The sequence below is a fragment of the Triticum urartu genome, chromosome 4A (assembly GCF_056163025.1).
Source record: "Triticum urartu cultivar PI428250 chromosome 4A, HENAU_Tu73, whole genome shotgun sequence".
NCBI lineage: Eukaryota > Viridiplantae > Streptophyta > Magnoliopsida > Poales > Poaceae > Triticum > Triticum urartu.
Window position 1 is genome coordinate 6300918 of NC_141876.1, and position 121896 is coordinate 6422813.

General features: G+C 45.5%; 1 protein-coding gene and 2 pseudogenes across 1 annotated transcript; 2 read left to right on the forward strand and 1 right to left on the reverse strand.

The window, feature by feature from the left end:
- Positions 1-53799: 53799 nt before the first annotated feature.
- LOC147974320 (uncharacterized) lies at positions 53800-96171 on the reverse strand. The gene is made up of 3 exons (XM_087520005.1): positions 95882-96171; positions 54315-54574; positions 53800-53846 (listed from the first exon to the last, which is right to left on the reverse strand). The coding sequence occupies exons 1-3, from the start codon at positions 96169-96171 to the stop codon at positions 53800-53802; spliced, it is 597 nt and encodes a 198-aa protein (XP_087376131.1).
- Positions 96172-97127: 956 nt separating this feature from the next.
- On the forward strand, positions 97128-97959 carry LOC147974321 (uncharacterized; annotated as a pseudogene).
- A 13225-nt stretch (positions 97960-111184) lies between these two features.
- On the forward strand, positions 111185-117495 carry LOC125554475 (uncharacterized; annotated as a pseudogene).
- The last annotated feature ends 4401 nt before the right edge of the window (positions 117496-121896 follow it).

Here is a 121896-nt window from a genome sequence, read left to right on the forward strand (position 1 = left end):
CATTACAGGTGTCTCCGAAGGTAGATGTTGGGTTGGCGTATATCGAGATTAGGATTTGTCACTCCGATTGTCGGAGAGGTATCTCTGGGCTCTCTCGGTAATACACATCACATAAGCCTTGCAAGCATTACAACTAATATGTTAGTTGTGAGATGATGTATTACGGAATGAGTAAAGAGACTTGCCGATAACGAGATTGAACTAGGTATTGGATACCGACGATCGAATCTCGGGCAAGTAACATACCGATGACAAAGGGAACAACGTATGTTGTTATGCGGTCTGACCGATAAAGATCTTCGTAGAATATGTAGGAGCCAATATGGGCATCCAGGTCCCGCTATTGGTTATTGACCGGAGACATGTCTCGGTCATGTCTACATTGTTCTCGAACCCGTAGGGTCCGCACGCTTAAGGTTACGATGACAGTTTCATTATGAGTTTATGCATTTTGATGTACCGAAGGTTGTTCGGAGTCCCGGATGTGATCACAGACATGACGAGGAGTCTCGAAATGGTCGAGACGTAAAGATTGATATATTGGAAGCCTATGTTTGGACATCGGAAGTGTTCCGGGTGAAATCGGGATTTTACCGGGTTACCGGGAGGTTACCGGAACCCCCGGGAGCCATATGGGCCTTCCTGGGCCTTAGTGGAAAGGTGAAAGGGCTGCCCACAAGGGCTGCGCGCCTAGGACTAGGAGAGGTGGTTGGCCACCCCTCTCCCTCTTTCCCCCGGAATCCTAGTTGGAATAGGATTGGAGGGGAGTCCTACTCCCGGAAGGAGTAGGACTCCTCCTGCGCCTCCCTCCTTGGCCGGCCAGCCTCCCCCCTCTACTCCTTTATATACGGAGGCAGGGGGCACCTCTAGACACACAAGTTGATCCACGTGATCTATTCCTTAGCCGTGTGCGGTGCCCCCTGCCACCATATACCTCGATTATACTGTAGCAGAGTTTAGGCGAAGCCCTGCTGCTGTAGTACATCAAGATCGTCACCACGCCGTCGTGCTGACGGAACTCTTCCCCGACACTTTGCTGGATCGGAGTCCGGGGATCGTCATCGAGCTGAGCGTGTGCTCGAACTCGGAGGTGCCGTAGTTTCGGTGCTTGATCGGTTGGATCGTGAAGACGTACGACTACTTCCTGTACGTCGTGTCATTGCTTCCGCAGTCGGTCTGCGTTGGGTACGTAGACAACACTCTCCCCCTCGTTGCTATGCATCACATGATCTTGCGTGTGCGTAGGAAAATCTTTGAAATTACTACGAAACCAACAGGTTGGAGATGACGGCGCTGCTGGATGGCTCGGGCTCCTGGCGCCTTGGTCGTCAGGGTCCTGCGAGAGAGAGATGTGAGGTCAGGAGAAAGAAGGAAGAGAAGGAGGGACCGAGGGAGAGGGCGCGGGGTCGGCCTGGGGCTGCTGCTGCGGCCAGCTCGAGGAGAGCTGCTGGTCTCAGGCGCGTGAGGAGGGAGGAGCTCGAGCGCGAGGGTCCTGGTGACGCGGTCGCCGGCGACGGTGGAGGCGCTGCTCGGGGACGAACGAGCAGAGGAGGGGGAAAACGAGGAGGAGAGGAGTCTGGCTGTGGTTGGTGGATCGGGAGGGGATGGATCCCAAAGAAGAGGATCGGTGGTGGCTGGTTGGCTCGGTGAAGAAAACGAAGGACTTGGATCGGGGAGGATTTGGATCGAGGAGATGTGGTTGGCTGAGGGGATTTTTGGATCGGGAGCGATCCCAAGGGAGAGGGTGGTGGCGGCCGACTTGGCAGGGGAAAGATTTGACGGATGGGACGGCATTTAGGGTTAGGTGTCAATATATAAAGCACTGGATTTTTGGTTAGGGGCTATTAGGACCCTCCGATCGCAATCGGACGATTGCGAATAAAATAGCTAGGAAGTCCAAATAAGAAAATGGTGACGTTTTGTAGACGTTTGGGGATGATCCAGATACAACGGTGGCGACAGCTCGGGTCGGGTCCGGGACAATTTCCGGATGCGTGGAGGGGTCGGTTGGAACTTGTGGACTGTGCAGAAGGGCTCGAGCTGAGAGAAGAGAAGAGAGAGAGGCCCGGCGACTGTTTCCGGAGACCGAAAACGTCCGACGTTAGACCGGCTATACTGCCGCTATAGTTTAACGGTTGGGCTATCAAACGAGCTCCGAATGCGATGAAACTTGGCGGGCGACCTACTAACAACATAACAACACCGCACGCCAACTTTCAACCCATTCCGAGAACATTTTCCAGCCACTTATAAAATAATATTTCGGACGTGCCGTGGGCGCGTGCAAGTGTGGTTGGATTCAGAACGGACAACGGAAGGGACGGGGAGACCCAGACGGATGCAAGTTTTGAAAACATGATGATGCAATGCACATGATGGCATGATGAAATGCAACACGCAAGCCATGACAAGGCAATGACAGCGAATAACTGGACGACACCTGGCACATCGGTCTCGGGGCGTTACAACACTCCACCACTACGAGAGGATCTCGTCCCGAGATCTAGAATGGCACCGGAGGGAAAACGGAAGAGAAAGAGAAGAGGTAAGCTAAGTTGCTTCTTGACAAAAGAGTGAAAACAAAGAACCTTGAAGAGGTTAATCCATATCGAGAAAAGAATACAATGGAGAATGACAAAACTGAGAACACTCCGTTAGAAAAGAGGAACAAGGAAGAATAACTTCGCGCAGCACTCCGGTTGAAACGAGAAGCACAAAGAACGACAAAGATCAATTGCGGCAATACTCCGGTTAAATGGATAAGTCAAGAAAAGAACACGATCCTGACAAAACGAAAATATGGGTTGAAGAGAGCAACATCACAATGCCCCCGGGACGAAAGAATAGAAGAAAATGCCAAGTTCTGTCACAAAAGAGCTTGACAAGGCACCTTTAGGAGAAGGGTTGAACGGAGTTACTGGAAAGTCAACAACGAAAATAATAAGCTTGATATGGTCTTATGGAATACATCTCAAATTATGAGTTGACAATCCTGCCACTCACGGGAAAAGAATTGGATTGGTATGAACAAGGAGACGAGAAAGTATTTCCCCGGGAGGACAAAGAAGAACTTGGGTCATATATTATCACCATTAATAGCAACAATCCTTAGGAAAAGCTTTAGGTGAAAATATAACCCAAGGTAACTCCAATGAAGAGATTGATGGATTTAAAATATCTCATTCTTAACAACATGTGATTTATGAAACATGAACTCAAATTATCAAGAATGACATAATACCACTTCGAATGATACGGTTGAACGAATTGCACTTTAAAATGCAAGATAAAGAATACTTGAGCTCCTTTGAAAAGAATCTCGATGAACACTTCGAGAAAGAATTTAATCCTTGATGAACTATCATGTAGAACCTTCATGACGAACTCCGGTAACAAAAGGATAACGAAAAGAAAGAGAAGTTGAAAACACAAGGTGAAAACCTTGTAATGATTAGATGGATCCTCGTGATGAAATAATTGGGAGAACTCGGAACTCCGGTAAAAGAAAGATGAATAATTGAGATCAAGAATTTTGATGAACCTCCGAAATAAGGAATTAAATACTTGGATGAAATAAGAATAAGGATTACATTATGCTTATCCTTCACCAATTAAATTGATGATGAGCAAACGGATTGCATACAACTTATTATCGAAGAAAGGATTAGGATAGATACGGCGCCCACTTGAGAAGGTCTTCAACTAACCACCGGTGAAATCGAAACAACGAATGAATTGGTATGATGAAGAAGGAAGAGAAATCTTAAACGAACCACCGTAAGGATTGAAAATGAACGAATAAAAGATAAAGAAACACCGGGAAGAATTAACAAATGAATGAAGATGCTCGAGAAGATTTAGATCCATGAGAACGAATAGATCCCGAGCTGGTAAGAGAAAACTTGAATGATGCACCAGTATGATTTAGAGAAAGAGAGCTGAAAGATGAGAATGAATAACTTGAGATGATGGACTCCGGATAATCAACCTGAAGACTCCTGAATTGCTCCGGATAGGTGAAAAGAATTCTCATGATCAAAACAAATTACGAGAGGATGGCAACAAGCTAGAATCACGAATCTTGAAGAGAATGGAGCAAGATTAAAGAGAAACTCTTCTTTGGTCTTGAAATGTTGAGAATGACGATGAGAAACACCACCAATAATTATTTAGACACTCCGAAAGAATCCAAACGAAGAGGTTGAGCCAACGATGAAGAGAATTTGAAAGATCTTGGAGAAAACATTTGACTGATGATAAATCATTCTTATGTCAAACTTCGAAAAGAATTTAGGATAGCTCCGGAAAAAATAAGAGTCAGGTAAGATCCTGGGAAAAGACCTGTGGGTTAGGGCCCACTCAAAAGAAAAACCATTGAACAATTTAAAAGAGAGGTTGCACCGGTTGAATTAGATGACTTGAATGAGGGAACATCCTCGAAAGATCTTGAATGAATGCAGAGTGGAAAACACGAATCTTAGAGATATCTTGAGCACTCCGGAACAATTGAGTAGCAAGCGGGGAATGATAATGAGGTGCACCTGCATAAGAAAACATTTAAAATGAGAAAATGATATGATCAACAAAGCTTGACTTGAAACCACCGGAGATGAAAAGAATGAAGAATGACGAACTAGTAGAACATCTTCTTGAGAATCATCGGGTAAGAATATTGACGGAAAAGAATGGAGAGACTTCACATGAATAAAAGGATACTTGAATAAGAAATATGGTTCCTCGAAGAAACAAGGGTGGGAGGGAGGGAAAAACAAAGGCAGCTTGGGACGAATGAAACAAACACCGTTGAGAAGAAGTGATAATTGATCTTGCGGGAGTTGAAATGATCGGATCCACTTGCAGAGAAACACGCCGGTTTAAAAGAAATTGGCATGACAATCCCGATTATCCAGAAGGATTAGTATTCACATCGGAGTATGAGAACACCATTTGGGGAAGGTATGGAATCAACACTTGACTTCGAAGCAACTCGAATACCACAACTCAAAACAAAAACAAAGGGTTGGCTTGCAGAATAAGCCGGAACAAACATATGATAGAGATTTCGTCCAAAGTTTTCATGGTGTGGCATACACGGGCTCGATCGTACAGCACCATCATGTACAAGGCAGTGCACATGACATACGAAGCGTCCCCGAGTCGGCATAGCCAAGGACTCTTTAAGACACAACGAGACCACTGTAAAACCGACCGTGAATAGGCGGACCACTAGACGTCGAACCCCAATTTCATATCATACATCTGTCGGAAAGATATCCTAAGAGCTACTTGAATTCCCACTTATGAAACTCCCGAACTTTTCCGGTTATGCAATCGGGTGTTGGGGATACAGGGGAATCATAATATCTCACCCAAATCTAGCAAATCCTACATCCAGCTGTATCCATCCTTCAACACATAACCAAGAAACCTTCGGAAATCATCTACCTCAACCTTCGAAAAGCATCCGTTATACAAGTTATGGCAATACTCCCGAACTCCCGCCCCAGTACTGGGTGGCGTCGAGGTTATCTCACCAACGAACTGCATAAAAGAGATTTTCGATGTCGGCGTACTAGACTCAGGTATTCCAGAACTGCAACGATAAAATTATGATGACAACACCTCAGAGCTCAACTCCCCGGGACACTTCCACAAAACCGCTGACAGGAGGCACCAAGACAATGTTCTCGTCACAAAACCATCGGAACGATTCCAAGATACCCGCGTGATCCTAAATTTTTTTTATTGAAATTTGAGAAGAGAAGAGTCAAAAAACTACGTCAGGATGCCTTACCAGAGCGATGAAGGGACTGGGAAGTAAAAAAGAATTCCTAAGCTCTCCGATATATAATTCCTAAATGACTCAAAACATTTTTCTAGACACAACTCGGCTGCTAAAAACGATCAAGCAATGGGGCTCCTAAGGTCGGGGAAGGCTCTGATACCAACTTGTAACGCCCTCGATGCGGCTATATCTCCCACGTGTCGAAGCACGACTTAGAGGCATAAGCGCATTGAAAGCAATGTCGCAAGTGAGGTAATCTTCACACAACCCATGTAATACAATAGGGGAAAAGATACATAGTTGGCTTACAATCGCCACTTCACACAAGTACATGAATAAAGCATTACATCATCCAAATACAATCAAGGTCCGACTACGGAACCAAAATAAAAGAAGAACCCCAAATGCGACAAAGGTCCCCGATCGACCCCAACTGGGCTCCACTACTGATCAACTGGAACGAAACAACACAAAGGACAAGATCTCCAACGAGCTCCTCCTGAGCTTGGTTGCATCATCTGCACGGACTCATCGGCACCTGCAAACTGGTTTTGGAAGTATGTGTGAGCCACAGGGACTCAGCAATCTCGCACCCTCGCGATCAAGACTATTTAAGCTTACGGGTAAGGTAAAGGTATGAGGTGGAGCTGCAGCAAGCGACTAGCATACATGGTGGCTACCAAACGCAAAAGAGAGCGAGAAGAGAAGGCAAAGCACGATCGAGAAATCTATGATCAAGAAGTGATCCTATAACAACCTACGTCAAGCATAACTCCAACAACCGTGTTCACTTCCCGGACTCCGCCGGAAAGAGACCATCACGGTTACACACGCGGTTGATTCATTTTAATTAAGGTCGACTTCTGGTTTTCTACAACCGGACGTTAACAAATTCCCATCTGCCCATAACCGCGGGCACGGCTTTCGAAAGTTCAAATCCCTGCAGGGGTGTCCCAACTTAGCCCATCACAAGCTCTCACGGTCAACGAAGGAATAGACCTCCTCCCGAGACATTCCGATCAGACTCGGTATCCCGGTACAACAAGACATTTCGACAGGGTAAAACTAAACCAGCAACACCGCCCGAATGTGCCGACAAATCCCGATAGGAGCTGCACATATCTCTTTCTCAGGGCACACTCAGATGAGCAATCCGTACAACTAAAACCAAACCTCGAGTTTCCCCGAGGGCGCGCTGCACAGGGCTCTAGTTCGGACCAACACTCAGAGGAGCACTGGCCCAGGGGGGTTAGAATAAAGATGACCCTTGAGTCTGCAGAACCCAAGGGAAGGTGGTAGGTTGTTAGTGCAAATGGTAAAACCAATGTTGGGCATTGCTGGAAGAGCTTTACTTAAGGCGAACTGTCAAGGGGTTCCCATTATAGCCCAACCGCGTAAGGAACGCAAAATCCGGGAACATAACACCGATATGACGGAAAACTAGGGCGGCAAGAGTGGAACAAAACACTAGGCATAAGGCCAAGCCTTCCACCCTTTACCAAGTATATAGATGCATTAATTAAATAAGATATATAGTGATATCCCAACAAGTAAACATGTCCCAACAAGGAACGACATCTCCATGTTCCAACAAGCAACAAACTTCAATCTTCACCTGCAACTAACAACGCTATAAGAGGGGCTGAGCAAAGCGGTAACATAGCCAATCAACGGTTTGCTAGGACATGATGGGTTAGAGGTTTGACATGGCAATTTGGGAGGCTTGAAAGCAAATGGTAGGCATCGTAGCATTGGCATAGCAAAACAGCGAGCATCAAAGCAAAGATAGTTGTGATTTCGAGGGTATGATCATCTTGCCTGAAATCCCGCAAGGAAGAAGAACGAGTCCATGAAGAAGACAAACGGACGTAGACGAACGAATCCTCACAAACGCGATGTTATCGGAACTTACCCGAAGAAGCAACACCGGAAAGAAGCAAGTGTGGTTGGACTCAGAACGGACAACGGATGGGACGGGGAGACCCAGACGGATGCAAGTTTTGAAAACATGATGATGCAATGCACATGACGGCATGATGAAATGCAACACGCAAGCCATGACAAGGCAACGACAGCGAATAACTGGACGACACCTGGCACATCGGTCTCGGGGCGTTACAACACTCCACCACTACGAGAGGATCTCGTCCCGAGATCTAGAATGGCACCGGAGGGAAAACAGAAGAGAAAGAGAAGAGGTAAACTAAGTTGCTTCTTGACAAAAGAGTGAAAACAAAGAACCTTGAAGAGGTTAATCCATATCGAGAAAAGAATACAACGAAGAATGACGAAACTGAGAACACTCTGTTAGAAAAGAGGAACAAGGAAGAACAACTTCGGGCAGCACTCCGGTTGAAACGAGAAGCACAAAGAACGACAAAGATCAATTGCGGCAATACTCCGGTTAAATGGATAAGTCAAGAAAAGAACACGATCCTGACAAAACGAAAAGATGGGTTGAAGAGAGCAACATCACAATGCCTCCGGGACGAAAGAATAGAAGATAGGTAATTGAGAGAAAAGAATGGAGAAGAAAATGCCAAGTTCTGTCACAAAAGAGCTTGACAAGGCACCTTTAGGAGAAGGGTTGAACGGAGTTATTGGAAAGTCAACAACGAAAAGAATAAGCTTGATATGGTCTTATGGAATACATCTCAAATTATGAGTTGACAATCCTGCCACTCACGGGAAAAGAATTGGATTGGTATGAACAAGGAGACGAGAAAGTATTTCCCCGGGAGGACAAAGAAGAACTTGGGTCATATATTATCACCATTAATAGCAACAATCCTTAGGAAAAGCTTTAGGAGAAAATATAACCCAAGGTAACTCCAATGACGAGATTGATGGATTTAAAATATCTCATTCTTAACAACATGTGATTTATGAAACATGAACTCAAATTATCAAGAATGACATAATACCACTTCGAATGATACGGTTGAACGAATTGCACTTTAAAATGCAAGATAAAGAATACTTGAGCTCCTTTGAAAAGAATCTCGATGAACACTTCGAGAAAGAATTTAATCCTTGATGAACTATCATGTAGAACCTTCATGACGAACTCTGGTAACAAAAGGATAACGAAAAGAAAGAGAAGTTGAAAACACAAGGTGAAAACCTTGTAATGATTAGATGGATCCTCGTGATGAAATAATTGGGAGAACTCGGAACTCCGGTAAAAGAAAGATGAATAATTGTGATCAAGAATTTTGATGAACCTCCGAAATAAGGAATTAAATACTTGGATGAAATAAGAATAAGGATTACATTATGCTTATCCTTCACCAATTGAATTGATGATGAGCAAACGGATTGCATACAACTTATTATCGAAGAAAGGATTAGGATAGATACGGCGCCCACTTGAGAAGGTCTTCAACTAACCACCGGTGAAATCGAAACAACGAATGAATTGGTATGATGAAGAAGGAAGAGAAATCTTAAACGAACCACCGTAAGGATTGAAAATGAACGAATAAAAGATAAAGAAACACCGGGAAGAATTAACAAATGAATGAATATGCTCGAGAAGATTTAGATCCATGAGAACGAATAGATCCTGAGCTGGTAAGAGAAAACTTGAATGATGCACCGGTATGATTTAGAGAAAGAGAGCTGAAAGCTGAGAATGAATAACTTGAGATGATGGACTCCGGATAATCAACCTGAAGACTCCTGAATTGCTCCGGATAGGTGAAAAGAATTCTCGTGATCGAAACAAATTACGAGAGGATGGCAACAAGCTAGAATCACGAATCTTGAAGAGAATGGAGCAATATTAAAGAGAAACTCTTCTTCGGTCTTCAAATGTTGAGAATGACGATGAGAAACACCACCAAGAATTATTTAGACACTCCGGAAGAATCCAAACGAAGAGGTTGAGCCAACGATGAAGAGAATTTGAAAGATCTTGGAGAAAACATTTGACTGATGATAAATCATTCTTATGTCAAACTTCGAAAAGAATTTAGGATAGCTCCGGAAAAAATAAGAGTCAGGTAAGATCCTGGGAAAAGACCTGTGGGTTAGGGCCCACTCAAAAGAAAAACCATTGAACAATTTAAAAGAGAGGTTGCACCGGTTGAATTAGATGACTTGAATGAGGGAACATCCTCGAAAGATCTTGAATGAATGCAGAGTGGAAAACACGAATCTTAGAGATATCTTGAGCACTCCGGAACAATTGAGTAGCAAGCGGGGAATGATAATGAGGTGCACCTGCATAAGAAAACATTTAAAATGAGAAAATGATATGATCAACAAAGCTTGACTTGAAACCACCGGAGATGAAAAGAATGAAGAATGACGAACTAGTAGAACATCTTCTTGAGAATCATCGGGTAAGAATATTGACGGAAAAGAATGGAGAGACTTCACATGAATAAAAGGATACTTGAATAAGAAATATGGTTCCTCGAAGAAACAAGGGTGGGAGGGAGGGAAAAACAAAGGCAGCTTGGGACGAATGAAACAAACACCGTTGAGAAGAAGTGATAATTGATCTTGCGGGAGTTGAAATGATCGGATCCACTTGAAGAGAAACACGCCGGTTTAAAAGAAATTGGCATGACAATCCCGATTATCCAGAAGGATTAGTATTCACATCGGAGTATGAGAACACCATTTGGGGAAGGTATGGAATCAACACTTGACTTCGAAGCAACTCGAATACCACAACTCAAAACAAAAACAAAGGGTTGGCTTGCAGAATAAGCCGGAACAAACATATGATAGAGATTTCGTCCGAAGTTTTCGTGGTGGGGCCTACACGGGCTCGATCGTACAGCACCATCATGTACAAGGCAGTGCACATGACATACGAAGCGTCCCCGAGTCGGCATAGCCAAGGACTCTTTAAGACACAACGAGACCACTGTAAAACCGACCGTGAATAGGCGGACCACTAGACGTCGAACCCCAATCTCATATCATACATCTGTCGGAAAGATATCCTAAGAGCTACTTGAATTCCCACTTATGAAACTCCCGAACTTTTCCGGTTATGCAATCAGGTGTTGGGGATATAGGTGAAGCATAATATCTCACCCAAATCTAGCAAATCCTACATCCAGCTGCATCCATCCTTCAACACATAACCAAGAAACCTTCGGAAATCATCTACCTCATCCTTCGAAAAGCATCCGTTATACAAGTTATGGCAATACTCCCGAACTCCCGCCCCAGTACTGGGTGGCGTCGAGGTTATCTCACCAACGAACTGCATAAAAGAGATTTTCGATGTCGGCGTACTAGACTCAGGTATTCCAGAACTGCAACGATAAAATTATGATGACAACACCTCAGAGCTCAACTCCCCGGGACACTTCCACAAAACCGCTGACAGGAGGCACCAAGACAATGTTCTCGTCACAAAACCATCGGAACGATTCCAAGATACCCGCGTGATCCAAATTTTTTTTAGTGAAATTTGAGAACAGAAGAGTCAAAACTCTACGTTAGGATGCCTTACCAGAGCGATGAAGGGACTGGGAAGTAAAAAGAATTCCTAAGCTCTCCGATATATAATTCCTAAATGACTCAAAACATTTTTCTAGACACAACTCGGCTGCTAAAAATGATCAAGCAATGGGGCTCCTAAGGTCGGGGAAGGCTCTGATACCAACTTGTAACGCCCTCGATGCGGCTATATCTCCCACGTGTCGAAGCACGACTTAGAGGCATAACCGCATTGAAAGCAATGTCGCAAGTGAGGTAATCTTCACACAACCCATGTAATACAATAGGGGAAAAGATGCATAGTTGGCTTACAATCACCACTTCACACAAGTACATGAATAAAGCATTACATCATCCAAATACAATCAAGGTCCGACTACGGAACCAAAATAAAAGAAGAACCCCAAATGCGACAAAGGTCCCCGATCGACCCCAACTGGGCTCCACTACTGATCAACTGGAACGAAACAACACAAAGGACAAGATCTCCAACGAGCTCCTCCTGAGCTTGGTTGCGTCATCTGCACGGACTCATCGGCACCTGCAAACTGGTTTTGGAAGTATCTGTGAGCCACAGGGACTCAGCAATCTCGCACCCTCGCGATCAAGACTATTTAAGCTTATGGGTAAGGTAAAGGTATGAGGTGGAGCTGCAGCAAGCGACTAGCATATATGGTGGCTACCAAACGCAAAAGAGAGCGAGAAGAGAAGGCAAAGCACGATCGAGAAATCTATGATCAAGAAGTGATCCTATAACAACCTACATCAAGCATAACTCCAACAACCGTGTTCACTTCCCGGACTCCGCCGGAAAGAGACCATCACGGTTACACACGCGGTTGATTCATTTTAATTAAGGTCGACTTCAGGTTTTCTACAACCGGACGTTAACAAATTCCCATCTGCCCATAACCGCGGGCACGGCTTTCGAAAGTTCAAATCCCTGCAGGGGTGTCCCAACTTAGCCCATCACAAGCTATCACGGTCAACAAAGGAATAGACCTCCTCCCGAGACATTCCGATCAGACACGGTATCCCGGTACAACAAGACATTTCGACAGGGTAAAACTAAACCAGCAACACCGCCCGAATGTGCCGACAAATCCCGATAGGAGCTGCACATATCTCTTTCTCAGGGCACACTCAGATGAGCAATCCGTACAACTAAAACCAAACCTTGAGTTTCCCCGAGGGCGCGCTGCACAGGGCTCTAGTTCGGACCAACACTCAGAGGAGCACTGGCCCAGGGGGGTTAGAATAAAGATGACCCTTGAGTTTGCAGAACCCAAGGGAAGGTGGTAGGTTGTTAGTGCAAATGGTAAAACCAATGTTGGGCATTGCTGGAAGAGATTTACTTAAGGCGAACTGTCAAGGGGTTCCCATTATAGCCCAACCGCGTAAGGAACGCAAAATCCGGGAACATAACACCGATATGAAGGAAAACTAGGGCGGAAAGAGTGGAACAAAACACCAGGCATAAGGCCGAGCCTTCCACCCTTTACCAAGTATATAGATGCATTAATTAAATAAGATATATAGTGATATCCCAACAAGTAAACATGTCCCAACAAGGAACGACATCTCCATGTTCCAACAAGGAACAAACTTCAATCTTCACCTGCAACTAACAACGCTATAAGAGGGGCTGAGCAAAGCGGTAACATAGCCAATCAACGGTTTGCTAGGACATGATGGGTTAGAGGTTTGACATGGCAATTTGGGAGGCTTGAAAGCAAATGGTAGGCATCATAGCATTGGCATAGCAAAAGAGCGAGCATCTAGCAAAGCAAAGATAGTAGTGATTTCGAGGGTATGATCATCTTGCCTAAAATCCTGCAAGGAAGAAGAACGAGTCCATGAAGAAGACAAACGAACGTAGACGAACGAATCCTCACAATAGCGACGTTATCGGAACCAACCCGAAGAAGCATCACCGGAAAGAAGCAAACCACGACATAAGCATGACATGATGCACAACCAAATATGATGCATGTCCGGTTTAAATATGCATGGCATGGCAAAGTGCACAAACAAAACTACAAATTAAGTGGAGATCAATACGCAACGAGTTGCATATTGATGAAACACCACATCAATTATTTAGTTCCCTCTCGGTTATGTACCCAACAAGATTAAATGTTGTTAGCATGGCAAGAGGTGAAGCAAATGAAAACTACCTATCTAGTCAAGGTTAAATGAGGCCGGAAGCAACGAACAGCAATTCCGGAAACTCCTCATGAGCATATTATAGATTTGGTACTGTTCTGCCCTAAACATAATTTTAGAGTTGTTAAGCGTGCAAAGTGAAGCCACCATGTTAAACTAGGCAAAATTCTACCCCATTTACATATAAAGTTTATTAAATTCCGAGTTACGGTTATTTAGTTATGAATTAAATCATTATATCATGGCATAGGAGTAAATTTAACCAAACATCATTTTAAGCATTTTAAACATGGGTGAAAATGACAGATTATGAAACTAGACAGAAATCTAATCATATTTCATATATAACTTATTTTAAACCGATGCACCATTTGTGAGTTATTAAATGAATGAAATGCAAGGGTTTTTCTGTAAATTGGCGTTCACAGGGAAAATAGGAAAAACGATCAGGAAAAAAAACATGCGTTGGGCCAAAATCTTGCTGGCCTAACAGAAACACGCGCTGGGGCTGCTCACTTTGGGCTGAGGGGAGGATGGGCCGGCTGGGCTGGCAGATCTGGGCCTCTCGCTGGAGCGGGGCCTTGGATCGGGGTCAACGCGACCGAAGCAGGGGAAGCAGGGCGTGCGGCTTAGGTCGCTCGAAGCAGAGGCAGCAGCGGAACTTGGCGGCTCCGGCAGCAGGGGATGGAAGCAGGGGCGCGCCGCGGGCGGCTGGACGAAGCGCACGAGGAGGCAGGCGCTCGTGCCCGACCTAGCGAAGCAGGACAGCGACGGAGTTGGTGCAGAGGCTGAAGATGGCGGCGGGGTCGATCTCGACTGGACATCCATGGCTGGCGGCGCCATGGTTGGAGATGACGGCGCTGCTGGATGGCTCGGGCTCCTGGCGCCTTGGTCGTCAGGGTCCTGCGAGAGAGATGTGAGGTCAGGAGAAAGAAGGAAGAGAAGGAGGGACCGAGGGAGAGGGCGCGGGGTCGGCCTGGGGCTGTTGCTGCGGCCGGCTCGAGGAGAGCTGCTGGTCTCAGGCGCGTGAGGAGGGGGGAGCTCGAGCGCGAGGGTCCTGGTGACGCGGTCGCCGGCGACGGTGGAGGCGCTGCTCGGGGACGAACGAGCAGAGGAGGGGAAAAACGAGGAGGAGAGGAGTCTGGCTGTGGTTGGTGGATCGGGAGGGGATGGATCCCAAGGAAGAGGCTCGGTGGTGGCTGGTTGGCTCGGTGAAGAAAACGAGGGACTTGGATCGGGGAGGATTTGGATCGAGGAGATGTGGTTGGCTGAGGGGATTTTTGGATCGGGAGCGATCCCAAGGGAGAGGGTGGCGGCGGCCGACTTGGCAGGGGAAAGATTTGACGGATGGGACGGCATTTAGGGTTAGGTGTCTATATATAAAGCACTGGATTTTTGGTTAGGGGCTATTAGGACCCTCCGATCGCAATCGGACGATCGCGAATAAAATAGCTAGGAAGTCCAAATAAGAAAATGGTGACGTTTTGTAGATGTTTGGGGATGATCCGGATACAACGGTTGCGACAGCTCGGGTCGGGTCTGGGACAATTTCCGGACGCGCGCGAGGGGTCAGTTGGAACTTGTGGGCTGTGCAGAAGGGCTCGAGCTGAGAGAAGAGAAGAGAGAGAGGCCCGACGACTGTTTCCGGAGACCGAAAACGTCCGACGTTAGACCGGCTATACTGCCGCTATAGTTTAACGGTTGGGCTATCAAACGAGCTCCGAATGCGATGAAACTTGGCGGGCGACCTACTAACAACACAACAACACCGCACGCCAACTTTCAACCCATTCCGAGAACATTTTCCAGCCACTTATAAAATAATATTTCGGACGTGCCGTGGGCGCGTGCAAGTGTGGTTGGACTCAGAACGGACAACGGAAGGGACGGGGAGACCCGGACGGATGCAAGTTTTGAAAACATGATGATGCAATGCACATGATGGCATGATGAAATGCAACACGCAAGCCATGACAAGGCAACGACAGCGAATAACTGGACGACACCTGGCACATCGGTCTCAGGGCGTTACAGAGGGGAAGGAGTGTGCATCTACATACCCTTGTAGATCACTAAGCGGAAGCGTTCAAGTGAACGGGGTTGATGGAGTCGTACTCGTCGTGATCCAAATCACCGATGATCCTAGTGCCGAACGGACGGCACCTCCATGTTCAACACACGTACAGCCCGGTGACGTCTCCTATGCCTTGATCCAGCAAGGGGAGAAGGAGAGGTTGGGGAAGACTCCATCCAGCAGCAGCACGACGGCGTGGTGGTGGTGGAGGAGCGCGGGACTCCAGCAGGGCTTCGCCAAGCACTACGAGAGACGAGGAGGGAGAGGGGTAGGGCTGCGCCAACAGGGAGAGCAAAACACATGTGTTGGGCAGCCCCAAACCTCAAGTATATATAGGGGGAGGGAAGGGGCTGCGCCCCCACCTAGGGTTCCCTCCCTAGGGGTGGCGGCAGCCCCCAGATCCTATCTGGGAGGCGGCCACAAGAGGGAGAGGGGGAGGCGCACCTTAGGTGGGCCTTAGGGCCCATCTGCCCTAGGGTTTGCCCCCTTCCCCTCTTGGAGGCGCCTTGTGCCTTGGTGGGAGGCGCCCCAGCCCACCTAGGGGCTGGTCCCTTCCCACTATTGGCCCATGTAGGCCTCCGGGGCTGGTGGCCCCACCTGGTGGACCCCGGACCCCTCCGGTGGTCTTGGTACACTACCGGTGATGCCCGGAACACTTCCGGTGGCCAAAACCATACTTCCTATATATTAATATTTACCTATGGACCATTCCGGAACTCCTCATGACGTCCGGGATATCATCCGGGACTCCGAACAACATTCGGTAACCGCGTACATACTTTCCCTATAACCCTAGCGTCATCGAACCTTAAGTGTGTAGACCCTACGGGCTCGGGAGTCATGCAGACATGGCCGAGACAACTCTCCGGTCAATAACCAACAGCGGGATCTAGATACCCATGTTGGCTCCCACATGCTCCACGATTATCTCATAGGATGAACCACGATGTCAAGGATTCAATCAATCCCGTATACAATTCCCTTTGTCTAGTGGTACGATACTTGCCCAAGATTCGATCGTCGATATCCCGATACCTTGTTCAATCTCGTTACCGGCAAGTCTCTTTACTTGTTCCGTAACACATCACCCGTGATCAACTCCTTGGTCACATTGTGCACATTATGATGATGTCCTACCGAGTGGGCCCAGAGATACCTCTCCGTTTACACGGAGTGACAAATCCCAGTCTCGATTCGTGCCAACCCAACAGACACTTTCGGAGATACCTGTAGTGTACCTTTATAGCCACCCAGTTACGTTGTGACGTTTGGCACACCCAAAGCACTCCTACGGTATCCGGGAGTTGCATAATCTCATGGTCTAAGGAAATGATACTTGACACTAGAAAAGCTTTAGCAAACGAACTACACGATCTTGTGCTAGGCTTAGGATTGGGTCTTGTCCATCACATCATTTTCCTAATGATGTGATCCCGTTATCAATGACATCCAATGTCCATGGTCAGGAAACCGTAACCATCTATTGATCAACGAGCTAGCCAACTAGAGGCTTACTAGGGACATGGTGTTGTCTATGTATCCACACATGTGTCTGAGTTTCCTATCAATACAATTCTAGCATGGATAATAAACGATTATCATGAACAATGAAATATAATAATAATAACTAATTTATTATTGCCTCTAGGGCATATTTCCAACAAATCCAACTCTTGCCATTTCCAGCGTTAAGTTATTTTATTTTCTCGGGTTCGGGTTTTTGTCTCCGTGTGTTGTTGTCATTGTCATGCATCTCATATCATGTCATCATGTGCATTGCATTTGCATACGTGTTCGTCTCATGCATTCGAGCATTTTCCCCGTTGTCCGTTTTGCATTCCGGCGCACCGTTCTCCTCCGGTGGTCATTCCTACCTTTCTTTTGTGTGTGGGGATTAAACATTTCCGGATTGGACCGAGACTTGACAAGCGGCCTTGGTTTACTACCAGTAGACCGCCTGTCAAGTTTCGTACCATTTGGACTTCGTTTGATGCTCCAACGGCTAACCGAGGGACCGCGAAGGCCTCGTGTGTTGCAGCCCAACACCCTTCCAATTTGGACCAAAACCCACCAAAACTCTTTCCATCATCTAGAGCGTTCGATCACTATCGCGTGGCCGAAAACCGCACCTCATTTGGATACTCCTAGCTCCCTCTATGCCTATATATACACACCCCCTCTGAAATCCCGGGTCATTCCACCCCTAACCTAGCTCCCCGCACATCCGCGCGGCCGGACAACATCCGTCCTGTTGGGGAATGTTGCAGAAAACAAAAATTTTCCTACGGTTTCACCAAGATCCATCTATGAGTTCATCTAGCAACGAGTGATTGGATTGCATCTACATACCTTTGTAGATCACGCGCGGAAGCGTTCAAAGAACGGGGATGAGGAAGTCGTACTCGACGTGATCCAATTCACCGGAGATCCTAGCGCCGAACGGACGGCACCTCTGCGTTCAACACACGTATGGTCAGCGTGAAGTCTCCTCCTTCTTGATCCAGCAAAGGGGAAGGAGAGGTTGAGGAAGATGGCTCCAGCAGCAGCACGACGGCGTGGTGGTGGTGGAGCAGCAGTACTCCGGCAGGGCTTCGCCAAGCTCGTGACGGAGGAGGAGATGTGTTGGGGAGGGGAGGGGCTGCGCCTTGGATGTATTCTGCAGCCCTCCCCTCACCCCTCTATTTATAGGGGAAGGGGGAAGGGGGCCGGCCCCCTCTAGATGAGATCTAGAGGGGGGGGGGCGGCGGCCAAGGGGAGGGGGGCTTGCCCCCCAAGCAAGGGGGCGCCCCCCCTTAGTGTTTCCCCCAACCCTAGGCGCATGGGGCCTAGGGGGAGTGGCGCCCCAGCCCACTTTGGGCTGGATCCCTTCCTCATACAGCCCATAAGGCCCTCCGGGAGAGGTGGCCCCTCCCGGTGGACCCCCGGAACCCCTCCGGTGGCCCCGGTACAATACCGATATGCCCCCGAACCTTTCCGGTGACCGTATGACAACTTCCCATATATAATTCTTTGCCTCCGGATTATTCCGGAACTCCTCGTGACGTCCAGGATCTCATCCGGGACTCCAAACAACTTTCGGATTACTGCATACTCATATCTATACAACCCTAGCGTCACCGAACCTTAAGTGTGTAGACCCTATGGGTTCGGGAGACAAGCAGACATGACCGGGATGACTCTCTGGTCAATAACCAACAGCGGGATCTGGATACCCATGTTGGCTCCCACATGCTCTTCGATGATCTCATCGGATGAACCACGATGTCGAGGACCTAATCAATCCCGTACTCAATTCCCTTTGTCAATCGGTACGTTACTTGCCCGAGACTCGATCGTCGGTATCCCAATACCTTGTTCAGTCTCGTTACCGGCAAGTCACTTTACTCGTACTGTAATGCATGATCCCGTGATCAACCACTTGATCACATTGAGCTCATTATGATGATGCATTACCGAGTGGGCCCAGAGATACCTCTCTGTCATACGGAGTGACAAATCCCAGTCTCGATTCGTGCCAACCCAACAGACACTTTCAGAGATACCTGTAATGTACCTTTATAGTCACCCAGTTACGTTGTGACGTTTGGCACACCCAAGGCACTCCTACGGTATCCGGGAGTTGCACAATCTCATGGTCTAAGGAAATGATACTTGACATCCAGAAAAGCTACAGCAAACGAACTACACGATCTTTGTGTTATGCTTAGGTTTGGGTCTTGTCCATCACATCATTCTCCTAATGATGTGATCCCGTTATCAATGACATCCCCATGTCCATAGCCAGGAAACCATGACTATCTGTTGATCAACGAGCTAGTCCACTAGAGGCTCACTAGGGACACATTATGGTCTATATATTCACACATGTATTACGATTTTTGGACAATACAATTATAGCATGAGTAATAGACAATTATCATGAACAAGGAAATATAATAATCATTTTATTATTGCCTCTAGGGCATATTTCCAACGGTCTCCCACTTGCACTAGAGTCAATCATCTAGTTACATTGTGATGAATCGAACACCCATGGAATTCTGGTGTTGATCATGTTTTGCTCTAGGGAGAGGTTTAGTCAACGGATCTGCTACATTCAGGTCCGTATGTACTTTACAAATCTCAATGTCTCCATTTTGAACACTTTCACGAATGGAGTTGAAGCGACGCTTGATATGCCTGGTCTTCCTATGAAACCTGGGCTCCTTGGCAAGGGCAATAGCTCCAGTGTTGTCACAGAAGAGAGTCATCGGGCCCGACGCATTGGGTATGACTCCTAGGTCGGTAATGAACTCCTTCACCCAGACTGCTTCGTGTGCTGCCTCCGAGGCTGCCATGTACTCCGCTTCACATGTAGATCCCGCCACAACGCTTTGCTTGCAACTGCACCAGCTTACTGCCCCACCATTCAAAATATACACGTATCCGGTTTGTGACTTAGAGTCATCCAGATCTGTGTCGAAGCTAGCATCGACGTAACCCTTTGCGACAAGCTCTTCGTCACCTCCATAAACGAGAAACATTTCCTTAGTCCTTTTTAGGTACTTCAGGATATTTTTGACCGCTGTCCAGTGTTCCATGCCGGGATTACTTTGGTACCTTCCTACCAAACTCACGGCAAGGTTTACATCAGGTCTGGTACACAGCATAGCATACATGATAGACCCTATGGCCGAGGCATAGGGGACGACACTCATCTTTTCTCTATCTTCTTCCATGGTCGGGCATTGAGCCAAGCTCAATCTTGTACCTTGCAATACAGGCAAGAACCCCTTCTTTGACTGATCCATTTTGAACTTCTTCAATATCTTGTCAAGGTACGTACTCTGTGAAAGACCAATGAGGCGTCTCGATCTATCTCTATAGATCTTGATGCCTAATATATAAGTAGCTTCTCCAAGGTCCTTCATTGAAAAAGACTTGTTCAAATAGGCCTTTATGCTTTCCAAGAATTCTATATCATTTCCCATCAACAGTATGTCATCCACATACAATATGAGAAATGCTACAGAGCTCCCACTCACTTTCTTGTAAATGCAGGCTTCTCCATAAGTCTGCATAAACCCAAACGCTTTGATCATCTCATCAAAGCGAATGTTCCAACTCCGAGATGCTTGCACCAGCCCATAAATCGAGCGTTGGAGCTTGCACACCTTGTCAGCATTCTTAGGATCGACAAAACCTTCCGGTTGCATCATATACAATTCTTCCTTAAGGAAACCATTAAGGAATGCCATTTTGACGTCCATTTGCCATATTTCATAATCATATAATGCGGCAATTTCTAACATGATTCGGACGGACTTCAGCTTCTCTATGGGTGAGAAAGTCTCATCGTAGTCAACCCCTTGAACTTGTCGATAACCCTTAGCGACAAGCCGTGCTTTATAGATGGTCACATTACCATCCGCGTCTGTCTTCTTCTTAAAGATCCATTTATTTTCTATGGCTCGCCGATCAACGGGCAAGTCAGTCAAAGTCCATACTTCGTTTTCATACATGGATCATATCTCGGATTTCATGGCTTCCAGCCATTTGTCGGATCTGGGCCCGCCATCGCTTCTTCATAGTTCGAAGGTTCACCGTTGTCTAACAACATGATTTCCAAGACAGGGTTGCCGTACTACTCTGGTGCGGAACGTGTCCTTGTGGACCTTCAAAGTTCAGTAGGAGCTTGATCAGAAGTATCTTGATCATCATCATTAACTTCCTCTCTAATTGGTGCAGGCACCACAGGAACATTTTCCTGAGTTGCGCCACTTTCCGGTTCAAGAGGCAATACTTCATCAAGTTCTACTTTCCTCCCACTTACTTCTTTCGAGAGAAACTCCTTCTCTAGAAAGTATCCATTCTTGGCAACAAAGATCTTGCCTTCGGATCTGAGGTAGAAGGTATACCCAATAGTTTCTTTAGGGTATCCTATGAAGACGCATTTTTCCGACTTGGGTTCGAGCTTTTCAGGTTGAAGTTTCTTGACATAAGCATCGCATCCCCAAACTTTTAGAAACGACAGCTTAGGCTTCTTCCCAAACCATAATTCATACGGTTCGTCTCAACGGATTTCGACGGAGCCCTATTTAAAGTGAATGCGGCAGTCTCTAAAGCATAGCCCCAAAATGACAGCGGTAAATCGGTAAGAGACATCATAGATCACACCATATCTAATAGAGTGCGATTACGACGTTCAGACACACCATTACGCTGAGGTGTTCAAGGCGGCGTGAGTTGTGAAACTATTCCACATTTTCTTAAGTGTGTACCAAATTCGTGACTCAAGTATTCTCCTCCACGATCTGACCGCAAAAACTTGATTTTTCTGTCACGTTGATTCTCAACCTCACTCTGAAATTCCTTGAACTTTTCAAAGGTTTCAGACTTGTGTTTCATTAAGAAGATATACCCATATCTACTCAAGTCATCAGTGAGGGTGAGAACATAACGATAGCCACCATGAGCCTCAACACTCATTGGACCGCACACATCAGTATGTATGATTTCCAATAGGTTGGTTGCTCGCTCCATTGTTCCTGAGAACGGAGTCTTGGTCATCTTACCCATGAGGCATGGTTCGCACGTGTCAAATGATTCGTAATCAAGAGACTCTAAAAGTCCATCTGTATGGAGCTTCTTCATGCGTTTGACACCTATGTGACCAAGGCGGCAGTGCCACAAGTATGTGGGACTATCATTATCAACCTTACATCTTTTGGCATTCACACTATGAATATGTGTAGCATTACGCTCGAGATTCATTAAGAATAAACCATTCACCATAGGAGCATGACCATAAAACATATCTCTCATATAAATAGAACAACCATTATTCTCGGATTTAAATGAGTAGCCATCTCGTATTAAACGAGATCCTGATACAATGTTCATGCTCAAACTTGGCACTAAATAACAATTATTGAGGTTCAAAACTAATCCTGTAGGTAAATGTAGAGGTAGCGTGCCGACGGCGATCACATCGACCTTGGAACCATTCCCGACGCGCATCGTCACCTGGTCCTTCGCCAATCTCCGCTTATTCCGCAGCTCCTGCTTTGAGTTACAAATGTGAGCAACTGCACCGGTATCAAATACCCAGGAGCTACTACGAGTATTGGTAAGGTACACATCAATTACATGTATATCACATATACCTTTCGTTTTGCCGGCCTTCTTGTGCGCTAAGGATTTGGGGCAGTTCCGCTTCCAGTGACCACTTCCCTTGCAATAAAAACACTCAGTCACAGGGCTTGGGAACATTCTTTGGCTTCTTCCCGGCAGCTTGCTTACCGGGCGCGGCAACTCCCTTGCCGTCCTTCTTGAAGTTCTTCTTACCCTTGCCTTTCTTGAACTTAGTGGTTTTATTCACCATCAACACTTGATGTTCCTTTTTGACTTCTACCTCTGCTGATTTCAGCATTGCAAATACTTCAGGAATGGTCTTTTCCATCCCCTGCATATTGGAGTTCATCACAAAGCTCTTGTAGCTTGGTGGAAGCGACTGGAGGATTCTGTCAATGACCGCGTCATCCGGGAGATTAACTCCCAGCTGAGTCAAGCGGTTATGTAACCCAGACATAGTGAGTATGTGCTCACTGACAGAACTATTTTCCTCCATCTTCCAGCTGAAGAACTTGTCGGAGACTTCATATCTCTTGACCCGGGCATGTGCTTGGAAAACCATTTTCAGCTCTTCGAACATCTCATATGCTCCGTGTCGCTCAAAACGCTTTTGGAGCCCCGGTTCTAAGCTATAAAGCATGCCACACTGAACGAGGGAGTAATCATCAGCACGTGTCTGCCAAGCGTTCATAACGTCTTGGTTCTGTGGGACGGGTGCGTCACCTAGCGGTGCTTTTAGGACATAATCTTTCTTGGCAGCTATGAGGATGATCCTCAGGTTCCGGACCCAGTCCGTATAGTTGCTGCCATCGTCTTTCAGCTTGGTTTTCTCTAGGAACGCGTTGAAGTTGAGGACAACGTTGGCCATTTGATCTACAAGACATATTGTAAAGATTTTAGACTAAGTTCATGATAATTAAGTTCATCTAATCAAATTATATAATGAACTCCCACTTAGATAGACATCCCTCCAGTCATCTAAGTATAACATGATCTGAGTTAACTGGGCTGTGTCCGATCATCACGTGAGACGGACTAGTCAACATCGGTGAACATCTTCATGTTGATCGTATCTTCTATACGACTCATGCTCGACCTTTCGGTCTTCTGTGTTCCGAGGCCATGTCTGTACATGATAGGTTTGTCAAGTCAACCTAAGTGTTTCGCGTGTGTAAATCTGTCTTACACCCATTGTATGTGAACGTTGGAATCTATCACACCCAATCATCACGTGGTGCTTCGAAACAACAAACTGTCGCAACGGTGCACAGTTAGGGGGAACACTTTCTTGAAATTATTATGAGGGATCATCTTATTTACTACCGCCATTCTAAGTAAACAAGATGCAAAAAACATGATAAACATCACATGCAATCAAATAATAATAGTGACATGATATGGCCAATATCACATAGCTCCTTTGATCTCCATCTTGGGGCTCCACGATCATCTAGTCACCGGCATGACACCATGATCTCCATCATCATGATCTCCATCATCGTGTCTCCATGAAGTTGCTCGCCAACTATTACTTCTACTACTATGGCTAACACATTTAGCAATAAAGTAAAGTAATTTACATGGCGTTTCTCAATGACACGCAGGTCATACAAAAATAAAGACAACTCCTATGGCTCCTGCCGGTTGTCATACTCATCGACATGCAAGTCGTGATTCCTATTACAAGAACATGATCTCATACATCACATATATATCATTCATCACAACTTTGGCCATATCACATCACAAATCACTTGCTGCAAAAACAAGTTAGACGTCCTCTAAATGTTGTTGCAAGTTTTACGTGGCTGCAAAAGGGTTCTAGCAAGAACGTTTTCTTACCTACGTAATAGCCACAATGTGATTTGTCAACTTCTATTTACCCTTCATAAGGACCCTTTTCATCGAATCTGCTCCAACTAAAGTGGGAGAGACAGACACCCGCTAGCCACCTTATGCAACTAGTGCATGTCAGTCGGTGGAACCAGTCTCACGTAAGCGTACGTGTAAGGTCGGTCCGGGCCGCTTCATCCCACAATACCGCTGAAGCAAGATAAGACTAGTAGCGGCAAGAAAGTTGACAACATCTACGCCAACAACAAATTGTGTTCTACTCGTGCAAGGAGAACTACGCATAGACCTAGCTCATGATGCCACTGTTGGGGAACGTTGCAGAAAACAAAAATTTTCCTACGGTTTCACCAAGATCTATCTATGAGTTCATCTAGCAACGAGTGATCGGATTGCATCTACATACCTTTGTAGATCACGCGCCGAAGCGTTCAAAGAACGGGGATGAGGAAGTCGTACTCGACGTGATCCAAATCACCGAAGATCCTAGCGCCGAACGGACGGCACCTCCGCGTTCAACACACGTACGGTCAGCGTGACGTCTCCTCCTTCTTGATCCAGCAAGGGGGAAGGAGAGGTTGAGGAAGATGGCTCCAGCAGCAGCACGACGGCATGGTGGTCGTGGAGCAGCAGTACTCCGGCAGGGCTTCGCCAAGCTCGTGACAAAGGAGGAGATGTGTTGGGGAGGGGAGGGGCTGCGCCTTGGATGTATTCTGTAGCCCTCCCCTCACCCCTCTATTTATAGGGGAAGGGGGGAAGGGGGCCGGCCCCCTCTAGATGAGATCTAGAGGGGGGGGGGGCAAGGGGAGGGGGGGATTGCCCCCCAAGCAAGGGGGCGCCCCCCCTTAGGGTTTTCCCCAACCCTTGGTGCATGGGCCCTAGGCGGAGTGGCGCCCCAGCCCACTTTGGTCTGGATCCCTTCCTCATACAGCCCATAAGGCCCTCCGGAAGAGCTGGCCCCTCCCGGTGGACCCCCGGAACCCCTCCGGTGGCCCCGGTACAATACCGATATGCCCCCGAACCTTTCCGGTGACCGTATGACAACTTCCCATATATAATTCTTTACCTCCGGATTATTCCGGAACTCCTCGTGACATCCAGGATCTCATCCGGGACTCCGAACAACTTTCAGATTACTGCATACTCATATCTATACAACCCTAGCGTCACCGAACCTTAAGTGTGTAGACCCTACGGGTTCGGGAGACAAGCAGACATGACCGAGACGACTCTCTGGTCAATAACCAACAGCGGGATCTGGATACCCATGTTGGCTCCCACATGCTCCTCGATGATCTCATCGGATGAACCATGATGTCGAGGACCTAATCAATCCCGTAGTCAATTCCCTTTGTCAATCGGTACGTAACTTGCCCGAGACTCGATCGTCGGTATCCCAATACCTTGTTCAGTCTCGTTACCGGCAAGTCACTTTACTCCTACCGTAATGCATGATCCCGTGATCAACCACTTGATCACATTGAGCTCATTATGATGATGCATTACCGAGTGGGCCCAGAGATACCTCTCCGTCATAAGGAGTGACAAATCCCAGTCTCGATTCGTGCCAACCCAACAGACACTTTCAGAGATACCTGTAATGTACCTTTATAGTCACCCAGTTACGTTGTGACGTTTGGCACACCCAAGGCACTCCTACGGTATCCGGGAGTTGCAAAATCTCATGGTCTAAGGAAATGATACTTGACATCCAGAAAAGCTACAGCAAACGAACTACACGATCTTTGTGCTATGCTTAGGTTTGGGTCTTGTCCATCACATCATTCTCCTAATGATGTGATCATCCCATTATCAATGGCATCCCCATGTCCATAGCCAGGAAACCATTACTACCTGTTGATCAACGAGCTAGTCAACTAGAGGCTCACTAGGGACACATTATGGTCTATGTATTCACACATGTATTACGATTTTCGGACAATACAATTATAGCATGAATAATAGACAATAATCATGAACAAGGAAATATAATAATTATTTTATTATTGCCTCTAGGGCATATTTCGAACACGTCCGGCGCCGGAGATCCCGCTGTTGGAAATATGCCCTAGAGGCAATAATAAATTAGTTATTATTATATTTCCTTGTTCATGATAATCGTTTATTATCCATGCTAGAATTGTATTGATAGGAAACTCAGATACATGTGTGGATACATAGACAACACCATGTCCCTAGTAAGCCTCTAGTTGACTAGCTCATTGATCAATGGATGGTTACGGTTTCCTGACCATGGACATTGGATGTCATTGATAACGGGATCACATCATTAGGAGAATGATGTGATGGACAAGACCCAATCCTAAGCATAGCACAAGATCATGTAGTTCGTATGCTAGAGCTTTTCTAATGTCAAGTATCATTTCCTTAGACCATGAGATTGTGCAACTCCCGGATACCGTAGGAATGCTTTGGGTGTACCAAACGTCACAACGTAACTGGGTGACTATAAAGGTGCATTACAGGTGTCTCCGAAAGTGTCTGTTGGGTTGGCACGAATCGAGACTGGGATTTGTCACTCCGTGTAAACGGAGAGGTATCTCTGGGCCCACTCGGTAGGACATCATCATAATGTGCACAATGTGATCAAGGAGTTGATCACGGGATGATGTGTTACGGAACGAGTAAAGAGACTTGCCGGTAACGAGATTGAACAAGGTATCAGGATACCGACGATCGAATCTCGGGCAAGTATCGTACCGCTAGACAAAGGGAATTGTATACGGGATTGATTAAGTCCTTGACATCGTGGTTCATCCGATGAGATCATCGTGGAACATGTGGGAGCCAACATGGGTATCCAGATCCCGCTGTTGGTTATTGACCAGAGAGCAATGTCGGTCATGTCTACATGTCTCCCGAACCCGTAGGGTCTACACACTTAAGGTTCGATGACGCTAGGGTTATAAAGGAAGTTTGTATATGGTTACCGAATGTTGTTTGGAGTCCCGGATGAGATCCCGGACGTCACGAGGAGTTCCGGAATGGTCCGGAGGTAAATATTTATATATGGGAAGTCCTGTTTTGGTTACCGGAAGAGTTTCGGGGTTTATCGGTAATGTACCGGGACCACCGGGAGGGTCCCGGGGGTCCACCAAGTGGGGCCACCAGCCCGGGGGGGCCACATGGGCTGTAGGGAGTGTTCCTTGGCCTACATGGGCCAAGGGCACCAGCCCCACTAAGGCCCATGCGCCTAAGTGATGGAGAGGGGGCAAACCCTAATGGGATATGGGCCTTAGGGCCCATATTGGTGCGCCTCCCTCTCCCATCCCCTCTTGGCCGCCACCCCTTGGCCATCTAGGGCTGCCCCCCCCTAGGGGTGGGAACCCTAGAGGGGGCGCAGCCCCTCGCCTTCCCTATATATATGAGGCCTAGGGCTGCCCATAACACACGCGATTCAATCTCTCGTTGGTGCAGCCCTGCATCTCTCTCTCCCTCCTCTTCTGTGGTGCTTGGCGAAGCCCTGCAGGATTGCCACGCTCCTCCATCACCACCACGCCGTTGTGCTGCTGTTGGATGGAGTCTTCCTCAACCTCTCCCTCTCTCCTTGCTGGATCAAGGCGTGGGAGACGTCACCGGGCTGTACGTGTGTTGAACGCGGAGGTGCCGTGCGTTCGGCACTTGGTCATCGGTGATTTGAATCACGACGAGTAGGACTCCATCAACCCCGTTCACTTGAACGCTTCCGCTTAGCGATCTTCAAGGGTATGTAGATGCACTCTCCTTCCCCTCGTTGATAGTCTCTCCATAGATAGATCTTGGTGACACGTAGGAAAATTTTGAATTTCTGCTACGTTCCCCAACAGTGGTATCAGAGCCAGGTTTATTGCGTAGATTCTATGCACGAGTAGAACACAAAGTAGTTGTGGGCGTTGATTTTGTTCAATATGCTTGCCGTTACTAATCTTATCTTGATTCGCCGGCATCGTGGGATGAAGCGGCCCGGACCGACCTTACACGTACTCTTATGTGAGACAGGTTCCACCGACTGACATGCACTAGTTGCATAACGTGGCTAGCGGGTGTCTGTCTCTCCTACTTTAGTCGGATCGGATTCGATGAAAAGGGTCCTTATGAAGGGTAAATAGCAATTGGCATATCACGTTGTGGTCTTTGCGTAGGTAAGAAACGTTCTTGCTAGAAACCCATAGCAGCCACGTAAAACATGCAAACAACAATTAGAGGACGTCTAACTTGTTTTTGCAAGGTATGCTATGTGATGTGATATGGCCCAAAGGATGTGATGAATGATATATGTGATGTATGAGATTGATCATGTTCTTGTAATAGGAATCACGACTTGCATGTCGATGAGTATGACAACCGGCAGGAGCCATAGGAGTTGTCTTTATTTATTTATGACCTGCGTGTCAACATAAACGTCATGTAATTACTTTACTTTATTGCTAACCGTTAGCTGTAGTAGTAGAAGTAATAGATGACGAGACAACTTCATGAAGACACGATGATGGAGATCATGGTGTCATGCCGGTGACGAGATGATCATGGAGCCCCAAGATGGAGATCAAAGGAGCTATATGATATTGGCCATATCATGTCACTACTATTTGATTGCATGTGATGTTTATCATGTTTATACATCTTATTTGCTTAGAACGACGGTAGTAAATAAGATGATCCCTCATTAAAATTTCAAGAAAGTGTTCCCCCTAACTGTGCACCGTTGCGACAGTTCGTAGTTTCGAAGCACCACGTGATGATCGGGTGTTAGATTCATACGTTCATATACAACGGGTGTTGACGAGCCTAGCATGTACAGACATGGCCTCGGAACACATGCAAAACACTTAGGTTAACTTGACGAGCCTAGCATGTACAGACATGGCCTCGGAACACAGAAGACCGAAAGGTCGAGCATGAGTCGTATAGAAGATACGATCAACATAAAGATGTTCACCGACGTTGAGTAGTCCGTCTCACGTGATGATCGGACACGGCCTAGTTGACTCGGATCATGTAATCACTTAGATGACTAGAGGGATGTCTATCTGAGTGGGAGTTCATAAGATGAACTTAATTATCCTGAACATAGTCAAAAGATCTTCGCAAATTATGTCATAGCTCGCGCTTCAGTTCTACTGTTTAGATACGTTCCTAGAGAAAATTTAGTTGAAAGTTGATAGTAGCAATTATGCAAACTAGGTCCGTAAACTGAGGATTGTCCTCATTGCTTCTTAGAAGGCTTATGTCCTTAATGCACCGCTCAGTGTGCTGAACCTCGAACGTTGTCTGTGGATGTTGCGAACATCTGACATACACATTTTGATAACTACGTGATAGTTCAGTTAAACGGTTTAGAATTGAGGCACCGAAGACATTTTGAAACGTCGCGAAACATATGAGATGTTTTGAGGGCTGAAATTGGGATTTCAGGCTCGTGCCCACGTCAAGAGGTATAAGGCCTCCGATGATTTTCTTAGCCTGCAAACTAAGGGAGAAAAGCTCAATTGTTGAGCTTGTGCTCAGATTGTCTGAGTACAACAATCGCTTGAATCAAGTGGGAGTTGATCTTCCAGATAAGATAGTGATGTTTCTCCGAAATCATTACCACCAAGCTGCTAGAGCTTCGTGATGAACTATAATGTATCAGGGACATATATGATGATCCTTGAGATATTCGCGATGTTTGACACCGCGAAAGTAGAAATCAAGAAGGAGCATCAATTGTTGATGGTTAGTGAAACCACTAGTTTCAAGAAGGGCAAGGGCAAGAAGGGATACTTCATGACACGGCAATTCAGCTGCTGCTCTAGTGAAGAAACCCAAGGTTGAACCCAAACCCGAGACTAAGTGCTTCTGTAATAAGGGGAACAGCCACTGGAGCAGAATTACCCTAGATACTTGGTAGATTAGAAGGTTGGCAAGGTCGATAGAAGTATATTGGATATACATTGTGTTGATGTGTACTTTACTAGTACTCCTAGTAGCACCAGGGTATTAGATACCGGTTCGGTTGCTAAGTGTTAGTAACTCGAAATAAAAGCTACGGAATAAACGGAGACTAGCTAAAGGTGAGCTGATGATATGTGTTGGAAGTGTTTCCAATGTTGATATGATCAAGCACGCTCCCTCTACCATCGAGATTGGTATTAAAACCTAAATAATTGTTATTTGGTGTTTGCGTTGAGCATAGACATGATTGGATTATGTCTATCGCAATACGGTTATTCATTTAAAGAGAACAATGGTTACTCTGTTTATTTGAATAATACCTCCAATGGTCTTACACCTAAAATGAATGGTTTATTGAATCTCGATCATAGTGATACACATGTTCATGCCAAAAGATAGTAATGATAGTACCACCTACTTGTGGCACTGCCACGTAAGTCATATCGGTATAAAACACATGAAGAAGCTCCATGTTGATGGATCTTTGGACTCACTCGTTTTTGAAAAGTTTGAGACATGCGAACCATGTCTATTGGTGTATATGCATGAAGAAACTCCATGCAAATGGACCGTTCGGACTCACTTGATTTTGAATCACTTGAGACATGCAAATCATACCACATGGGCAAGATGACTGAAAGCCTCGGTTTCAGTAAAATGAAACTAGAAAGCAACTTGTTGGAAGTAATACATTTTGATGTGTGCAGTCCAATGAGTGCTGAGGCATGTAGTGGATATCGTTATGTTCTTACTTCACAGATGATTTGAGTAGATGTTGAGTATATTTACTTGATGAATCACGAGTCTGAATTATTGAAAGGTTCAAGTAATTTCAGGGTGAAGTTGAAAGATCGTCGTGACAAGAGGATAAAATATCTATGATATGATCATAGAGATGAATATCTGAATTACGAGTTTGGCACGGAATTAAGACATTGTGGAAATTGTTTCACAACTAATACATCCTGGAACACCATAGTGTGATGGTGTGTCCGAACATCATAACTGCACCCTATTAGATATGATGCATACCATGATGTCTCTTATCGAATTACCACGATAGTTTATGGGTTAGGCATTAGAGACAACCACATTCACTTTAAATAGGGCACCACATAATTCCGATGAGATGACACCGTATGAACTATGGTTTAGAGAAACCTAAGCTGTCATTTCTTAAAAGTTTGGGGCTGCGACGCTTATATGAAAAAGTTTCAGGCTGATAAGCTCGAACCCAAAGCGGATAAATGCATCTTCATAGGACACCCAAAACAGTTGGGTATACCTCCTGTCTCAGATCCGAAAGCAATGAGGGATTGTTTCTAGAATCGGGTCCTTTCTCGAGGAAAAGTTTCTCTCGAAAGAATTGAGTGGGAGGATGGTGGAGACTTGATGAGGTTATTGAACCGTCACTTCAACTAGTGTATAGCAGGGCACAAAGAGTTGTTCCTGTGGCACCTACACCAATTGAAGTGGAAGCTTATGATATTGATCATGAGACTTCGGATCAAGTCACTCCCAAACCTCGTAGGATGACAAGGATGCGTACTACTTCAGAGTGGTACGTAATCCTGTCTTGAAAGTCATGTTGCTAGACAACAATGAGCCTACAAGCTATGGAGAAGCGATGGTGGGCCCGGATTCTGAAAAAATGGCTCGAGGCCATAAAATCCGAGAGAGGATCCATGTATAAAACAAAGTATAGACTTTGGAAGAACTACTTGATGGTCGTAAGGCTGTTGAGTACAGATGGATTTTAAAAGGAAGACGGACAATGATGGTAAATGTCACCATTAAGAAAGCTCGACTTGTCGTTACGAAGTTTTCCGACAAGTTCAAGGAGTTGACTACGGTGAGACTTTCTCACTTGTAGCGATGCTAAGAGTCTGTTGGAATGATATTAGCGATTACTGCATTATTTATGAAATCTTGCAGATAGGATGTCGAAACATTGTTTCCTCGACGATTTTCTTGAGGAAAGGTTGTATGTGATACAACCGGAAAGTTTTGTCAATACAGAAAGATGCTAATAAGTATGCAAAGCTCCAGCAATCCTTCTGAGGACTGGAGTAAGCATCTCGGAGTTGGAATGTATGCTTTGATGAGATGATCAAAGATTTTGGGTGTATACAAATTTATGAGAAACTGGTATTTCCAAAGAAGTGAGTGGGAGCACTATAGAATTTCTGATGAATATATGTTGTTGATCGGAAATGACGTAGAATTTCTGGAAAGCATATAGGGTTATTTGGAAAGTGTTTTCAATGGAGAGCCTGGATTAAGCTACTTGAACATTGAGCATCAAGATCTATAAGGATAGATCAAAATGCTTAATGGTACTTTCAAATGAGCACATACCTTGACATGATCTTGAAGGTGTTCAAGATGGATCAGTCAAAGAAGGAGTTCTTGCCTGAGTGGTAAGGTATGAAGTTAAGACTTAAAGTTCGACCACGGCAGAATAGATAGGACGAAGGTCGTCCCCTATGCTTAAGACATAGGCTCTACAGTATGCTATGCTGTGTACCGCACCTGAAGTGTGCCTTGCCATGAGTCAGTCAAGGGGTACAAGAATGATCCAAGAACGGATCACGGGACAGCGGTCAAAGTTATCCTTAGTAACTAGTGGACTAAGGAATTTTCTCGATTATGGAGGTGGTAAAAGAGTTCGTCGTAAAGGGTTACGCCGATGCAAACTTTGACGCTAATCCAGATTATTCTAAGTAGTAAACTAGATTCGTATAGTAGAACAGTTATTTGGAATAGCTCCAAATAGAACGTGGTAGCTGCATCTAGGAGATGACATAGAGATTTGTGAAGCACACACGGATCTGAAAGGTTCAGACCCGTTGACTAAAACCTCTCTCACAAGCAACATGATCAAACCTAGAACTCATTGAGTGTTAATCACATAGTGATGTGAACTAGATTATTGACTCTAGTAAACTCTTTGGGTGTTAGTCACATGGGGATGTGACATTGAGTGTTAATCACATATCGATGTGAACTAGATTATTGACTCTAGTGCAAGTGGGAGACTGTTGGAAATATGCCCTAGAGGCAATAATAAATTAGTTATTATTATATTTCCTTGTTCATGATAATCGTTTATTATCCATGCTAGAATTGTATTGATAGGAAACTCAGATACATGTGTGGATACATAGACAACACCATGTCCCTAGTAAGCCTCTAGTTGACTAGCTCGTTGATCAATGGATGGTTACGGTTTCCTGACCATGGACATTGGATGTCATTGATAACGGGATCACATCATTAGGAGAATGATGTGATGGACAAGACCCAATCCTAAGCATAGCACAAGATCATGTAGTTCGTATGCTAGAGCTTTTCTAATGTCAAGTATCATTTCCTTAGACCATGAGATTGTGCAACTCCCGGATACCGTAGGAATGCTTTGGGTGTACCAAACGTCACAACGTAACTGGGTGACTATAAAGGTGCATTACAGGTGTCTCTGAAAGTGTCTGTTGGGTTGGCACGAATCGAGACTGGGATTTATCACTCCGTGTAAACGGAGAGGTATCTCTGGGCCCACTCGGTAGGACATCATCATAATGTGCACAATGTGATCAAGGAGTTGATCACGGGATGATGTGTTACGGAACGAGTAAAGAGACTTGCCGGTAACGAGATTGAACAAGGTATCAGGATACCGACGATCGAATCTCGGGCAAGTATCGTACCGCTAGACAAAGGGAATTGTATACGGGATTGATTAAGTCCTTGACATCGTGGTTCATCCGATGAGATCATCGTGGAACATGTGGGAGCCAACATGGGTATCTAGATCCCGCTGTTGGTTATTGACCGGAGAACGTCTCGGTCATGTCTGCATGTCTCCCGAACCCGTAGGGTCTACACACTTAAGGATCCATGACGCTAGGGTTATAAAGGAAGTTTGTATATGGTTACCGAATGTTGTTCAGAGTCCCGGATGAGATCCCGGACGTCACGAGGAGTTCCGGAATGGTCCGGAGGTAAAGATTTATATATGGGAAGTCCTGTTTTGGTTACCGGAAGAGTTTCGGGGTTTATCGGTAATGTACCGGGACCACCGGGAGGGTCCCGGGGGTCCACCAAGTGGGGCCACCAGCCCGGGGGGGGCCACATGGGCTGTAGGGAGTGTTCCTTGGCCTACATGGGCCAAGGGCACCAGCCCCACTAAGGCCCATGCGCCTAAGTGATGGAGAGGGGGCAAACCCTAATGGGATATGGGCCTTAGGGCCCATATTGGTGCGCCTCCCTCTCCCATCCCCTCTTGGCCGCCACCCCTTGGCCATCTAGGGCTGCTGCCCCCCTAGGGGTGGGAACCCTAGAGGGGGCGCAGCCCCTCCCCTTCCCTATATATATGAGGCCTAGGGCTGCCCATAACACACGCGATTCAATCTCTCGTTGGTGCAGCCCTGCATCTCTCTCTCCCTCCTCTTCTGTGGTGCTTGGCGAAGCCCTGCAGGATTGCCACGCTCCTCCATCACCACCACGCCGTTGTGCTGCTGTTGGATGGAGTCTTCCTCAACCTCTCCCTCTCTCCTTGCTGGATCAAGGCGTGGGAGACGTCACCGGGCTGTACGTGTGTTGAACGCGGAGGTGCCGTGCGTTCGGCACTTGGTCATCGGTGATTTGAATCACGACGAGTAGGACTCCATCAATCCCGTTCACTTGAACGCTTCCGCTTAGCGATCTACAAGGGTATGTAGATGCACTCTCCTTCCCCTCGTTGCTAGTCTCTCCATAGATAGATCTTGGTGACACGTAGGAAAATTTTGAATTTCTGCTATGTTCCCCAACACCCGCCGCCGCCAATCTGTGGTCGCCACGTGGCAACCTTCGCCGCCGCCGCCTCTGAGGCCCGCCGAGCCCAGCGCGGGCCCTCGGAGCCCATCGCGCCCGCGCCCCGCCGCCTGGGTGCCTCGTCGCCAGCGCCACCGGAGCCGGCCGCGCCCGCCGCCTCTCCCTCCGCGCCGGCCATCGGCGACCTCCGTCGCCGCCACCAACCTCCATCGGCGCCGCCCGCGCCACCGGAGCCGCCGCGCCCGCCTCCTCGTCGTCTGTGCCTCCCCGCCGGCCCGATCCGTTGAACCGGCCCCTCTCCGACGTCCCCGCGGCAAGTACAAACTCCGGTGAGCTCCAAGTTCCTCCGGCCATCCTCGAAGTCCGTGCTCCGGTGAGATCCAGATCCATTTTGCCTCGGTTGACTTTTGCCCTGAAACCCTAGATATTTTGCGTTTTTCATCATGTTGTATCTCCGCATCCGTAGCTCCGTTTTGGGCATATAGCATATCAAAATGTTCGTCTCAGAGAGTACATCATTTCATCTCATTGCATCATTTTCATTTGAGTTCATCTTGATGCCCAAAATGCTGTTGGAAGAGTGCTATTTGGGATAATTGTCAGATCTGCTGCTCCAATTAGCTATTTGTCATTTTTGCCATGATTATTGTGTGCATGATATGCCCCTGAGCTCTACATATGTTTTGTTATATGCTTTGCCATCTATCCAGAGGTGCAACCCATGTATTTTTGTGATGTGTGTGGTGACTAGCACAAGCTTGCAAAGTGGAGCATTCGTTAATGCTGATTTCAGGGACTTAGCAATTCCACTAAGTCCTTGATCTGTTTATCTCTATATGCCATATGTTCATGTTGTTTCCTAGTGATCCATGCCTCTTCTGAGGATGATCAGTAAGGATGTGTTGTTAATCTTGTAGTGCTCTATCCATCCATGTCTTTGTTTGCAATTATGGAGCACCCTAGCTTGAGTCAATCAAGCTCTACTTTTGCTATTTTGTGAATCTGGGCAGATTGTCTACTTGTTAGCGATTTTGCCGAGGATGTTGTAGTTGATCCAAACCGTGACTCTGATTCCGGCGTTCTTTATATCGTTTTCAAGCGATTTCGTCTCACATTTTCAGTGGCACACTTGGATTTCCAAGGTGAGGCCAGGTTCATGCATTCCTTGTCAAATCTTGCATATGCATCGCATATCGCATCCCGCATAGCATACCATGTTTGCATCATGTTGTTTGAGTTTGCACGTGGTTGATTGTGTTCCGTTTGCTTGTTTTTTCTTGTTTGGGTAGAGCCGGGAGACGAGTTCGCTAACGAGGAGCCCGTTGAGTTTGCTTTCGAGGATCCAGTCAACTCTGACAGCTTTGCAGGCAAGATGATCATACCCTCGAAATCACTACTATCTTTTCTTTGCTAGATGCTCGCTCTTTTGCTATGCCTATGCTACGATGCCTACCACTTGCTTATCATGCCTCCCTATTTGCCATGTCAAACCTCTAACCCACCATGTCCTAGCAAACCGTTGATTGGCTATGTTACCGCTTTGCTCAGCCCCTGTTATAGCGTTGCTAGTTGCAGGTGAAGATTGGAGACTGTTCCTTGTTGGAACATTATTTACTTGTCGGGATATCATTATATTATCTTGTTATCTTAATGCATCTATATACTTTGTAAAGGGTGGAAGGCTCGGCCGCTCGCCTAGCGTTTTGTTCCACTCTTGCTGCCCTAGTTTCCGTCATATCGGTGTTATGTTCCCGGTTTTTTGCGTTCCTTACGCGGTTGGGTGATAATGGGAACCCCTTGATAGTTCGCCTTGATTAAAGCTTTTCCAGCAATGCCCAACCTTGGTTTTACCATTTGCTACCTAGCCTCTTTTCCCTTGGGTTTCCGGAGCCCAAGGGTCATCTTATTTAACCCCCCCCCCCCCGGGCCAGTGCTCCTCTGAGTGTTGGTCCAACCGAGCGATGTCCGGGGCTACCAGGGCAACTCTGGGCTGGCCTACCCGACGTCTTGGTCATCCGGTGTGCCCTGAGAACGAGATATGTGCAGCTCCTATCGGGATTTGTCAGCACATCTGGGTGGTGTTGCTGGATTTGTTTTAACTTGTCGAAGTGTCTTGTAGAACCGGGATACCGAGTCTGATCGGAATGTCTCGGGAGGAGGTCTATTCCTTCGTTGACCGTGAGAACTTGTCATGGGATAAGTTGGGACTCCCCTGCAGGGATTTGAACTTTCGAAAGCCGTGCCCACGGTTATGGGCAGATGGGAATTTGTTAATGTCCGGTTGTAGATAACTTGAACCTTAACTAAATTAAAATGAATCAACTGTGTGAGTTACCGTGATGGTCTCTTCTCGGCGGAGTCCGGGAAGTGAACACGATGTTGGAGTAATGCTTGCTGCAGGTTATACTCTAGTTATTCGTTCGCGCTTTGCCTTCTCTTCTCGCTCTCTCTTGCGAACAGGTTAGCCACCATATATGCTAGTCGCTTGCTGCAGCTCCACATATTGTACCTTGCCTTACCTATAAGCTTAAATAGTCTTGATCACGAGGGTGCGAGATTGCTGAGTCCCTGTGGCTCACAGATTACTTCCAAACCAGATGCAGGGCCTGACGACTCCGTTCCAGATGACGCGCTTGAGCTCAAGTGGGAGTTCGACGAGGACTCATGCCATTACTATGTGTCTTTCCCTGATGATCAGTAGTGGTGCCCAGTTGGGGCGATCGGGACCATGTCGCATGTTGGGTTGATCTTTTATTTTGGCGCCGTAGTCGGGCCATGAGTGTTTGGTTGATGTAATGCTATTTATGTACTTTGATTGATGTGGCGAGTGCAAGCCAACTATATTTCTCCCCTTTTATTATCTATATAATACATGGGATGTTGTGAAGATTGCCTAACTTGCGACATTGCTTTCAATGCGGTTATGCCTCTAACTCGTGCCTCGACACGTAGGAGATGTAGCCGCATCGAGGGCGTTACACCTACCCTACTGGAAAGACCTAGAGGTCCGCTCTTCAATCGACGTGATGCACGTGACGAAGAACCTTTGCGTGAACCTGCTAGACTTCTTGGGCGTGTATGGAAAGACAAAAGATACACCTGAGGCACGGGAGGACCTGCAACGCTTGCACGAAAAAGACGGCATGCCTCCGAAGCAGTATAAAGGTCCTGCCAGCTACGCTCTTACGAAAGAAGAGAAAGAAATCTTTTTTGAATGCCTGCTCAGTATGAAGGTCACGACTGGCTTCTCGTCGAATATAAAGGGAATAATAAATATGCCACAGAAAAAGTTTTAGAACCTAAAGTCTCATGACTGCCACGTGATTATGACGCAACTGCTTCCGGTTGCATTGAGGGGGCTTCTACCGGAAAACGTCCGATTAGCCATTGTGAAGCTATGTGCATTCCTCAATGCAATCTCTCAGAAGATGATCGATCCAGAAATCGTACCAAGGCTAAGGAGTGATGCGGCGCAATGTCTTGTCAGTTTCGAGTTGGTGTTCCCACCATCCTTCTTCAATATCATGAAACACGTCCAAGTTCATCTAGTCGATGAGATTGTCATTCTGGGCCCGTATTTCTACACAATATGTTCCCCTTTGAGAGGTTCATGGGAGTCCTAAAGAAATATGTCAGTAACCGCGCTAGGCCAGAAGGAAGCATCTCCATGGGCCATCAAACAGATGATGTTATCGGGTTTTGTGTTGACTTCATTCCTGACCTTAAGAAGATAGGTCTCCCTAAATCGCGGTATGAGGGGAGACTGACTGGAAAATGCACTCTTGGAAGTGACTCAATAATATGCAGGGACGGATATTCTTGGTCTCAAGCACACTACACAGTTCTACAGAACTCTACCTTGGTGACCCCGTATGTCGATGAACACAAGAACAGTCTGCGCTCCAAACACCCGGAGCAGTGCGACGACTGGATTACATGTGAACACATCAGGACTTTCAGCAGTTGGTTGGAAACACGTCTCAGAGGTGACAACACTGTTTGTGATGAGCTGTACTTGTTGTCCAGGGGACCATCTTTGACTGTATTGACTTACAAAGGATACGAGATAAATGGGAATACATTTTACACGATCGCCCAAGATCAAAAGAGCACCAACCAAAACAGCGGTGTATGCTTTGATGCAGCCACCGAGAGCGGAAAGGACACATATTATGGTTACATAGTGGACATATGGGAACTTGACTACGGACATGATTTTAAGGTCCCTTTGTTTAAGTGCAAATGGGTCAATCTATGAGGAGGCGGGGTACAGGTAGACCCACAGCACGGAATGACAACAGTGGATCTGAAAAATCTTGGGTACACTGACGAATCGTTCGTCCTAGCCAATGATGTGGCACATGTTATCTATGTGAAGGACATGTCTACCAAACTAAGAAAAAGAAAAGATAAGGAAGCGAATACATCATACGATGAGCCAAAGTGCCACATAGTTCTTTCAGGAAAAAGGGACATCCTGGGAGTGGAAGGCAAGACAGACATGTCTGAAGATTATGAAAAGTTTCATGAAATTCCTCCCTTCAATGTGAAGACTGACCCAAGCATCCTGATAAACGATGAAGATTATCCATGGTTACGGCGCAATAAGCAAATGACACAAGCGAAGAAGAAGTGAACACTTTCTCCCGCAACTATTGTGATGATACCATGCCAACTTTGTAACACACGAGTATGCTATGCCAACTTTTTCAGAGTTCATTTGAAAACTATGAATTTAGGTCGAATTTTCTCTATAGGTGCATCTATGTTCATTTTTTTAGTAAAGTTAATCACAAACTTGTGATTCACACAAATTTCAAAGAATTCAAATTTTAACTATTCAAATTTGAAAACTAATGGCACTAACAGAAAGTTTATAATTTTTCTAAAACTAATGGCACTAACATAAAGTTTATAATTTTGCTGACCTAAAAGCCAAAAGGATTAAAAAATAAAGCAAAAAACAAAAGAAAATAAATAATACAGAAAACAAAACAAAAAAACTGGGAAAAAAATAAAAATAGCAACAATAAGTATTTTGCTGTAAGTAGAAACAAAATAAAATAAATAAAACAACAAAGAAAAAAAAAACTAAAAAAATGTTTTCAAATTTGAAAACTAATGGCACTAACAGAAAGTTTATAATTTTTCTAAATCTAAAAGCAAAAAGAATTAAAAAAATGAAGCAAAAAACAAAAGAAAATAAATAATGCAGAAAACAAAACAAAAAAACTGGAAAAAAATAGGGCTCACCCCTGGCCCATGACCATTAGTCCCGGTTTGTGCCACAAACCGGGACTAAAGGGTTGGTCCTCGTTGCGCTCAGAGTTTAGTCCCACCTCGCCAACCGAAGGGCGCCCACACTGGTTTATAAGCCCGTCCCTGTCTGCCTTGTTGAGCTCCTCTCAAAGTGAAAATAGATGCCCCTATACAGGGAATTTGACCTAAATTCATAATGAATTTCTCTGAAATTCATAGAAATTGATTATGAATTTAGGTTGAATTTTCTCTATAGGTGCATCTATGTTCATTTTAGTAAAGTTAATCACAAACTTGTGATTCACACAAATTTTAAAAAAATTCAAATTTCAACTATTCAAATTTTAAAACTAATGGCACTAACAGAAACTTTATAATTTTTGTGACCTAAAAGAAAAAATAAATCACTAAAAAACTATAAGTATTTAGTTCTAGGTAGAAATGAAAAATTAAATAGCAAAAAAGAAAAAAATACCTATAATATTTGTTATGACTAACTAAAATTACCAAATTCAGAATAATGATAAAACACAGTAATATTAAATAGCAGGAAAAAGAATGACTCAAAAATCAATTTTTATAGTAAAGTTATTCATAAACTAGTGATTCACACAAATTTTTAAAAATTCAAATTTAAACTATTCAAATTTTAAAACTAATGGCACTAACATAAAGTTTATAATTTTTGTGACCTAAAAGAAAAAAGAAATCACTAAAAAACTATAAGTATTTAGTTCTAATTAGAAATGAAAAAATAAATAGCAAAAAATAAAAAAAATGCCTATAATATTTGTTATGATTAACTAAAATTACCAAATTGAGTATAATGATAAAACACAGTAATATTAAATAGGAGGAAAAAGAATGACTCAAAAATCAATTTTTATAGTCAAGTTATTCATAAACTAGTGATTCACACAAATTTTAAAATATTCAAATTTAAACTATTCAAATTTTAAAACTAATGGCACTAACAGAATTTTATAATTTTTGTGACCTAAAAGAAAAAAGAAATCACTAAAAAACTATAAGTATTTAGTTCTAAGTAGAAATAAAAAAATAAATAGCAAAAAAATGCCACTTACTGGGCCAGCACGGCCTGAATACGACTAGAAACCCAACCATGGGCCAGGATTCAGGCCCGCAGCAGGCCCAATAGGCCCATAGGCATTGCAGTGTCTCATTAGGCCCGTAAGCCTGTAGTTTAGAGGAGTTCGAAAGGGGACACAAAGCAGGGCTTATAAACAGGTGTGGGAGCTCTTCAGCTAGCGAGGTGGGACTAAACTCCCACCACCGCGCCAGCGCAAGGCCATTGGTCCCGGTTGGTGGCACCAACCGGGACTAAAGGGGGGCATTCATCCCGGTTCGTGGCACAAACCGGGACCAATGCACCCTTTAGTCCCGGTTGGTGCCACCAACCGGGACCAGAGGCTTTGCTATATAAGCAACACTTGGGAAATTTTCAGATTTCCCTCGCCAGTTGCCCCCGACGACGTCGACCTCCTCGACGCCGCCAGGCTGCCCGTGCTCGCCGTCGCCGTCGCCCCGCGCCCCTGCCCCGTGCTCGTCGTCGCTGCCCGCTCCTCGTCGCCATCGCCCCGCCCCTGCCCCGTCCCGCCCCCGCGCGCCGGCGCCCTCGCCGCCCCCGCCGTCGCCTCGAGCTCCCCTGCTCGCGCGCGCCGCCCCGTCGCCCCGCGCCCCTGCCCCGTGCTCGCCGTCGCCGCCAGCTCCTCGTCGTCGTCGCCCTGCCCCTGCCCTGTCCCGCCCCCGCGCACCGGCGCCCTCACCGCCCCCGCCGTCGCCTCTAGCTCCCGTGCTCGCCCGCGCCGCTCCGGCACCCCGAGCCCCTGCCACGGGCTCACCGTCGCCGCCCGCTCCTCGTCGCCGTCGCCCTGCCCCTGCCCCGTCCTGCCCCCGTGAGCCGCAGCCCGACTCTGTTTTTTATTAGTTTAGTTGTTTTCATAGATATATATATATAATGTATATGTGTATGTATGTGGATATATGTTTTTGTTCATATGTTGCTATATGTTTTTTATTTTTATTAGTTTAATTTTTGTTCATTCGGGGGGGTCTAGGGTAGCCGAGCGGTCGAGGGTCGAGAGGTGGTCGACGATCGCCGAGGGGTCGAGGGTCGAGAGGTGGTCGACGATCGCCGAGGGGTCGAGGGTCATCGAACATGAGAGGAAGAAGAGGATAAAAAAAGAAGAGGAAGAAGAAGAAAAAAAAAGAGGAGAAGAAAGAATAGAGGAGAAGAACTACTCTATTCTTTCTTCTCCTCTTTTTTTTCTTCTTCCTCTTTTTTTTATCAGGAATGAGGGTCGTCGAGGGCCGCCGAACATGAGAGGAAGAAGAGGATAAAAAAAGAAGAGGAAGAAGAACTCCTCTATTCTTTCTTCTCCTCTTTTTTTCTTCTTCTTCCTCTTTTTTTATCGAGAACGAGGGTCGTCGAGGGGTCGAGGGTCGAGAGGGGGTCGACGGTCGCCGAGGGGTCGAGGGTCGAGAGGGGGTCTAGGGTCACCGAGGGGTCGAGGGTCGTCGAACATGAGAGGAAGAAGAGGATAAAAAAAGAAGAGGAAGAAGAAAAAAAAGAGGAGAAGAAAGAATAGAGGAGATCTTCTCCTCTATTCTTTCTTCTCCTCTTTTTTTTTCTTCTCCTTCCTCTTTTTTTTATCGGGAACGAGGGTCGCCGAGCGGTAGATGAAACCCTAAATAGGTTTTTTATTATTCACGATGCTGGAGTTATTTTACTGTATATATATATATATATCCTGTCTTCGAAGTAAACCGGCCAAACCGTAAAATTACGGTACATAATCGGGCCGTCATGCAATCACGATATAGGTTGGGCCTGAAACGTGCCGATCAGCTCACGGGCCGGCAGCAGCCCGAAATGAACCCCGGCCCATGATTGTGCGAATCAAATCACGGGCTTTTAACAGGCCGAAAAACTGTCTCGATCCTTGTTTGGCCCAATCAGATATCGGCTACAAGCAGACCGGATGCAAACTAGGCCGTACTTAGGCCCAACTATATGATGAGCTTTTAACAGGCTGAAATTAATATAGGGCCGAAATGTTAAATGGGCCCTTAACAGGCCAAAACTAATATTAGGCCGAATTACTAAGTGGGCCTTTAGCAAGTGAGCCCAAAAGCATAGTGTCCAGTATACGGGCCGAATCTGATATGGGCCATAATTAGGCCCAAAACCTCTTAAAGGGCCGGACCTGATCTGGGCCGTAATTTGGCCCAGAACGTGGTAGGCTTTTAACGGGTCGGATCTCATATGGGCCACTATTAGGCCCGGAGCGTGGCAGGCCATTAATAGACCGGATCAAATATGGGCCGGCATTTGGCCCAAAACATGGCAGCCAGTTAACGGGCCGGCCTACTAGGGTCCTCAAAATCTTGTGGCCTACAGCTGGGCCGGCCCATTAATGTCGGCGAAATCTCGTGGGCCTTTAGCTGGGCCGGCCCATTATGATCCGCAAGAATTTTGTGGGCCTTTACCTGGGCCGGCCTATTATGGCGCACAAAAATCTTGTGGGCCTTTACCTGGGCAGGCCCATTATGGCCCGCAAAATCTTGTGGGCCGTTAGCTGGGCCAGCCCATTATGGTCCGGAAAATCTCGTGGGCCTTTAGCTGGGCCGGCCCATTATGGTCCGCAAAATCTTGTGGGCCTTTAGTTGGGCCGACCCATTTAAACTTGTTGGGCTGTGCCACATGTCGACGTATCATAGGCGCCTTCTGTCCAGTGAGTTGATGACATCTGTCCCGACGATGAGCCGACACGTGTTTCCTCTAGCCAATGATGATTTTACACATGGAAAATCCCCATTGGTCGGGGCTATTAACGGGTTATCGGATCCAAAACCCGATCCGATAGCTTAACGGCGTTCCGTTACGGTGGATGCCACATGTCGGTCACCCTTGACGAAAGTACTTCTGTGACGCGCGATTTATAGTCATGGAAGTGGACACTTCCGTGATGATAATTTTGGTAATGTCGTGGAACACTTCTACGACAGCACAGGTATGACTATCTTGATTCTGTCATAAATTTGTCATGGATGTACATGCATGACAAAAAAAGCGACCTACTATGACAAACACGTATCATCACGGAAGTGTATTTTTTTGTAGTGTTCCTTGACCTCCTCCCTAGATGGGAGAAGGGTTTCCCCTCTGGTCCTTGGCCTCCATGGCATGGGAGGGGCGAGAGCCCCTCCGAGATTGGATTTGTCTCTTTGTCTCTCTTTGTTTCTGCGTTCTGGTATTCTGCCCTTTCACCGTTTTGTATATATGGAGATCCGTAACTCCGATTGGATTGAAACCTTTGCCGAGATTTTTTTCTCTGAAAATTAGCTTTCTTGCGGCCGAAGAAGAGCAGCAACCGCCTTATGGGTGGCCCACGAGGGGGGCAGGCGCGCCCCCTGCCTCGTGGCCACCTCGGGCACCGTCTCGCGTTGATTCTTCTTCCCATATTCTCCAAATATTCTCCGTCCGTTTTTACCCCGTTTGGACTCCGTTTGATATGGGGTTTCTGCTGAACATAAAACATGCAACAAACAGGAACTGGCACTGGGCACTAGATCAATGTGTTAATCCCAAAAATAATATAAAAAGTTGCCAAAAGTATATGAAAGTTGTAGAATATTGGCATGGAACAATAAAAAATTATAGATACGACGGAGACGTATCATTCTATAGCTGCAAGATGGAGGAGAATAGTTCTGTCCGTGAGCATATACTCAGAATGTCTGGGTATAACAATCACTTAATTCAACTGGGAGTTAATCTTTCGGATGATAGTGTTATTGACAGAATTCTTCAATCACTGCCACCGAGCTACAAGAGCTTCGTGATGAACTATAAGATGCAAGGGATGGATAAGACGATTCCCGAGCTCTTCACAATGCTAAAGGCCGCGGAGGTAGAAATCAAGGAGCATCAAGTGTTGATGGTCAACAAGACCACCAGTTTCAAGAAAAAGGCCAAAGGGGAGAAGAAGGGGAACTTCAAGAAGAACGACAAACAAGTTGCTGTTCAGGAGAAGAAACCAAAGTCTGGACCCAAGCCTGAGACCGATTGCTTTTACTGCAAGCAGACTGGTCACTTGAAGCGGAACTGCCCCAAGAATTTGGCGGATAAGAAGGATGGCAAGGTGAACGAAGGTATATGTGATATACATGTTATTGATGTGTACCTTACTAATTCTCGCAGTAGTGCCTGGGTATTTGATGCTGGTTCTGTTGCTAATATTTGCAACTCGAAACAGGGACTACAGATTAAGTGAAGATTGGCAAAGGACGAGGTGACGATGCGCGTGGGAAATGGTTCCAAAGTCGATGTGATCGCGGTCGGCACGCTACCTCTACATCTACCTTCGGGATTAGTATTAGACCTGAATAATTGTTATTTGGTGCCAGCATTAAGCATGAACATTATATCTGGATCTTGTTTGATGTGAGACGGTTATTCATTTAAATCGGAGAATAATGGTTGTTCTATTTATATGAGTAATATCTTTTATGGTCATGCACCCTTGAAGAGTGGTCTATTCTTTTTGAATCTCGATAGTGGAGATACACATATTCATAGTATTGAAGCTAAAAGATGCAGAGTTGATAATGGTAGTGCAACTTATTTGTGGCACTGTCGTTTGGGTCATATTGGTTTAAAGCGCATGAAGAAACTCCATTCTGATGGACTTTTGGAATCACTTGATTATGAATCACTTGGTACTTGCGAACCATGCCTCATGGGCAAGATGACTAACACGCCATTCTCTGGAAGAATGGAGGAAGCAACATAATTGTTGGAGGTCATACATACTGATGTATGTGGTCCGATGAATGTTGGGGCTCGTGGCGGATATCGTTATTTTCTCACCTTCACAGATGATTTGAGCAGATATGGGTATATCTACTTGATAAAACATAAGTCTGAAACATTTCAAAAGTTCAAAGAATTTCATAGTGAAGTGGAAAATCATCGTAACAACAAAATAAAGTTTCTACGATCTGATCGTGCAGGAGAATATTTGAGTTATGAGTTTAGTCTTCATTTGAAACAATGCAGAATAGTTTGGCAACTCACGCCACCTGGAACACCACAACGTAATGGTGTGTCCGAACGTCGTAATCGTACTTTACTAGATATGGTGCGATCTATGGTGTCTCTTACAGATTTACCGCTATCGTTTTGGGGTTATGCTTTAGAGACGGCTGCATTCACGTTAAATAGGGCACCATCTAAATCCGTTGAGATGACTCTTTATGAACTGTGGTCTGGCGAGAAACCAAAGTTGTCATTTCTTAAAGTTTGGGGCTGCGATGCTTATGTGAAAAAGCTTCAACCTGATAATCTCGAACCCAAATCAGAGAAATGTGTCTTCATAGGATACCTAAAAGAGAAAGTTTGGTACACCTTCTATCACAGATCCAAAGGCAAGACTTTTGTTGCTAAGAATGGATCCTTTCTAGAGAAGGAGTTTCTCTCCAAAGAAGTGAGTGGGAGGAAAGTAGAACTTGATGAGGTAACAATACCTAATCCCTTATTGGAAAGTAGTCCATCACAGAAACCGGTTCCTATGACATCTACACCAATTTGTGAGGAAGCTAATGATGATGATCATGAAACTTCAGATCAAGTTACTACCGAATCTCGTAGGTTAACCAGAGTAAGATCCGCACCAGAGTGGTACGGTAATCCTATTCTGGAGGTCATGTTACTAGACCATGACGAACCTATGAACTATGAGGTAGCGATGATAAGCCCAGATTCCGCAAAATGGCTTGAGGCCATGAAATCCGAGATGGGATCTGATACGTCTCCAACATATCTATAATTTTTGATTGCTCCATGCTATATTATCTACTGTTTTGGACTATATTGGGCTTTATTTTCCACTTTTATATTATTTTGGGACTAACCTATTAACCGGAGGCCCAGCCCAGAATTGCTGTTTTTTGCCTATTTCGGTGTTTCGAAGAAACAGAATATCAAACGGAGTCCAAACGGAATAAAACCTTCGGGAACGTGATTTTCTCACCGAACGTGATCCAGGAGACTTGGACCCTACTCCAAGGAGTCAAAGAGGCGGTCACGAGGGTGGGGCGCACCCTCCCCCTAGGGCGCGCCCCCTGCCTCGTGGGCCCCTCGGAGCTCCACCGACGTACTTCTTCCTCCTATATATACCTATGTACCCCCAAACGATCAGAACAGGAGCCAAAAACCTAATTCCACCGCCACAACTTTCTGTATCCATGAGATCCCATCTTGGGGCCTATTCCGGAGCTCCGCCGGAGAGGGCCGTCATCACGGAGGGCTTCTACATCATCATAGCCTCTCCGATGAAGTGTGAGTAGTTTACCTCAGACCTTCGGCTCCATAGTTAATAGCTAGATGGCTTCTTCTCTCTTTTTGGATCTCAATACAAAGTTCTCCCCCTCTCTTATGGAGATCTATTCGATGTAATCTTCTTTTTGCGGTGTGTTTGTTGAGACCGATGAACTGTGGGTTTATGATCAAGTCTATCTATGAATAATATTTGAATCTTCTCTGAATTCTTTTATGTATGATCGGTTATCTTTGCAAGTCTCTTCGAATTATTCGTTTGGTTTGGCCAACTAGATTGGTAGTTCTTGCCATGGGAGAAGTGCTTAGCTTTGGGTTCGATCTTGCGGTGTCCTTTCCCAGTGACAGAAGGGGCAGCAAGGCACGTATTGCATCGTTGCCATCGAGGATAACAAGATGGGGTTTATTTCATATTGCATGAATTTATCTCTCTACATCATGTCATCTTGCTTAAAGCGTTACTCTGTTTTTAACTTAATACTCTAGATGCATGCTGGATAGCGGTCGATGAGTGGAGTAATAGTAGTAGATGCAGAATCGTTTCGGTCTACTTGTCACGGACGTGATGCCTATATACATGATCATGCCTAGATATTCTCATAACTATGCTCAATTCTGTCAATTGCTCAACAGTAATTTGTTCACCCACCGTAGAATACTTATGCTCTTGAGAGAAGCCACTAGTGAAACCTATGGCCCCCGGGTCTATTCTCGTCATATTAATCTCCATCACTTTAATCTTGCTTTGCTTTTTTTCTTTACCTTTTACTTTTTACTTTGCATCTTTATACCAAAAATACCAAAAATATTATATCTATCAGATCTCACTCTCATAAGTGACCGTGAAGGGATTGACAACCCCTAATCGTGTTGGTTGCGAGTAGCTATCGTTTTGTGCAGGTACGAGGGACTTGAGAGTGGCCTCCTACTGGATTGATACCTTGGTTCTCAAAAACTGAGGGAAATATTTACGCTACTCTGCTGCATCATCCCTTCCTCTTCGGGGAAATCCAACGCAAGATCAAGAGGTAGCAGGATCCATGTATGAGAACAAAGTGTGGACTTTGGTTGACTTGCCCGATGATCGGCAAGCCATAGATAATAAATGGATCTTCAAGAAGAAGACAGGCGCTGACGGTAATGTTACTATCTACAAAGCTCGACCTTTTGCAAAAGGTTTTTGACAAGTTCAAGGAGTTGACTACGATGAGACCTTCTCACCCGTAGCGATGCTTAAGTTCGTCTGAATCATGTTAGCTGTTGCCGCATTTTATGATTATGCAATTTGGCAAATGGATGTAAAGACTGCATTCCTGAATGGATTTCTAGAAGAAGAGTTGTATATGATGCAAACTGAAGGTTTTATCGATCCAAAGGGTGCTAACAAAGTGTGCAAGCTCCAGCGATCCATTTATGGACTGGTGCAAGCCTCTAGGAGTTGGAATAACCGTTTTGATAGTGTGATCAAAGCATATGGTTTATACAGACTTTTGGAGAAGCCTGTATTTACAAGAAAGTGAGTGTGAGCTTTGTAGCATTTCTAATCTTATATGTGGATGACATATTGTTTATTGAAAATGATATAGAATTTCTGGATAGCATAAAAGGATACTCGAATAAGAGTTTCTCAATGAAAGACCTCGGTGAAGCTGCTTACATATTGGGCATCAAGATCTATAGAGATAGATCAAGACACTTAATTGGACTTTCACAAAGCACATACGTTGACAAAGTTTTGAAAAAATCAAAATGGATCAGGCAAAGAGAGGGTTCTTGCCTGTGTTACAAGGTGTGAAGTTGAGTAAGACCCAATGCCCGACCACTGCAGGAGATAGAGAGAAAGTGAAAGATGTTCCCTATGCTTCAGCCATAGGCTCTATCATGTATGCAATGCTGTGTACCAGACCTCATGTGTGCCTTGCTATTAGTTTAGCAGGGAGGTACCAAAGTAATCCAGGAGTGGATCACTTGACAGCGGTCAAGAACATCCTGAAATACCTGAAAAGGACTAAGGATGTGTTTCTCGTTTATGGAGGTGACAAAGAGCTCGTCGTAAATGGTTACGTCGATGCAAGCTTTGACACTGATACGAACGATTCTAAATCGCAAACCGGATACGTGTTTATATTGAACGGTGGAGCTGTCAGTTGGAGCAGTTCTAAACAAAGCGTCGTGGCGGGATCTACGTGTGAAGCGGAATACATAGCTACTTCGGAAGCAGCAAATGAAGGACTCTGGATGAAGGAGTTCATATCCGATTTAGGTGTCATAACTAGTGCATCGGGTCCAATGAAAATCTTTTGTGACAATACTGGTGCAATTGCCTTGGCAAAGGAATCCAGATTTCACAAGAGAACCAAGCACATCAAGAGACGCTTCAACTCCATCCGGGATCAAGTCCAGGTGGGAGAGATAGAGATTTTCAAGATACATACAGATCTGAATGTTGCAGACCCATTGACTAAGCCTCTTCCATGAACAAAACATGATCATCACCAAGACTCCATGGGTGTTAGAATCATTATTGTGTAATCTAGATTATTGACCCTAGTGCAAGTGGGAGACTGAAGGAAATATGCCCTAGAGGCAATAATAAAGTTATTATTTATTTCCTTATATCATTATAAATGTTTATTATTCATGCTAGAATTTTATTGACCGGAAACATGATACATGTGTGAATACATAGACAAACAGAGTGTCACTAGTATGCCTCTACTTGACTAGCTCGTTGATCAAAGATGGTTATGTATCCTAACCATAGACATGAGTTGTCATTTGATAAATGGGATCACAACATTAGGGGAATGATGTGATTGACTTGACCCATTATGTTAGCTTAGCACTTGATCGTTTAGTTTACTGCTATTGCTTTCTTCATGACTTATACATGTTCCTATAACTATGAGATTATGCAGCTCCCGAATATCGGAGGAACACTTTGTGTGCTACCAAACGTCACAATGTAACTGGGTGATTATAAAGGTGCTCTACAGGTGTCTCCGATGGTACTTGTTGAGTTGGCATAGATCGAGATTAGGATTTGTCACTCTGATTGTCGGAGAGGTATCTCTGGGCCCTCTCGGTAATGCACATCACTATAAGCCTTGCAAGCAATGTGACTAATGAGTTAGTTACGGGATGATGCATTACAGAACAAGTAAAGAGACTTGTCGGTAACGAGATTGAACTAGGTATTGAGATACCGACGATCGAATCTCGGGCAAGTAACATACCGATGACAAAGGGAACAACGTATGTTGTTATGCGGTTCGACCGATAAAGATCTTTGTAGAATATGTAGGAGCGAATATGGGCATCCAGGTTCCGCTATTGGTTATTGACCAGAGAAGTGTCTCGGTCATGTCTACATAGTTCTCGAACCCGTAGGGTCCGGACGCTTAAACGTTCTTTGACGATATAGTATTATATGAGTTATGTATGTTGGTGACCGAATGTTGTTCGGAGTTCAGGATAAGATCACGAACATGACGAGGAACTCCGAAATGGTCTGGAGATAAAGATTGATATATGGGATAATAGTGTTTGGTCTCCGGAAGGGTTCCGGAATTCATCGGAAGGGGTTCCGGATGTTTCCCGAAATGTTTGGGTACGAGAACACTTTATTTGGGCCAAAGAGGAGAGCCCACAAGGTTTTTGGAAAGTGCAACAGGAAGTTTTGCGGAGTCCACGGGCCAGACGCCAGGGTCCAGATGCCGGGAACCCTAGCGTCTGGCCTTGGAGTCTGAGAAGGACTCTTGCCTTTCGGGTGAAACCAACTTTGTAGAGGCTTTCACTCCAAGTTTAGACCCCAAGGCTCAACATATAAATAGAGGGGTAGGGCTAGCACCCAAGACACATCAAGAAACACCAAGCCGTGTGCCGGCTACCCCGTCCCCTCTAGTTTATCCTCTGTCATAGTTTTCGTAGTGCTTAGGCGACGCCCTGCGGAGATTGTTCTTCACCAACACCGTCACCACACTGTCGTGTTGCCGGAACTCATCTACTACTTCGCCCCTCTTGTTGGATCAAGAAGGCGAGTACGTCATCGAGCTGAACGTGTGGTGAACCCGGAGGTGCCGTACATTCGGTACTTGATCGGGACGGATCGTGAAGGTGTATGACTACATCAACCGCGTTGATAAAACGCTTCCGCTTACGGTCTACGAGGGTACGTAGACAACACTCTCCCCTCTCGTTGCTATGCATCACCGTGATCTTACATGTGCGTAAGAATTTTTTTGAAATTACTACATTCCCCAACAACGATTAGCTCTAGACGACGAAGCACTACATGATTGTGAAGAACGTATGCTTGCAACTCGTAGAGAGGCTGTGCTTTCGGTCTTCCGTTCGAGGGACTGTTCGTGGAAGGTTCGCGGGATCGTTCATCTACCGTTCGAGGGACTCCAAGTACGATCTATGCCGACTCGTCTTCTTCCACAGCAACTCGGAGTCGGTAACGATCTGATCCAAACCATTCATAGCATCTTCATACTGTTCCTAGTTGATCGTAGGGAAATCTTTTTCTGTTTTCTACCAAGTTTCCCAACAATATACATATAGCGCCTCAAGGAAGAGTATAACATGCAAGCCTCGCAATATCATGATCAGTCTACTAAAGGCCACATGGTAGTTTCTTTTACTCCAGAGAACAACATACAACAATCTCCTTGCTATCCCATATGCAGAAGCTATAGCTTACATGGACTTGAACTTAGATGACTCCCCCCAAATAAGTACACCAGGGAATACCAACTGCATCAATTCAGATGTGTTCACCTTCGCTTGATATAGGTTCTTCATGAGAGTTGTTTGCAGGGTGGATCCAGCTTCCAACGCACTGACGTCACTTGGTTTGTTTCTTGGTATTAATAATCTGAGCCAGCCACCATTTAATCTGAATGTTTCCTTTGCTGTCAGGCAGAGGCCTTATGGAGATATTGTCAGTAAGTTCAAATTCAACCGAGCTTTTGCAAGTGGCAACACCTTCAGATTGGTAGACTTGTCCTCGTGCCCGTGGGCACATCTAGTTAGCGATTGGAGCATCTATGTTATAGATGGCAGAATCCACGTGTGAGTCCAAGTAAAAACTCAAGCTGGCTAGCTAATGCAGGTTATCTAACTAAGGATTTTTATGAACTTTGTTGTTATAGGCATATGCGAATTATCTGGATATGAATGACCACAACATTATCTTTACTATAGCGTTGGTGAGTTTGATAAGATTTCCGCATATGTCATTTAACGGGCTACGTATAGTTGGAGTGTGTCCTTTAATGACTGATAAAAGCCAAGTGATCTGGACAATTTTTACTGAAGTGTGGTCTTAACTACTAAAGTATGAGTAAAATTTATACTGAACATTTTCACTTATTTACAATGTATTTTTTATCAAAACATGGTTTTGACTAGAATGCTTATGAATACCTAGGTAGTATTTTATAAAAATTCAATCAATATACAAGATTACTAACTATGAAACATTTATTTCTCAATCACATCAGAAATGTGTGCGTGTTGCACCCATTTAATATAATTAATTTGGTAGAGAGCTCCCCGTCAACAAAGGTAGAGAGCTCTAAAGTGCATGATGTAGCAAAATATCTTGTTAAGGGTTTCTAGATTATGAGGAGATATAAGCAATTAGATAGATCTACATATACAAAGTGCTTACGAGGAGCATGTCATGTTTATGGATTTGAAAGAAAATGGTACACAAGTTATCTAAAATTTCAGAAATTCTAAAGAAAGTTCGTGAAAATAAAAATGAAAAAGGGAAGAAATATAAAACTTAAATCGGAAAAGAAAGAGAAAAAACAAACGGAAACCATGCACGCTAAAACTAAAAGAAAAATCGCCTGGAAAAACCGTGCAAAACCTGAACTAGAAATGTAAATTAACAACAAGAAGAAAAAGAAGTTGGACTATGCACAACAGGTTATCTATCCGAGCTGGTAACGGTGGTTAGTAATAAACCTACTGGTATTGAGTTTGAATCTCAAGTGATGCGATATTTTTTGAACCTTAAAAAAGGAAAAAAAAAAGGGTAAATGGTCCTAGCCAGGACAGGAGTTGGCATCATAGACCACTGTATGACGTATACATACAAAAGTGGGTATGATTTGCCAAAGGTCTATATTACCCTTTATACGTTTAGTGAGGGGGTTGTATCGAAGCGGAGCTCAATTTTAGAATCAACAAGATTGAGTGGGCATTTGAAAGCATATGTAATTTTTAGGACTACCATAGCACTTGCTTTTTTTAGTCAAACTCGCCAAGCTTTTATTGAACCATCACACAATTTATGGGGGCGAACAAGAGATCTCCAGGGTGGCCTAACCAAAAAACGAGACCAACCAGGACTAGCCCTTGGCGGCATATTTTGATAGGAGAATTCTCTAAGCGCCCCCTCGGCCGAGCCAGGGCTCGAACCAGGGCGGGCAGCCTGCGGGAGCGCAGGGCTAACCAACAGGCCGACGTCCTGTTCTCACCAGGGTGGCCTAACCAAACATGGCGATCGGTCTCTAGAGTTAAAGCATGCTTTGCTAGTCTGTTGGCCTTGATATTCGAGGTTCTAAACTCATGTAAAATAAGACAAGAAGAAAGAGTACTAGAGCTTTGCTTGATCTCATGCACAACTGCTCCATAAGATGACGAGGTTCCTTTCCGATTAGCTTCAACCGCTTTTGTGCAATCAGATACCACCGTGATCTTGTGAATGAATAGATCGTTTGCCAGGGCTAGAGCTTCTCTAATCGCCAAAGTTTCAAGTTACTTAGGTTCATCTATATTCCTGAACATGACCGTGGATGCTCCCTGGAAAACTCCTGAAACATCACGGCATATAGCTCCGACTGCACCAAACCCTCCTGCTCTGGAGACTGCCGCGTCCACGTTTGGCCCTCCTGGGTTCGAACCGAAGTAGTTGGTCATGGTGGTGTCGCTACATGTGCTGGACCATCTCTCTATGAATGCATGCGATGCAAAAGGCGTTTGTAATATTCCTTCATGTATGATCTTTCGCCGGGCATACCAAATCGCCCAGACCGTGGTGATCAAGGTGGTGAACTCCTGTTGTGGTAGAGACTAACTCATAGCGAATAACCATACCTTCGCATTTTCATCGCGGTTCATGCACATGTGCTGGACCATCTCGTCATTTGATAGCGCCCATGCACTCCTTGACAGCGTGCAGTCTAGAAGCGAATGCCGCCGGTTATGTTTCGCTTCGCAGATTGCACAAACATGTGAAGAAGATATGTTCCAGTGATGAACAACGCCACTAGTTTTTTTTTTGCACAATATCGGCCTTGCTTTATTAAGCTAAAACAGAGTTTACACGGATTATATTAGGATCATGAGGCGATCCTAGCCAGAAATAACGCCCTTGGGGAAGAGAAACCCCATGCCTAGCTAGAAATAACGCCCTGGGGGAAAAGATCGTCACTAGTGGGTAGTGAGTGCTGTGCAAGTCTCCAGGAGAACATCTTAAGCTTCGAAGGCACTTGCATTTTCCACACCCATTTTATACGCAATTCGTACAGATCCTATTTTTTTAGGGGAAGATTGTGCAGGTTTTTTGTTAGACATTCGTACAGATAGTACTCCCTCCGTCCCAAAATAAGTGACTCAACTTATTTTGGGACGGAGGGAGTATGAAATAGAGATGGTCCAGCATATGCAGCGGCACCAAAGCCCAAAGCTGCAAACGTTGTGGCTGTGGGCCGATGTGGGCAACATGATTTTGTTGTCGTGTACAACAAGTTGGATGGAGTTGGCGTCGGACTCCTTCCGTCCTTGGTTATATACAGCCTCCCTAGCCAGGTCTCGACCGATCCATGCATGAACCAGAACTCCAAAAGAGAAGAGAAGAGAAGAGAAGAAGAATCACGCGACGCGAGCAGAGGAAGAGGAGAGGCAAGGGAAGCCATGGATGCGGAGGAGGGGAATACATGGGAAATTCTTTGATTGTAACCAGGTGATCCGCAACCTGATCCCTGTCTTATTTCATTGCGTTGCTGCTCTACATATCCTCGTATCTATCTACCTGAAGATCAAAGGGTCAGGGCTTTCCCCTGCCTGTTTCCTAGTAGTTCAGTAGTACACTATGATGTGCTCTTATACTGGAGCTTATTTATTGAGCTTATTTATTTATCGCCCTCGGCCATACCTTGGTCGAATGAGTTTATCATTCTAAAGGAGCACCATCGAAATATGGTATATGACCGGTTTCACTGCGCCGGCAACATCATTGATAGCCGTTGGTGACCTGTTGCGATGGACGTCACATCATTTTCAGATTTAAGTTTGTGTCCAGTCATGCTGAACGGGTTCATAACTTAATATAATGGATTTTTTTAAGGTGCTACAGTGGGCTTACATAGAAAGAGTGGTGTAGGGAAAGATAGGGATATACAGACATGATGGATTACAATCTCATAGATAAGTGACACTACATGGTACTCCAGTCTCATAGCAGATTTGAAGCCTGCTCCTCTGCATATTGATTGCATTTGGTGCAGATGAAGAAGACACAACAGAAAACACAAGCTCTGGCAATGCAAAGGTCCATCTACACATTCTGGGGACTAGATTGTTGTTACCAGAGCCGGGAACTTGCCTACTGTATTATTTGATTGCATTGCTCGTCTCCATATCCTCATCATCCACTCAACCTGCCTCTACCTGCAGAACATCGACGACGGTTATTTTTTGAATCGTGTGGTTTTGCAGCGAGAACGGCTCACGGCAGTCGTGGGGCTTACATTATCAGTTCACTTATTCGGGATCAGAAGCTTCAGTTTACCTGTTCCCGTCTATTTAAATTTTCGATTTGCAAATTATTTTGTTTCCTGCTGTAAGATTGATCTAACGAATAATTTTATGTTTCTATTATTTCCCTTGCATCTCTTATCTGTTTCCTTTTTCTTCCTGTGTAATTTGAAGTTTATGTGCGTGTGGTTATAATTTGGGCTCGCCTAATGAGAAGAGCCACAATGGTGCACTACTGGCATGTGTTATTGCTTTGTGATATTTGGAGTAAATGGTAATCTGGTGTGCGCACTACTACTATGTACTAGCATATTACCAGACAACTATAAAGGTCCGTAATGTACCATAGCACAATATATTTTTCAAGAGGAAATCTCCCATAAATATTTTGTAAGACTTCTTGTTTTGTAAACAGCCTATTCCCGTCATTTGAATCCCGGTGAATGGAATACATGATATGTGCAACAACTATAATTAACAGTTTGTATCTTCACAGCTAGTTATTTGTTTATTTATTTATTTAGAACGAAGACACGAGACGCGTCCGACTTTAACTTAATAAAGGCCACAACAGGTAGCATCCAACATAGGTTTGAAAACACAACGACCACCAAAGGCCAACATAGGTTCGCAGCTAGTTAACCTAGATGATATAGTTTTGTTACCGCTCAGATGCAGCTTTTTAAGATCCAGGCAATCTGACTGCGAATTCCTGCATCCTTTGTTTATTCAAAATTTATTGTACCTGCTAGGTCAAAAGAGAGGACCAAATATATGAGGATTCAACGATTTTAAGTTCAAGAACAATTCATTTCTAAGTTTTCTTTGTTGCAAAGGAGTAGTACTAGAAACCATCTGAAATACTTATTCAATATTTAGGAAGAAACTGGATAGTCAATGCTTAGAACGAAAGTCCCAAGTGGATTAAATGTGTAGCATGGGGTTTATTTCTTGTTTACCTTTGATGAGGATCAATTAAATTGTTTCACTCCTAAACTCGTATCCATTTGTGCGCCTCAGGATTAAATGTGTAGCATGGGGTTCTTGACGGCTCTCAGGATTAAGAGGGCGGAACCTGAATCATTAGGAAGTTAGATGCAAATGACGAGCGGGTGCTTGAGTATGCAAACACATTTGTTCCGGGATCGCCCAGATGTGAAAGAGATGTGGTGTCAGGACACAACCTCTCCTTACTTGAAGATTTCAACACTTCATCATGTTCGGTTAAGTTGAAATACCCTTTATTTTTGGGAAGTGATTCAAATCAGCCAAACTGCCTACCATTTTGCCGGTTCAAGAACCCGTCCACTAACAAACATATATAAGTGCCATATTCAAATCCACTCGCGCTTTATCTCTTCAAGAATTGCGCCACCTCTAATTTTTTTTTCTGCCGTGCATTCAACTATAGTACTCTTATACAACGAAATATTTGGAAATAGCGGTGGGCCCAGAGCCCAAAGCGGCAAGGACTGCGGGCCTATGTGTGCTGCGAAGCAACATGATTTCATTGTAAAGGCTGGGCCAGGGCCCAGGATGCATATGTAGGACGAGTTGGAGTCGGCGTCGGATTCCACCGCCGGCCTTATATACAGGCTCGCCCTAGGTCTCCCGATCCATCCATCCATCCGGGCAAAAGAGGTGCAGTCTCGGCGATAAGCAGGGACAAGGAAGGGAGGTATTTGGGCTCTTCGGCTGTTACGTTTGATGGTTTGGTTGATGCAGCGAATCTGGAAGCACTTGCGTGCAGCGAGGCATTAGCTCTGGCAAAGGACCTCAACCTCTCACATGTGATCATAGGTTCTGATTGTATGCAAGTGGTCTCGGACATCAGGGAGAATGTGCTATCATCTTATGCTGTAGTTCTTAGTGAAATTAGAGAGTCTACGAAAGATTTTGTGAGTGCTAGTTTTAGATATGAGTGTAGGGAGGCCAATGCTGAAGCCCATGCCATTGCAAAGGCTGCTTCAGCTCTTCCTTCTGGTCGCCGCTTGTGGCTAGGGATCCTACCGAACATCACTTGTATTCCTTCTGTGTTATCTTTTGAATAAATCCCTAGTTCACCTCAAAAAAAAAATCCATCCATCCATCTAGAAACCAGGGCAGATCTTGTAGACGGAAGGGACGCCATGGATGTGGGTGACGGGGTGGCGGGGATGGTGACGGGCCCTCCCATGCCTGCTCCGCTCGACGAGCAAGGCGACAACATGCTACTGATGTATCTGCCGACACCGAAGCCGCTGCCGACGCTGATGATGCCGACGCCACCACCGACGGTTGAGGAGTTGAAAGCCTTGTTCGCCAGGCTCCAAGGAGAAGACGGCAAGCCGTCCAAGGAATTGCTCCGGCAGATGATCGGACCTCCCATGCCTGCTCCGCTCGACGAGGAAGGCGACAGGTTGCTGATGTATCTGCCGACACCGAAGCCGCTGCCGACGCTGATGATGCCGACGCCGCCGCCGCCGACGTTGGACGAGTTGGAATCCTTGTTCGCCAGCTTTCCAGGAGAAGACGGCAAGCCGTCCAAGGAATTGCTCCGGCAGATGTTGCTGGATATCGCTCCCCCTGCTGTCTAATTACTTAGCTTCCTTTCTAAGCACTGTTTTCATTGTTTTTAAGGGTGTGTCTAGGGCACATCTAGATATGCTCTAGTTATTGCACATCTAAGTAAGTGAATCAAGCATAAAGAGAAAAGAAAAAAAAAGGAAAATATCCACAGGAATCTCGACGTAAGATCAATGACATAGGACTTAGATGTGCAATACTTATGGCACATCTAGATGTGCTTTAGCAAAACTGTTGTTTTTTAATCGATGATGGACTACCTGCTGCCTAATTGTTATTCAATTTTGCTAAAGCACATCTAGATGTGCCATAAGTATTGCACATCTAAGTCATATGTCATTGATCTTACATTAAGATTCGTGTGAATATTTTTTTTCTTTTTTTTCTCTTTATGCTTGATTCACTCACTTAGATATGCAATAACTAGAGCACATCTAGATATGTCCTAGACACACTTATTGTTATTCTTTGTTTGGCAAAAACAAATGTAATGCCATGTTCAGTTCAGTTTAGTTTCTTTGCTTGCTTGTTCCTCTTGAATGAAAGACATAAGTTGAACATTTCATCTGCAGCTGCTGCCCGCAACTTGCCCGCTGTCTTATTTGATTGCGCTGCCTCTCTGCATATTCTCATATCTATCTACACACTCTGAAAATTGGTTGTGACACGCTGACTGAAAACACTCGCCCAGGTTATCATCAGACCGACTGATTCACCATTTTGGAAAGGACTTATGCGAACGAAGGACTTGTTCTTTCGTAGGGTCAAATTCTTAGTTGGCAATGGGATGTCAACAAGATTTTGGAAGGATACATGGTTAGGAGAGACACCCCTCACCGTCCAATATCACACCCTTTACAACATTGTGCAACGTAAAGAGGATTACGTAGGCATAGTTTTCCAAACAACTCCCTTGAATATTCAGTTCAGACGTGCGTTAGTTGGAGAGAGATGGATTGCCTGAATGCATTTGGTTCGGAGACTGATAGAGGTTGAACTCTCCGACCAGCCGGATTCGACACAATGGAAATTAACCAAAAATGGGATTTTTACGATGAGATCATTTTGAAGGAAATATGCCTTAGAGGCAATAATAAAGTTATTATTTATTTCCTTATTTCATGATGAATGTTTATTATTCATGCTAGAATTGTATTAACCGGAAACATAATACATGTGTGAATACATAGACAAACAAAGTGTCCCTAGTATGCCTCTACTAGACTAGCTCGTTAATCAAAGATGGTTATGTTTCCTAACCATGAGCAATGAGTTGTTATTTGATTAACGGGATCACATCATTAAGAGAATGATCTGATTGACATGACCCATTCCATTAGCTTAGCACCCGATTGTTTAGTATGTTGCTATTGCTTTCTTCATGACTTATACATGTTCCTATAACTATGAGATTATGTAACTCCCGTTTACTGGAGGAACACTTTGGGTACTACCAAACGTCACAACGTAACTGGGTGATTATAAAGGAGTACTACAGGTGTCTCCAATGGTACATGTTGGGTTGACGTATTTCGAGATTAGGTTTTGTCACTCCGATTGTCGGAGAGGTATCTCTGGGCCCTCTCGGTAATACACATCACATAAGCCTTGCAAGCATTGTAACTAATGAGTTAGTTGCGAGATGATGTATTACAGAACGAGTAAAGAGACTTGCCGGTAACGAGATTGAACTAGGTATTGGATACCGACGATCGAATCTCGGGCAAGTAACATACCGATGACAAAGGGAACAACGTATGTTGTTATGCGGTCTGACCGATAAAGATCTTCGTAGAATATGTAGGAGCCAATATGGGCATCCAGGTCCCGCTATTGGTTATTGACCGGAGACGTGTCTCGGTCATGTCTACATTGTTCTCGAACCCGTAGGGTCCGCACGCTTAAGGTTACGATGACAGTTATATTATGAGTTTATGCATTTTGATATACTGAAGGTTGTTTGGAGTCCCGGATGTGATCACGGACATGACGAGGAGTCTCGAAATGGTCGAGACGTAAAGATTGATATATTGGAAGCCTATGTTTGGATATCGGAAGTGTTCTGGGTGAAATCGGGATTTTACCGGAGTACCGGGTAGGTTACCAGAACCCCCCGGGAGCTAAATGGGCCATGATGGCCCTTAGTGGAAAAGAGAAGAGGCAGCCCTACATGGGCTGCGCGCCTCCTCCTTCCCCTAGTCCTATTAGGACTAGGAGAGGTGGCCGGCCCCCTCTCTCTCTTTTCCCCCTCCACGAATCCTATTCCAACTAGGATTGGGGGGGGGGGGGGGGAATCCTACTCCCAGAGGGAGTAGGACTCTCCTGGCGCACCCCTTGTGGCCGGCCAGCCTCCCCCCTTTGGTCCTTTATATACTGAGGTAGAGGCACCCTAGAACACACAAGTTGATCCACGTGATCTATTCCTTAGCCGTGTGCGGTGCCCCCAGCCACAATATTCCTCGATAATACTGTAGCGGAGTTTAGGCGAAGCCCTGCTGCTGTAGTGCATCAAGATCGTCACCACGCCGTCGTGCTGACGGAACTCTTCCCCGACACTTTGCTGGATCGGAGTCCGGGGATCGTCATCGAGCTGAACGTGTGCTCAAACTCGGAGGTGTCGTAGTTTCGGTGCTTGATCGGTTGGATCGTGAAGACGTACGACTACTTCCTCTACGTTGCGTCAACGCTTCCGCAGTCGATCTGGTGGGTACGTAGACAACACTCTCCCCTCTCGTTGCTATGCATCACATGATCTTGCGTGTGCGTAGGAAATTTTTTGAAATTACTACGAAACCCAACAGTGGTATCAGAGCCTAGGTTATTTATGTTGATGTTATATGCACGAGTAGAACACAAGTGAGTTGTGGGCGATATAAGTCATGCTGCCTACCAGCATGTCATACTTTGGTTCGGCGGCATTGTTGGACGAGACGACCCGGACCAACATTACGCGTACGCTTACGCGAGACCGGTTCCCCCGACGTGCTTTGCACACAGGTGGCTTGCGGGCGACTGTCTCTCCAACTTTAGTTGAACCAAGTGTGGCTACGCCCGGTCCTTGCGAAGGTTAAAACGGAGTCTATTTGACAAACTGTCGTTGTGGTTTTGATGCGTAGGTGAGATTGGTTCTTGCTTAAGCCCGTAGCAGCCACGTAAAACTTGTAACAACAAAGTAGAGGACGTCTAACTTGTTTTTGCAGGGCATGTTGTGATGTGATATGGTCAAGACATGATGCTGAATTTTATTGTATGAGATGATCATGTTTTGTAACCGAGTTATCGGCAACTGGCAGGAGCCTTATGGTTGTCGTTTTATTGTATGCAATGCAATCGCGATGTAATGCTTTACTTTATTACTAAGCGGTAGTGATAGTCGTGGACGCATAAGATTGGCGAGACGACAACGATGCTACGATGGAGATCAAGGTGTCGCGCCGGTGACGATGGTGATCACGACGGTGCTTCGGAGATGGAGATCACAAGCACAAGATGATGATGGCCATATCATATCACTTATATTGATTGCATGTGATGTTTATCCTTTTATGCATCTTAGCTTGCTTTGATTGATGGTAGCATTATAAGATTGTTGGGGAACGTAGCAGAAATTCAAAATTTTCCTACGTGTCACCAAGATCTATCTATGGAGAGACCAGCAACGAGGGGAAGAAGAGTGCATCTACATACCCTTGTAGATCGGTAAGCGGAAGTGTTCAAGTGAACGGGGTTGATGGAGTCGTACTCGTCGTGATTCAAATCACCGATGACCAAGTGCCGAACGCACGGCACCTCCGCGTTCAACACACGTACAGCCCGGTGACGTCTCCCACGCCTTGATCCAGCAAGGGGAGAGTGAGAGGTTGAGGAAGACTCCATCCAACAGCAGCACAACGGCGTGGTGGTGATGGAGGAGCGTGGCAATCCTGCAGGGCTTCGCCAAGCATCACAGAAGAGGAGGGAGAGAGAGATGCAGGGCTGCACCAACGAGAGATCAAATCACGTGTGTTTTTGGGCAGCCCTAGGCCTCATATATATAGGGAAGGGGAGGGGCTGCGCCCCCTCTAGGGTTCCCACCCCTAGGGGGGCGGCAGCCCTAGATGGGAAGCAAGGGGGGCGGCCAAGAGGGGGAGAGAGGGAGGCGCCCCCTAGGGTGGGCCTTAGGCCCATCTAAACCTAGGGTTTCCCTTTTTTCCTCTTAGCTGCCCCTTGGGCCTTGTGGGAGGCGCACCAGCCCACTAAGGAGCTGGTCCCTCACCACTCTTGGCCCACGCAACCTTCTGGGGTTGGTGGCCCCACTTGGTGGACCCCCGGGACCCTCCCGGTGGTCCCGGTACATTACCGATAAACCCCGAAACTCTTCCGGTGACCAAAACAGGACTTCCCATATATAAATCTTTACCTCCGGACCATTCCGGAACTCCTCGTGACGTCCGGGATCTCATCCGGGACTCCGAACAACATTCGGTAACCACATACAAGCTTCCTATATAACCCTAGCGTCATCGAACCTTAAGTGTGTAGACCCTACGGGTTCGGGAGACATGCAGACATGACTGAGACGTTCTCCGGTCAATAACCAACAGCGGGATCTGGATACCCATGTTGGCTCCCACATGTTCCACGATGATCTCATCGGATGAACCACGATGTCAAGGACTTAATCAATCCCGTATACAATTCCCTTTGTCTAGCGGTACGATACTTGCCCGAGATTCGATCGTCGGTATCCCGATACCTTGTTCAATCTCGTTACCGGCAAGTCTCTTTACTCGTTCCGTAACACATCATCTCGTGATCAACTCCTTGATCACACTGTGCACATTATGATGATGTCCTACCGAGTGGGCCCAGAGATACCTCTCCGTCACACGGAGTGACAAATCCCAGTCTCGATTCGTGCCAACCCAACAGACACTTTCGGAGATACCCGTAGTGTACCTTTATAGTCACCCAGTTACGTTGTGACGTTTGATACACCCAAAGCACTCCTACGATATCCGGGAGTTGCACAATCTCATGGTCTAAGGAAATGATACTTGACATTAGAAAAGCTTTAGCATACGAACTACATGATCTTGTGCTAGGCTTAGGATTGGGTCTTGTCCATCACATCATTCTCCTAATGATGTGATCCCGTTATCAACGACATCCAATGTCCATGGTTAGGAAACCATAACCATCTATTGATCAACGAGCTAGTCAACTAGAGGCTCACTAGGGACATGGTGTTGTCTATGTATCCACACATGTATCTGAGTTTCCTATCAATACAATTATAGCATGGATAATAAACGATTATCATGAACAAGGAAATATAATAATAACTAATTTATTATTGCCTCTAGGGCATATTTCCAACAGTCTCCCACTTGCACTAGAGTCAATAATCTAGTTCACATCGCCATGTGATTAACACTCACAGGTCACATCGCCATGTGACTAACACCCAAAGAGTTCTGGGTTTGATCATGTTGCTTGTGAGAGAGGTTTTAGTCAACGGGTCTGAACCTTTCAGATCCGTGTGTGCTTCACAAATCTCTATGTCATCTCCTAGATGCAGCTACCACGTTCTATTTGGAGCTATTCCAAATAACTGTTCTACTATACGAATCCAGTTTACTAAGAATAATCTTTACTAGTGTCAAAGTTTGCATCGGCGTAACCCTTTACGATGAACTCTTTTACCTCCTCCATAATCGAGAAAATTCCTCAGTCCACTAGTTACTAAGGATAACTTTGACCACTGTCCTGTGATCCGCTCTTGGATCACTCTTGTACCCCTTGACTGACTCATGGCAAGGCACACTTCAGGTGCGGTACACAGCATAGCATACTGTAGAGCCTATGTCCAAACATAGGGGACGACCTTCGTCTTTTCTCTCTATTCTGCCGTGGTCGAGCTTTAAGTCTTAACTTCATACCTTACAACTCAGGCAAGAACTCCTTCTTTGACTGATCCATCTTGAACACCTTCAAGATCACGTCAAGGCATGTGCTCACTTGAAAGTACCATTAAGCGTTTTGATCTATCCTTATAGATCTTGATGCTCAATGCTCAAGTAGCTTAATCCAGGTTTTCCATTGAAAACACTTTCCAAATAACCCTATATGCTTTCCAGAAATTCTACGTCATTTCTGATCAACAACATATACTCATCAGAAATTCTATAGTGCTCCCACTCACTTCTTTGGAAATACAAGTTTCTCATAAACTTTGTATAAACCCAAAATCTTTGATCATCTCATCAAAGTGTACATTCCAACTCCGAGATGCTCACTCCAGTCCTCAGAAGGATAGCTGGAGCTTTGCATATTTATTAGCATCTTTCAGGATTGACAAAACCTTCCGGTTGTATCACATACAACCTTTCCTCAAGAAAATCGTCGAGGAAACAATATTTTGACATCCTATCTGCAAGATTTCATAAATAATGCAATAATCGCTAATATAATTCCAACAGACTCTTAGCATCGCTACGAGTGAGAAAATCTCACCGTAGTCAACTCCTTGAACTTGTCAGAAAACATCTTAACGACAAGTCGAGCTTTCTTAATGGTGACATTTACCATCATTGTCCGTCTTCCTTTTAAAATCCATCTACACTCAACAGCCTTACGACCATCAAGTAGTTCTTCCAAAGTCTACACTTTGTTTTCATACATGGATCCTCTCTCGGATTATATGGCCTCAAGCCATTTATCGGAATCCAGGCCCACCATCGCTTCTCCATAGCTCGTAGGTTCATTGTTGTCTAGCAACATGACTTCCAAGACAGGATTACGTACCACTCTGAAGTAGTACGCATCCTTGTCATCCCACGAGGTTTGGGAGTGACTTGATCCGAAGTATCATGATCAATATCATAAGCTTCCACTTCAATTGGTGTAGGTGCCACAGGAACAACTCTTTGTGCCCTGCTATACACTAGTTGAAGTAACGGTTCAATAACCTCATCAAGTCTCCACCATCCTCCCACTCAATTCTTTCGAGAGAAACTTTTCCTCGAGAAAGGACCCGATTCTAGAAACAATCCTTTATTGCTTTCGGATCTGAGACAGGAGGTATACCCAACTGTTTTTTTTTGGGTTGTCCTATGAAGATGCATTTATCCGCTTTGGGTTCGAGCTTATCAGCTTGAAACTTTTTTCACATAAGCGTCGCAGCCCCAAACTTTTAAGAAATGACAGCTTAGGTTTCTCTAAACCATAGTTCATACGGTGTCATCTCATCGGAATTACGTGGTGCCCTATTTAAAGTGAATGTGGTTGTCTCTAATGCTTAACCCATAAACTATTGTGGTAATTCGATAAGAGACATCATGGTATGCATCATATCCAATAGGGTGCAGTTATGATGTTCGGACACACCATCACACTGTGGTGTTCCATGCTGTATTAGTTGTGAAACAATTTCCACAATGTCTTAATTCTGTGCCAAACTCGTAATTCAGATATTCATCTCTATGATCATATCATAGATCTTTTATCCTCTTGTCACGACGATCTTTCAACTTCACACTGAAATTACTTGAACCTTTCAATAATTCAGACTCGTGATTCATCAAGTAAACGTACTCAACATCTACTCAAATCATCTGTGAAGAAAGAACATAACGATATCCACTACATGCCTCAGCACTCATTGGACTGCACACATCAAAATGTATTACTTCCAACAATTTGCTTTCTAGTTCCATTTTACTGAAACCGAGGCGTTCAGTCATCTTGCCCATGTGGTATGATTTGCATGTCTCAAGTGATTCAAGAAATCAAGTGAGTCCAAACGGTCCATTTGCATGGAGTTTCTTCATGCATATACACCAATAGACATGGTTCGCATGCCTCAAACTTTTCAAAAACGAGTGATCCCAAAGATCCATCAACATGGAGCTTCTTCATGCGTTTTATACCGATATGACTTACGTGGCTGTGTCACAAGTAGGTGGTACTATCATTACTATCCTTTTTGGCATGAACATGTGTATCACTACGATCGAGATTCAATAAACCATTCATTTTAGGTGTAAGACCATTGAAGGTATTATTCAAATAAACAGAGTAACCATTATTCTCCTTAAATGAATAACCGTATTGCGATAGACATAATCCAATCATGTCAATACTCAACACAAACACCAATCTCGATGGTAGAAGGAGCGTACGATATTTGATTATATCAACATTGGAAACACTTCCAACACATACCATCAGCTCACCTTTAGCTAGTCTTCGTTTATTCCGTAGCTTTTATTTCGAGTTACTAACACTTAGCAACCGAACCGGTATCTAATACCCTGGTGCTACTAGGAGTACTAGTAAAGTACACATCAACACAATGTATATCCAATATACTTCTATCGACCTTGCCAGCCTTCTCATCTACCAAGTATCTAGGGTAATACTGCTCCAGTGGTTGTTCCCCTTATTACAGAAGCACTTAGTCTCGGGTTTGGGTTCAACCTTGGGTTTCTTCACTAGAGCAGCAGCTGATTTGCCGTTTCATGAAGTATCCCTTCTTGCCCTTGCCCTTCTTGAAACTAGTGGTTTCACCAACCATCAACAATTGATGCTCCTTCTTGATTTCTACTTTTGCGGTGTCAAACATCGCGAATATCTCAAGGATCATCATATATGTCCTCGATATATTATAGTTCATCACGAAGCTCTAGCAGCTTGGTGGTAATGACTTCGGAGAAACATCACTATCTTATCTGGAAGATCAACTCCCACTTGATTCAAGCGATTGTTGTACTCAGACAATCTGAGCACAAGTTCAACAATTGAGCTTTTCTCCCTTAGTTTGCAGGCTAAGAAAATCGTCGGAGGTCTTATACCTCTTGACGTGGGCACGAGCTTGAAATCCCAATTTCAGCCCTCAAAACATCTCATATGTTTCGCGACGTTTCAAAACGTCTTTGGTGCCTCAACTCTATACCGTTTAACTGAACTATCATGTACTTATCAAAACGTGTATGTCAGATGTTCGCAACATCCACAGACGACGTTCGAGGTTCAGCACACTGAGCGGTGCATTAAGGACATAAGCCTTCTATGAAGCAATGAGGACAATCCTTAGTTTACGGACCTAGTCCACATAATTGCTACTATCAACTTTCAACTAATTTTTTTTCTCTAGGAACATATCTAAACAGTAGAACTATAGCGTGAGCTACGACATAATTTGCAAAATCCTTTTGACTATGTTCAGGATAATTAAGTTCATCTTATGAACTCCCACTCAGATAGACATCCCTCTAGTCATCTAAGTGATTACATGATCCGAGTCAACTAGGCCGTGTCCGATCATCACGTGAGACGGACTAGTCAACGTCGGTGAACATCTTCATGTTGATCGTATCTTCTATACGACTCATGCTCGACCTTTCGGTCTTCTGTGTTCCGAGGCCATGTCTATACACATGCTAGGCTCATCAAGTTAACCCTAAGTGTTTTGCATGTGTAAAACTGTCTTACACCCGTTGTATGTGAACGTAAGGATCCATCACACCCGATCATCACGGCGTGCTTAGAAACGACGAACTGTAGCAATGGTGCACAGTTAGGGGGGAACACTTCTTGAAATTTTAATGAGGGATCATCTTATTTACTACCGTCGTTCTAAGCAAATAAGATGTATAAACATGATAAACATCACATGCAATCAAATAATAGTGACATGATATGGCCAATATCATATAGCTCCTTTGATCTCCATCTTGGGGCTCCATGATCATCATCGTCACCGGCATGACACCATGATCTCCATCATCATGATCTCCATCATCGTGTCTCCATGAAGTTGTCACGTCATCTATTACTTCTACTACTACAGCTAACGGTTAGCAATAAAGTAAAGTAATTACATGACGTTTATGTTGACACGCAGGTCATAAATAAATAAAGACAACTCCTATGGCTCCTGCCGGTTGTCATACTCATCGACATGCAAGTCGTGATTCCTATTACAAGAACATGATCAATCTCATACATCACATATATCATTCATCACATCCTTTTGGCCATATCACATCACAAGGCATACCCTGCAAAAACAAGTTAGACGTCCTCTAATTGTTGTTTGCATGTTTTACGTGGCTGCTATGGGTTTCTAGCAAGAACGTTTCTTACCTACGCAAAGACCACAACGTGATATGCCAATTGCTATTTACCCTTCATAAGGACCCTTTTCATCGAATCCGATCCGACTAAAGTGGGAGAGACAGACACCCGCTAGCCACCTAATGCAACTAGTGCATGTCAGTCGGTGGAACCGGTCTCACGTAAGCATACGTGTAAGGTTGGTCCGGGCCGCTTCATCCCACGATGCCGCCGAATCAAGATAAGACTAGTAACGGCAAGCATATTGAACAAAATCAACGCCCACAACTACTTTGTGTTCTACTCATGCATAGAAACTACGCATAAACCTAGCTCATGATGCCACTGTTGGGGAACGTAGCAGAAATTCAAAATTTTCCTACGTGTCACCAAGATCTATCTATGGAGAGACCAGCAACGAGGGGAAGAAGAGTGCATCTAAATACCCTTGTAGATCGCTAAGCGGAAGCGTTCAAGTGAACGGGGTTGATGGAGTCGTACTCGTCGTGATTCAAATCACCGATGACCAAGTGCCGAACGCACGGCACCTCCGCGTTCAACACACGTATAGCCCGGTGACGTCTCCCACGCCTTGATCCAGCAAGGGGAGAGGGAGAGGTTGAGGAAGACTCCATCCAATAGCAGCAGAACGGCCTGGTGGTGATGGAGGAGCGTGGCAATCCTGCAGGGCTTCACCAAGCATCACAGAAGAGGAGGGAGAGAGAGATGCAGGGCTGCACCAACGAGAGATCAAATCACGTGTGTTTTTGGGCAGCCCTAGGCCTCATATATATAGGGAAGGGGAGGGGCTGCGCCCCCTCTAGGGTTCCCACCCCTAGGGGTGGCAGCAGCCCTAGATGGGAAGCAAGGGGGGGCGGCCAAGAGGGGGAGAGAGGGAGGCGCCCCCTAGGGTGGGCCTTAGGCCCATCTAAACCTAGGGTTTCCCTTTTTTTTCCTCTTAGCTGCCCCTTGGGCCTTTTGGGAGGCGCACCAGCCCAGTAAGGAGCTGGTCCCTCACCACTCTTGGCCCACGCAACCTTCTGGGGTTGGTGGCCCCACTTGGTGGACCCCCGGGACCCTCCCGGTGGTCCCGGTACATTACCGATAAACCCCGAAACTCTTCCGGTGACCAAAACAGGACTTCCCATATATAAATCTTTACCTCCGGACCATTCCGGAACTCCTCGTGACGTCCGGGATCTCATCCGGGACTCCGAACAACATTCAGTAACCACATACAAGCTTCCTTTATAACCCTAGCGTCATCGAACCTTAAGTGTGTAGACCCTACGGGTTCGGGAGACATGCAGACATGACCGAGACGTTCTCCGGTCAATAACCAACAGCGGGATCTGGATACCCATGTTGGCTCCCACATGTTCCACGATGATCTCATCGGATGAACCACGATGTCAAGGACTTAATCAATCCCGTATACAATTCCCTTTGTCTAGCGGTACGATACTTGCCCGAGATTCGATCGTCGGTATCCCGATACCTTGTTCAATCTCTTTACCGGCAAGTCTCTTTACTCGTTCCGTAACACATCATCCCGTGATCAACTCCTTGATCACACTGTGCACATTGTGATGATGTCCTACCGAGTGGGCCCAGAGATACCTCTCCGTCACACGGAGTGACAAATCCCAGTCTCGATTCGTGCCAACCCAACAAACACTTTTGGAGATACCCGTAGTGTGCCTTTATAGTCACCCAGTTACGTTGTGACGTTTGATATACCCAAAGCACTCCTACGGTATCCGGGAGTTGCACAATCTCATGGTCTAAGGAAATGATACTTGACATTAGAAAAGCTTTAGCATACGAACTACATGATCTTGTGCTAGGCTTAGGATTGGGTCTTGTCCATCACATCATTCTCCTAATGATGTGATCCCGTTATCAACGACATCCAATGTCCATGGTTAGGAAACCATAACCATCTATTGATCAATGAGCTAGTCAACTAGAGGCTCACTAGGGACATGGTGTTGTCTATGTATCCACACATGTATCTGAGTTTCCTATCAATACAATTATAGCATGGATAATAAACGATTATCATGAACAAGGAAATATAATAATAACTAATTTATTATTGCCTCTAGGGCATATTTCCAACAAAGATGATCTCTCATTAAATTATCAAGAAGTGTTCTCCCTGAGTATGCACCGTTGCCAAAGTTCGTCGTGCCCAGACACCACGTGATGATCGGGTGTGATAAGCTCTACGTCCATCTACAACGGGTGCAAGCCAGTTTTGCACACGCAGAATACTCAGGTTAAACTTGACGAGCCTATCATATGCAGATATGGCCTCGGAACACGGAGACCGAAAGGTCGAGTGTGAATCATATAGTAGATATGATCAACATAACGATGTTCACCATTCAAAACTAATCCATCTCACGTGATGATCGGTTATGGTTTAGTTGACTTGGATCACGTGATCACTTAGAAGATTAGAGGGATGTCTATCTAAGTGGGAGTTCTTAAGTAATATGATTAATTGAACTTAAATTTATCATGAACTTAGTCCTGGTAGTATTTTGCAAATTATGTTGTAGATCAATAGCTTGCGTTGTTGCTTTCATATGTTTATTTTGATATGTTCCTAGAGAAAATTGTGTTGAAAGATGTTAGTAGCAATGATGCGGATTGGATCCGTGATCTGAGGTTTATCCTCATTGCTGCATAGAAGAATTATGTCCTTGATGCACCGCTAGGTGACAGACCTATTGCAGGAGCAACACCAGATGTTATGAACGTCTGGCAGAGCAAAGCTGATGAATACTCGATAGTTCAGTGTGCCATGCTTTACGGCTTAGAATCAGGACTTCAACGACGTTTTGAACGTCATGGAGCATATGAGATGTTCCAGGAGTTGAAGTTAATATTTCAAGCAAATACGAGATATGAAGTCTCCAACAAGTTCTATAGCTAAAAGATGGAGGAGAATCGCTCAACTAGTGAGCATGTGCTCAGATTGTCTGGGTACTACAATCGCTTGAATCAAGTGGGAGTTAATCTTCCAGATAAGATAGTGATTGACAGAATTCTCTAGTCACCATCACCAAGTTAGTAGAACTTCGTGATGAACTATAGTATGCAAGGGATGACGAAAACGAATCCCGAGCTTTTCATGATGATGAAATCGATGAAGGTAGAAATCAAGAAAGAGCATCAAGTGTTGATGGTTGACAAGATCACTAGTTTCAAGAAAAGGGCAAAGGGAAGAAGGGGAACTTCAAGAAGGACGGCAAGCAAGTTGCTGCTCAAGTGAAGAAGCCCAAGTCTAGTCCTAAGCCTGAGACTAAGTGTTTTTACTGCAAAGGGACTGATCACTGGAAGCGGAACTACCCCAAGTGATTGGCGGATAAGAAGGATGGCAAAGTGAACATAAGTATATTTGATATACATGTTATTGATGTGTACTTTACTAGTGTTTATAGCAAACCCTCAGTATTTGATACTAGTTCAGTTGCTAAGATTAGTAACTCGAAACGGGAGTTGCAGAATAAACAGAGACTAGTTAAGGGTGAAGTGACGATGTGTGTTGGAAGTGGTTCCAAGATTGATATGATCATCATCGCACACTCCCCTATACTTTCGGGATTAGTGTTGAACCTAAATAAGTGTTATTTGGTTTTTGCGTTGAGCATGAATATGATTTGATCATGTTTATTGTAATACGGTTATTCATTTAAAGAGAATAAATTGTTGTTCTGTTTATATGAATAAAACCTTATATGGTTACACACCCAATGAAAATAGTTCGTTGGATCACGATCGTAGTGATACACATAATCATAATATTGAAACCAAAAGATGCAAAGTTAATAATGATAGTGCAACTTATTTGTAGCACTGCCGTTTAGGTCATATTGGTGTAAAGCTCATGGAGAAACTTCATGCTGATGGGCTTTTGGAATCACTTGATTATGAATCAGTTGATGCTTGTGAACCATGCCTCATGGGCAAGATGACTAAGACTCTGTTCTTTGGAACAATGGAGCGAGCAACAAGATTTGTTGGATATCATACATACTGATGTATGTGGTCCGATGAATATTGAGGCTCGCGACAAGTATCATTATTTTCTGATCTTCACAGATGATTTGAGAAGATATGAGTATATCTACTTGATGAAACATAAGTCTGAAACATTTGAAAAGTTCAAAGAATTTCAGAGTGAAGTGAAAAATCATCGTAACAAGAAAATAAAGTTTCTACGATCTGATCGTAGAGAAGAGTATTTGAGTTATGAGTTTGGCCTTCAGTTAAAAACAATGTGAAATGGTTTCACTACTCATGCCACCTGGAACACCACAATGTAATGGTGTGTCCGAACGTCATAACCGTACTTTATTGGATACAGTGCAATCTATGATGTATCTTACCGATCTACCACTATCGTTTTGGGGTTATGCATTAGAGACAGCTGCATTCACGTTAAATAGGGCACCATCAAAATCCGTTGAGACGACGCCTTATGAACTGTGGTTTGGCAAGAAACCAAAGTTGTCGTTTCTAAAAGTTTGGGGCTGCGATGCTTATGTGAAAAGCTTCAACCTGATAAGCTCGAACCCAAATCGGAGAAATGTGTCTTCATAGGATACCCAAAAGTTACTGTTGGGTACACCTTCTATCACAGATCCGAAGGCAAGATTTTTTGCTAAATTTGGAAACTTTCTGGAGAAGGAGTTTCTCTTGAAAGAAGTGAGTGGGAGGAAAGTAGAAAACTTGATAAGGTAATTGTACCTTCTCCTTTATTGGAAAGTAGTTCATCACAAAAATTTGTTCCTGTGACTCCTACACCAATTAGTGAGGAAGCTAATGATGATGATCATGAAACTTCAGATCAAGTTACTACCGAATCTCGTAGGTAAACCAGAGTAAGATCCGCACCAGAGTGGTACGGTAATCCTGTTCTGGAAGTCATGTTACTAGACCATGACGAACTTGCGAACTATGAGGAAGCGATGGTGAGCCCAGATTCCGCAAAGTGGCTTGAAGCCATGAAATCTGAGATATGATCCATGTATGAGAACAAAGTATGGACTTTGGTTGACTTGCCCGATGATCGGCAAGCCATAGAAAATAAATGGATCTTCAAGAGGAAGACGGACGCTGATAGTAGTGTTACTATCTACAAAGCTAGAATTGTCGCAAAAGGTTTTCGACAAGTTCAAGGTGTTGACTACGATGAGATTTTCTCACCCGTATCTATGCTTAAGTCTGTCCGAATCATGTTAGCAATTGCCGCATTTTATGAAATCTGGCAAATGGATAAACAAAACTGCATTCCTTAATGGATTTACTAAAGAAGAGTTGCATACGATGCAACTAGAAGGTTTTGTCGATCCTAAAGGTGTTAACTAAATATGCAAGCTCCAGCAATCCATCTATGGACTGGTGCAAGAATCTCGGAGTTGGAATATACGCTTTGATAAGTTGATCAAAGCATATAGTTTTATACAGACTTGCGGTAAAGCCTGTATTTACAAGAAAAGTGAGTGGGAGCACTACAACATTTCTGATAAGTATATGTGATTGACATATTGTTGATCGAAAATAATGTAGAATTATTCTGTAGAGCATAAAGGAGTGTTTGAAAGGAATTTTTCAAAGAAAGACTTCGGTGAAGCTGCTTACATATTGAGCTTCAAGATCTATAGAGATAGATCAAGACGTTTGATAAGTTTTTTCAATGAGTACATACCTTGACAAGATTTTGAAGTAGTTCAAAATGGAGCAGTCAAAGAAAGAGTTCTTGCCTGTATTACAAGGTGTGAAGTTGAGTAAGACTCAAAGCCCGACCACGACAGAAGATAGAAAGAGAATGAAAGTCATTCCCTATGCCTTGGCCATAGGTTCTATAAAGTATGTCATGCTGTATACCAGATCTATTGAATACCCTGCACTGATTTGGCAAGGGAGTACAATAGTGATCTGGGAGTAGATCACTGGACAGCGGTCAGAATTATCCTTAGTAAAATAAGGATATGTTTCTCGATTATGGACATGACAAAAGGGTTCGTCGTAAACGGTTACGTCGATGCAAGTTTTGACACTGATCTAGATGATTCTAAGTCTCAATCTGGATACATATTGAAAGTGGGAACAATTAGCTAGAGTAGCTCCGTGCAGAGCATTGTAGACATAGAATTTTGCAAAATACATACGGATCTGAATTTGGCAGGCCCGTTGACTAAGATTCTCTCACAAGCAAAACATGATCACACCTTAGTACTCTTTGGGTGTTAATCACATAGCGATGTGAACTAGATTACCGAATCTAGTAAACCCTTTGGGTGTTGGTCACATGACGATGTGAACTATGAGTGTTAATCACATGATGATGTGAACTATCGATGTTAATCACATGGTGATGTGATCTAGATTATTGACTCTAGTGCAAGTAGGAGACTGAAGGAAATATGCCCTAGAGGCAATAATAAAGTTATTATTTATTTCCTTATTTCATGATGAATGTTTATTATTCATGCTAGAATTGTATTAACCGGAAACATAATACATGTGTGAATACATAGACAAACAAAGTGTCACTAGTATGCCTCTACTAGACTAGCTCGTTAATCAAAGATGGTTATGTTTCCTAACCATGAGCAATGAGTTGTTATTTGATTAACGGGATCACATCATTAAGAGAATGATCTGATTGACATGACCCATTCCATTAGCTTAGCACCCGATCGTTTAGTATGTTGCTATTGCTTTCTTCATGACTTATACATGTTCCTATAACTATGAGATTATGTAACTCCCGTTTACCGGAGGAACACTTTGGGTACTACCAAACGTCACAACGTAACTGGGTGATTATAAAGGAGTACTACAGGTGTCTCCAATGTTACATGTTGGGTTGACGTATTTCGAGATTAGGTTCTGTCACTCCGATTGTCGGAGAGGTATCTCTGGGCCCTCTCGGTAATACACATCACATAAGCCTTTCAAGCATTGTAACTAATGAGTTAGTTGCGAGATGATGTATTACAGAACGAGTAAAGAGACTTGCCGGTAACGAGATTGAACTAGGTATTGGATACCGACGATCGAATCTCGGGCAAGTAACATACCGATGACAAAGGGAACAACGTATGTTGTTATGCGGTCTGACCGATAAAGATCTTCGTAGAATATGTAGGAGCCAATATGGGCATCCAGGTCCCGCTATTGGTTATTGACCGGAGACGTGTCTCGGTCATGTCTACATTGTTCTCGAACCCGTAGGGTCCGCACGCTTAAGGTTACGATGACAGTTATATTATGAGTTTATGCACTTTGATATACCGAAGGTTGTTCGGAGTCCCGGATGTGATCACGGACATGACGAGGAGTCTCGAAATGGTCGAGACGTAAAGATTGATATATTGGAAGCCTATGTTTGGATATCGGAAGTGTTCCGGGTGAAATCGGGATTTTACCGGAGTGCCGGGAAGGTTACCGGAACCCCCCGGGAGCTAAATGGGCCATGATGGGCCTTAGTGGAAAAGAGAAGAGGCAGCCCTACATGGGCTGTGCGCCTCCTCCTTCCCCTAGTCCTATTAGGACTAGGAGAGGTGGTCGGCCCCCTCTCTCTCTTTTCCCCCTCCGCGAATCCTATTCCAACTAGGATTGGGGGGGGCGATCCTACTCCCAGAGGGAGTAGGACTCTCCTGGCGCACCCCTTGTGGCCGGCCAGCCTCCCCCCTTTGGTCCTTTATATACTGAGGTAGAGGCACCCTAGAACACACAAGTTGATCCACGTGATCTATTTCTTAGCCGTGTGCGGTGCCCCCAGCCACAATATTCCTCGATAATACTGTAGCGGAGTTTAGGCGAAGCCCTGCTGCTGTAGTGCATCAAGATCGTCACCACACCGTCGTGCTGACAGAACTCTTCCCCGACACTTTGCTCGATCGGAGTCCGGGGATCGTCATCGAGCTGAACGTGTGCTCGAACTCGGAGGTGCCGTAGTTTCGGTGCTTGATCGGTTGGATCGTGAAGACGTACGACTACTTCCTCTACGTTGCGTCAACGCTTCCGCAGTCGGTCTGCGTGGGTACGTAGACAACACTCTCCCCTCTCGTTGCTATGCATCACATGATCTTGCGTGTGCGTAGGAAATTTTTTGAAATTACTACGAAACCCAACACATTTTATATGGATTTGATTAATTCTGGCCCAATCTCAAGATCATTGCATATTTAGAGGGTTAATGTTCCTTTGAGTATTAAAATTTTTATATGGTTCATCCACAAGCAAGTGATTCTCAGCAAGGACAACTTAATCAAGAGGAGATGGGTAGGTAGTTCGCGGTGTTGTTTTTGTGATCATGATGAAACAAAACAACACTTATTCCTTGAATGCCCACTTGCCAAGTTGCTTTGGAGAACGATTCATATAGGTTTTAACATTAATCCTGCAGTTGATATTGCATCGTTGTTTGGGACATGGTTAGCTGGGGTTGAATAGATTACTGCGGCTCGTATTCGGATTGGAATATATGCGCTATTGTGGGCTATATGGAACTGTAGGAATGATATGATTTGAACGCCGATAACGCCCACACGTGTGGGCGTTAAGGGGTCTGCCCACACGTTTTGTGTGGTGTCTAAGAGGATCAGCTCACACGCCCACGTGTGAGCAAAACAAGTAATGCCCACACGCTTTTTTTTCCTCACGATCCCTCTCACGCGCCTACATGTGGGCAAAATAGATAACGCCCACACGCTCGTGCGTCAGGCCTCCTACCTCATGATGCCGCACGCCCCGCGTGACAGTCATCACGCGCCCAGCAGTTGCCATGGTCTGGGCCCTCTTCCATGTTCGTTTAATTGCAGTTGCCATGTCACTGAACTACAGTTGCCATGTCGGACAACTACAGTTGCCATGGTTGCTTAACTGCAGTTGCCATCTCCGGCGAAGTGCCAGATGCCATTTTTGGACAACTATAACTGTTGCCATGTATGGTCTGGTTTACTATAGTTGCCATGATTTGAAAACTTTAAGGGTTGCCACCTACTAACACTAGGTAGTTACCATGTACGGTCTGGTTTACTACAGTTGTCATGATTTGAAAAACTTTAGGAGTTGCCACCTACTAACACTAGGCAGTTGCCGTGTAGCGCTACAAAGACACATGTCAAAATAACATGTTCGGGTAAAAAAAGAGTTGCCATCTGCTTACAAGCACACGGGCAATTGCCATGTAACCTGCAAAACACATGGCAACTGACATTTTCGGGTAAAAGAGAGAGTTGCCATCTGCTTACAGGTACACTAGGGCAGTTGTCATGTACCCTGCAAAACATATGGCAACTGGTAGCATTGGGTGTGGGGGAGGAGACGGGCTTGTGGGCGAACTGCTAAATGCCCACACACCGGTCCCTCCGTGTGGTGAAAACTAACGTGTGGGCGAACTGCTAAACACCCACACACCGGTCCTTCCGTGTGATGAAAACGGATGTGTGGGCGACCGAATTAATGCCCACACACCAGCCCAGTCCTACGTGGCACCACAAATATGCCAAGATTTGTGCAACCATAAACGGACATGGATCCACGCGTGTGGGCGAGATGCAAACGCCCACACGTGTGGGCGTTAGTATTTCCGTATGATTTTTAACAAACAACACAATTTAACTTTCTTACAGGTCATCTTCAGAGCTACAACTTGGATCCGTATGTGATCCTTACTCACTCCTATGGACTTCAGGGAGCCTTTGGTTACTGGGTGCAACCAGTGGAAGATGGTAACAGGAGCTATATTCAACCGGTTCGGCTGGCGGTCGCATAACAGTATATGAGTCTAGGAAGCTTATCCTGCATATCACCGTATCGGTTGTGATTGTCAGCATGTACTTTTCTTTTTTTTTTCCTTTGATTTGCTCCGCTTTCGAGCTATAACACTTTTATGACTGTTTTGATACTTCGTGGATCTTTAATAAAATGGTTATATGCATCGTTATGATGCAAATGCCGGGGACACACCTCCATTTCTATAAAAAAAATCTATTGTTTTGCAGAGTATTGACATCCAATTGCAAGGAATGGAACTCGCAAGTTGTCGGTGGTAGAGGAACCTCCATCACCTCCCACGATTTGGTAACCAGAACTACTGTCCAGACGGTTCAGAACAAGTAGTAATACCTGATCTGCACCAACAATGGAAGCGGGGGGAGAGGGCTAGCACAGCGAACATTGCAAGTTTGCAACCAGACCCTGTATAGCAAATTCTACCGCTGCCGATCGCAGCTGCATGCGCCGCTCATCTCCAAGGTAGGCTGGAGTGGTATGGTGGGTCGAATTTTTTTCCCCACTAAAACAGTGTGCTTTAGCAACCGCTTACTTTCCAAACTTGGACCTGAAGGAAATCAGCGCTACAAGTGCCACTGCAAAGACCACACCGCTGCCGAGAAAAGGGTTGAAGAGAAGGATTTTACAGGCACCCCCAACTCCTCTCTGTCTCTGGATCCACTTGCTTCTGAGGACTAAACCGAGCTCTGAATTCCAATTGTCAGGTCCTATCTAGAACTGACAAACAAATTCAGAGATCACACTGCAGCAAAAATTAGGGATTTGGGGGGTCCAGTGCGAGAGAATCAAGCCGCTTTAACATACACACAAGGCCAATCATGAATGCCGACTTTACTTTATGCTTACTGTTATCAGTCAAGCAGGTCGTACGGCATGCAGACACCGTCCTCCGTGCCTTGGGTCATGTCCATCGATGGTGCTGATGAGATATACCAGCACCGGAATATCAGTGCGCTTGTTAGAAGACAAAAGAAAGACGATGATGGACGTGTAGAAATATTATCCGAAGCGATGGTCCATAGCCAGGTACAATTAGTTTGTTAGCAGCCGATTCCGAGACATATTGGAATCTGGAAAGCACTGCGTACACGCGTGATGCTTTTCTGATAATGTTTTGATGTAGTTCAAACAAACGCTAATCTCGTCTTCAATATTCTCTAGTGTTACAAAAATAAATGTGTATGGGACGGCGATCTCTCTTAAAAATAGAGAAAAAATGAAATGTACTATACAATCTTATATCACCCCATTGTAGTTTCAACAGGCTTTTGCAGCGTCATCATGGCACACAACATATAATAGAGATATTCACTCCTTGTAGAAGTTTGACAAGAATAGGCTGCCGCAATGATCGATGAACTCCATCAAACATACTTTAGAGCAAAGAAACACACAATGAAGCTGATGCAGTTTTCTTTCTTTCAAACTCCAACACTGTCGAGCCCAAACACTTGCCATTACAAGGTGCCGGGCCCAACTCTACCGATAATTAATAAATTAGGTGTTCTTTGTACTACTATAACAGTTGATGAATAGATCGAAAGTTTTGCAAAAAAAACACTCTATCATTAATTAATAAAGCATGTACTTGTCAAAAATTATAATTATGCTTCTTCACGTTATATGATGACATCCTTTCGTCGGGAGTGCAGTATGGGTGGTAAGGGAATGCATGGTCGGGGCCACACCAAAATTTTGGATCAAGCCGTTGGTAGCCTAATCCGAAGAATGAACCTCCGATGGCAGCCTAATTCCAATTCGGGGCATCTTCATACTCGGGAGTGTGTCCATGTAGCACGGGCGGTAAGGAAAGCCACTCGTTTCAACTCCTGGTGTTTGGCCTAAATATTGCATTCTCGATGTGCAAAGATGGTACGCAACGGCTATGCCAATCGGATAGATATAGAGGAGGAGCACGTCCTTGTAGGGATGCAACCCTATGATCTTGCAGCACGAGTAGTTTATCCGGCCCATGGTGGCGGTGTCTTCATCCACGTCCATGAAGTTATCCACGTCTGAGTTCCAAGAGTAGTCGGAATCGTCACCGCTTTTGTCTTCGTCTTCTTCTTCTTCTTCTTCTTCTTCTTCTTCTTCGTCGTCGTCGTCGTCGTCGTCATTGCTGTCGCTTGGACCAAAACTCTCGTCGAGAATGCTTTGTTCGGTGGGACTAAGAGATTCAAACAAACTGACTTTTTCTTTTGTGCTTTTAAACACCTTCCATTGCACCATCGACTTCATAGATTGTGATGAATGCTGTATATGATGACAATAAGCACTAAGGTTCGCCTGAAGCATCAGTGTCCACACTAACTGCCCATCAGCTGGTTCATTCAGTGTCCATACTTGAAGCTGGAACCCGTCTTTGATTGCCATGTACTGGATCCCTTTCTCATAGCTTGCTAAAAACGAACTAGCACGGCGGTCAACAAACAACCATTTGTGCTCTTCCATATCACTACAAGGTAGTTGAATCATATCGTACTTTGCCTGCGAGGTACGTATGATCATAAGGATGTTGTTGTAGCAATGCACGTAGAGCGATCCCCTCCAGTACTGAGATGATTTCCAAATACGGTCCAAGCTTGGGCACCGTGAAAACACCGGAAACACGTCGCCACAGAGGTGCTTATGATCGCAGCGGCTAGGCACAAACTCTCGTCTCTCCCACTTGTCGGTTCGCGATGAGAACACCACCAAAGACAACACCTCATCTTTGGGTTCCTCAACTTCCTCCGGTGGCACTTCTTCTTCTTCTTCTTCTTCTTCTTCTTCTTCTTGTTGTTGTTGTTCTTTTTCATCTTCGTAAGGTGGTTCTTCTTTAGAAAAATTCTTAAAGGATCGTAGCTGCTCCAGGGAGATCTCCTCCCATGGTCGTTGTACTACGACTCGCGGTTGGGCCGGGCGCAGCTGCGCCATTGTCTGCGGTAATAGGAACACCTCGTGGTGCCGTGACATGGCGGGGTCGAAAGCGAGGAACACACCTTTGATATACCTCGACTTGGTCGGTGGGGATGGTAAGCCGGCGCATCGTATCGTCGCCGGGTTGCACACATATAGATCGGCGACGCCGCTACGAAGGAGGAGGAGGCCGTTGCAGTGGTCCACCGTGATGGCCCAAGCATGCTCAAAGAGAGGATACCGGAAGGTGTCCTCGTCGGGCGGCGACGGCTTATGGAAGCGCGACTCGGCGGGGGCGAAGAAGGAGTTGGAGAGGAAGACGCCAGGGAAGGCGCGTGGCGGGAAGATGCGGTGGAAGCGGGCAAGGAGGATGCTGTTGTCGTCGATGGCGGCGCGCCACGCGTGGCACACCAGCCGGGACTCGGCGAGCTCGCGGTTTTCCAGGCGGTGCAGGACATCGAGGAGCAGATCGTATGGCAGGACGCCATGGTTATCGCCATGGGTGGCCGTGTCCATCGATGGTGATGTTGATGAGATGTGTGGCGGCGGCTGGGAAAACTGGGAAGCAGTGCGCGTGGAAGACAAAGAAAAAAGACGATCGATGTTGCTGAAATAAGAGTCTCCGTGACATACGATAAGTAGGGATTTGGAAAGCCTGCATGCGTGATCCTTTTTTCGTCTAACGGCGGCTTGATTAATGTGGACACTAACGAAGATTGTGTGTCAAACTGTCGATATAGGGATTGCTATTTCTCAATCGACAACTTCCAAATTATCGAATCTACAATTCTACATAGTATGTAGTGATTCGTGCAGTTTTTTCTTCCTATAAACACTAAAAAACTGCCGTCTGTTTTCTAGTGATTCAGAGCGAACGCTCTTCCTATCGTCTGATCAAATAGCACGGATCTCGGGACTGGGCCAGCGTACGGTCCGGCAGATCACATAGGATGTCTACGAGCAGACTGTAGGGCAGGCCAACGCTGGGGTGTCGTCGCAGTGGGTCGTGGCGTCCATTGATAGGGTTCATATGGTTACGGCCGGAATATTGGCTGGGATCGATGGCACAACGATGAATGTGGTATATTCGCAAAAAAAAAACGATGAATGTGGTAGATATAGTAGTCAACCGAGTCCGTTTCGGAGTGCAGTTAGTCCAACATATATACTCTGTACAACATCCCGCAAAGAAATAGGGAAACACTAGAAATCTGTCGGCATGGCAAACCTGACTTTTTTTCCATGGCAATTTATGTTAGGGCGATGATGACAATTTTGTGTAGAAGCACGGCAATTTTCTGACAATAAAATGAACTGAATCGGATTTGCCATGCTCGCCCGTAAAACTTGCCATCCTTTTTTATGAAAAACATTCGATTTGTCCTGGTTAAAAAATCTAACGTCAGATTGTAGTGGGGTCCAAAAAAATTATACTTATGTACCACACGTTTTCTTGTGATTGGTTAATAATGGCATCTTAATTTGACTTCACATTTTTCCAAGGAGAGTACATGACGAGATATTATAAATTTATTTTCACACAAATTTTGGAGAAAATGACCAAGCCTGACTCGAACATATTGAGTTTTATAAAACATCTTCTCTCTTTGCGTTTGAAAAGAGACGTTGCACTTTTTCCCTTTGAGTCAATTGAAGGTTACTTTTTGTGTTTGCTCTTCTTCTAAAAGCGTGAAATTTTCAGTCGATTCTGGAATGAGCGGCACATCATGGCCTCACTGGAGAGGCTGAGTCTAGAACGAGCGGGAGATGAGGTCGCCGGTGAAAGAGGTAGAAGCTTGATGGATGCAGGGGCGGAGGTGGATGGTTCAATGATTTCAATGAAGGGTCGTGTTTAGGGGGGGTGGTTGGTCGGGGCGACGGTGGAGTGGCGAAGGAAGCAGCATGACACGCACGGTAGCACCACTGGTCACAGGTGGTGGGGGCTGGCAGTTCAGCCCGTATTGGAGGGCATTTCATTGGGTTGAAGGGAGGAAGGCAATTGGAGGTGAAAGAAAGACTTTCGAACGTTGGATCCTAATCGACCGATGATGCCAATTTGACTGAACTAGGAAAAAATTTAGATGGCCGACAAATAGTCAACCCCTTTTCATGGTGTGTTTGTGCGTTCAACTTTGTAGCAGTATATATACACTTTCATTTCTAGGAATATATATTTTTGGATATCCACACGTTTTTATAACAATTGACATGATAATGTGTAAAAGATAGGATGTTAATCGGGGGTCCTGTTTGGATTGAAAGATTAGTGACCCATGAAACTTCCAATGAATGCGCCATCTCAAGAAGGTGTCGGATCACAGAGAGAATATGAGTAGACCGGGCCACGCCATTTCATACACCCTCCAAGGTCCGTGTATTTCACCAACTTTATCCCCTTACCTTTATGTTTTTTTCAATTTGGTGCATTCCATCAATCTCCCTCTAAGGAAGCATAGTCTACAGTGTGTTGCCCCATACAAATTCAAATTCACATGATCTTCCAAACCCGTACGTACCAACCTCAGCAATGCACAACATAATCGAATAAAAATTCAAATATCTTTATTTCAAGAGAAAAAAAGCATACAACAATATGTTAGCAAAAATAGTAGTAAGCGGCGGCCCAGAGATGGGCGGGAAAGGAGGACTACACTGTCCTTACATGTAAGAGTTTGGTAGGCCGGGGCCAAAGTTTGCTTATCTTCTTCCCTCCTGGTTAATTAACTGCGCTCAACTAGGGTTTAAAACCTCCCTACCCTATACCTACATGTGGTCATCTTCGTTGGCGGGAGCGAGTCCATGTAGCATGGGCGGTAAGGGAACGCACGATTGACCCATTTGCCCATGGCGAGTTTGCGGATAAGTTGCTTGCCCAAGTACTGCATCCTCAAGATGCTAAGATGGTAGATGGTGACGTGGCCATTGATATGGAGGACGAGCGCATCCTTGTGCGGGTGCAATCCTATGATCCTACAAAACCCATAGCCCGGCGGTCCTAGGTGGACGACACTTTCGTCCGTGTCGATGAAGATGTCCTCGTTCGAGTTCCAAGAGTCATCCGAATGTTCACCACTTTTGGCTCCTTCTCCTTCTTTGTCCAGGCCATCCTCCTCGCTATGACGCCCCCGTTTTGACCGTACACTGATCATACATGCAAACGTGTATGATCAAGATCAGGGACTCACGGGAAGATATCACAACAAAACTCTACAAATAAAATAAGTCATACAAGCATCATATTACAAGCCAGGGGCCTCGAGGGCTCGAATACAAGAGCTCGATCATAGACGAGTCAGCGGAAGCAACAATATCTGAGTACAGACATAAGTTAAACAAGTTTGCCTTAAGAAGGCTAGCACAAACTGGGATACAGATCGAAAGAGGCACAGGCCTCCTGCCTGGGATCCTCCTAGACTACTCCTGGTCGTCGTCAGCGGGCTGCACATAGTAGTAGACACCTCCAGTGTAGTAGTAGCCGTCGTCAACTGTGGCGTCTGGATCCTGGGCTCCAACATCTGGTTGCGACAACCAGGTAGAAGGGATGGGGGAAAAAGAAGGAGAAAGCAACCGTGAGTACTCATCCAAAGTACTCGCAAGCAAGGAGCTACACTACATATGCATGGGTATATGTGTAAAGGCCATATCGGTGGACTGAACTGCAGAATGCCAGAATAAGAGGGGGATAGCTAATCCTGTCGAAGACTACGCTTCTGGCAGCCTCCGTCTTGCAGCATGTAGAAGAGAGTAGACTGAAATCCTCCAAGTAGCATCGCATAGCATAAACCTAACCGATGATCCTCCCCTCGTCGCCCTGTGAGAGAGCGATCACCGGTTGTATCTGGCACTTGGAAGGGTGTGTTTTATTAAGTATCCAGTTCTAGTTGTCATAAGGTCAAGGTACAACTCCAAGTCGTCCTGTTACCGAAGATCACGACTATTCGAATAGATTAAGTTCCCTGCAGGGGTGCACCACATAACCCAACACGCTCGATCCCATTTGGCCGGACACACTTTCCTGGGTCATGCCCGGGCTCGGAAGATCAACACGTCGCAGCCCTACCTAGGCACAACAGAGAGGTCAGCACGCCGGTCTAAATCCTATGGCGCAGGGGTCTGGGCCCATCGCCCTTTGCACACCTGCACGTTGCGAACGCGGCCGGTGAGCAGACCTAGCAACCTCCATTACAAAGGAAGTTGCGTTACGCGGTCCAACCCGGCGCGCGCCACTCAGTCGCTGACGTCACGAAGGCTTTGGCTGATACCACGACGTCGAGTGCCCATAACTGTCCCCGCGTAGATGGTTAGTGCGTATAAGCCAGTGGCCAGACTCAGATCAAATACTAAGATCTCGTTAAGCGTGTTATGTATCCGCGAACGCCGACCAGGGCCAGGCCCACCTCTCTCCTAGGTGGTCTCAACCTGCCATGTCGCTCCGCCTCAAGTAACAGTTGAGGGCCGTCGGGAACCCAGGCCCACCACTACCTGGATGGAGCCACCTGCCCCTTCAGCCCCCATCTCCGAACAGTATCATAAATAATGTAACTGTGTAAAGTATATAGTATATGCCCGTGATCACCTCCCGAAGTGATCATGGCCCAGTGGTATAGCATGGCAGACGGACAAGAGTGTAGGGCCACTGATGGAACACTAGCATCCTATACTAAGCTTTAGGATAGCAGGTAAGGTAACAACAGTAGTAGCAAAGGCAGGCTAAGCATCAGAATAGGATTAACGGAAAGCAGTAACATGCTACACTACTCTAATGCAAGTAGTATAGAGAAGAGTAGGCGATATCTGGTGATCAAAGGGGGGGGGGGGCTTGCCTGGTTGCTCAGACAAGAAGGAGGGGTCGTCAGTGACGTAGTCGACCACAGGGGCATCAGCATCGTCACAGGGTCTACCGAAGAGAAGAGGGGGGAGAAACAGTAAATACATAGCAAGAAAGTGCATAACAGGACAACAAGCAGAGCTAGACGTGTTCTAACGCGGTATGAGGTGATACCGGTGAAGGGGGGAAACATCCGGGAAAGTATCCCCGGTGTTCCGTGTTTTCGGACAGATAAACCGGAGGTGAAATGTTGTAGGTTCACTATGCTAGGGACGCGTGGCGGACGAACGGGCTGCGTATCTGGATTCGTCTCGTCGTTCTGAGCAACTTTCATGTACAAAGTTTTTTCATCGGAGTTATGGTTAATTTTCTATGATTTTCCAAAGTTTTAAGTATTTTCTAAAATTTCTGGATTTATTACATTTAGTTTAATCCGAATTGACCAAGTCAATTTGACTAGTCAAAAGGGCATGTGTGGCCCACATGGCACATGCGCGAGACGGCCAGGGCACGGTCAACGGCTATGAGCATGAGCTCCAGTGAGTCCGGCCGTGTGATGTGCGACGTCTCTACGGCGATGGATACGAGGGGTAAAAGAGGGGAATCGGTCGGGGGAGGCCTCACAGTGAGGTCGGGGCATGCTTGGAGAGGTCGGGGGCGGCGGAGTTGAGGGTCGAGGCAGCGACAGTGGCGATGCCGACGGTGGTGGAGCGAGGCGATCCGGCGAAGGAGAGCTTCCCGGCTTCAGCTGATAGTCCAGGAGGAAGAAGCAGTGGGCGGCGCACCTCGTAGTCAAGGTCTCGGTGCTCGGGGGTGCCAGTGGCTGCGGGATCGAGCAGTGCACGGCGACGACAGCGTCGGCGAGATGCAGAGGGAGAGAACGAGCGATGGAGAGGGGAAAACGGTGGGCTAGGGTTTGCGCAGATGAGCGGGGTGGTCTAGTAGACGCCGGGAAGCAACGGATGGACGACGCGTGGCGATCCTCGTCACGGACGCGCGCCCTGTGTCCACGACGCGAGGATGAACAGGAGGTAGAAGGAGATGTCGGCTGGGCTGGTCATTCGGCTAGTTGGGCCAAAGTTACAAGTAGAATAGGGCCCTTTCTTCTTCTTTTTTTGTTTCTTTTTTTTTTCCTATTCTGTTTTGCATTTTGCCTCAACTTTGCATCTAGTTCCTGTACTAAATGAATTTTGCCAGGTTTGAAACTTGGGACACAATTTCATTGTAATATTGTGGTGCTCTACAAAAAGTCTCAGGGCATTTGGAAACGTTTACACATTTCTAGAGATTTAAACGGTCGGTTAAATGGCTGCTGGTCCATAAAATTAATATCCAGGGACACTTTGGACATCCAAAAGGAGTTGACAAAATTATTACCAATACTTGGGGATTTTAATACATATTGTAAACATTTTTGTTTCACTTCTAGAAGAAAATAATAATTTGAATTGAAATTTAAGTTTGAATTTGAGGTCGGTTTGGAACAAAGCGATGTTTAGCAAAAAAATTAAATGTGATGACTTGGCATCATTAGCAAGGGATTACTGTAGCTTAATTATCCGGGCGTCACATTCGCCGTGGGTGATTTTTCCAACGTGACCGGAGTCAAACAAGCTGACTGTTGCTTTCCTGCTATCGACCACCTCCCATGGCACAATGGATTGTATAGGTAGCACTGAGTCTTCTAGTTGATGACCATATGGAGCAAGGTTGGCCTCATGCGTCAATGTCCATGCTAAATGCCCGTCAATTGGTTCTGACAATGTCCATACCTGGAGCTGGAACATGTCGATTGCGACATAGTAAATCCCTTTCTCATAACTCGCTAGGATGGACTTAACGGGAAGGCCCCGCTCGAAGGTGACTTCTTCGTTGTTGCAGGGTTTCCCTGGCAGCTGGACCATATCATGAGAGGAGTGTTTCTGGACCATGACTCACTCGAACCTATGCTCGGCACCGTCCGATCTAGCAGAGCTCACATGTGGATCCGGGCCCTGTCATTATTCAAATTTCTTTGATCTCGTATTGTTTACTTTAATCCCTTTCTCCTTCATGGTTAACTAGGCCTGCACAAGCTACATATTTTTATAAACATAGTGGGCTGGCTCACCTCCCCATGTTACTGTAGCACAAGAGCCCAAGCCTATAATTTCAAAACAATGATATTCTGTTTGAGGCCTGTTGGCACTGTTCATCTCCCCTCACCATATTTCTGTGCTGAGTATGAGTGCCTACAGCAGAAACTTCTAGCTTCGTATTATGAAACATGCTACAAGCAATTCTCAAAAAAGAAAAGGAAAAAAGAAACATGCTACACGCATTTTTCTCACATTCAAGATTAAGGAAATGTCACATTGGTTTTGTATTTACAAAATAGTTTTAAATATTTTGGTGTCCACCTTGGATTTTGTATGGTGATTTTTCTTTACTTTATGTGAACTGAAATGCTTTCCCTGTCATAATTCCGGTTCCAAAAATAAATGGCGCACTGCTTCAGACTTTCCTTAAATGTTGGCATACCTTGACATGCAGACATGCAGTTCTGGCACCAACAATACAGTAATCTTTGTCTCTCGACAAAACCAAATGCATAGCACACCCAAAGACAAGCCGCACTCGTGGCTAGATTTTCTTTTTGCTGAGAAATCAAAATTTGGCCTCACTTCTATAAGAAAGAACCTGAACCCACTTAATATACGGCGTAGTACAGTCTATTCTTGCTTTTGTGAATGTCTTTAAAAGGATAGCAGTTTCTAAACTGGAGTATTTGTATATCATATATAATAGTACAAGATCATTTTCAATGTCAAAATCATCATTATTGGTAGCTGGCCCGCATAGCGAGGGATTAAACAATTATAAATAGAGCAAGTGCATGGGAGACATCCCAGACAAGTGCATTAATTTATTCTCTACATTGCTAGCATTCAGTAGGTTTATTAGCATGCGTAGGCCTTGTAACCCATCTTTTGATTGTTCCCGCCATGCTTTACTGAACCCGCCATGCACAAATCCCTGTAGGAGCTATAGTGAGATGTGTGGTGCTGAGCATAGGTGCGGCTGGACCATGGTTCTATGCAAAATTTCTGCCATATCATACATCTCTTGTGAGTTGCATACGATCATAAGAATGTTGTTGTCGCAATGCACATAGAGCGATCATCGCCAATACTTCGCTGATTTCCATATAATCGTGCAGTCTTTGTATCCTGATACCGGCAATACGTCGCTGAGATGCTCGGGAGCGTAATTTCTGGGAACAAACTCTTGACTCTCTCAGTGGTTAGTCCGGGAGGAAAACACCAGTAAAGACAACACATCATCTTTGGGCTCGTCGGGCGCCAGCATGTGGGCATGCTGCTCTTGTTGCTGAACTTCGGTTTCTTCATCGTCTTCAGATAGTTGCTCTTCGTCGAATAAACAAGACCAGCGTAGCTGCTCCAGGGAGATTTCCAGCATGTGTCATCTGTTTCGACCATGGATGGTCGGACCACCCCTCCTTCTGATGGCGCAACTGCGTTAGTATTTCTGGGAACACGAACACCTCATGGTGTCGTGACACTGCCGGGTCAAAAGCGAGGAACAAGCCTTTGCAATACGTTACTGATGACGGCGGGGACGGCAAACGGGCACACCTTACCGTCACCGGATTGCACACGCAATAATAGTTATAACTTTTTGGAGGAGCAGGAGACCTTTGCAGTGATCCATCACAGAGGCCCAGTGGTGCTCAAAGACAGGGAAGACGCCGCCCTCGGAGGACTGCCTCGCCGTTATCGGTGGGGCGAAAAAGTCAGAGTTGTCATCGCATCCCTTGTTGTTCGTGAATATGCCGGGGAAGGCATGAGGCGGGAAGAGGCGGTGGAAGCAGGCGAGGAGGAGGCCGCTGCTGTCCACGGCGGCGCGCCACGCGCGACAGACTCGCCGGGAAACGGCGAGTTCACGGCTTGGCAGCCGCCGCAGGATGTCGTGGAGCAGATCATTGGGCATGCCGGCGACGGCATCGTCGCCGTGCGTCTCATCCACCGAGTGGATTTAGATGTGGGCAGGATGGGTGGCGGCCGGATTAACGATGGATGTTTTTTCTTGACGGGATTAACGATGGATGTTGTGGTATAATAGCAATCGATCGTGTCCGTGACCAACTGCAATTAGCAGCCAGCATACGTTACGTGTCGAGTCGGTTCCTATGCATACACACGGTACGTATACCTTCTTCGGAAGTTGAGTTTGACTTTACTCTTTCGAACAAAGTGTTATCCTAACACACAAACGACTGTGTTTTTGGCGGAGAAAAACCTTGTAGTATTACTCAACCACAAAATTCTGACAATCTTGGCTCACCAAATCTAGGACCTTCGGGGACCCGGACCAATCCATGTCATAGTTCTACGCTCCACTCTAGCAAAACGCATCACTAGCCATACGTGTAACATCACTCTCCTACCCAGGGAAAAATGGAAGACCTTGTTTGCATTGATTTAGGCAGTTATGCCATCGGTGCTGCTGAAGATTGTAGCAAGCGTCTTGGTGATTACATCAGTATGGATGTTCTGAATGCTGTTCGAAGAATGGCTCCAAAAGGTTTGGTATATAGTAAACCTTATGACAAGAACGTGTTCTTACCTGATTTTGATGAACTTTTGGTGGAGCCAAGTAATCTAAAGAGGAATCTGATTCATTCTATCTCATTCTGGTCTAAGGTTGGAAACGTACCTAATCTAAGATCCGTGATTCAAAATGCATTCCGGGCAAAACTATCCATCATCCGCATATATTAGAAAATCATATTCACCTAGGTATATTATAACACCATTCTCCATACGTCCTTTTTCAGGGACAGAATCAGGTTGGCAATGACTATAGCCTTCTATGAAAATTATCTAAAGCTTCCAACAAATTGGAAGCGTGCAAATGCTAACACAGATATTGTCTACTACGATGGTCCCAAGAATGTTTGCTCTGAAGATGACGGTCAGCATCAAGAAAAAGGCTCCGGCATGACCTGGCAGCAGTACCTTGGTCAGAAGTCCGAAGCCATACTAAGCACCTGAAAGATGTCACTTCCTCCTATGTTATCCATTGTACGTTAGTGAAAGATCAGCATTTGGGATAGGGGTTTCAGCCTTTCAGGTGTAGCACAAAATATATGATATTGGTTACATATTTACCTATCGCACATAAAAGTGAAAGATCGCGCGCGCGCGAGTGGGCTAGCTTGTGTGTGTTTTCCAAATGATAGCTAAAATATTGTACGGTAGACCAATTCCTTTCAGCCAAGGCAAAAGTATGCCTTTTTTGTAGAATTTTTTTTAAAGCATAAGCTTGCTCTGATCTACAAACTTTTCCATTTCGAAATGTTGAATCAAATGTGCATTCCGCTCAGGCAATATTGCATTCGAGCTGGCATGCTCGTGGGATGGCACGGCTAAGTAGGGCATCCGGTTTAGGAGGTGATGGCATAGTCCACACCAGCACGATCTGGCTCGTGTGATGGCACGACACTACCAGAATTTACCCAATTGCCGACGGCCAAATCTATGCCGACGGCCCCCGTCGGCATCAACAGATCTATCCCGACGGCACAGGTCAGGCCGTCGGCGTAGAAACGCCTTCGGCATACATCCACCTATGCCGACAGGGGCCGTCGGCACAGACGGGCCGTCGGCATCCCAATAAATATGCCTACGGCGGCCGTCGGCATAGAGGCTGTCTTCGGCATATCCGTCTGCCCGACTGCCCAGGAGGCGACATCCTTTGACGGCGTGAAGCCTACGCCGACGGGGCCTAATGGTGGCCGTCGGCATATCTGCCACGTCATCGATCCGCGTGATCTGCCGCGTCAACGATCCGAAACGCTCACTGGTCCGTGGGGTGGCATATCTATGCCGACAGCCTTGCCGTCGGCATAGGCTTGGCCCATGGACGGTCCCACGTCATCGATCCGCGCCATATGCCACGTCATCGATCCATGGCTCTACCCTTCTGTGGCTGTAGCTATGCCGACGGCCTAGCCGTAGGCATAGATTTCTAATATTTTTTCATATTTTATTTATTTTCTCTTTTTCCTTTTTATTTTTTCCAAAATAATTAGATTAACTTAAATGTGCCTTATATATATATATATATATATATATATATATATATATATATATATATCGATTGCCCCCTCACGGGCGTCGCTTCCGTCGTGTTACGGAGAGGGGAGACGGGACGGGGTACCTGGGGGGTAGCAATGCCGCCAGGTGTTGCGGTGGGCCCTCCTACGGTTGTGGAAGCGTGGTGGCAGGCGCAGGCACCCGGCACGCGGCTCCGGGGTGTGCCCCTCCCCTCACGGGCGTCGCTGCCGCCGTGTCCCGGAGGGGGGAAACGGCAACGTCGGGCCGACATGGAGGGAATCTTGGGGTGGGTTGGGTCGGGACTGTGTTAGGGGTGTAGCTATGGGCTGGGCTATGACAACCAGGTGAAAAGGTCCACCGGTCAAACCCCGTGCGGTGAAAGCCAAAGGGCTAGACCCGACGGTCGTCTGTGTCAGGGTTAGACGGGACAGTGTACCTGGGGGGGTAGCAATGCCGCGAGGTGTCGCAGTGGGCCCTCCTACGGTTGTGGAAGCGTAGTGGCAGGCTCAGGCACCCGACACGTGGCTCCGGGGTGTGCCCCCCTCACGGGCGTCGCTGCCACCGTGTCACGAAGAGGGGAAACGGCCACGTCGGGCCGACACGGAGGGAATCTTGGGGTGGGTTGGGCCGGGACGGTGTTGGGGGGTCTAGCTATGGGCTGGGCTATGAAAACCAGGTGAAAAGGTCCACCGGTCAAACCCCGTCCGGCGAAAGTCAAAGGGCTAGACCCAGCGGTCGTCTTTGTCAGGGTTAGACGGGACGGGGTACCTGGGGGTAGCAATGCCGCTAGGCGTTGCGGTGGGCCCTCCTACGGTTGTGGAAGCATGGTGGCAGGCGCAGGCACTCGACACGCGGCTCAGGGGCGTGGCCCCCCTCACGGACGGCGATGACACGGTAGTAGACGTTCTGCGGTAACGATGCGGCGTCAATATTACTAAATACGTACTCGGAGCGCGATAAAATCATGAGTTTTTTTGCACGACGTGGGCACATGTGCTATAGGAACGATGGCATTTTTTCATAATTTTTGGTGATGGAGAAGTATCCGAAAAATTCCCTCTACGCGGATTGCCCTCCGCGCGTCTACGGCTGTGGCCGGCGGCCTCCGGGGGCTAGCATGCCGCCAAATCTTGCGCCGGCGGCCTCTCACAAGTCTGGAAGTGTTGTCGCGGTTGCAAACGCCCGGCACGCGTCTCCGAGGTGTGCCCCCCTCACGGACGGCGCTGCCGCCGGCACCTGGAGGGGGGAAACGGACGCGTGGGGTCTACACGGAGGGGATCTTACTGTGGGTCTGGCCCGGATGTTGCTCCAAAGGACCGCCGTGGGTGGTTCACATTGGTCATTAGGGCTTCTCTCTGTGCTGAAAAATAAAAGGAAAAGAAAGAAATAGAAAAGTTGTGCGGGGTTACAAGGTACATTTTTTTTTCTCTTGTGCACTTTGTGTGTCTTCTCTCCCATGATCGCTGGCGAGCTGAGGGCGGGGTGGGTCCATCTGCCAGTTTCACAGTGAAAAATAGTGGAGTGTATGTAGTTGTAAAATATTTATTGATTTTTGAGACAATCCCGTGAAGCTTTTTTATGACGTCACAATGTTGGCACGGACTCCTAAACTCATGAATGGAATTACACAGAGTAAAAGCACTACAATGCTGTATTATTTCATGTATAATTTCTCCATAGCTAGATGCGCTGCGGTTCTTGATGTCTTCAACCACCACTTTACAGTATGAGACGACATGTATCCCTCTGCAGCTTAGAGCGTCAGCAAGTGCGAGGGCCTCCTGGTAGCTAGTACCTCAAGAGTTGTAAAATTTTGCTAATTTGGGATTATCCATTCCGCTGATCAGCAGCCAGCGGATGGATGAGACAACGGGGGAGGCCCTGGCCCAGGCCCACCCATGTGATTGTGAGTGTTGGTTTTGATCTGACGGCTTAAACAGGCCCGTTAGATCTATTAGTCTAACAAAAAAATGAAGGGATAACGATAAGTGAAGGGGTTCACGTACCAACATACGTGAGCCTCGATCAGAACTAACGCGCCCTGATCGGGGGCGCCCAAAAACCAACTCAGGTTTTGGGTCCTCTGTCGCCAGCGCCATATTAAAAGGGATACGGGAGAGAGCTGGCCACCTGCGAGATCACAATTCACGTAAGGTTTACTCTCCTCCCGATATTCTCTCACCCCATCCGATCAGGGGGAGTGCTGCAGCGACGGGAAGACCTAAGCCAGCCGCCGCCGCTGTCCCTGGGCAGTGCCGGTGGTGCCATGAAGGAATCAGGATGTCGAGGAGAACCTCTACTTCGACTACATCACCCCTGCATCAAGCCTGCACCAAGCAGGCGATCATGTCCACTGCCGTGACATGTAATGATCCCCTAAAACCCTTCTCTGTTCATGCTTTTAGGTGATCTAGATGCAATCAGTTCCTGCTAATGGTATCCTAGAGATGCATAATTAATCCAACAATGGTATCAGTCGCCAGTTATGATTGCAATAGGTCCCTATATCATTGATCTGTAGATCAACATGAAGTTTAGATCAAGTCAGGTTTAGGGTTTTATGATCAAGATTGAAAATTTTAGTCCCATGCTCATGCTACTGTTTGATGTTCATGCCAATTGCCGTCTGCAAATAATTATGTGATACCCTAATTTTGCTACGGATCAGTACTGCCACCTATGTTCATCAATTTTAATTAATCTCAGTTAAGATCTAATGCTCACCTTCATGTTAAGTTGATTAAAATTGATCATGCTTCAGTTCTGTTTCCATATGCACTAAGCAAATTAGAAGGCAGAGGTCTAAACAGTATACAACCAGTAGAATCCCCACATCAAGAGCCCTAGAAAAAATCCCCAATTTTGTAAGAACCCTAATTCTGCAATTGGGACTGTTTTTCCCCCAAATCAAGCACTGATGTACACGAATTGAAGAAGCAATGAGGAGAATCCTCACCTAATGCGCCGCGTAGCCGCCTCTTCCCTTCGGGGCCCGCACCGCGTCCACCGCGGTTGCGAGGGCGGAGACGCCGTGACGCCGCCGTCCTCGGGACGACGCGCGGGAAGAACTTGAGCCGCCGCCGCCGCCCTAATGGACGTGCTTCCTGTGTGGCTGACGCCGCACAGGTCGCCGTCGCCCTTCATGCCGCGGTGGCCGCCGCCCATCCTCCCCCCTTGACGCGCCATGTATGCGGACGCTAGCAGCCACGCTTGACGAAGGAGCACGCCGGACGTCGTCCACGGCATGCTGCTCCGGCGAGCGCAGCCGCTGCGCCGCCATGGCCGGCGTGCTTTTCGGGCTGCCGTCGAACGCCGCTGCTAGAGTGGGTGAATCGGGGAGGAGGAGGGGAAATGGTCTAGGGTTTGACCCAGCCGGCTGTTTTGCTCATTTGCGGGGCGATCCGAGCCGTCGGCTCGATCCGACGACTGAAAGCGACGCGCGGCTCCCAGCCGGGCTGTCGGGTGTCTAACAGGCCATATCCGGCCGCGGGCTTCAGCCCAGGTATTTTCAGTCCAGCCAAAAAAAAATTTACGCTACTGGACTAAGCTGCATTTCGGACAGCCGTGGGGATTTTGGGCTAAAATCACTATCGCGATTTTCTGTTTTTACAGTGCGTTGAAGTTAATAGTTATTATGTTTTTGCACCGTCAAAAATAGAAAATGCCTAAAACTAAAATGAACACATTATTATTCTGGGTAAAATTGAACCAACGAGATTTTTTATTCATGACTTATTATGTGTTTTTTGCATGATGAATTTTTAGACATAAAAAATAATGATATTTTCTTTCATGCTGATGTTTAAATTCAAAATGAAATGACTCTAATTTTAATTCGGACCAACGTTGTTTTATTATTATGAGTCATCCCCTATGATATTTTAATTCCATGTTTTTTCTGCCCAACGGTGTTTTGACATGGAGTTGAAATTAAATACTTGGCATGTTTGTTTATTTACCAACGTAAATTTATAATTATGCAAGTTTACTTATGAATTTTTATGATGATTTCAGCTTCCGCTCCATTTCGGTCCGACACGATCGAACCACTTACGGGGAGTAACCTCCCTCGTTGGAAGTCCCAAGTCGAATTATGTTTGGGTTGTAATGAATTTGACTATGCCTTGAGGGAAGAAAAACCTGTGGCACCTGTTGCAGGTGTTACAGGATATGCAGAACTAAAGAAAGACTATGATGTTAAGATGGAAAAGTGGAACAAGTCCAACCATATTGCGCTTCTCATCATGAAAGCGACAATATCGCCGGACATTTCTGAAGCACTCCCTAAGAAAGACACTGCTAAAGAATTCCTCACTGAAATGGAGGAGCAATTTAAAGGCTCCGACAAAGTGTATGCTCATGAGCTTTTTGCTAAACTTCTTCAGAAATACACTATTGACGGAAACGTTAGGCAACACATATTGAGGGTGGTAAATGCTTACACCAAACTTAAGACTTTGGAGTGTTCTTTAAGTGAAGCCCTTCTTGTCATAATTATTCTTGAGTCTCTTCCAGAAGAGTTTGAACAATTTAAGGTCAACTATAACTCTCTAAAGGAAAAATGGCCACTCTCTGAGATGACCGCACGGATCGTCCAGGAGGAAGAGAGGATCATGAGGCAGAAGAAAGACCATGTTTTTCATGTTGGCTCTAACAAGAGAAAGCATGACGGCAAGGTTTTCCCAAGCCTCAGAAAAAGCAAGTCAAGAAAGAAGGCACTAAGCCATTCAACCCTAAGGCATTCAAGGGTAAAGAAGCCGGCAGTTCTTCTTCTGCTCCTAGCAGCTCCACTGCTGGAGAAAATGCTTGTAACTTCTGCAAAGAGGAGGGACACTATCAAAGGGACTGCCCAGGCTTTCTAAAATGGATGAACAAAAGAGGTATTGATGAAATTACTTTTGTAGATGAATCTCTTTATGTCGATTTTTCTATAAAGTCATGGTGGATTGATTCAGGGGCAACCACTCACGTTGCTAACTCTATGCAGGGATTCAATACGATCCAAACTATAAGAGGAGGAACAAGAAAGCTTAAGGTTGCGAACGGAGTTGAGGCCGATGTTGAAGCTGTGGGATCTCTCACGTTGGAGCTACACACTGGCCACACTCTTAGATTGAATAATGTTATTTATGTGCCTACCTTAAGTAGGAATTTGATTCCAGTTTCTCGTTTAGATGATGATATGTATGAGTGCCATTTTGGCAAGAAACAATTTGCTTTGATCAAATGTAATAAGAATGTAGGCATCGGTGTTAGACGAGGCCAACTATACATGTTATCTCAATAATGATTCAGTTATGCATGTGAGTGATGAAATTAATGTTGAGAAGAAATGGAAAGGAGTTAGTAATTCTTCAAAATTGTGGCATTGTCGTTTGGGCCACATTTCGAGGGGGGGAATGGAACGCTTAGTTAAAAATGAAATACTCCTCCCATTAGACTTCTCAGATGCAGACAAATGTGTCGACTGCGTTAAAGGAAAATTCGCAAAAACAATTAAGAAAGGAGCAGTAAGAGCCACAGGGGTTTTAGAATTAATTCACACCGACATATGTGGACCCCTTAATGTTAAGTCTGTAGATGGTTTTGATTCATTCATTACATTCACAGACGACTTTTCCCGCTATGGATATATTTATCCCATACATGACCGATCGGAAGCTTTGGAGAAATTCAAAGTCTATAAAGCGGAGGTTGAAAATCAACTGAACGCAAAAATCAAAGTTGTACGGTCTGATCGCGGGGGAGAGTATTATGGTAGGCATGCTCCTTATGGGCAGATTCCTGGACCTTTTGCTAAGTTCTTATCTGAAAATGGAATCATTGCTCAATACTCAATGCCTGGTGAACCACAACAAAATGGTTTGGCCGAGCGTCGCAACCGCACCCTTATGGATATGGTGCGAAGCATGCTTAGTCACTCGAGTTTACCAGTAAGCCTTTGGATAGAGGCATTAAAGACAGCTGCACACATACTAAATCTTGCTCCAACTAAGTCAGCACCGAACACACCTTACGAGATGTGGGCGGGAAAGAAACCGAGCTTGAATTACTTACGGGTGTGGGGTTGCCCTGCTGAAGCTAAAGTTTTCAATCCACAACTTAAGAAATTGGATCCAAAAAACAGTTAGTTGTTTTTTCGTTGGATACCCTCATAGGGGAAAGGGATATCGTTTTTATTGTCCAAGTCATACCACCAAATTTGTGGAGACTAGACAAGCGGTATTTTTGGAGGATAATGAGGTCACAAATTTAAGGGAGATCGATCTTGAGGAGAAGCGGGTTTGTGTGCCATCCCCGACTATCCAAGAGATTGTTTTTCCAATACGAAGAAATGTGACATCTGATGATCCTGAATCTCACAGTTCAGTCTCTCAGTCGAATGGTGATCTAGAAACTAATAATGAGAATCCAAACACAAATGAGGATCTCCAAGAAAATAATGAAAATGATGATGTTCCACCACCACCTCCGCCCATGGGTAGACCACGGCGTGAGAGGAAGAAAGCCATATCAGATGATTATATCACTTTTCTAATGGAGGACATGAATGGTATGGGAAAGGTGGAAGATCCAACCTCCTATAAGGAAGCCATTAAAAGCGAAAATTCGTCCAAATGGTTGGTTTCCATGGAAGACGAGTTGAAATCTATGGGCTCAAACGACGTATGGGACTTAGTAGAAGTTCCCGATGGAGCTAAGAAAGTAGGCTGCAAGTGGGTCTACAAAACCAAGTATGATTCCAAAGGGAATGTCGAACGGTTCAAAGCAAGGCTAGTGGCAAAAGGGTATACACAGAGAGAAGGCATTGATTATAAGCAAACCTTCTCTCCTGTGTTAACCAAGGATTCTTTCCGAATCATAATGGCATTAGTAGCTCATTACGACCTAGAACTACACCAAATGGATGTTAAAACGGCATTTCTAAATGGTGACTTAAAAGAAAACGTTTACATGGCTCAGCCAGAAGGCTTTGTTGTGGAAGGGAAGGAACATTTGGCATGTCGTCTAAAGAAATCGATTTATGGCTTGAAGCAAGCTTCAAGAGAGTGGTACCTCAAGTTTGATACAATTATCAAAACTTTTGGTTTCACCGAAAATGTTGTGGACAACTGCATATACGTTAAGTTTAAAGGCAGTAGGTTCACATTTTTAGTCCTATACGTTGATGACATATTGTTGGCATGTAGCTATAAGGATATGCTGCATGAGACCAAGAATTTTCTGTCATCCAGTTTTGATATGAAAGATCTTAGTGAAGCCTCGTATGTCCTCGGCATCGAGATTCATCGAGATAGGTCCATAGGAACGTTAGGACTATCTCAAAAGGCATACTTTGAGAGAGTACTGAAAAATTTTAATATGCATAAGTGCTCACCCTCACCTGCTCCTATAGTTAAGGGCGATAAGTTTGGGACATTTCAATGTCCGAGGAACCAATGTGAAACTGATCAGATGAAGTCGGTTCCTTATGCTTCAGCTGTCGGAAGCATTATGTATGCCCAAGTGTGTACACGCCCAGATTTATGTTTTGTAACCGGGATGCTTGGCAGATACCAATCAAATCCAGGACCGGACCACTGGAAGGCCGCAAAGAAAGTCTTGCTTATATGCAAGGAACTAAAGATTTCATGCTTACATATAAAAGAACTGATAACCTAGAAATTGTTGGTTATTCAGACTCTGATTTTTCCGGGTGTGTGGATAGTAAGAGATCCATGTCAGGTTATATATTCACACTCGCGGGAGGAGCTATATCATGGAAAAGCTCCAAACAAACATTAACTGCTGGATCTACGATGCAAGCAGAATTTGTAGCATGTTATGAAGCCACCGGGCAGGCTATATGGCTAAAGAATTTTATTCCCGAACTTAAAGTGGTTGACAACATATCTAAACCAATTTTATTGTACTGCGATAATGAACCAGCAGTTTTCTATACGAGTAACAACAGGTCAAGTAATGCTGCCAGACACATTGACATAAAGTATCGTGTTGTGAAAGATAGAATCCAGGATCAAACAGTTGATGTTAAACACATAAGAACGAAGCATATGCTTGCGGATCCGCTAACAAAAGGCTTACCACCCAGTATTTTTCGTGAGCATGTTGCCGGCATGGGACTACTGGAAGCCTTATGATTCTGGAATAAGAGGACCATTAAAATAAACCACTCCCCAATTAGCAAAATGTTTTCCATTTCGAAATAGGCGGGTGTGCTATAAGTGTTGAGGTTCTATGGCGTTTCGAGCTGTAGTAACACCTCACTTTGGTACATCATTCCTATGTAGAATGGGCGAATGAAGTTAAGCCTAACGATCAAGGGGGAGAATGTTGGTTTTGATCTGACGGCTTAAACAGGCCCGTTAGATCTATTAGTCTAACAAAAAAATGAAGGGATAACGATAAGTGAAGGGATCCACGTACCAACGTACGTGAGCCTCGATCAGAACTAACGCGCCCTGATCGGGGGCGCCCAAAAACCAACTCAGGTTTTGGGTCCCCTGTCGCCAGCGCCATATTAAAAGGGATACGGGAGAGAGCTGGCCACCTGCGAGATCACAATTCACGTAAGGTTTACTCTCCTCCCGATATTCTCTCACCCCATCCGATCAGGGGGAGTGCTGCAGCGACGGGAAGACCTAAGCCAGCCGCCCCCGCTGTCCCTGGGCAGTGCCGGTGGTGCCTTGAAGGAATCAGGACGTCGAGGAGAACCTCTACTTCGACTACATCACCCCTGCATCAAGCCTGCACCAAGCAGGCGATCATGTCCACTGCCGTGACATGTAATGATCCCCTAAAACCCTTCTCTGTTCATACTTTTAGGTGATCTAGATGCAATCAGTTCCTGCTAATGGTATCCTAGAGATGCATAATTAATCCAACAGTGAGCAGTCCATTCCTTCTCATCGTCCTCCTCCAAGACCTGCTATTTCCGCTGCCATCGCATGGCCGTGCTGTCCTGCGGCTAGCTACGGGCCTGGCCTCCGCAGCAGAAATATTGCTATGCTTTCGTATGGATTGGATGGAGTATTCATTCACTATGTTAATATAGTATAGTATATTATGGTGACGACTAGTGCACAGTATAGTATAGTATACAATATATTAATCTCTCTTCTCCTGGATATAGCATTATCAGTTTCATGCATGCAGTACTGATTTAGCTGAGAGCGCAGTCTCCGTCCTGCGTGCCGTCTGTAGTGTCTGCCACGTCCTATCCGACGAGGCGTTCGTTTCCCCCTTCCTTCCGTTCAACTCGTCGTCTGGTCGGACTTTTAAAATAAGCTAAGTATGAGGCAACTTATTCTAGAAGCCAGCAAAAGAACTGGCCCTAACCTCAGGCCACCGGTCATGGCAGAAGTGGCACCATGCACATGATCCAGATTGGAGTTACTAGCAGCAAGGAGCACGCCTTCCTGTCTCTAATCACTGCTCCGGCAGTCCCCTTCATAGTGACAATGTCAAAGACCTTAACATGCTTGTATTAGCGTGAAGATCGTCACCTATAGCTGTTTGCTTCAGCAGTAGAAGAACATCGGTAGCCAGCACACTGTTGAGCGGGCCGGGTTGGCCGGGCGGCAGCGGTAGGTAGGGTGGTACGCGCCTTGCGGCCGGTCACATTCATGCCCGCTCATACACCTAGACGTACGGGCCAATGAAACAGGGAGCCAGCACGTACGTGCTCCTGTAGAACGATCCAAAAACAATTCCCCACATCATGCATGTTCATGTTTTCCTCCAAACATTAGCACTGATCTTGCATGTTCTTCAATCAATAAAAGAAAAAACGAACAAGGAGCTTGCAAGCACTACAACACGGTTGTGAAAAGAAGGCATTTTGGCGAAGGCGTTTCTCTAATCGCCTCAAAATCATGCTTAAGGAGGCGTTTTTACAAAGTGCCTCAGTTGTATGCACCTTTGGAGGCATTTTTACAGAACGCCTTAGAATGTAAGCAGCTTCAGAGGCGTATGCACCTTTGGAGCTTGCAAGGAAGCTTCCTCGACCTTTCATATATAACATGACATAAACTTTTTCTCTTTGTCGCTCGGCCGGTGTAATGATCGAGCCAAAGCGCCTCTAACGCCAATGCCTTGCCACATGGACCAACTAATTAAGAGGATGCGGAGTCGCTCGTAGGTAGATTCGACGGCCAATCCACGAGCACAGTAAATTGTTCATCGTCACTCGTTGGTGATTGATCCGATTATAATGTATCTCACTTACCATTTTTGTGTTTCTTTTTGTTTACCAAATCAATCCCAGAAATAGCATTTGTCTCCTTTAGAGGAATATGACGCTGTTCATAAGTTAACTATTCGATCATACTAAGAGAGTGTATGCAGTTGTAAAGTTTTGCTATTCCCTCCTTCCCACAAGGTAAGACATCTTTGCTAGATTGTTTGTGGACGGAGTGAGTAGTATTTTTTTTTTTGAGACAAGAGAGTGAGTAGTATGTAATTTGGAGTGATATCTAATTTGGAGTGATACATTCGGCCGATCAGCCAGCCAACGGACGGACACCACCCACGGCGCAAATGCAATGAGCAGTCCATCTCCCATCCCTCTCTTCCTCTCCCACCCATCACCCAAAGTGTGCACACTATTCCTTTGGGTCCATGCGATGCTGCTGTCTGTCTCGGGGGAACCACGCACCGTCCCGAGGCCAACTCCACCGCGCGACCTCATCCTATCTGGCCCCGTCCGTTTGGAATAAAAGGGACAAATCAGACGGCCCAGTGCGCGGGAGCAAACGGACTTTTGTTCGTTTTCTATCCGCTTTCGACCTATCTCCGGCCCAAGTTTGCGCCGATTTTGGAGTGAAACGGACAGCGCGTGGACAGGCGGGACGCGCGCGCTTGTCCTCCCCTGGCTTGCCTGTCGGTGCCACAAAGCAAAACCCCCCGCGCCCCATTTGGCGCCATTCCGCAAAACCCTCTCCCACGTCCCTCCCGCCGCCCCCTCCCTCCCCCGTCCATGGCCGACGCCCAGCCGAATTCCGGCGGCCCGGCCGTCGACCCACCCCCAAAGGTGAAGAAGAAAGCGGCCAATGCGCCAAGGAAGCCGTGGTCGGAGTGCACGCCGGAGGAGATCGCCAAGTTGGACGCGGAATCGGCGAAGAGGAGGAACCGGAGGGCGGTCGTCAAGGTCAATGCCGCCGCGGCCAAGTTCGCAGCATAGCGCGATGCGATGGAGGCCGCGCGGCGCAAGGCCGCGGTCGACGAGAGGGAGGACATCATCAACAAAGCGCACGCCCTCCTCATGCTTGGCATGTGCCGTCCGGCCGGTTTCCCTGCAGCGGCTGTCTGCGCGGCGAGCATAGGCTCGTCGGCCTCCCGGCCTCCGCACTGCCAGTCGCCAACGTCGCGGACCACGCCTATGTCGCCCGGCTTTTCTCCGCCAAGGCACGACGCCCAAACCCGTTTCTCGGGGTCGCCGGACGTTGGCGTGATCGCGCCGTCCACCCTGCGCCCCTCGGCCGTCATCGACCTCAACTTCACTCCTGGGTCCAGCAGTGGCGGCCGGCCGTCCGTCGAGATGCAAAGAAAGCAAGCACGTGCACCGCTCACGGGCACCATGCCCCCCCCCCCCCCGTCTTGTTCGATGGAATGCCAACACCAACGCCACCGGTCAACGACCCCTTCTACGACCAGTTCATGGAGGATGTGATCTTCGAGGGTGGGCATGGCCGTGCCTACGACCCCGACGAGACCCAAAGTCAGGATGGCCGCGCCCAGTACGTTGCCGATGAAGAGGCCGACGACCGTGCTGACTACAACCATGGTGACTCGTGGCATGAAGACGATGACATCTATTGCGAAGGTGATGGTGATGAAGAAGAAAGCAATGACATGGATATTGGTGGCGAGCCATTGTTCATCGACGAGCTCACCCAAAGAGCGGAAGCACAAAAGAGGAGGAAGAGCATTCGCACGGGTTCATATACACAAGATGAGGACAAGTTGATTTGCCAATGTTGGATGGAGATTAGCCAAGATCCGAAGACCGGCGCGCAACAAAAGGGCCTTGTTTTCTGGACGAAAGTCCATAAAACATTCCATGAAAGGAAGATGTTTGAGCCCTACCAAATTACAAGCAACCGTGGCATCACCTCGATTCAAAAGAGGTGGTTATTCACCCAACAAGAGTGTAACAAGTATTGCACCGCATTTGAGAGCGTTGAAGCATGGCCCGTGAGTGGTCTTGGCGTTGGGGACATGGTATGCTCTCCTTATCCTAGTCCTTTTCCTTGCTACGGCCATGTGAGACTTCGGCCTTGTATATGTTTGCATGTTCAATTGTTGTTGATCATGTGGTGTAGGCATTTCAATCTTTGGAAGCATTCAAGGCCCGGCACAATGACAAGTCATTCACTCTTACGCATTGTTGGACGATCATCAACAATTTCCCTAACAGCCTGTTTGGTAAACACTTGGGCAAGGGAATGGGAGTTTGCACAAGGGTGTTTATGAAGGGATTAGGCATGGGAAGTAGATTTTTACTCCCATTCCCTTGTTTGGCATATGATGGGAATTGGCGTGGGATAAAACTCTCCTCACGAATTAACAGGGTACCCCCTGGGAAGAAATCGGTGGGAATTGGCTTCCCCAACTCTCAGTCCCCTTCCCACTTAAACTCCCATTCCCTCTAATCAAACAGTGGATTTTTAATCTCCTTACCCCTCAACTCTCATTCCCCATCTCTAATTCCCCTGAATCAAACACGCTGTAAGTTCAAGGATCAATACCGTGAAATCCAAAGAAAGAGAGGCAAGAAGACGGCCAAGTTCGCCGGAGGTGGAGATGGCGAGGCATTGAAGAGGCCGAGGGGCAAGACCAACTCAAAGGTGGACGACATACGTGATGCCTCATCCATGGCCTTGCATGACACTTTGCATGGCATGATGTCTCAAAAGGATATGAGGGACGAGAAGAAGCGACAAAGCAAGGACGAGCAAATGAAGCAATACCTAGAGCTTCAAAGGAAGAAACTTGAGATGGAGGAGGAGGCCAAGAGGAGGAAGGTCGACATGGAGGAGGCGTCCCGGCAAAGGCAGCTCAACATCGAGGCCGCCAATGTCTCGGCCAGGCAAAGGCAGCTCGACATCGAGGCCACCAATGGCGCAACCAAAGCAAAGGAGGTGCCCCTCGCGATCATGAGCGTGGACTTGTCCAAGATGAGAGACAGGACGAGGGCCTGGTTTGAGGTCAGGCAGAAGGAGACGCTCGACGCTGACGGCCTGAACTAGGTCGTCCGATCGGCCGTGGCCGTTCTTTTTAAATGCTGGCATGGGTGCCGCCCGCCTGCTGGGCCGCTGGTTGTGTGTCGGTGAGAAAAACATTCATTTTGGAGGCCGGCTGTGTTGCCGGCCGCTGGCTGTGTTGCCGGCGAGGACAACTATTTATTTTGGAGGCTCGCTGTGTTGCTGGCCGCTGGCTGTGTTGCCGACGATGGACGTGTAGGCCGCTGGCTCTGTTGCCGGCGTGAACTAGGGCCGCTAGCCATGAACTAGGCTTGGCATTTGAAATGTTGCTCTTTTTTAAAATGGTGGCGGATAAGATGAGGCAAACGGATGCAGCCGCGCGCTGAACGCACGGCCACCGCATCCCAGGACACGCCCGGATACGACCCCATTATCCTACCCAAACGGACAGAATCCGAGCAAAACGGATGTCCGTTTGGGATCGCGTGATGGAGTTGGCCTGAGGCCCAGCCTCCGCAGCATAAATATACGGTGCAGTGATGTATAACCAGGTCCTGACACTGTAGTGCTTCTTTTTCTGAGTTGTTATGGATGAACTCGGGTATGTACACTGTGCGTACTCACTACGTAATGGCGATCGAAATATACAGTATATGGTAGCTAGTACTGCTCTGCTGTGCGAATATCTCCGTATACATACATATAATATATGGCAAAAAAAGTATACATACATATATATTAATCAAGATGGAATAGCAAGGACTGATTGGGTACACGTAGGTATTTTCCTTAGAGCATCTCCAGCCGTTCGGCCCCCCAGCACGCATAAAAATCACCCCCTGGGGCGAGCCGGCGATGCAATCGGCGCTGGGGCGGTTTCGCACTCAGTCGTTGCCCCCAGGCGTCGAAATTGGCCCACTTTTTATCCCCATTTGGCGAATAAAGGGCCCATATAGACGACAATAGGCCCATATTCGACGTGGTTCGGCGTTCAATTATGCACATAAATTTTTTTATCACATATTTCATCAAAAAATATCAAATACTTCAACAAAATAGTACAACAACAAATAGTTCAATACAAATTATATAGTTCAACAAATAAAAACGCATATTTCATCACACGTCGCGCCCGGCGTCGCCCTTAAGCCTCCATAGATGCTCTATCAGATCTTGCTGCAGTTGATGATGCACCTGTGGGTCTCGGATCTCCTGACGCATACTGAGATAGGCAGTCCAGGTTGCCGGTAGCTGGTGATCAACTTCGGCTAGAGGACCCTGCCTGTAGTATGGTTCAGTGTCAAACACTGGGTCTTCTTGCTCGCTCTCGATGATCATATTGTGCAAGATGACACAGCAAGTCATAATCTCCCACATTTGATCTTTCGACCAGGTCTAAGCGGGGTACCGGACAAAAGCAAATCGAGATTGGAGCACACCAAATGCCCGCTCGACATCCTTTCTGCAAGCCTCCTGAACCTTCGCAAACCAGGCGTTCTTGCCTCCTGGCATAGGGTTTGAGATCGTCTTCACAAATGTCGACCATCTCGGATAGATGCCATCAGCTAGATAGTACCCCTTGTTGTAGTGCCGCCCATTGATCTCGAAGTTCACCGGAGGAGAATGACCTTCAACAAGCTTGGCAAAGACAGGAGAGCACTGTAGCACGTTAATGTCATTGTGAGTTCCTGGCATACCAAAGAAGGAGTGCCAAATCCAGAGGTCCTGTGTGGCCACCGCCTCAAGCACCATACTGCAACCGCCTTTGGCGCCTTTGTACATCCCCTGCCAAGCAAATGGGCAATTCTTCCATTTCCAATGCATGCAGTCGATGCTTTCAAGCATCCTAGGAAATCCTCTTGCTGCATTCTGTGCTAGGATCCAAGCAGTGCCTTCCGCATTGGGTGTTCTCAAGTATTGTGGTCCAAACACTGCCACCACTGCCCGACAGAACTTGTAGAAACACTCTATGCTGGTGGACTCGGCCATGCGCCCATAGTCATCGAGTGAATCACCGGGAGCTCCATATGCAAGCATCCTCATCGTGTCGTGCACTTCTGTATGGAGGTGAATCCAAGAGCGCCGGTGCAATCCATCTTGCACTTGAAGTAGTTGTCGAACTCCCGAATGGAATTCACAATCCTGAGGAAGAACTTTCAGCTCATCCGATAACGGCGCCGAAATGTTTTCTCGCCGTGAAGTAGAGCATCGGCGAAGTAGTCGGAGTAGAGCATGCAGTAGCCTTCGAAACGATGCCGGTTCTTTGCTTTCACCCGCCCAGCCGCCGAGCCACCTCGTCGCGACTTTTCATTGCTCGCCAGCAGCTGGGCGAGGGCGGCGAGCACCATGAGATGCTCTTCTTCCTGGACGTCGGCCTCGGCTTCCTCCTCCAGCAACGTGGTGAGCGCTTCCTCGTCATCCGAGTCCATCGCCGAGGCAGGAAAATCGCCGAACACCTTGCACTCGGTGGGCGTGTACCCGCCGCTAAACCGCGCCTCTGCGGCTGGAAACGGCGGCCGGAAACGCCCAGCTGCTGTTGGAGGGGCTGCCGCGGCGAAGCGCTGCTATTTTTCCGGCGGGGAATGGCTATCTAGCGGTGTAGGACGGCGGGCGGCGCCGGGATATAGCTACTGGTGGCCGAGGTCGCGGGGGGTGGGAGGCGAGTCGGGAAGAAAACCTTGACTTTTCCCCTGACGGTGTGGGCCAGCCATGCTTTTCCCTTGCGCCGGAGCCCCCAACTGCTCCCCAGTGCGACTTTCGACGTCCTGGGGGCGCGACTGGGCCGTTTTTTCGGCGTCGGCGCCGAAAAAGTGGCCTGGGGAGGCCTGTTGGGGGCGCGGCTGGAGATGCTCTTAGTGCGACAACTTCTACTACGAGGAGTTTCTGATGACTTCATCAATCTACGATGTTGTGCCAACTTCTACTATGAGGAGTTCATCTTGTGCAGTGGAGGTAAGCAAAGTTATCAAGAATGGCATTGGAGATAAGAATTTCTCAGTACTTATTGATGAGTCTTGATATTGCTCAATAAAGAAGGAAATGGCGGTGATTGTGAGGTAATCATAGCATATATATTGTGGTGTTTTTAAAAAAAATTGTACTACTACTGTTTACTAATCTGATTTCTTGATGCATGTACGTAGATTGGCAAATATGCACGGCAAACCCCTCCACTGACACGGCAAATATGCATATGCATTTTTCGGGCGCAGATAAGTGAAATCCGTTTTTTGAAATAAGTGAAATCCATTTTTTGAAATGAGTGAAATCTGTTTTTTTAATACTGATTTCACTCAATTGAAATAAAAATAATTGCACTCATTTCAAAACCTTAGTTCACTCTTTTCAATAAGCATTTCTCACTCATCTAAATACTGATTTCACTTGATACACAAAATAGATTTCACCCATTACGAAAATATATTTCACCCATTACGAAAATATATTTCACTAATTCAAAAAAGGCATTTCTATGAAAACAAAAAATAATAATTTACTCATTTTGAAAACTGATTTCACTCATTTAAAAAAGAACGGATTGAAACAAAAAATCAAACTAGTTGAAATATATCTAAAAAGTGGTCTTGTTCGAAATATTTTTATGCAAAGACTTTAAATATATAAAAAGCTTTGAAACCGGTGCCACATCTGCATGCTCATTCCCTCTTCTCTCCCAAACAAACCCATCATTTTGATTATTCCACCTTAAATGTAACGTTCTGGCTTAATTGAAATGATAGAGTACTCATGTCAACAAGGAATTTCTTCTTTTCTAGGCCTATTCGCAATGAACCTCAAAGTTAAGCGCGCTTGGCTTATAGCAATTTGAGAATGAGTGACCGGCGAGAAAATTGATCAAAGGTGTGCACGAATGAGGACAAAGTGCGCAGGAAAGAAATATCAACATTCACAATTCAAAATCCGTATAATTTTTATCATAAAATTAAGTTTTATATTGTATAACTCCAGTATTGTAGATATTGATATCTTTAAATATAAATTTGGCCAAACTTTATGAAATTCGACTGCAGACAAACATTATACGTGGACTAAAATGAAAAGAAGGACAAATCTTATACGTGGATCAGGACCTTTGTATTAGTGGTACAAGGATCGAAAAGCTAACTGTAGTATGTACGTGTGAAAAAAAGAAAAGAAATACTCCCACTGTCCCTTAATATATATAAGATGATTTTGCTTCAACTTGAACTGCAAAAAGCTTTATATTGAAGGAGAGAGGTAGTATAAGCGTTGCTTAGCCGAGGGGGTAGCGGCCGCGTGCAAGGCGACAGATTCGTTAAATAAGCAATGACAAACGGGGTGATACTGTACGTGAAACGGTCCAGTGCAATCAACTCGGACACAGCTCACATCCGATATGATCAGACAAACGGAGGGAGGTCCACCCAAGACCCAACCCAACGCAGGTCCCTCTCGAGCTCGGCCAGAGGCATGCAGCTCTCGCCAACCCGCATGAAACAGTAGTACGTGGGTGGCACTGTACGTAGCTGCGGAAATGGAAGCCCGGCATGCACTGCCTCGCACTGTACCCACAGCATACGATCGTCTACCTCACTGATCATCTCCATCCATGTGCACATGCATGCATGCGTGTGTGACTAAACAAATTAATTAATTAAACCGAGTGCTAATATATACTCTCTATGTAAAAAAATATAAGAGCCTTTAGATGGTTACTTATCATGCATGCAGCATACAGATACAGTTGATGTCTGGCTCGATCGACGATCAAGGCCGACACGTCTCCCTCGGTCCCTACCGCTCTGCGTTTCTCCACGTCGGATCCTGCCATCCTGTTTGCGACAATCACCGCCCTTCCGACTCGGGGTTGGCCGGGCCCCTTGACGGACGTACGTAACGTAAGCACATGATTCCAGTAGCGCATACCGGCCATTCCAACGATCGATATAAATATATACGGCATCGGGCAGTCCAGGAGGGGCATGAGATCGAGCTGCACGCCGGCCATTCCACACACACACACACACACTTCAGCTACGCCGGAGCTGAGATCGAGCGCCAAGGTTTCACATATGGCAGCAGTGTCAGGGCACCACGTCGACCACTCCACGGCCACCTTGCTATTAGCCGAAAAGGAAAGCCTCGTGAGCTCCATCGCGGGACTATTTCCCGCCGCCGGTAGTGTCGATGCTGCCACCATCGCCGCCGTTCCAGACTTCCTCATCCGTTTCCGTGGCGATGCAGGAATAATCCCCTGGGTTCGCATCTACGATGCATTCCCGGCTTGGCAGCAAGATTGTAAGTAATTCAGTCCACTCTTCCAGACGGACGGAACGCGTGCATGCATGATGATTTGCGCCATCTCACACTCCCTTATCTCATCTCACTCACATCTTGGCCGGCCATGCACGTACGTACGCATGCATGCATGCAGCCGGGCTTCTGAACCAGGAAGACTGGGATCGAGACGCCGTCTTAGACAAAACTAGAGTGATCTTCACACTCATCAGCCCAAAGAGCTCGCGGCCATAGGCCTGTTTGCAAATTTTTAGAATCCTAAAATTCTAAAAGGAAAAAAAAGATATGCTCAAATTTCTTCTTTTTTGAATTTTGGTTAAATCTGGTCAAACTACTTCTTCAAGAAGTATTAGTGTTACTACATAATTATTCAAGAATATTAGTGTTACTAATTATTCAAGAATATTAGTGTTACTAAATAATTATTTCAATTTTTTGAATTTTGGTCAAACTGTGGTCAAACTACTTACTCAAAAAATATTAGTGTTACTAAATAATTACTGTTTTTTATAATAATAGTTTCAAACTCAAACAGTGAAACGAGTGACTTTATGCTCAAGCTAAACTCCTGAGGGTTAATAGGATTGACATCTTACTATTGTCAGGAAAACAACAAGTGCAGACTTGGAAACGAGGGGGAATAGAAACGGAAGTTAAGCGTGCTCAGGCTGGAGTAGTGAGAGGGTGGGTGACCGGCTGGGAAGTTAGATGATTTGGAATGATGAGGGGTGATTAGAGATTAGAGGTTAAATTGAGCAGTGATGAGGGGTGATTAGAGATTAAATTGTAAAATAATTCAGAAATTTGAAAATTGGGAAAAAAATCCTCTTGAACCGGGACAAATGACCCTTTTTCTACTAGTGTTTGGTGCAATAAAAGGGAAGATAATGTTGCACCCCATATGTGCATTCAAGGAAAAGCAAAGAAAAAGGCACTGACACACATGTCGACGTTTGTTTTTCAAAAAACAAACACATAAGAAAATTTATCATTTATGGCTGCATGCATCGTCCTGATGCTAAGGCCGGGGGATATACTTATTTTCGAAAAAAGTGAAATATTATCATCTAAATACATAGGGATATAATAATTTTGGCAATTTTTTTTGAATATCAAAGTTATGTGAAGAAAAAATTGTTCTCGATAACCACATGCATAATTAGAATTTTGTTGTGCTAAATTTTAATATCTTTAGGCTATGTTAGTACATGGATTTCTTGGTTGTTTTATAAAGGTCTTTCTTCCTCGGTCACCAACTTCTCATTCAGATGAGGTGAGGTCTTGTAGGTGTTTACAACGTGAGCCAAAAAGAAGGAAACAAACATAAAAGTTTGAATATTTCTTTAACCTGCTTTGGTGCTTCTATTTCTATGGATATTTGTCTTGCAATATATTTTACCCTCAATTCTTTAGATATGCTCGGAACAAAAACTTCACAAACTAAACGTTTTTTATAAAATATTTAGGTACGGAATTTGCAAATTTGTCCAACTTCAGTAATGACCTATGCAAACCTTTTTATAGATTCTTTCAAAATCACAATAAACTGCATTGCACGGAGTATCAATCCGCTATTTCTCAGGAATTGAGTAATTATTATTTCTAAGTCAACGAACAACATGAAATATAATTTTAAAAAATCATTTGTGGACTATAGAATGCAACATCCTTTTGAACAGGCCGGTGAATGTTCATGCTCGAGAAATTCTAATAATTTTAAATTCATTTCGATTTGATAATGCTAATTAATACTAACTTGAAGTCAAAATAAATATTCTATCTTCCATCAACTATGTATCTTTTTATTTTCAATCAGTTATGTTTATCTTCAATAATTATTCTAATTTGGACAGGCCGGTGAATGCACGGGCATATTTTCTAGCCACTACTATTAAATAGAAGTTGGTGATTGTACGTTGGTAGGTAAAACTCCCCCTCCCACCTCCCCTCACATAGAAAAAAAAACACATCCCATGGTCACACACAAAAAAAAATCTCCTTGAAAAAAACGTAAATGCTGCGTTTGTATGTCTGTGTAGGAGGCCTCCGTATTGAAATTTCTGTAAAGAAACTGTAATGGCATGAATACGAATCCGATTGTTTGGATGCTCATGGAATTTCAATAAGGTTTCAATTCCAAATCTTGTTTGGATGTCAAACTATGAAACTGCATATTGCTTTGTGCTTTATGCATTGGGGATGATGAGAGCAAGAGTGAGATGAATGGCGTGAAGCTGGAATGATTTCACTATGTGCCTTTTCTAAGTCAGTAAAGGCACGGAAGAGGTGCACTGCATGGCAGTAATTCTGCAAGATCCCAACACGACGGGCGTTACATGCGAGTGCGAATTGAGGAGCTTTTACAGATGATGTCGCCGAAAATCCAGGGCACGATCTCTTTATTGACAAGAGATGCCAATAACAATGGCCTCGTGTTGCGCTAACATGGCATAATATTTACCCTTCGGCTGTGCAGTACGTGGGGGCGTTTCGTTCACTCAAAGTTGTCAAAAGGCGACCAAACCGGCGCCCCCATCCCAGCATGGGAAGACTTCGTTGTTAAGTTAACCAGGCATTGGAAGGGTCTTCGGATCTCACAAAGGGAGGAATACGTCTGGGGAAAGATTAGTTGGGGCTCCTTGGATGTCCGATGTATACTATTCCAACAAAATTCTAGTCACTTTGGAGATAGGCACATTGAAAAATCGTTGAGCCAGTTTTCAATGCCGAAGACTTAGGATGATGAACAACTTGAAGAGGCCGAGCAGTGTCCTCGGCTTGAAAACCGGTTCGGGGCTACTGATGGTGTCCTGGATAGGGTGTGCTAAGCACGTCGGCTCCCAGATATGGGCTGGGCCGAGGACCCCCAAACCACCAACCAGTGGGTTGCATCCGTCAAGCGTCGTGAAGTAATCTAGATGGAATCTTCCATAGATTTTTCGCACACTCCAAGACACAAATGTGATCCTCGGCCTGTTTGTTCCCAAATGTAACCGACCTAGGTGTAAACCTAAGTACCCCAAGTGTCTCTACAACCGAGGGGGTTTAGACCGTAGAGGTAGATTCATTCACACATACAATCTCGAGTTAGATCAACCTGTACTCTGAAAACATCCACAATACAATACAACCGTAGAGGTGAAGAACGTTCATGCTCGAGAAATTCTAATTATTTTAAATTTGTCTCAATTTGATAACGTTAGTTAATACTAAACTAGCCGTCAAAAGAAATGTGCCATCTTACTGAATGTTAATCAACTGTGTATCTTTTTATTTTTCAATCAATTTTGTTTTTTCTTTAATAATTATTTGAATTTGGACAGGCCGATGAACGCACGGGCATATTTTCTAGTCTCAACTATTAAGGGGGAGTTGGTGATTGTATGTTGGTAGGTACAACTCCCCCTCACACCTCCCTTGATGAAAATTTGGACCAAATTTTAAATCCAAACAATTTCGGATAACCAGCCAGCTAAGGTGTTCCCGTGAGGCCTTGACCATTGAACATGCATGTCCACCCTTGACGCCCTAGTGAAAGAATAACTCTGCAGATCAATAAGCTTTTCAGAAGGAAAGAAAAAACCTTATGATGAAACTCATTAAAAAAATCTTTTGTTACAAACAAGGGCATGCTTTCCCTGAGATGGAACACGATGCCAAGCAGTGCCAAGAACAGTACATAAATCGCAACGCCTGATCGCCACAAGATCCAAAAGGCTTCGCGCGAAGGGCCCGTCTACAAAGTAGTACTAGTACGTACAAACCCACGGCGACGAAGACTCCCAAGCTGGAACCGTTTCCATTTCCATTCCCACCACCGCCCGCCTCCCGTCAACGCGAGGGCGAGAGAGTGCAGCAGCCTCCGGCTTTGGCAGCGCGTCATCCACACCGACGTCGAGCCGGCGCCGCGGGATGCCGAAGCTCGCCCTCGCCGCCATCCTGGCGCTCGTGGGCCTCCACTTCCTGCCGGCCACCCACTTCCGCCACCCAGCCGACCGCGACCACGGCCGCACGGCCCGCACCTGGGTCCCCGAGGTACTACATGCCGCCAGCTCGTTTCGCCATGCCCGTCTGGCACCCGGCTCTCTGGAGCTTCCTGTTATCTGTATTCTCTGTATATTTCTCGCATGCATATGATATTACTATAGCTGGGATTGTTTACCCGCGGCAGGAACTGTCCCACGAGGTTACGAGTGTAGATGTCTTCTCCTGGATAAGCTGTCTGGATCTTCGTACTCTTGCTGTGCTCACAAACTCCACCCTGTCCAGCTCAAGGTGCAGCTTCTACGTTTCGCGTGTATTTCAGCAATTTTGTTACAAGGAAATTGGCACAATAACATTATTCAACCTTAACTACCAGAATCTTCTGCAACTGATATACAAGAATTTTGTTCTGCATGAAAAAACTTCATGATTGCTTGCATGTAATATCAAGTAACAAACCCCTTGCTGTATAAAAGATATAACCCCTTTATTTGGTATTGGATAGTTTCACCTATATAGTCTAGTGATATACGTAGAACTTATGCCAGAATTATGTCTCGTCTTCCAAGTACTTCTTGAGTGGTGTCTTATATGGCCATCGTGTTTCCTTTTCCTTCTTTGGCAGCCATCCGCATGATGTATCCTTCAATTTCTTGATACCTGAAGGAGGCAATGATCAATTGCCCTACTACAAGCTAAAATCAGTACTACCAGCTGATTCAAATATTACTATTACTAGGTGAGCACACAGATTAAAAATGCTCATTTATTGCTGGAATTCTTGCGTCCTCATACTTATTACCTCTTCAGCCAAAAGCAAATCACGGACAAGCTAAATGTTACCACTCCAGAAGGAAACTTTCTTTGGGTAGTCCGCAATGAATTGTCACCAATCATTATCACAACAACTCAACTCTCGCGAAAGAGATATGTTTACATCTCAGCAGACTCGATCATAAAGGTACTATATGCATATGTCTTATGTATTTATTCAAACCTGTTATGGAACTTCCCAAGAAAGAACCATTTATCCCATTAAGACCTTTTCTGCCAGAGTATAGGTTCTATTCTGTTGCTGGTTCGCTCTCTCAATCATCTAAGCTGTCATGGTGAGTAGTAACTGATGATAGTTTAGATAGAATACCCCAATCGCACATCAAAAATTTATTGGGACAAGTTTGCATGGACTGCATTAGTACTGTTAAATGATTGAAAATTTTCCAGTCTTTAATTTGCATGAAACAGATTTACCCATGTTTTTGAAGATATCAGATCAATCAACAGAATAGACCTGCTTATTGTAAGTGACTCATTTTCTTTGCTGGCTATTAATAGGATCATATTTCCAGGGTTATAAGGCATAGGTCCATGGAACATTTTGAGCATGCAAATCCAATTCTGCAACACAAAGCATAATCTATCACGTCCAAGCATACACAAAGCAAGCATTTTCTTAGTATCTTCGCATTACCTTATGTGTAACATCACTCTCCTACCCAGGGAAAGATTGAAGACCTTGTTCGCATTGATTTAGGCAATTATGCCATCGGTGCTGCTGAAGATTGTAGCGAGCGCCTTGGTGATTACATCAGTATGGATGTTCTGAATGTTGTTCAAAGAATGGCTCCAAAAGGTTTGGTATATAGTGAACCTTATGACAAGAATGCGTGCTTACTTGACTTTGATGTGCTTCTGGTGGAGCCACGTAATCTAAAGAGGAATCTGATTCCATCTATCGCATTCTGGTCTAAGGTTGTCAACGTAGCTAATCAAAGGTCAGTGACCCAAAATGCGTCGGGCAAAAATATCCATCATCCGCATAAATTAGAAAATCATATTCAACTAGGTATATTATAACACCATTTCCGATACATCCATTTTCAGGGATAGAATCAGGTTGGCAATGACTTTAGCCTTCTATGACAATTATCTAAAGCTCCCACCAAATTGGAAGCGTGAAAATGCTAACACAGACATTGTCTACTACGACGGACCCAAGAATGTTTGCTCTGAAGATGACGGTCAGCATCAAGAAAAAGGCTCCAGCAAGACCTGGCAGCAATACCTTGGTCAGAAGTCCGAAGCCATACTAAGCACCTGAAAGATGTCACTTCCTTCTATGTTCTCCATTGTGTGTGTGTGTGTGTGTGTGTGTGTGTGTGTGTGTGTGTGTGTGTGTGTGTGTGTGTGGAAGCCAAAAGCATGTCCTCTTTGTAGAAGAATATTTTAAAAGCATAAGCTTGCTTTGATCTACACTTTTTTCCATCTCGAAATGTTGAATCAAATGTGCATTCCGCTCAGGCAATATTGCATGAGCCAGATCATACACTCCACCCTTTTCCTATCGCAACAATGTTAGTTGTCCTCCACAAGCCAAAAAACTTTCACCCGTAGTAGAAGGTTCGGTCCAAGTTTCCATGGACGGAGCGAGGAATGAAAGAGGGGTGGGGGGATACAATTACTAAATCTTCGAGGGCCAACTAGAAATACAACTTAGCGGTCCAAGTTTCCACGACTCCTCTCCTTTCGTATACCATCGCTGGTACACATGACCTAGCAAGTTGGCATGTTTATTTCATTCCAGGCACAGTAAGGCACACTACGATTTATTATGGCCGAGAGCTCATGGGCATATGAGCTAGCTGCACGAAATATGAATACATGCGCTTTCGATCTCCTTCTCCACCAGCCGCCACCTCTTCCTCCTCCATGAAACAAGCTAGGGTTTCTGCCTCCCGCCGGCGTCGCCACAGGTCCGTCTCCTCTCTAGTGGCCCTAGGGCCATGGGGGCGCCGTGGATCTCAGCAGGACCGGCGGGAGGGCACTGTTTTTAGTCGTTTCTTTTAATTTTGCTAGAGTTTGTGTCCTGCTTAGGAAGATAAGATGGCGCCGGCTCCCTGAAGATGGAATAAAGGTATCCCCTGCATCCCCCGTTTCGACGGTGCATCTAGCACCGTTGGTGGACGTGTGAAGGTGTGTCTCCGGCAGATCTATCTTTGGTAGATTTGCTCGGATCTCGTCGTTGTTCGTCTACGTTCGTGTGTCTTCGGATTAGATCCTTCCGATCTATGTTATTCTTCATCTGCGGCGGTTGCTGTTCTGGTGCGCTGATCCTACGGGGCTTTAGCATGACGACTTCCCGACTGTCTAGTACAATAAGTTGTGCCCGACTCCGGCGATGGAGGGGCGACGACGGCGGCGCGCCTTCGGCTCGCGTCAATGCTTGTAGTCGTCGCTAGGTGGTCTACGGATCTAGTTGTAATTTTTATTATTTTTGGTATTCATTGTGCTGCCATGTTTGAAGATGAATAGATCGGAAATTTTCCCGCAAGAAATAAACTACTGAATAGTTTGGCGCAAGGGAGTTCACGTTGCAGCCTTAGGCCCCGTTCGGAAGCTCGCTGGCTTCCCAAACGAGCTAGCTTCTAGTGGAGCCAGGAATCGTTCGGCAGCGCTCCTGCAGAAGCTCCTCGAAGATGCGACGGAGGAGCTGATGTTTAATTCGGGCGCCCCTGGCCCCGGTGAGGCTGATCTGCGGTGAGGAGGAAGAGAAGGCTCCGTTGCGAGTCAGCTGCTCGTCCTGCGCCTCGCGGGTGCTTCTGTGGCGAATGATCTGCTAGCTAGTAAGCTTCGGACTTCTGGTTCGTCGGGTGCTCCTGCAGCGGCGATTAGTCTGCCGGTCATTTTCTGTTGGTCATCTTCTGTTGGTCAGTGATAGGGCATTGCTAATATTTTCTATGTGCTGAGATGCATCTGTGTCGTTGGTGTTTATTTTGGTATGGTATGTAAAGACTTCAAGTGCTCTATCAATATATGTGATGCTCTATTAGTACTAGATATTTTGATTTGAGGTTGTAATCCTATCAAGTCCCACCGTAGATTACATCTCAGTTTTAAGAAAAATATAAATAAAAATGATGGTTACAGGATACATGTAACCCGATTAAACAATTATTGGAAAATTGCAAATTGCTTGGGGGGAGGGGGGTCGTCTGCACCGATGCAAAAAAAAAAATCGGACTTATAGCACGTTGCTACACCCGGTTGGCCGATGTTAACTACGAAAAACTTTTAAAAACACACACAAAAAGATCCCTAGCTAGATATAGAGAACTTAGTATTGGTTAGAAATTTTAGCAAACCAAGTATTTTAAGTAATTCATTTTTTTTCTTTTTGCAAAATTTGCATCGTCTTTAGTTTTATAAGCTTGACTAAGAAACTATATAGACTTTTGCACCCGTGGTTATCTTTCTTTCCCATGTTTCCTAGGTATCTAATCCCTTTTACTATTACTTTGTGGTGTTTCTCCTTTATTGTGCTCTTTATTAATGTTAGCATTGACAGTTTCGACCTCTTCTTGAATAGGATCATCATTATTATCTAGAGTGTGTTCTTGTTCATCATCACCCCTTTGAGATTCAGAATCAAACATAGAGTTTCATTTTGATCATCTTGAGTTTTACTTTCTTCATTAATACTCTAGCATTCTCAGAAGAAGTTTCATACTTTCAGCTTGTTTCCTTTTCTTTTTACAAGCAAGCCGGACAACCACAGAAGGATTTTGAGATTATTTTTGGAAATGCCACTAAGGATCAAAATCTTTATGCGAGCTCCACCGTTATCGCAAATGCTATTTCTCGCATTATGCTAGGCTACGGGAACTCTCTCGCTGCGAGCTCCACCGTTAACGGGCCGGCCCACTCACGCACACCAAAAACCAAAATAGTGGGAAAAGGGGGCATCGTTGCTGGGATTCAAACCTTGGTTGCAAAGATAGATTTCACCAATGCTAGCCACCAAGCTAGGGTCTAGATTCTAGTCGGGATTTAGTTGAGGCAGAGTTTGCCCGAGTTTCATTGTTTTCGTTTTATTTTCTGTTTTTCCTTTTCTTTGTTCACAGGGTTTTCTTCATTCTTTCTTCGTTTTTTGTTTGGTTTTATTTTTTATTCTCCATTTTTTCTTTTTTCTTCTCCATTTTTTGTTCAATTTTATTTTTTCTTCTGCATTTTTTGTTTTTATTTTGTTTTTCCTTATGTTTGTTTATATTTCACTCTATATTTTCGTATATGTCAAAAACATTTTTTTTAATAAGTGATCAACATGTTTTGTATACACATTTAACATTGCCCGAACGCTTGTTCAACATTTTTTAACTACCTGTTCAACATTTTTTGAATTTTTAAATACTTATTCAACATTTTTCAAATACTTGCTCAATATTTTAATACTTATTCAACATTTTTCAAATACTTGTTCAACATTTCTCATACTTATTCAACATTTTGAATACTTGATCAACATTTTTAAAATAGGAGTTCAACATTTTTTATTACTTATTAAACATTTTTAAAATAATTATTTAACATTTTTAATACTTATTCAACAGTTTCAAACACTTGTTCAACATTTTTCAAATTCTCGTTCGAAATATTAAATACTTATTCAACATTTTTTCCAAATACTTGTTCAACACATTTCGAAATGTGTTTTTCGTAATATAATATGTAGAATATTTTAAAGTATAAAGAATAGTACAAAAATAATGCTAAAAACAAGAACAAAAAATAGAACAGACCGGGACCTCCCACGCGGTTGGGCCGACCCATCTGGGGCTTCCACTAACGCGAGTGTTCGCCCTCGTCTCGCGTAACGTGGGGAATAGGCGTGCCCTCGGCCAATCTCCCAAAGCGGCAAGGAATGTGGGCCGATGTGTGCTGAAAAGCAATGGGATTTCGTTGTAAAGACTGGGCCAGGGCCCGGGAATTCAATGGTAGGACGAGTTGGAGTCGGCGTCTGATCCCACCGCCAGCCTTATATCTCTAGGTCCCGATCGATCCATCCATCCATCGAGATTATCTGGGGAGCTCGGCTCTCGTGATTGCAGGAGTGGACGACCCCGAAATTTTGGAAACTATAGCATGTCGGGAGGGGCTGGCCTTGGCCTAGGATCTTAACATCCATAACCTAGTTGTTGCATCAGATTCCAAGGGTGTAGTAGGAGCAATAAACAGCAACAACCGGGGAAGCAATGGTGCCATTATCTCTGAGATTCATAGTAGAGTTCTTTCTCTTAATTGTAATTTTACATTTGAAGGTCGTGTTGTTAATGTAGAGGCACATAGATTAGCCAAGCATGCATTTTCTTTAGGTCCGGGTGACACATTATTTGGTTGGGCCAACCCCACGACCAGAGATGTATTCCACTTGTTGTGGCTTTTGATGAATAAAGCTTGGTTACTTCCTCAAAAAAAATCTAGAAACAGAGAAGTTCTCGCAAAAAAATCTAGAAGCAGAGAAGAAGAAGAATCAAGCGACGCGAGCAGAGGAAGCCATGGATGTTAGCGAGGGGGGGCCGGGGATGATGATGGGTCCTCCCATGCCTACTCCGCTCGATGAGGAAGGCACCTGACTGCTGTTGCTGATGTTTCCAACGTCGCCGACGCCGATGCCGATGCCGACACCACTGCCGATGGTGGAGGAGTTGGTGGCCGTCCAAGGAAT

What these genes read in the sequence shown, in the direction of transcription:
- LOC147974320 (XM_087520005.1), bottom strand. Translation starts at nt 96,171, where the DNA reads ATGCCGTGGACGACGTCCGGCGTGCTCCTTCGTCAAGCGTGGCTGCTA. An exon ending in GCGGCTACGCGGCGCATTAG is followed by an intron (nt 54,575 to 95,881) that starts GTGAGGATTCTC and finishes TTTGGCGATTAG; the next exon opens with AGAAGCTCTAGCCCTGGCAA. An exon ending in TGTTTGGTTAGGCCACCCTG is followed by an intron (nt 53,847 to 54,314) that starts GTGAGAACAGGA and finishes TCCTTTTTTAAG; the next exon opens with GTTCAAAAAATATCGCATCA.